This window comes from Ochlerotatus camptorhynchus, unplaced genomic scaffold (assembly GCF_037179485.1).
Source record: "Ochlerotatus camptorhynchus isolate MF236.1 unplaced genomic scaffold, CSIRO-AGI_Acam_v1.1 ptg000598l, whole genome shotgun sequence".
Taxonomy (NCBI): Eukaryota; Metazoa; Arthropoda; class Insecta; order Diptera; family Culicidae; genus Ochlerotatus; species Ochlerotatus camptorhynchus.
Genome location: NW_027041078.1, coordinates 1,484,909 through 1,624,381, shown reverse-complemented (window position 1 = coordinate 1,624,381; position 139,473 = coordinate 1,484,909). Strand labels below are relative to the sequence as shown.

Below are 139,473 nucleotides of genomic sequence, written 5' to 3'. Positions count from 1 at the left end.
TTTTCCACATTTAAGGATGTGCCGGATCTTTCAGAGGAATGCTTTGCTGTCCCTTGGGTCCACTTTTTTGTCCCAGATCCAAATTCATTCATGTATCGCAATGTTGAAATGAAAAACAAAACAAACATTTCATAGATAGCAACGCTTGGGCCGGTTGCTATCGCGCTGCTATATTTGTCAACGCGCTGTTCACCGAGTGGCAGATTGTTATTTCCCGCACTTGAATAGCAACCTCCAGTGCGGTTACTGCGTTATGGTGGAGGTTGCTAAAATAGCTTTAGCAACGCATTGGTGCGGGTGCTCTAAGTTAGTTGATGTCCAAATTTTTCTGCCCGCTTTCAAATTACTTGAACGCCAACCGTCAGATAGCGACCGAATTGTTAGCACAGCGTAGGTGGATCGATAAATTTTTTAATTTTTTTTTTGTTCATTAATTTATTTGATAAGGCTCAACCGAATTAACTTTACAGAGCCGAGGATTCTTGGTCAATATACAATACATCTTAAAACTATAGTTAAAAGGTACAACACAATAAACACTTTATCTTCCGCTATCCAAAAAGCCTCCTCCATCAGAAGTGGAGCCGCTTCCAGTAGTTTCATTGTATGGCAAATTGTTGTACGCCAACGAGGGTCAGAGCGCGTCCATTGCAGCAATGGACGCAAAACGTGGTCAGCACTCACACACTCATCACGAAACGGTTGCTTTCCAAAGTCGCCGACGCATCGACTGAACTGCTGATGAAGAACAATGAGGAGAACCACACAATGGTTGCTGCCGAGAAAACAGACGATCGCGTGGCACACATCGAGAGTGGCCTGCTTTTGTCGACAGCCGAGTGAACACTGGATCGATTAATTTGTTGATGCTAATTTAAAGATTTCTGAATCCTTTTAACGGGGCTAGCGCAAGGGAAAATAAAAATCAACTTTTTACAAATGTTATGCCAATGACTAGAAAGATATAATATTTAACTATTTACCTAAACATTTGTAGTAAATCGGTTACAAACCTCCACGAGGCGTTCCATCATTCGTCCCATCATTAGTTCCATCATTCGTTGAGTCGCAGCGTTGAACCTGAGTATTGGCCACGAATTGGCTTGCCAATGCACATCAAAAATCGACTATTTACATCCGAACATTTGTTTATCTCAAATCGAAGGAAGACATTTCGCGCAACTACCATAAACCGGACTAGTTTATGTTGATCTTCGTCAAGCTTCGTCTACAATTTGGACTTCTACATCAACACATGTCAGGCAGCCTTCATGTTCAATTGGTTAAACTTGGTGAGTTCGTTCCATTTTGTTAATTTTTATCTTTTCAAACCAGTAACGTTGGGAGATCACCTTTTTGTGGTGCGTTACTGGTATAAAATCTACCACCGAACCCTAGTCGTGACAACTTCAAACTAGGGAATCAGGATTTCCAATATAAAAAAAATGTAATCAAAGGATCACATTTTAGTCCTTGTTACTTTTTATGACTTGATTATTGTACCTATATTTCAAATAAAAAAAAATATTGTTTATTGTTTTCCCTTTGTCTTTCTCCTTTTCCTTTACCTCTTCTCTTTTCAGAAAGCGAGTAATGGCGCTATAGCCATAAGTCATAAAAGGCTAGGACAAGAGTTAGTACTCATGCCCCAACCGTTAGAAGAAAATGGAGCATCACACCTTTCTAGTTTTGATGCTTCCAACGACCAACCAATCATATAATTACCAAAATCGGAACGTACGGTACGAGATGTCCACGTTTCATCCATTTATTGGATTCTGAAGCATCGTGTTTAAATCTTCATTTTAAACAGGCCCGATGTTTTTTGAATCATCTTGCCCCTTAAATGCTGCACAGTAGGCCTGGCCGTTTTGATATGTGTGACGCATCTTCGATGTGAAACATATATCAAATAGACAAGAAAAATGATGTAGGTATATATATCATTTTCCAGGATGCTTTCAAGAACTGGCTGTGTTGGTGTTAGCTTAGATTAGATTAGATTAGATTAGAATCGGTTGCAAACGCTTTTTTTTAAAGCAATGTAAAAAAATATATTCTATGATTTTCAGAAGAAAAAAAAAACAAATAGGGGAAATGGATGAAATGTCGGCCTAAATGCCTCTAATTTGAACCCATACATAAATTAAGCAACCGACAAAATTTTCAACAGCGACCAAAAATATCCATTAGTACCGTCCCAATGACGCGTTCATCTAGATAATATTGATAAATAGCAGATTTTTAGCGATGGGCCCAATCTTAGATCCATTGGCCAACATTAGAGCCATTTCCCCTATGTCATTGAAAAAATGCTCTAGACTTCAAAAAAAAATCCTTCGTAAACCTTTTACCTGGACAGATTTTTCTCAAATATTGACCAGAATTTGATCGTAAGTTTCCCCTCCCGAGACGGAGACGTATATCCACATAACATTTGGATGACCCCTATAGTATGAAAGTCTCTTTCTCACCAATGCTTGGTAGTCACAATTTAGAAAGAGTCATCCGTCCTGTAGCCATCATTCTATTGGCGTTGAGGACTTTTTCTGAGTCTGGACACTATATTTACTCCAATACTCTCATTTACCTGTGTGACAAAAAAAAACAAAATCCCTTCCCTCCTCCACTTTCTCACGTAAAACCGCAAACAAAATTATCACACTTATCAACGCCCATTGATAGAGGCACGGTATCTTGGTACGGTGCGGCACGGAGCGCACCGAACAACTTTAGCACGGCACCAAGCAAAATAGAACGGCTCTTCGGTACGGTGTCTTCTTCGCATGGGTGGCGAGCCGGGAAGTGGTACCGAAACCAAGTGCGTGGTCGCTTCGAACGGAGAGCAATATTTTAGCACGGCGCGCTGTACCGTTCGGTGTTTTGGCAAATCTGATCGCCAAGCTGTCTTGTGCACGATTGCCTGTGTCTTTACACGATACTTGTAGTGTGGTCTACGGATTTTTAGCTTTACCACATATTTGCGGACCAACCATTATATTCTACAGATTTTTAAGAATTTTGGTGATATATTTTTAGTGTGGAAGAAATTTGATGGATTTTAAAAAATTTGGCTCACCGCCTCTATCAGCATTGTAAATGTATCAGATATTGACATAATCTATCTTACACATTTTCAATCATATCTTTTTCATTGGATTTTCTTATAGCGCAAATTTCATAACAGAAATATGTTATATTGGTTCAGTGTAGGAGCCAGAAACACCAATGGACGAGTGCACTGATGGATTCGAGTTCACTCACTCGAGAAAAAGTGACGCAAGCTGCGGGCAATGTTTACTAATCATGAACACTAAATGTTCATGAATAATGAATAATGAACATTTAGCTTGTGTCACTTTTTCTCGAGTGAGTGAACTCAAATTCATCGGTGCGCTCGTCCATGATGCCTACACTGAAGCAAAACTTCACGTAATCGCCATTGGTGGAATCCTCTAAATTTCATTGCCTTCGGAGACGAGCCAAAGTCTCCTTAATAAAGACATAAAAAAAAAAAATTCATTGGATGCTCAATGAAGATATCGCTTTGAAAAATCCAATGAAAGTTATATACCAATGATTTTTATTTGACCATCAATCAAAACACATATTTCGGAGAACAGTAACCACCTGGAATTGGTTTTTTCATAGTAATTTCCATATAAACTTCAATTGGTTTGTGCCATGTCAGTTGCTTACTAAATGAGTTCAAATTTTGGAAGGCTAATCAGGACTTAATTTGGAACCGTTTGAGCACTGTGAAGTGAAATATAAAATTTTGCATAAGTCTACTGCTCGCCCTCTGGTGGATAGTACTGTTAGAAGCAGCATGAAACACCTAATCTCCGTCATTCTTCGAAGCACGCAGACCCGTTCAGGAGACGACTCGACACCTTTGTTACTCTCAATACGCAGATGCCCACAATACCAAGGGGGCGCTCTCTTTATGAGAGCGTCAGAGATACCCTGATTGATGACCAAAAAACATCCTGGAACAATGCAACACTGACTCAGACTCCGGATGGCAAAGGAAGTTAAATTATACTGACCCTCGCCAAGCAAGACCAAGGACAACAATATGTTATACAAGACCATTGAATCTAACTCAAATTTTAGTTCTGTTTACTCAAATTCACAAAACCACGGTCACGCATAGTCTGAGTAAATGTTTCTAGATTTTCTTTATAACCAAACAGATTTTTTTTTTTTTTTTTTTTGAGGTTCGGGGAAAATATTACTCAGTCTATAAGTGACCTGCGTTTTTGCGAATCTTAATAAACGGAACTTAAATTTGAGTCGGGTTCATCGGCCTCTCATTTGAAGACCTCTTGTTTTTAATTATAGTCACTTTAACGCTTTTGGGTCATTCGTGACTTGTCCGGGGTGAGATTTGAACTCGTGACTTTGGCGTAAGAGGTATGGATGCTAACCACTACGCCGGGGTCGCTCCCAAAAGCCCTCTTTTTGCATAAGACGTGAACCAGAAAGTAGCTTATATAGACGATTACGACAATCAGATGACAACGAAGATTAACAACGGACCGTATAGACAGCTTCGAGTAGATCCCTTACAGGACATAGTGAAACGCGTGGAGAAAGCACTGAAGGAGTGCAAATCAATATTAGGGATGGAGCAGGTCGTTTACGGGAATCCAATCCCATTCTACCCTGGATCAAAGGTCTCCCCAAAGTCCACTAACCGGGGAATGAAATGCGAGAGATCGTGTCTGCAGTTGATTCCCCCACCCAAAAACTAGCGAAGTGGCTAGTCACAGAGTTCCAGAGTATGCCGGCACAGTTCCAGAGTAAAGCAGTTAGTAACACCCAGGAGTTCGCCCAGCAACTACAATCTTCAGGAGACATCAACGAAGACGAACTTATGGTTTGGTAGCCTCAATGGGAAACCCCCTATCCGCCAGTCCTGTAAAGAGTACTTCAAATATAAAGATTTTTGACGATTAAACGGCGCACACTACTGTACCATCCAAATCGAAGAAGTGCGAAATGGGAAACAGATTAGTGGGAAAACAGTGAATGACGATGACTAGTCGAAAAAACCACGTGGACAGAATATGAAATAATATTAAGGCTGTGTTCCATTTGGTGAATTTTCACTTAAATTTGACACTTATTATTATAAATTATACTCTTCGAAAATCCCTCTCTTGCTGATCGTCTGATTTTCGAGAAGGTGTTTGTCAAAATTGATTCCTGATCGGTCAGAAATAAGTCTGCTGGCATAGCAGGTTTATTAGAAAATTTTCCATCTGTCAAATTTAGGTGAAAATTCACCAAATGGAACACAACTAAGAGCTCCCTGCCCGTAGATACACAAAGACTATCCATACACAGTTGGATCAGTTTTTAAGATAATTTATTTTGCATAAGGCCATAGAGAAATTTGAAATGAGTGGTAGAACAGCCATTTACTCGTGCATTGGCAGTGTAGCACTTGATGCTCCTCAAAACACGATGTGGAAACCTAGGAAACTACAATTGCCAACCTTTTTCAAAACATTTGATAACATATAGAGGAAATGGATGTAAATACCCCTAATTTGGGCCCATACATAAATTCAGCAATCGACTAAATTTTCAACAGCGACCAAACATATCCATTAGTACCGTCCCAATGACGCGTTCATCTAGATAAAATTCATAAATAGCAGATTTTTAGCAATGGGCCAATCTTAGATCCATAGGCCACATTAGAGTCATTTCATCCCCTATTTCAAAATATAAACCAAGTTCAGGTATTCCACTTTGCAGTTAATCATTTCAAACGATCAGATTGTCGCTGGAGGGTATTTCCTGTTGATTCTGTTGCTATTTATTGCCGTTAAACTCTCAGAGCATTATCAGTTCAAAATGAGCATCAGTAAGCGTAACATCTGTCTGCTGATTGCAGCACTCAGTATTTCCTCACTTGCCAGTAAGTCTTCAGCTTCGTACATTTACGACATAAAATAACTTAATAAATGTTTTTCCTAATTGTGTGACAGTTCCCTTAAATGCAGAATCGAATTCATCATTAGCGGAATCCCGACCAGTGAAGTGTGGCGAACGTTTGACGGAAACTCTGTATCCCACTAAAATACTCATAGACACCGGATCGGAAATTGAACAATGGCCTTGGGTCGGGGCACTGTACATAGGCTATGACAAAAATCTTCCGCACTTCAGATGTGCAGTAACTATTTTAAATGATCGGTTTGTTGTGGTCGCTGGTTCCTGTGTCAGAGCAGTTAAATCTACGCCCTCGGTCCTATCAGTTCGTCTAGGAGCGGCAAATCACGTCGACGATGAAAGCGAATCGTTGCAACAATTTAATGTGGAAGAAATTCATATGAGTAATACGAGTGATCGGTTTGTAACTATCGCATTGCTCAAACTTTCAAGTGAGATTGAATTTAGCCAATTTGTTCATTCAATCTGTCTGAAGGACGTTAGCCCCGGAGAGGACATTATTGGCAGCAACGGATTCACGGTAGGGTGGGAATCGGATTGGCGTAATGTTTATGAACAATATATGAGAGAAGTGAGTGTGTCCGTGGTACCAAATTCCAGCTGTGCAGTGGTTGAAAGGCGTGGTGTGACGATGGTCGGGAAAATTTGTGCTAAGGTGGCCAAAAGAAGACCCAAGGAAATAATCGTTACCCATGTAGGCGGATTATACTTGGAAGATAATGGCACATGGTTCATAAAAGGAGTTGCTATTGGTGACGTGATGGACGGGCAATATTTTATTTTCTCGGATATTGCTCCTCATTTGCCATGGATCAGGAAAACTATTGATTGATTCTAAAGTGAAGCATTTTAGAGAAGACATTCAGCAGCCAGATATAAAATTAATCAATTGTTTTACCAATTATAAAGTAAAGCAGGTAAGGTTTAACTCGTAGCCTGTTGGATAAAAAAGAGGATGAATACATTTCTTGGAAAACCACCATTCAAATTATTTGTTTTTCTTTTGATGATAAGGTACATTTTAAAATATCGATTCTGGATTGAAAACACTGATTTAAAAACAAATTGTTTAAAATAACATGTTAATTAGGAAAATCTACAGTCCCTTACAATGACGTGACGCTCTTGGGTCAGTCCCAAGTAACAAGCACCTTGAGTGAGTCCGCAGTACTCAGCGAAAAAGTATGTAAATTTGCATTTGCATAAATTTAAATTTTATTGATTTATTTATTTGATGAAATCCATAATGTATGTATGTATGTATAAACAATCCAACTTCCACTGTCCGGCAGTGCTTTTATGGAAGAAAAATGTTTGCAATATAACCTATTATTATTTTATACTGATCCCATTGCAAACAACTTTAGCCCGGAAGTTGAAAGGTGATAGCTCTGTTGAGATTCAGTAACCCATTTCAGAATGCCTGGTCACTCACGTTCATTCCGAAGTTACTTTCACTAACAACAAGCCGCGCATACACGTAGTACCGATATAAAATGTATATTGGAACTGCGTGTACACTTTCATCATCAAAGCAATTCCTGCTTTGTAGATGGCATGTATTAAGTAGGATGCATTTCATATTTTTACATCTAGTTGATTTATTTGATGAAATCCATAATATCCTAAAAATAAAACTTAACATTCAATATGATAAGCAATCATGCAGATTATCAATGAACTTATTTACTGAAATTTAAGTGATCAACTTGCCCCCGTTTTACGGTACTTGATTTACGGCATTCAATATTGCATGCAATGTCATTGAAAGTGTTGACCTTGTATGCAACAAAAAAGCATCTCAAAGAAGCTTAATCAAAGCCAAGTATACACTCTAAAAATTATTTGTTGAAACTTGATAAGATGAGGAGTTATTGAAACCGGTTTAAAATAAAATAAAACCCATTTGTAAGTTTTGTTTTAATATTTATTGTAGTTTGGAAAGGTCGTCTACAAATTTTCATATTACTCTATTTAGTGGTTACGATATTGTTTTCAGTTTACTGAAAAATAATCATATAATCATGCCTATGTACAAAAGTAACTCTAATCTATTCACGTTCTCGTAGATTTTAACTATACTACACGTAATCTCTACGCAATGTTTTTTTTTTGTCAACCTTCTCACTGCTTATGTCTGTTTGTATTGGAATAGGAATTATTCATAGAAACGCAATCAATTTAAGGAGATCCCTCAATAGATAACTAGTTAGAAAAGATAGGCTGTCAGTATTTGCCTTTATGATGGATGATACAGGAAATGCTCTCAACACAACTATTTTGACAATGATAACTAGATAAAATAAAGATATCTATCCAAAGGGAAGCTATTAAAACTAAATATTATAAGACGGAACATGTTGCTTGTGTTAGGCGCTGCAGTCAAAACAATGCATGATAAGTTCTATGCCTATCAGGCCTCCGGAATTTTCAACAGAAACCCTATTCGCGTAATCATTCTCTAATTGCTCTAATCCTAGGATGGTGTCCCATTTTCCATTTTTTGCTCAGCTTAGAGTCATGTGTTTGATTTACTTTTGTTTGCTTTTATTTTGCACTTTTGATCTAGACTTACCGCTTCTAAGACAGCTCATTCACAGCTTTGCGACGAAAATTCGTACTTTTTGTATTAAATTAAAACAAATCACTCGGTTGGCAAATCCAATCAGAGAGTGGTAAGGAAAGGGATCAAGTTCATCTGGAGCAAAGGGTTTATCATGCAAGGGGAAAAAAGTGCTAAATGTTGAAACCAAACCCGGTGGTTCAACGTGCTCCCCACTTGACTAGTGCATTTTATTCCCTTGTTATGTTTCGAATCTTGCTTAAAACTGATCGCTAAAACCTATCGTCTTAAAATGCGATGCCATCATAGTATGTGTTCCCGAATGTCGATCGACTTCCATCGATTGTAGCAAGTGGTTTTACTGCATCTTCGATACCTCAAACTTGGTATTGACAATCTCCTCGTCGGAATCTAGCACGGGAAGCGCCGCATCGGCAATCGCCGCAGGAATATTATCTTCGACCCATTTGAGGTCGTCTTCGTCCGTGGTCGGGCTCCTGGCGTTCTGTTTGGGAGACGAACTTCGCGTTCCACGCATCTTTACGCCGTACGCGTCCGATACGAATTGCTCTTCCTCGTCTGTGGAGGATGAGGTGATTATCAATTGACGTTCAAACTGCTTTACAATAGACCAACTTACCATCGTCTTCATCTTCCGGATTATCCAACAGTGGAGTGAACGCGTACCGTTGGTTGTTGTTCGTTGGACGCCAAAGGATCATAATCACTAGCAGCAGAGTAGAGAATAGAACGTGCCAGAAGGCATCGTCGACCCACAGTTCCTTCCAATCGGTCAGGCATTCAGCAAATCGATGCGATTTGATCGAATAGAGCATGAATACCACGGAAGCCAGGACGGCGAAGATCAACGTATTCGTGAAGTGTCGGTACAGAGAAAGTTTAACCATATTTCTGAAAGTGAACTTCTAGATTTAGAACCGTTTGGAGAATGCTTTGGCAGTAAATCTAACCTTCGCAATCGCAGCGTCCTTGTCGTCTGGACAAGTGATGTAAAGATCCACCAGCAAATGGCGGAATCGAGCACTGCTAAGGGGATACTCGCCACCAGTAGTTGATCGTTTTTAGTGTGCATTATCCGGAGGAAGCTCTCAACACATGCCAGTACCAAATATAGGCCTCCAGTTCCAACAACACGATGAAGCATTGGTCCCAATCGTGGCCTAGTAGAATATAAGAAGTTTGAAAAACTTTCCTAACACCATCCTTCAAGACAACAACTCACTTGACAATACCGAATCCCAGCGAAACGATGATGACCAGCATCCGGGCGAGGGTTCGCTTACCACAGGACACCCATTCGGCCAGTAGGACCATTCCCCTCACGGAGACGCCCGTCGAATTGATGCTCTGGTATTCACCGTAGAACATGGCTTTCTCCAACATGCCCAGCAGAATGACGCCACCGATCCAGAACTGAATCCGAAGCAGATCTCTCCACTGCAGGAACGACACGGTCAGCCAGATGATGCCAAGGCCAACGTAAACCAAGCACATCGCACCGTAGAACTGTGAATAAACGGGAATATTTATTACCTCTACTTAGTCATTTGCCTTTTTCGATTCAAGTATGGACCCCAGACCACACGATTAACTCAAACCTTGGGACTACTTTTGAAACACACAATAATTAAACAATCAGGAGCAAATCAAATTGTAAAACCAGTTTTATACGAGTTCTCAAGTCATGGACTTGGATTAGACCTGGGCGCCGCCGACTCTTTCTCACACGCCGCCGCCGCTGCACTATTGAAAATTGCACAAATGTCCAACTGTTGCAATGATGATCAAAATTATCACCGATTTCCTGCAAACAGCGCTTTCCCTAACACAGATTTCAAAATCGAATTCCATCCGGTTCCACTGAACGATGCTTATTCAATCGCCATGTGGGTGGTGTCCGGTTGGTCGTCAGCAGCAGCAGCAGCAGTGCTTTTGGCGCGTGGCGTTGAACATTGTACACAACGAAAGGCTGCCCGCAAGCAGCGAGCTGCAGCCCAGATGAGCGTCCATTCACAAACGAAGGAGGAAGAAGCCTCACTGATCGGGATCCATCCTCGTGAGTCTCTGTGGGTCATCTAAGCCCAGCGCGTCACCCTCGTTCCAAACAACAAACAGCTCGCCAGCCTCATCTGTGTTGAAAACCCTAATAGCTCAACCATTACGACAAAACGGTCCTTTTCAGGATCACCATAAATTATTGTTGTTTAAGAGTTAATTTGAACGTTCGCTTGCCTTGCTGCCAGCCACATTACCTTTGACCAACATCATCTTTGATAATGTACCCAGCAACAATACGTTTGTGGTCAAATGCGTCAAGTATTGAAGTGGTTCATACAAATTATCGCAATGACCGAATACCACATGACCATTTCAATTAACCAGAGACACTTCGTAAGGTTTTCTCTAGGACGCTAGGAAAAGCAAAATCGAATTTATATGATTAATCGTGAATATTTCACGATTGGAAAAATTTTAGCAAGATATTCCTCCAATAAATATTCACTTTTTTGACGTAGGACTACGTCTGTGATTTCTATATGGGGGTACACTTAGTGATAACCGAAAATGGAACATGTAACAAAATTATGAAAGATTTTGAACATTAATAACCCAGCTGCCCCTGGACCAATCGCTATCATTTTATCACCAATCGATCAGAAATATTTCTACGCATCAAAGCAATGTTTCCGACTAATGATTTTAATCAAGAAACTATTGAAAAAAAGGTAATGTCAAGCATTGTCCAATGTACAAATAAAAAGTGATAATTTTATCACTGTTTTCATGAAATAAACGTTCTTCCCAAACCCAGTCGTCATAATCGAGTACCACTTCGTTGCACATCATTCTGCTTTAACCTTAAAAGATATAAAAGAGCACTGCTGTCTAGCCTCAACGCATTTTCGCTTGGGACGGCGTGGTGAGCAGGAAGCAGAAGCAGCAATAGCAGCAGTAGGAAGGTGGTGGCAGGTAAGGTAGTCCACTCTTCCCCAACAAGCAACAATGGCTGGTCGTGGCAAAGGAGGAAAAGGTCGTATCTCCGGTCTGATCTACGAGGTGTGGTAAAGGTGTTCCTGGAAACAAGCATGGGAAAATTCATTCACTCGCGCGAGCACCACAGAATCCATATAGCCATCCTCGCCTACAAACAGATTGTCGAACGAGTGTAAATTCTTCCTACCAAGTGACTCTGCAGATCGACTCAGAACTGATAGCAGTAGAAGGAAAGAAGGATAAACTGAAAGGCAGCCGAACAATTTTCTCTAGCGAGGGAGAACCAGATTGAATGCGTAAAATCCGAATGCTAACGATTTAAATAGCCGAGTCAGATAGTTTTTGGCTCACTGATTTGAATCAGTTGAATTGGCCACAGCAGTTTTAAGTTATTTGCGTGACGCTTATGTTTATTTGTTACAGTATAACAGTTTTCTCGATATTAATAGCGATTTAAATGTGTCAATGTATGTTTAAAGCTAGAAAATAAAAAGTGATTCTTTCTGCAAAATTCTCATTCAGCTCACTCAGCAGAATGCAATCGTAAAAGGCTCAGCATGGAAAAAATAATAAGAGAGGAATCATCCACACTACTACACTCAGAATCATTCATGTTACGCTCAGCTGTCTGTTTTGCTCAATTCTGCATTCATCGAAGAAAATAGAAGCAATGCGAATACGAACGAAATCAGTGCGGCTCGCACAAGCTGCTGTTCGTTTCTGATGTTGTATGCGTGTGAGTGAGTTGAGAATGCAAAATGGAACGATTTTTCCCATGCTTGCCTGGAAAATGTGATCCGTGATGCTATCACCTACTCTGAACACGCCAAGCGTAAGCGGCTATGGATGTCCTTTTGGTTTGTTTTTTCCGTCGATCTTGTTTTCCGTGCTGAGCACCAATGCTACCGACGTGCCAGGAAGGCAGCTCCCACACCTGGACCCTACCTATCGACCCATCAACTCATGAACCGGGGACCAACGGCTTTACTTCCCATCCGAAGGAAGGCGTGATCAGAGATGTTATGCCTCAGAACATCCCGGCGGCGCCGACTGGGATTGAACCCAGGCTATGGATGTCTTCTACGCTTTGAAGCGACAAACGCACTTTGCACGGTTTCGAAGGTTAAATCATCACCAACTTTGGCAACAAAACGACCCTTTTCAGGGCCAACAAGCTTATTACAGTAAAGAGTTGGGATAGAATTTATCTGTGTCTGTTTTTTCCATATTCAGAACCACAGGCCCCCAACGACCACACAAAATGCTCTCCAGAGTTGTAATCAAACTTGGAAGTAAGGGTGCAAGGGATTTTGATCGATTCTCTTCATCTTTCATTAATAACTCGTTAATTGCCCTTTGCTTTCAAAGTATTGACATTGGAAAACTACGCAACAGGAGAGTGTCGCTACTTGATAGCAAACTACTCATGATGAGAGGCGTCTGTGTAGCTTACTGGCATGTGCAAAAAGAAAGGCAATCAAAATTTCATGTTGTGATTGTTTCCCAAACACAGACATCATATTGAAACACCATCGTGATTATGCATTGTAGCGTTCTCTGTAAATTACAATTGGTACAGTAAGTGCTTCAGTGTTAACACTCCGCGTTGGATAGAGCCAATATTCGAAGTGAAACAAATGTTTATTGAGAAATTCTGTAGAAATCTTCAAAATGTCTCAACACATGGCTGCTAAATATCTCCGCGATTATCGGAAGCGCGTGAGAGACCAGGAGTCAGGGAAACCTGCGAAACAGACGCGGACCGTTGCTGAACGCGTTCGAATGTGTCAAGCAAACAAGAAAGCGGCCAAAGATAATGAATTGTTCATTTTGGAGTCAAGTTTCTAAGCCATTTATTTTGTTATTAATATATTAGTGAACGGTGCATGAAAAACAATCTCGTTGTTCTACGTCAACAATGCGGTCGTGCTTTGGACACAACCCTTAACTTTTTTTTATTATCTATTGAATAAACCAAAAATTCCGTGCGTTTTGTGCACGAAAATCCGTAATTTAGTCATCAGAAAACGAGGCGTTTCCGTGATGGGAAAAGTGGTTTTCCTAACACAGTTGCCGAATATTAATACCAAGCACTGAGCATGACAGACGGTACCTATCTTTATGCCTTTTGATGCAAATTTTAAGCCCCTGCTATTGGGAGATTGCCGTAAAAGCTCAACGCAGATGTCACCACTGCATGATGATGATAATGTTGACAGACTGCATATAAAATTCGTGAAAATTAGCGTTAAATCATAATTTTCATCAAGCCTGTGTAAAATCCTTCCAATATAACATTCGAATTGAAGAAGAAAACGTTTTTACGATCAGACTGATGTGCATCTTTGACTTTTCCAGATGAACTTTCATAAGATACATTCATTTCATTTCGCGGCTCCATCAATGCTGCATCGTAAATATGATGTAAACAGAAGTAAATTGCTCAATTACTCAAAATAAAGATAATTTGTCATCTTGTTATCACTTTGAAAACCACCTAGCACCATTTTATAGTATGGTGCGTGTTGAGTAAATCAAGTTCCGTTGCGTTTTCCGTCGAAAATTGCCGAAATCAATATGTTTGCTTAGAAAAGGCCAAAATGAACATTTATTGAATATTGGCGTCCTATACAACCAATTCTCCATTACCACCAGCATAATACAACCTTTCCTAACTAAATTCACTTAATTTCCACTTTCATCTTAGTGGAAATCGCACATATTCACCATTTTCCGCAGGAGGTAACCTCTTGCTGTGGGTGCAAACTTGTTATGCATTATTTTCCATGAAAACATCTCCAATCCATACCGAAATAATAACAGTTAGTTTGCAAACACGTTTTCTTACACGATTCAAGCAAAAGTTTCCACCGGAAATTATTAGTTTTTCTTTATGTACCGATTTGCCCCAAAAATCGTCTGTTTTACTTGAAGAATTTGGAAACTATCCTCCTTCTAGTAGTTCTCACTTCGAAATGTAGGTGGCGAAAGCTTGGAAAAGTTTAACTGCAAGACGCCAATTAAGAGAATTATGCCCAAAAAATCTTGCCAACTTCTCTTAATAGAAGAGGCTTAAACTTTGCATCAAAAAGCATATACCTAGATACCGTCCGGTAGGATCAGATTCTGTGATTGATGTGTTTTCCCTATTTTATTTCCGCACCGCTATCATCACCAAGAACATCGAGGACAAATTTCCACAGCATTGTTTAAAACTGGCTTCCAAGTTTCCAACCCATTGGTCTTTTTCAGGACCACAATTGACTGATAAAAGAGTTAACTAAAGAGTAAAACCTTGAATCCAAGACATATCGTCCAGGATTGGCTTGTACTACATAGACATCGACAGAGCACCTCTCAAACAGAACTCTCAAATTGCTTCCGAATTTCAACCGATCGAAATTTTTCACTGATAACGAATTAAGAAATCAATTTAATATTTACTATACTTTTACTGTGACGTCAATCTACGGTCGTGTCTTGGATACAAACTCTTACCTTTTTTCACCCTTTATTGTTGGCTAGTTCAACTCACTCGTATACTAAACAATCTGCATAATGTGCAACTCACCGGAAGTAATGGCCAATCCACCGCTGACAGATATCCTTGTTCACTCTTCATCTCAACATGTACATTGGCAACGAAATTATCCTGAGACTCAGACTGGATCCTCAGTATGAAAATATACAACCCATCCTTAGTGATTGTAAAAATTGACTGCGGCTCGTTCTTTCCCTTAAAAAAAAAAAAAATCTTGATAAATTTACCCATTCAACAACAAACAAATTAAACAGAAAACTCATTTACAGCATCTCTCCGCGATTTGCTCATCCTCTCTGCCGGTTCCTTCAGCTTCAGCTCCGGCAAGATGATGTGTCCTCCGCGCGTGCAAAGTTCCTCGATCGGATGGAACACGATCTCCGACTGATTCGGCGTCACGAAGAATGCCTCGTACTGTGTGGTGTAGGACTGTATGAAAGAAAAATGAAAAGCCCTGTTTCAATCCGTATGCCATCGAGCTCACCATTCTGACATATTCCTCCCAGCATTTGTACTCTATTAGTGCCCAGGATATTTTCAGCTTGACCGATTCCCTCGCCTGCTCGTACGGTTCGCAAGTGACTGTAACATGGTTTCAAGTTCAAATTAGTTCCAGATAAGTAAATTTGCGGATATTTGCTGCTCACTCTGTGTGTATATTTTGAATCCCTCGTAGACTGATTTCGGGATGGGCATGTAGGGTATCTCCTGAAACGGTAAAACATCAATCAATGTAAATAAAATACAAGTGTCGCCTCATCAGTAAGCAATGACTCAATCGCTGAACCGGCTCCACATGAAAATAACAAGTCAAATGCTAGGGCTACTAGTAAGTATAGCTCTGTATGTATTGACTTAGTCGAGATTTTGCAGACGTAGTCACAGAACAGCGTTCGAAGCACCGATTTTCGAGCTCGCATTACACGGCTTGCCAGCGCACCACTTACCGAACTTAGTTGAAAGTCCCATTTCCCCTGTTCTGGAAAGGCCGCCAGCAGTCCGAAGAAGGAACAAAACCAGCAAATAACTAGGAATTTTGACTCTTTCATGGCTCCTCGAAAATCTGTGGTGGCAAGAAGAGAAGAAAAATACTACACTTCGACTTCAGCACTCTTCTTTTCGGGGTCGTTTGACAGGCAGCCAAACATTCGATTAAACATACACGCACACTAGCACACACACGCAAGATACACGAAGCGGTTGTCAGGTTAAGGTACACAACAATTTCAAATTAGGAAGGGAATGAAGTGAACGAAATATGAGAGGCCACCTAGCAGTGAGTAGCACAAAGTGATGCAGTGGTGAATCCATGGGTTGAAATTAAATTACTTCACCCATTCGGTAGTTATAATTTAAATGAAACAAACGTAAATGTCTACCCTACACAGCAAAAAAAGTTGTTGAATATTACATCGAAACTGATGCAACCAGGTCAATCCATCGGTTGTGTAATATCACATTGTACGATGTACATCGATTTTGCGAACAAAATTACATCCATTGATGTAATATTGTATCTACTTTTTGCTATTACATCATTATTTCATACATCAGCTTGAATTACGTTGATCGATATTACATTTTTTTTTGCTGTGTAATAACAAAATACCATAACCGAACATAACATTCATGTGATCACATTAGTTCTATATGATAAATCACATAAGCAAAGTTGTTAGGTACTTTCTGGGCTATACTTTAACGTATTTAGATGCGTGGTTTGTGCAAAATTTCCAAATTACCATAATTTCCGACGTAGAAAAAATGTACCGTCAGATCTGGGTATATTTTCTCGACTGCCTTCTCCAGCAGATTATGTGGCTAGACAAACCTGATGGACATATCCGAATCTTCCAGCTCAAAACAGTCACCTACGGGACCTCTGCCGCACCCTATCTCGCCACAAAGTGTCTCCAGGAGCTCTCAAAGCAGGGTCAGTCGTCTCATCCTGCTGCTTCAAGGGTTCTTTCGAACGACTTCTACATGGAAGACATGATTAGCGGGGTCGACGATGTGGAAGAAGGAAAGGTGCTATGCAACCAACTGCTACAGCTTCTCCAAACAGCTGGGTTCAGCCTTCGTAAATGGGCTTCAAACTCACCGGAAATACTCGAACACATCCCAGCACATCTTCGAGACGAACGCTCGGTACTCGACCTTGATTCGACTTCTTCCGTCAAAACTCTGGGACTAAAGTGGACCGCCGCCTCCGACAAACTCGGGTTCCACGTACCAAAATGGAACAAAGATGATGTCATCCACAAAACGCATCGCCCTTTCAGATTCCGCTCGCCTGTACGTAGGGCCCGTCATCGTACTTTCCAAGTGCTTCATGCAGGAACTCTGGACGAATAAGAAGACTTGGGACGAACCATTGGAAGAAGAGCTCCAACAACGCTGGGTGCAGTTTAGGAGCGAATTAACAGCGGTCGAAACAATCACTGTTCCACGTTGGGTGATACCAATTCCACAACCAGTCGTAATAGTGGCACACGGATTCAGCGATGCTTCTCTACGAACATACGGTGCCTGCGGGCCTTATTACGGGTCTCACTACACGGTGATAAGGAAGTGATACTCATAATAAAAGCCGTGATTGCCGTACAAATCAAATGGGAATCACTTCACCGTGACTACAAGTGACAACCCAAGTAACCAAAAGTTCCGCATTCAACGATTAAAATTACTTCCAAGTTCCGTAAAGTTCAAATAAAGTTCCGACCGAACCTTCAAGCTCCATAAAGTTCAACTAAAGTTCCGACAGAACTTTCAAGTTCCATAAAGTTCAAATAAAGTTCCGACAGAACTTTCAAGTTCCATAAAGTTCAAATAAAGTTCCGACAGAACTTTTAAGCCACATGAAGCAATCCGCACAAGTCTTTATTAGTAACAAAATTTAATGTACGTAAATATAAAATAATGATCAGCGGCCCGAATAAATCATAATTCTTATATTATTATTATTATTATTTATCTTTATTAGGGAGGCTTTCAGCCTGGGGCTGGTTCGCCTCCAATAATTCTTATGTTTATGCAGTGCATCAACACAAAAGTTATTTCCTGGATTCGAACCCGTGTATTCGGCATGCGATCTACGAACGCTAACCACTGCGTTGGAATAGATTGCGGGCAAACATCAATTTAAAATTCATCAAGGTGTTGTGTTTCGTATTCAAGGCAGTCAGCTGGCACTGAAAACTCCAACAGTAGGCGGGACAACAGCTCACTTTATTATATCTCAGATGACGCAGCGGTTCGTACTGGGGCTCGAACGCAGAAGGACTGGGTTTAATTCTTCAAACAGCTCCAATTCTCTACTACTAATGCTGATAAATCAATACACATTAATAATACCTGCCTTAAGAAATAACTTTCATAAAAGTGCGAACTAAACATAGAATTGGTGTAGAGGACAAAAACCTTTTTGAATTTATTTTCTGAAAGTTCCGTTCAAGTTCCGCCAGAAGCTGCTTAGAATGCTCTTCAATTATGATATCAGAACTTTCAAGTTCTTATAACGACTTAAAAATGAGGCTGCTTAGAATTCTATAGACCACCACCAACCAAGCTGCTTAAGCCACAAATAGCCTTTTATCAGAACTTTTGGTTGCTTGGGAAGTTTTCATCGTGAAGTGACATCCGTAATAAGCCCCTGCATCTATCTCCGTGTGGTGTCACCCAGTGGAGAAATATCCGTACACCTCCTCACCTCCAAATCAAAGGTCGTTCCACTGGGAAACAGCAAAAATCAAAAGAAGATCAGTCTTCCACGTTTGGAACTTTCTGGTGGATTGCTCCTCAGCCATCTCTTCCAGAAAGTCCAGCACAGTTTGAAAATTGATCTAAAGTGCTTCTACTGGGTTGACTCCACCATCGTGCTAAATTGGTAAGCTGGAACACCATCAAGATGGAAGACGTTTGTAGCAAACAGAGTCTCCGAAATACAGCACATCACTATGCGTGGCAATTGGGGACACGTGGCAGGACTAGAAAACCCGGCGGACATCATCTCCCGTGGAATGCTACCAACGCAACTGAAGGATTCGGATATCTGGTGGCATGGTCCAACCTGGCTCAGGCAAACGTCCAGGTTTTGGCCGTCACGCATTCGTACGGCTGACGATGATTTTCGTTCAGATCCAACCTCCAAACCCCATACTCATTCTACGATCATTCTTTCCATTGCTAGTTCGTCAGGTGGCTTACTTGCGAAGATTTAGCCATAATTGCAAGCCTGCTAACCGACAGGATCAAATGAAGGGATTTCTCCGAACCACGGAACTCAACCAAGCAACCTACACTCTCGTTCGCTTCACTCAAGCCGAGTCATTTCCGAACGATCTACGAGCCATTCGTTCCGATGGACAAGTCAAGCCGAACTCAAAGTTGAAATCATTCTCTTACACTAAGACCGGACCAAATTAGTTTCTTTTTTCGTACATAATAAATGGTGGTCCCTAGTAATAAAGATGCAAAAAAAGTAGGTTTTCCCGTACTAATTTCCATACAAATTTCAAACGCAATGCGGATAGCCGGGTTACAACCAATTGTCCCTAAATTTTGCACAGTTGTTTGGGACTTCAAATGGAACAAAAAAAATATTTTTTCTGAAAAAATGACACACTTGTCACTGAAAAGTCGTGGTAACTTGTTTGCAACTTATTCCAGTCACAATCAAGTTGCAGCAACTTATTTTGGTGGAAGTGTGTTGCTTGGGTATGTATGTATGTATGCAAGTTCGTATGAGCGTACCTCACTAAATTTTCGCAGAGATGGCTGGACCAATTTGAGTGGAAGAAGTTCCAGAAGATGAGTTTCAGATCCCCATAGTTCGATATTAATTTTTTTCCCGATCGGAATTATGGTTCCGAAGATATGAACAAAAATGTGAATGTAGTGGTGTAGTGGTGTAGTGGTAAGCGTGATTACCTCTCACCCCAGCAGGCCTGGGTTCAATCCCAGTCGGCGCCGCCGGGATGTTCTGAGGCAAAACATCTCTGATCACGTCAAGTAAAGCCGTTGGTCCTCGGTTCATGAGTTGATGGGTTGATAAGTAGGGTCCAGGTGTGGAAGCTGCCTCCCTGGCGTCGGTAGCATTGCTGCTAAGCACGGAAAACAAGATCGACGCAAAACAAATCAAGGAAAAACAAGAATTCACAAAAGATTGATATATCAAAAACTCATCATGCGACACCTCAAATCACATTAGAATTTAACTATATGATCTTTCAGATGTACCGGGTAGCCCCGGGAAGTGGACAGATTCTGACATCAAATCACATGGAACTTAACATAATGATTATTGCAAGTATTTATAATGATTTTCCTTAACCTATAGCTTACCTGATGTTTTGAAAAAGTTCGTTATGGGGTTTCCTCTTGGGTTCCCTTTGATTTTTCTCGATTTGATCCACATTCTTCCTACTCTTATTCAGGTACAAAACGGTGAAAATTGCTGCTTCGCTAAACACTAAAACTTTTTGGCTCAGCTCTGGTACTATCTTCGGTCCCATGCTAATCGATGCACCCCTCGAAAAATAGGAAAATCCACGAGCCCCTCATTTTATCCGTCAAACTTTCATAGGGAATCAAAACAAACATAGTGTAGTACTAGAATTTCGACTATAATGGGATACGTTAATCGATTTGCTTGGGACCAATAGGCCTTTTTAATAGAAACTAAACGATCGATTCAACCTCTGGTAGTGAATAGGAGAACGTAAAAAAAAGTGTTGTTAGCAGAAATTTTTGCCTTGAGACATAGGAAGCGGAACACTTTTTTACTTTTCCTGATAAATTGATTCATCTGAGATGCTCCAAAACTTAATCTACAGTTAAAAAATTTAATTCTGTAACGTTTTTGCAAACATCCTGCTGGTGTACAGGAATATTTTTGTTGCGAAAAATGGAAAATTAGAAAAGTGCCGTAGTGGTTATGATCTTCCGGATTTCCTGTGTATGGATAATTAAGGTACAAATCAGTTCAGATCTGTGGAAAATCGTACAATAAGACAATTACCGATAGAAATTGGTAAGATGTTGAATGAAAAATGCTTTAATTTGCGTTGTGAAAAATAGTTATTCTGATGTAAACAAACGGTTTGGTTGACGTTTCTTCTCGAACTCGGGTGGCGCACTCTACGTTGGTGGTGCATTAAAAAGGCGTATAGGCTAGTCAAGTAGTGAGCCAATTAAAAACCTTTAGTTTCCACCGGATGCTAAAACCATAGAGGTAACTCTAAGACAAGTAGGTCCCGAAGAAACGTGCTCAACTTTTTGGCTCACCTCTGGTACTATCTTCGGTCCCAAGCTAACCGATGCACCCCTCGAAACATAGGAAAATCCACGAACCCCTCATTTTATCTGTCAAACATTCATAGCGAATCAAAACAAACATAATGTAGTACCAGAATTTCGAATAGAATGGGATACGCTTATAAGCACAAACGAAGTGACAGACGGAGCGGCTCGAAAACTTTGGTGACTAACCTGCTATTGCAATTTTTCAGTGTACCACATGGCAACACCACTACTACTGGATTGTACCACATGGCAACACTACTACTAGATTGAACTAGCATTTTCACCAAATGTACTAGAATGTTTTGGTTCTATCTCTTTCACTCTACTCAAAACTGAAATGCATAAAAAAATGACAAAATGATACGCACTCTTTGCACACTGTCAAAGAATCATTGAACACAAAATCAACTTTGTTCAAATCAAAACAAAAAAACTAACCCATCTGGTGGATGATGGCACAAGCTTCCAAGAAAATTCTATTACAGTGAACCACATTATTTAAATGGATTTCTTCGCCAGTTAGCCGTCTGTCACTTCGTTTGTGATGAACGATGTACATCGATTTTGCGAACAAAATTACATCCATTGATGTAATATTGTATCTGCTTTTTGCTATTACATCTTTATTTCATACTACAGCTTGAATTACATTGATCGATAATACATTTTTTTTTTTGCTGTGTATGTATGTATTCAGGTACAAAACTGCGAAAATTGCTGCTTCGTTAATCACAAAAACCATAGAGATAAACTCTAAGACCAGAAGGTTCCGAAGAAACATGCTCAAGCTAAACGATGCACCCCTCGAAACATAGGAAAATCCAGGAACCCCTCATTTTATCTGTCAAACTTTCATAGCGAATCAAAAGAATTTTGACTAGAATGGGGTACGCTTATAGGTGTTATTGGGACCAATAGCCTAGTCAAGTAGTGAGGTGTTCTCGAATAAAAAGATGGAATAGGATGGAAACACATTGTCCGTTTCATTCAAAGGGGACGAACGTAATCCGCTTTACATTTCATCTAACAGATTTCTTTAAAATTTGCTTCAAAATTACGATTTTTACGATAAATTCAAGTCGTAATGAAGCCACTTGCCGATATTATCCGATTCCATGCACTATTCATCGATAATCTTGGGTTTGTTAGAATTATCGAGCATTATGCTGATGTTGTTTTTAGTGTGTTTTGTGATGTGAACTGTCACTTTCTTAAGCACCTGCGTTTGTAACTGTTGCATGTTTAAACTCTGGAAACATCGATATTTGCCCGAAGATTTAATGGCCAAACGTGACCAAACCCAAGAACAAACGATAGGTGCCATCGATGCTGATCTTCACCGGATGCCTGAGATTGGGGAAGCCTGTAGAGGTAGTGATGGAAATCAGTAAAGACCTTGGAGATATCCGAGTATTTCCAGTCGTGAAATATGCGTTTCCGCACTTCCTACAATGTGTGTAATGCGCTATTTTTTATTTTTTTTCCTCTGTTTGGGACCTAACACCACTGCGACCAGTTATTTGATCTATTTTAGTATATCCCGTGTCCTTAGTTAAGTGCATGTCATATTACCACCGACAAACCGACATGAATGACCATAGCAAAAACAATAAAATTTCTGACCAAAGCACACTACTGACATCTGGCTCCGTGTTCGCGGGAAATAGTTAGCTAAGCCATGAACCCGCATGCAACAGTTATGAATTGGTTCGTGTCTGATCTATTCTGGACAAATTATTATTATCTAGATCAAAAAATCCCACACACCAAATTTAAATCGCTGAAACTCATCAGAATTTTGCTGATTTTAGACTTGATGAAAGATCAGCAAACTTTCCAGCAAAATAATGGTGCTGAATTTTCCAGCAATTGGGTTCTTTAATTTTTAAAATATATCGGTTTTTATATATATATATCATATATATTAAATCGCAAAGTTTTCTGAGCACAGCAATATTTTTTTCGAACCCACACACTTTCATCTCGATTTGACAAACTGACAGTTCACTCCCATACAAAGTGGCACCGAGGAGCGCTAATAAGGTGATTTTTGCAAATGTAATCGTTCTTGATGAAATTTTGTGTTTGAGTTCCATTTTTATGGCAGATTACGAATATGCATTTACCTCAATACCCTTAATGAACCCCATTCCAACTTCTGTCAAAATGACAACATTTTACTGATAACCAGCAAAAATTTCAGCAATCTTTCTTCATTGATTTTTCAGCAATGAAAAATTCTGAAAGCTCACAGCATTTTGCTGAATAAACTCAGTAAATCGAATTTATTTTCGCTTGGGGCTGGCAGCTTCTGTTAAAGATTTTTGATACAAATACACAAATAATAAAGACAAAATCGCCAGGGTCGTTTCCATGCATAATTTATTAAAATTAAATACAACCAGTGCTCTTACCAACATAATTTTATATATTTGTAGATTATGTATTTGTAGTTTTCCCTTCTCCTCGATGGTTTGTACGAATCGTACGAATGCAAATACAGGTATACCTCGACTGCTACTGTCACTTTCGATTTCCACCGTCAGTATCTCCCTAAGAACAATTGAATCATATAAATTAATATTACGAATAGATGGGGGATTATCTCATCTGTCCGATGGAGTTATTATTTTGTTTGTTTGAATGATCGTTTGCGAGAAATCGGCGATGGAAGTCAAAAGTGACAGTTACGTTATATCAAGGTATACCTGTACTTGCGACTGTGACGCTAACACATTGACAGCTCTTTACTTGTGTCCAGCAAACCGTTTATGTTAGCTGAATTTTTCGGTATAAATATCGTTTGCTGTTTTTCAGTAAAGCTTTTTTGTTGCTGATCATGATCCAGCAAACTGTTTTACTGATAATGAAAACTAATATTTGTTGCATATGGTTTTGACCGTTCGGATCACTGCACATTTAAATCGGTCGTTTACAATTTTCGGGCATCAGTCAGAATTAAGTGTCATGGCGGTTTGTCGATGATATTACCATAGAGGTAACTCTAAGACTAGAAGGTCCCGAGGAAACGTGCTCAACTTTTTGGCTCAGCTCTGGTACTCTCTTCGGTCTCAAGCTAATCGATTCACCCCTCGAAACATAGGAAAATTCACTAACCCCTCGTTTTATCTGTTAAACTTTCATAGCGAATCAAAACAAACATTGTGTAGTACTAGAATTTCGACTAGAATGGGGACCTTATCGTTTGCTTCGAACCAATAGGCTACACGAAACGAAAATCAATTATTTTCTTCATGTGTTTCACTTATACATTTTTGCCAAAACATCAGCCTTATACATTCCTTAAGACAAACCACATAGGTCCTATAACAATGCATAAAAGGTATGTGTGACCGCTTATACATTTCATTTGACACATGACCTTCATTAACGTTTTGCAAGGCTTATTAGTTGACTTATACATTTGATGAATAATCAGCAATAGAAATTTGCCAAAAGGTATAAGAAGATTTCTATCCGTGTAGTCAAGTAGTGAGCAAATTTAAAATCGTTAGTTTCGTATTGATTGTTGATATTACTCCATCACTATTGAGAAATGATCATGTATTCGATTTTTTTTTACAGTTGTCATTCTTGCATTTATCGCAAGGATCCGACACTAATTGAAAGGTCCCGCTATTTATACCCTTCGGAGTGTTGAAACACCCTCCAAAGGAGCGCCTCTTTTTCAGTCAAAATTTGATTCCTTAGCAACAAAATAAGGAAATGACACCGATAATGACCATGCATCAGAACCCTAGTCTTAACCATTTCAAACTAGGAAACAACGAATAGAAGATTAGAAATCACATAGACAAAGAATAACTCATTTTTTTCCTTCAAGATTATCCTCGGTGGACAAAGCCAACAAGGCATAAAAATTAACAAGGACTTAGATGTGTTCCTTGGATTACTGAAAAATCCTGCTTCCCTAATTTGAAGTAGTCAGGACTAGAGTCGGTGTATAATGAGTTACGCCAAGAGTGAAGCCAAGTCTACCTATTGAACTGTCAAACCGGCTACCTATCGTGCAAAGTAAACAAACAGTACGATGCTATGAAAGATGCACGAAAGGTATTGCAAAAAAAAATTAAAATATAATCGAAGAAATGATCTTAAACACGCAGTGAGCAATAAATTGTCATGGGATACGTTTGGTAATGATCACTTATGAGAATTTCTACTATTTTGGTTAAGATAATTTGATTAAATCACTTTCATAATGATTTACTACACCCGCTATTTTTTTTTCTCGCTAGAAGTCATTTGAAGTTGATGTAGAAGTCCTCTGGCAACAGAGCCAAGTGAAGGGAATCTTTCGAAAACCGTAATGCGAGTTCAACTGTTTTTCTCTTGGCGTAACTCATTATACACCGACTCTAGTCAGGACTAGGAATCGGTGGTAGATCTTACATCCCGTAACGTACCACGAACAGGTGATCTACCCACGTTACGGGGCATGCAATGCGTTATACGATCACCTCAAAATTTCAAGAGCACAGCTACCACAAAATATACAACAATGAAACTGGAACTTCACATTTGATCCAGCAAACAGGGAGTTCCAATTTCATGAGTGATGTCACAACTGTGTCCGAAATTTGTGCTCTAGAACACTTGAGGTGCTAGGGTATCTCAGCCCTCATCAGGCGATTTGTGGACTTTTCAAGAGATCACCATAAATGATTTTTGAACAGATTTATCAACCAACAATACTAAGGGGAGAATCAGTAAACTTGTAATGACTTTATCATGCAAACTGAAGCACGCCTACGCAAACCAATGCCACCATCGGATAGGAGAGAGTTTTCCCTAGCCGACGGTGTTGTTGATTTGGCAAGGCGAGCTTTGATTTGCGAGAAAAGAGCATTACAAGATTTGATTACAAAAACTGATCCGCCTTTTTGAATTGTTGGTTGAAATTTCACAATGTTCCTTTCACAAACAAACGGCTGTCATGATACTTATAGATATGAGAGATGGTACCGATAAAAATCGATATTATTTGTTTTTAGAGATTTAAGCACGATTATATCGGATGAATTCGATAAAATGGATTTCTCCGACTATAAATCAATAAATTAAACTTTAGAGTATTTTTTGGCAAAATTTGAATAAATTTTGGGACTTTCGTTCCCTTCGGTTTAATTCTCTTTTTCGGTGACAGTGACAGTCAAGTGAGTAACGTCAGTTGACGTATCCAAACAAACTGTCAAATCGTATGAAACACGATGTAATTAAATTAAAGATGAAACCAGTGTAACCAAATACATTTTGAAAATTTGATTACAAAAGTCTGTGAAAAATTAAAAAGTCTGTAAATTCACAGACATGTCTGTAAATCTGGCATCGCTGGTGTTTACTATCGGAAGTTAAGAATAATTTTGGAAGGTGATATATCTCACAGCTGACTCAAAGTTTCACGCATATTTTGGTATTTTATTTGACCGTTCTAAAGAGCACAGAGCATTCCATTTTACAGCATGATTCATTTTATTTCTTTCCGATGTTGCTTTTGTTGTTGTGTATGTTTCTACATATCGATATCATTTTTCTGTTACAAAAGTGGAATCTATGTTTTGCTGGGGTTGGGGATTGTGTTGATTTTTTTTTCTGTTGGATATTGATTTGTGTCTGTTGTTCGTCATTTTTGTTTTCTCAAATAATTTGCACTCGACATGTTTGATTACCAGTGTTTTTTTTATGTTTTTCTTCTTCACCATTAACAATAAGCCCTTACATACATAGAAAAACAGAAATTATTCGTTGCGAATAATTTAACGTGTCACCGGGTCGTGTTTATTTAATCTTTTTTTTTTGCTTTTTCCGTTTTTTTTTCTTACCACCAACCACGCCTGCCCTACAGTGAATTGAATTTTCCAGTTACGTTTACGTTTATTTATAGATACAATATATGCTTGATAAATAGCGATTGTTTTCTTCTTGTTTTGCTAAATGGATTCTAAAATACAAATAATAAATAAAAGTCAAAGTCGACACAATCCGTTTGCGCTTGTTACTATTTTGGTTTTACATATAAATGCGGGAAGAGAAATATATCTATAAAAAAGTGGGACCACCCCATCTGCACTTTGCATAAGGGTGGCTTTTGTTTGTATGGGTGAGTTTGTGCCTGTTGCGATTGAACTTTGTACAAAAAATTATCATTAAAAATAATTCTACCTAAAATATAGTAAAACACAAACTAAAACAGCAGTGTTCAGCGTCGTAAATTAAGATTTGCTTCCCGAGATGGTTCTATGTATAATTGTTTTACGCTAACGATCACTATCACTTGGTTGTATTTTCTAATGCTTGATTTATAAACATAGATTATCTGGAAGAAATTAACCCGGAAAAATACTAAGTACTTTCACGACGTGTGTCTGCTTGTAAGTGTGTCATTTTCTTATATCAGTGTATTCGTGAGTTGCAAGAATTTCTGTCTATGACTTACCTCTGTATGTTTAAGATTCTTTTTTTTTTTCAGAAAACACGAAACTATTCACATTTCCTTAAGTACGAGTTAATGTTGTATTACGAATTTCTTTGTATATATCAATTTTACAGTACGGCTTTGTTAAAAAAAAGAAAGTTTGACTTTTCTCGCTAAGAAATATGACAGACGAAATGAACGGATTTCTTGTCAATGCCTGCTTCGCGCAGCCTCAAAATGATTATTCGTCAAAGGAGGCCTAACGAAACGAAACATATTTGTGCTAAGTCAGTTGTTGTAAAACAAAATTCTCGCTTCAGTTTTATGCAGATTACAGTTTTTGCACTTTTCGAATGATTACCAAAATGTACAAAATGTCAAATTGTAGAAAAGAAATCGTATCGGCTCTTTTTTTTTCAGTGTGCAATTTCATATTGTTTGCTTTGAGATCCTGTTCTATTCTATTTTGCAATGATTTCACAACTGTTGATTTCGATTCTATAAATGTGGGACAGTAAAACTTATCTATTCTAGTTCTGTCATGTTTCTTCTTCTTGTTTTAAATTAGTCATTCATTAAGAGTTTAATAAATACATGTTCATCTATCATTATACAATCTTGGTTTCAGTTCAAACGTTCTCTATCCATCCATCCAGATACACACACAAGCATAAGCTGTGTGATTCGTATATTTCCAGCAATAGCTCCAATCAGTGGAGTAAATTAAAAGTAGAACCTCGGAAATGATGCCGCTGCACGTGATGCCGCGTGTGCACTCACTCATTTTTCTTCCACTGATATCGAATTGTATTTTTTTCTCGTTCTCTCGAGTTTACTCACATCCTTTCCTCTAGTAGTATAATTGCACGTACATTTTGCCCAGCGTCGAGGTTGGCCATGACGCCAGCGAGCAGTGGAAGCTAAATGGCAACAGTGACCAACGCGACACTGTACGACCACAACGTGGCCTGCTGCGAGAGGAGCTGCAGTAGAAGAACAAGTGCTGCGCTTGTTGAGAGCGATGAAAAGATTAGCCATAATTGCTGGAACTAAGTGGCACTGCTGTACAGTACGGAGTTTTTGTAGTAATTGGAACGATCTTGGAGTGGCCCTTTGACTTCGCCTTCGGCCGCCTGTTGTCGCACTTTGCGCTCGAGTTCCAACTCTTGAGCCAAGGATTCTGCAAATTGACGAAAAGAGGATGGAAACAAAATTAAATCACACTGCCACAAACATTAGGGTAAATCTCGGAAGATCACATTCAGGAGACAAGAGAAAGGATTCCTAGCAAACTTTTATCCAACTCACATCGCTCGAGGGCCACGTAGAGATTTGGTCGAGCGAACGTGAATGCGAATGACACCTGGCAGACGAAGAAAAATCAGCTCCTGGCAGTTATAAAAATCAAATTTTCTTTTCTTTCACTTTCTGGCATCAAAGCAAGCGAGATGAGCTAAACACTCTCCGGATGGTAATCTGATTTAAATATTCATTTTTTTTCTTCTACCCGTCCTGCAAAGACATTCTACACGCAAATGGCATTTTCGTTTTGCAGGAACGAATCAGAAACATAAGCAAAACAAGAAGTGATTGTGTCAAACAGAATATTACAACAACAACAAGAGTGCAGCTCAGGGACTGATTTGAGATGAAAGACAATCGTCAGTCAGGTGGGTTGATTTGGGGGATAATGAAATTGAGCTCTGAGCGAAGATTGTAGAATATGTTTATTGGAAGGTGGAGAAACGATTAAGTCAACGAAGAAACTGATTTGACTGCAGACACGTGTGGGAGTTTGAAACAGCTTGAAGTTGTATTCATTAAACAGATCCAGAGATTTGGGACCTTAGATAGCATAGTCAGTTAAGGCACGGTATTACCAAGCTGGAGGCAGTGGGTTCAATTCCAGACCCCGTTACGTGGGTAGAGATCAGCTTTTCGTGGTACGTTACGGCATGTAAAATGTACCACCAAGTCAAGGGGTAAGTCACTCAGCACATTGTGCTGGAATTAGATTCGGCGCAAGTTGGGCACATCCATAGGCACACATTCGGCACAATCTCGTAGGCATTAGATTGTTGTAAATAAAATGGGAGCACTGCTGGACAACTGTCATTGAAGTTGTTCACAATATTACGTACTGTTTTACTGTATATTCAGGAACATCCTCCAGAAGAACTCAAACCAGCAGTTCACTAATAGATCTAAATATGAAATGTAGGTTCTAGAGTGAGCTCAAGAGAAAGAGACAGTTAATCAGACCCCATTAGTATTTTTAATTCAAATAATGCTGCAACTCACACAGAACAAACTACAGAAATCTATTCATCATCCTCTATAGACGGTCTCAAACGATGTTCTCCTCCGGTTCCAACTCTTTCCGGCCGTTGATGGACCGCTGTTTTTCACATCACGAAACGCTAGGCTTCTGGTCTGCCTTTCATTACTTCTGTAAAACTGTTCACCTTTACCCTTCTTCAGAGACGAACCAGCCAACGGGTAGAGAAACTGTATTCACATCTCCAGGGAAGTAAGCAGAAGCTATGTTTATGGAAATTTCCATTCGAATTGCAACTGAATATTTGGTAATATAGTGTGTTATAGGTACAAATTTGATCCTAATTTTTATTAAAATGGCTGTCCGAGGTTTTGGTAGTAGGCTGTGCGTGTGTTCGAACCTGACGTTTTTTTTTTTTTTATCTATAATCGGTTGCTGATCTGGCCATAACCAGGCCCAGGAGACAATTTCTAGTCCCTCATTATAGGTCCCTATTATTTGCCGCTGAGAAGCTGTTCCGAAGCCAAGTAGAACCTCCACGAGGCGTCCCATTATTCGTCTCATCATTCGTTGAGTCGCAGCGTTGAATCTGACTATTGGCCACGAAAAGGCTTGCCAATGCACATCAAAAATCGACTACATACATCCGATAATTTTTTGTCTCAAATCGAGGGAAGACATTCCGCGCAACTACCATAAACCGGACTAGTTCATGTTGATCTACGTCAAGCTTCGTCTACAATTTGTACTTCTGCATCAACACATGTCAGACAGCCTTCAGGTTCAATTGGCTAAACAACTTGGTGAGTTCGTTCCATTTTGTAATTTATTATCTTTTCAAACCAGTGACGTTGGGAGATCACCTTTTTGTGGTGCGTTCTGCGTATAAGATCTACCACCGAACCCTAGTCGTGACAACTTCAAACTAGGGAATCAGGATTTTCCAGTAATCAAAGGATCAAATTTTAGTCCTTGTTACTTTTTATGACTTGATAATAGTGACAAGACACGGGTAGTGACCACCGCGCCGTTATGCATTTCAATATTGTATATTTAAAATCAAAAATATCCAGACCCGATGTTTTCTGAATCATCTTTCCCCTTAAATGCTGCACAGTAGGCCTGGGCGTTTTGATATGTGTCTTCCACGCATCTACGCATCTACGCATCTACGCATCTTCCATGTGAAACATATATCAAATAGGCAGAAAAATGATGTAGGTATATATATAACTTTCCAGGATACTTTCAAGAACTGGCTGTGGTGGTGTTAGATTAGATTAGATTAGATTAGATTAAATTAGAAATGGCTGTCCGAAGTTTTGGATTACTTTCATCATAAACTAGCTTTCCTGCTTGTGTACCTATTCCAAGTACTTGGTGTTTATGGACCCAATGCTCTTTTATAAGCACCATGGCTATATTTTTCTTCACGTATATTCGGCAAATGACTTCGGTTGCTCCTTTGAAGATTTATTTGAATATATTTTTAGTTTTCGATAATTCTTAACATTGCAAAATGTTCTCATTTCAACATAAAGTTTTTCAAGCCCATCAACTGGAATTTCTATCATACTATAAAATTTAATAATCTATAAATAAAATGAACATGGAATGGATAAAAATATTTAAATATTGCTAAATGTAGTTTTCTTTACCACACTGAAAATAAAATTTCGTTTATACAACTATTTCTTCTACAAATTTATTCGTTGTTTTCTGCAACGAAATTGATTTGTAAAGGGTGATACGGTCAAAATTTGGTCAAGGGAAAACGCTTGTAAATCGGTGAAATCGTTTATTTAAAAAATCAAATTAAATTTCTTTTTCAAGTTCAATTAGTATAAAATTCAGGAAAAATATTCAGTTAGGCTTCCGCTTTTCCAAATCCGAATTGCCGGGCCTTACGTTTGACCCCTGCCATCAGATTTTGTACAGCCACCTTGTCCACCTTCTTCGCCGCAGAAAGCCAGTTTGCCTTGAACTGCTGCTCGCCCTTAGCAGTTTTTTTGGTCTTCTTTAGGTTCCGCTTGACAATAGCCCAGTATTTCTCAATTGGGCGGAGCTCTGGCGTGTTGGGAGGGTTCTTGTCCTTGGGAACCACCTGCACGTTGTTGGCGGCGTACCACTCCATGGCCTTTTTACCGTAATGGCAAGATGCCAAATCCGGCCAAAACAGTACGGAACAACCGTGTTTCTTCAGGAAAGGCAGCAGACGTTTATTCAAACACTCTTTCACGTAAATTTCTTGGTTGACAGTCCCGGAAGCTATAAAAATGCTGCTTTTCAAGCCACAGGTACAGATGGCTTGCCAAACCAGATATTTCTTTGCGAACTTTGACAGTTTCATGGGCTTGAAAACATCTGCTACCTTTCCCCTTCCTTTTGCCGTATAAAACTCCTGTCCCGGAAGCTGCTTGTAGTCGGCTTTGACGTAGGTTTCGTCGTCCATTACCATGCAGTCAAACTTCGTCAGCATCGTCGTGTACAGCCTCCGGGATCGCGCTTTGGCCGTCGTATATTGTTTATCATCGCGATTTGGAGTCACTACCTTCTTGTAAGTCGATAGTCCGGCTCGTTTTTTGGCTCGATGCACGGTTGTAGACGATACACCCAGCTTATTTGCGGCATCTCGGAGAGAGAGGTTAGGGTTTCGCTTGAAACTACCGGCAACTCTCTTTGTCGTCTCAGCGGCTTCCGGTTTTCGATTTCCCCCCGATCCAGACTTCCTGGCTGTCGACAAACGTTCCCCAACACAGCAAAAAAATAATTTTGATATCACGTCAAAGTGGATGCACTACAATCATGTCGAAAATATGGTGTAATATTACTTGCTAAAAAGGACAAAATTATCATTAATACAATGCATGAACTGACATTACGCTGCTTTTACTGCATTTGTTTATTTATGTGGTCATAAAAATTACATGAAATTTTCGACATGATTGTAGTGCATCCACTTTGATGTGATATCAAAATAATTTTTTTGCTGTGAAACACTTTAATTACATTTGTAACGGTTGATTTGGCAACTTTTAGCGATTTTGCCAACTTTGCGTGCGAGTAGCTCGGATTTTCGCGATGCGCGAGCAAAATTTTGATACGCTGCTCTTCTTGCTTGGACGGCATTTTGACAACTGAAGAGTGAATTCCAAAATCAAAATAGGAGCAACATTCTACACACACACACCTTCAAAATGAGGGGTGTTCAGGTTTTTTAAATGCAAAATTGAAAGAAATACGTCAAGTTGATATTGACCAAATTTTGACCGTATCACCCTTTACATTGTATGAAGCTAGTTTCGTTAGAACTGTCACACTCGCTACTGCTACACTCAACCAACGGGCCACAAGTGTTGGTTGTAGAGACCGAAAAATGTGGAGTGTGTTATACCCCGTTCACATTACAGCCTATATCACGTAATATAGGCTGTCTTGCAATGAGCACTCATACATAGGATTTCCAGTGAAAACTAGATGTATGAGTGCTCATTGCAAGACAGCGTATATCACGTGATATGCGCTGTAATGTGAACGGGATATTAGTGAGGATGGGTAAAATAACTTCATCATTGGAAGGAATGAACATGACAAAAAAGTAAAAATAAGCTTCAGACCGGACTCGAATCTGAACCTTGCGATTGTTCGATCTTTGCTTTATCATTCGCTTTATCTGTGCGACGAGAAATGGTAAAGCTAAAGGCAAATAAGTAGCATTCATGGAACGGTAATTCGATTTCGTTTGCTTTTTCTGCTGCTTGCATGTATTTTTTTTTCTCTGACATAAAACCACCGCGACCAGTAGTTTGATTTATTGTGGTAGCTTGCATTTATTGGTCAAACCGACAATATTTCAAGATAAAAAGTATCCCATCTCCAACACACAATCAGCACTTTAGGAGACAAGAAGAGCAGTTGTTGGTTTAATTGTACGAAATTGAATTTGTATATTATACCCCGTTCACATTACAGCATATATCACGTGATATACGCTGTCTTGCAATGAGCACTCATACATCTAGTTTTCACTGAAAATATATTATAATTGCGCCAGATGACAGGAAAAACGAATGTTTCGTCCCATTTATGAAAGATCTGTTTTATGTGCGATATTCATTTTTACGAAACGGTTTTCAGAAAAATAACGAAAATACATTTTCAGTGCACATATTTAAAAAAATAAGCTTTTTTTCTGATTGAAATCCATAGTTTTTCGATAAGCCTTGACATAATTTGTATGTATTCTCTAAGTACGTATATAAGGGTGGGTCAAGTTTATATGGTGGATCACCACCCTATGCCTCCACTGCTCTTTCGATGCGTATTAATGCCCCCCCCCCACAACTGTGAAAAATGTGAGCGAATTTGGTTTTGATCTGGATTTCCAGGAGAATTTCAAATTATGTATGGGAAAATGAATGGAAAATAACACGAAACCAAGGGTTTTCAACTCTGCACATCTCAAACAGTTCCGAGTAATTTATCTGTGCCAAGCATTGTGCCGAACGAGCTGAACTGCCACCATTAAGGTGTCAGTCTCAGTACACCATGAGTTTGGCAACCCTGCAGTTATGACTTTTGAGATTGTTTGTTTACAACTTCAAGCTCTCATGGAAGGTTTATGGAAAAACGGAAAACATAAATTTGAACATTAATTTCAATGGTATAAGAGTGTCCTGTTGAAAGTAAAACGAGCATAAAGTAAAACCGCGTGTGGTGAGTTCATTAATTTCGCCTGGTTCATTGATGCCAAACGAGTGTGGCATGAAGGAACTGACAAACACGATTACAGTTGGCGAGATCAAGCACCACCACATCATCACAAACATCGATTTTGATCTTTGAGTTTATCTCGGAGAAGGCAGAATTAGAAAACATATAATTAGGCTTATACATAGATTTTTGCGCTATCAGTACGGCCTAAAGAAATGAGCTCAACCAGGCTAGTCAAGGCGGACCCAATTCAAGATATGGAAGACAAGCTATCAAGGTAGGCAGGACTGTGACATGCAATGCATTAGACATAGGAGAAACGTGACATGTCCCCCTTGTCAGTAGTTGGTTTCTCCTTAATTTGCTCTTTGCTTTTCAAAGATGTTTCGGCTATTACCGATCATGTTGATAATTCTGATGATGATGATCCTATTGTTACTGAAATATATTTGTGAATAGAAACAATTATGTTCTACAAATAACGTTTGCAAGTAGACTAGGGTGTTGCTTGACAAAAATAAAACTTTTTTCGGCGACTCTATATGTGAAATGTAAGCACAAATGTTTGCTTGCCAATGAATTTCATTCGATAAGATAAGCTCTCCAGTTGAAAAAAAATGTGGAAAAGCTACCCAAAACCATGATTTCTCTCGGGTTTTTATCTTCAGGGCATAGTAGAGGAACATATGTGAGTGGACAAGATTGTGATCTAACTGTAGATTATAATTATTATGATTTATCATATTAATATCTCCTTTAATCTTCATTTGCAACAACATACCTGTTTCAAACTGGAGATTGCTAATATGACATATTATTTTATAGATAGTCACCCAATCTCCTGTTGAAATACGCTTGGTTCGTATCTGATGAAAGCAACGTAAAAGAAAATACGATCTTTTGAATCGACCAGATGAAAGCACCCAGAGCATAGTGGATTTCCTGATTTTTCAGGACACCCACGATGTTGAATCCGTGGTTACCACATGCAGATCCACATTCCCGTAGACTTATTTCTCCCCCGACTCTTTCAGATATGTCCACAGCGTACTCAGCTGTTTCTTCATCTCTGTTGGTAGATGTACTATGGCTTATGATGTCCAGAAAACTTTCCTAAAGGGCACCTTATGTTGTGGGATCAAGCAAACTATGACGAAGTTTGATCACCAAGTGGATAGTGTCTTGGATGCTGACCACACTATCGGCTACGTTGATTACATCATGTGGCCCATATATTTTACTTTACTTTACTTACAATACTGGTTTGAGCTTTCATTGCAGTTAGCAGACGCGGACAATGAGCACCTACTTTTATACCAGCCTTTTGTAATTCAGCTTTCACGTACTGCCATCTTTGGATCACATATTCATGAGTGAATTTGTTATCACTGCACATGTCCAGTACACAAAACGGCGATGCTCCGATGGCTAATATAGCATACACATATTCTCCAACAGGGAAGCTTTCAAGATAGATGATCATTTTCTTCACAGAACTTGCCAAGAAATGTTTCTGTTTCGGCATCCCGTCATCAGCGTGTGCCTTAACGTGCCGAGAAGTGTGTCATACTGTGTTCCGGCACAGTGTGCACAGTTGATTCCCCCTTGCACGAAACTATTAATGTGGTTGTCTAAAATTCAAAAATTGCTCAAGTTCAACCAAATCTCGGATTTAAATTTGGAATACTATGCAAAATATCTTTGTCGAAGACTGCAAACCGTTGTAACTTGTGAGAAACAAGTTGTTCAGAATTCAATGAACATTGATTCTCATACTTTTATATCTCTCATTTCCTTAAAAATTGTCATCCGAAAAACAACATAAAACCAACTCGCTAAATGGCTCCACCTCGAGTCGTAGCGTGAAATTCAATCAACTTTCTTCATTCTTTCCGTGTTTATGATGTCTCACTTGGCATATCATGGCCTACTCAAACCTCCAGCGAAACCTTCCCACCAAAGCAGCCGAGGAGTGATACGTACTTCTTCCCGACAATGACAACAACACAAAATAATTTCCCGCATTCCTTCTCCAATCCCGCCTCCCAACCACCCCCTAGGCACATCACAGCAAGCCGGTAGTGGTGGAAAAACAGGTAAGAAACGGCAGCCGGTGTAAGAAAAAAAAAAGAAGTTACTTTTTATAATATCTCTGTTTGCTTTGTTGGTCCTGGCTGGAAAAGCCCCCGGCATGCAGACTCAGTACATTCGCGACCGCATGTGATTTTTGACTTTCTTCAGTATAAGTATGCGTGGGGGTGGAAGCAATAAAAAAAAATCGCAGCCCTGTAGTACTTACAAATGCATGAGCTTCGACAACCCTGCTCTCTTTCTCTACTCTGGGTAGGTAAATTTTAGTTACCCCCCGAGGGGAGCGACAAAAATTACTCCTCCCACCCAAACGATCAAAACGAAGGAAGACAAAAAAAACCGATGATGCCACCCCCTTCGCTTGCAACCGTTTCGCAACAGACAACAGAGAGTGTGTAGCTCGGCAGTCACATGAACGACGCACTGCCGTAACTCAGAGAAAGAGAAGAAAAAAAAATATAGGTGGAAGGCACAGAGAAATGAATAAATTGGATTATGTTTATGAAAAAACATTTAATACAAATATAGGAACAAGCCGAATGAAAAAGTGCTTCTCCTTTGTCGATTTGCCTGGCCTGACTGCCGTTGAGTACTTTCCTCCCGTCTTATTTTGCCGAATTTGATGAGGGAGATGAGTGAGGCAAAAGGCATCGTTTTACATCTTTTTCTCCACAGGGCATAACGACAAACAGCACTGAGGAAGTTTTCTTTTCTTCACTTTTAATATATATTTAAATTCGAGCACAAAATGCTCATTTGTATCGACAGCGCGCGAGTCAAATGTAGCGAAAAACTTTTGCTCGACTCTAAGTAGGCCGGTGGGTTTTGCTTGACTTGGATCAAATGTACGCAAAACAGAAAAGAAAATAAGTTACCCAGGAGAACAGCAGAAATAAAATGGATTGATGTAAAATTGCAAAATGATTATGAAAATGGATCTAACTTCGTTATGTTACGATTGACATCATTATTGTCATCATTTGTTTTCCTCCCTCTGTTTCGGATCGGCACTGGGACGAAGAGGTGGCTTGTTTGCCCTTCGCCGCCTGCTTGGCTCGGTAATGTCACGGTGTTGTACGGGAAGTGACAGCAAATAATAAAAATAATATCTCCGAGGGTGGTTGGTTGGTGGCTGCATGAAGCCGAGATGTGTACACACAAACACAATATGGAGTGCAAAGCCAGAAAGTAATAGCAAGGTTCAGCGGTTTTCAATAGCGCTGATAACGCGATTTGCTGAAAAGTTTACAAATGCATGCGACAGAAATTTGCATACCGGTCGTTTGGAGAAGTGGAAAAGCGAAAGAAAAATTGCTGGTAGGATAGAAGATACATAAAAAAAAATGAAACAACTGGGTCGTTGATACAATGTTGTTGGCAGTTTTTGGTAGCGGTGGAAATGTCTTTTTGATATCATCGGTGAAATTGGCATGAGGCAACACCGCCGACCGGAACTAATAAAATTATGGAGAAATTATGGTGTTGAAGCAGAAGGGTCGTTGACTGAATGGAAGAACGTTTTGCGTTGCTTCATTGTTTTTTAATGTAAATGAATTCGGAAAATGGAGATACAGTTTTGGCTTGGTAATCAGAACGTTACACTGGTGTATTCTCAGGCAGTTGAGCGCATGTAAATCACCCAATTTTTGTTTGTACCGTGCCGATTCAAATTTCGGACACTTAAACTCGAATTTCGGACACTTTTAAAAGTTGATTATCTCGGTCGAATATGATCCACATGTCTTGTAAATTTTAATTTTTTTTGACTAGTGCCCTCCACGATCATCTAACATTATTACTTTGTTTCTAACTGGATGTAATATTTAATTAAAAATGAAAGTGTCCGAAATTTGAATCGTCCGAAATTTGAATCGGAACGGTATAATATTTCAGCGAACATTTTTTTTACTTAGATTTGCATTTCGTTTGTTTAAGGTTGATCCTAATTCATGCACGAAATATGTCAATGCTGTTCTAACAAGATAACAACGAGAAACATTTATCAATTAATCTTAACTCACAATTAAGGATCTTCCAAAAATTATTATGGGTCAGTCGGTCTAGCGTGTTAATTGAATGGAAGTGATCCATGAATATACCACAGGCCTCCGGTTGGTTTTGGTGGGGGACAGATGTGTGCATATCATCGTATACTTTTTCGGTACTATGGATCTGCTCAGTCACAATTTTAACTGCCCGAGCGTGAGCAGAAGACTCCAGGTACAGGTCAATATTTAATTGCAAATGCACTCAATTTTTTTTTATCGAAACACAATCGAATAAATCCATCCAGTCAATTTTTGTCGTGTTTGAGATCGATTAAAAAAATCAATTCATCGAACCAAAAGAATCGATCTAAGATCGCCCATTGTTAAAAGCAAGACTATGCTGTTCTAGGAATTTTTCGGGTAAAAACATTTCTCGACTTCCCTAGGCATAGAAATTGCCACACAATTATAACGCAGAAAGTGGTCAACGAACCAAGGTTGCAAAGACTCATTTCAGCTAAAATAATGTTTTTCGGAATAATAAAACCAAAAGATGGTATGATGGCAGGTTTTACTTGTAACTTACAAGAAGAGGTTACAAAGTATGCGTTGGAAACATAAAACCTGTAAATTTTGCTTTCTATGAGTCACAATCAGCGATTTGCTGATCGCTGAGTGAGTGAGTGAGTGAGTGAGTGAGTGTGTGAAAAATCGCTCATTGTGACTCTCATGAAGTGAAATAAACAGGTTTAATATGTCAAACACATTCTTTGCAACCTCTTCTTGTATCCTACCAATTCAAAATTTGATCATGGCATCTAATTATTTCATAATTTAGAAAAACATTGTTTTAGCTGAAATGAGTCTTTGCAACCTTGCAACGAACTCTAAGTTGAGGGGCAGATATTCATCCTTAACGATTGCAAATAACTACCAATTATTGTTTTATTTTCCTAATAATCGAACTAGTAATCGAAAATAAAAAATAAACTTACCGGAATAGTTCTGCCAGAACGCACCGGTCGCCATGATGTCAAGTCCCGGATAGTTCCACGGCTTCCCTTCCGGAACCTGTGGCTGAGGGGGTGATACTTCCTGACTGGCCCCCCTGCACGCGACCGGGCTGCCCTCCTTGGAAAACCGTTCCACCGAAGATCCTCTCTCGCGATCCCGGTCCCGTTCGTGCCGTTCCCGACTCCGCTCCCTGTCGGAGTCCCGATCCCGCATTCGGTCCGAATCGCACCGTTCCCGATCATCACGCCCCTTCTCGCGGTTCTTCTCCCGTTCGCGTTCCTTTTCGCGCTCCTTTTCCCGTTCCCTTTCCGCTTCTCGTTCGCGTTCCCGCTCCTTCTCACGCTGCTGGTCATTGCTGATGTTTTCTGAAAATTCAAACAGGGGGAAAACGTAAATCAGTTGTAAAATCACGTTTCACGGATTTTGGCTGTCACCACCCCAACCCCAACTCCGCTTACCTGCGATAATCCGCAACGCTTCGGCTGGTGCTCCGGAGGCTTTGATAATCTCTTCCAGCTGAGTGCGACGTTTCCGCTCGGCATCTAATCGCTCTTTCAGCTGAACTCGCAATCGACGCTCCTTTTTGAATCGTTTTTGATAAAGCCCTGTAGGATAACCGTGGCAGATTGGGGTAAAAAGAAGCAACAGATTTTTTTTTTCGTTAGGTTATTTGTGGATTACTGTAAATTCACAATATAATCAAGTTCTGCTGACGACGGAGCTGTTCATTTCGGAGTTCCTCCGAAATCAACTTTATTGTGATTTATGACGCTAAATCGTTGACGAATTTCATCAATCATTTATGAATTATCTCCCCAAACTGTTCTCCTCTCTGAGGGACAAAACACAACTCATAACAAAGAAAACGGAAAAGTAAATCCAGGTTATCTTCGTCTCTGGTGCTTTCTTCAAGGTATAATTTGCTAATCCAATTTAAAATATATATAAATACGAGAACGCATTCGCCCAACAACTGGCATCGGGCGGGTGGCGGGGAAAGGACTGCTGGTTGATGGTTTCGTCGAGCAGATTGAAAAGAAATATAATAATAATAAAGCATAAAGCCCTTTTCTTACCTCGGAGTCGCTTTTCGTCGGCCAACTGGCGTTCCAGGGAATCTTTGACTTCGCGCTCTCGAATTACGTCCATCTTCAGCTCGGCTGGTTTCGCGAAAGGTGGAATTACATCGTGTTTGAGGAGAGGGGGTAATAATAGCAGAAAAGTGGTCAAGTTTGATTAATATTAATTATGGCTGGTGCACTGCATGAAGGGATAGAGAGTTGATTTGTATTAATCGGATCGATGAAGTGTTGGATGATGAATGCCGCTCTACCGCTGGCAGGTGATAGAAGTAATGAGATTCTGTACTTGGAACATTGTGGAAACTATGCTTAATGAACTGAGAAGTCATAATTTAAGAAATATATATATATTCTAAATGACGGATTTGGAAAATTCCTCCACCTATTGTCTTCCGGGGGTAGATTAATTCCATGAGCGCTCAGTTTTTGCATGAGGATACATAATAATTAACCAATGGAAGCCGCTTCTGTCAGTAGTCACATGCACAGGGTGGCCAGTGAATTTTTATTTTGAAATTCTTGGTTTGTCCCCGGTTTTCCAATTGAAATCGCAAAAATCCCGGTTTTACATACTCATTGTTACATACTCATCGAAATTAATATGAAGCTGATGAAGCAGAAACATTAAATAATATTATATGTTTATAATTATTAAGCAGGTTATTTCTCGTCATGTTAGTTATTCATCACAATTTTTAGCATTATTGTTAGTATCATTCGAGCAAAATATATTTAATTGCTTTATATATCCTATACATTTCAGTGTTGCATCCACCTGTTGTGAGCTGAGGAGGTGTAGAGCTGCATCTTATTATATATGTAAAATACTTCTTCATTGCAGTAGCAACTATGTTATCCATATAAATGTATTTCATTTTGTCATATTTTAATGTTCTGATATATTTCATTTCTCCATTGCATATATTTTTATTATATAAATAAATACTGGGTTGGGAGGGAGCATCAGGGTATCATTCAAACTGAAACTGGACGATGGTATGATTGACAGCCGGAGTCTAGGAGGGAATAAACACTATCATTTTCTTTATCCTACCGATTCGATTGTGGTGATGTGAATCTCTACTCCTGATGGCTACCTTACATACATACATACATACATACATATGCAATCATGGGAAACACATCTCGCTGCTGGACAGTGAATAACAATTTATTGAAAATTATGCGGCAAACTAAAAAAAAATCTTCAGGATAATGCAATTTCATAAACTTTAAAAATTAACAAAAAAATTAAAAAATCAATATTTTTTTAAAAAATTTTACCAGCCTACACTTTCACCATGTTTGAAAAAATTTCTTCAGTTTTCTTAATAAAGAAAAAATTATCATTATAGAAGGGGTGTGTTTTGAGGTAATCAACGTTTTACGTTTGCTTAGTATTAATTTTTTAAGTTTTTTATTTCCGTGCATAATTTAACTAACTACAACTTCTTTTCAGATGTCAGCTTGATCAGATCAATAGTTTAAAAAAAAAACTTTAATACGCTGTTTTTAAAAGTTACTGTGTAGAAAAAAATCCTATTGAAATGAAAAATGCAACCATTGATAGCTGTGAATATGCGAGCAAAGTTTCATTCAAATCGGAAGTGGTCGAGACAAAATTGACATATTTTTTTAGCGTTTTGCGCTGGAAATGCTCTATAGAACTAATAAACAGTGCAATCTGGAAAATGGTTAGAAGACTATAAATAAACATTTTCGCATAGTAATTTCCATACAAACTTGAAATGGTTTGTACCAAGTCAGTTTCCTACCGAATGAGTTTAAATTTTTGAAGACTGGACCTGATTTAAGACCGTTTGAGCACTGTGGAGCAAAAATTTCAAATTTTTCATCAGTCTTATGTTCAGGGATCCTGTAATTTAGAAAGAAATTCTATAGAATTCTGAGGAGAAGACCCATATGACATTTTTAAGAAGGATTGAAATGGAATAAAAGCGATAATTTGAGAGAAATGTTGAGATGAAAAATTACAAAATTTTGGTTAACATCCTAAGGAAAATATGACCAGGATTCCAAGATAATTTAGTAGATGTCCTAAGGAATTTTGATCTGAATTCCAAAGATTTTCTGGAAAGAGATAAGTAAGTTCTGAAATTAATTCTTATTTTATTTTTAGACTATTTTTATAGAGGTTGTGAAAAGAACCTCATAGTGAACTGTTACTTTACAGACAAAAATTATGGGGAGCATGAGGTAAACAGCTTGTAAATTTTAGCAATAATTCAAACAGAATTTTAACGAGAATTCAAAGAGTATAAAAAGACTCAGGAAAATTGCAGAGTAAACTTTTCAAATTTGGTCTTCAGATACTAGGATTTTTGAGAAAAATTTTTATTAAAATTTTGAAAACATTTTCAAACGAATTCCATTTTCAGGATAGTATTAAAGGATTTGTGTGGATTTCGAGTAAATTCTATGGGGAATTTCAAGAGAATTCCGAAGACAATTCCAAGGAACGAGTAGAGCCTCAAGGGTGTTTTCTTGTGAGATGTAGATTCCATGGAAAAACAAGCTTATCATATTTGTATTACTTCATGCGTGAAGCTAACGATTTACATAGTTGGAGATGCCTCACGTCAAATATCAGACTTAAAGTGGTCATTTTATACGACCGATGAGGAGATGTTTATAGAGAATAGAAAGCGAGCAAAGATCAATTTTGAAGAAGGCACGAATCGGGTTGATCATCTGCTTTACCAAACTTTCCTGTTGGAGATGGATGGTGAGGGGTATCTCCCCTCGCCACCACGGGCAAAAGCGATGATCGCCGATTTGGTCAAGTACCTTCAATGTGCGGAAACAGTTCTATCGATTGTTTCACACTCAAGTCGTCATCTGACGTAAGCATCTAGTCCAGCGTTTCTCAATCTATGGGTCCCGACCCACCGGTGGGCCGAGAGTTGTTATCAGGTGGGTCACAGTCAGTCAGACAACTTGGTCATGCAGGCATGGAAAATCATTTGCATTCATTTCGTGCATTCATTTACATTCATTTGCCCCTTACTTTTTTCATCGACAGAATTTCGCAAAATGATGTATGGAGCTTTAGGAGATTCTTTTTTATTAGATATATTAGCTACAACTTTTGTCAACAACTCAAATCCGTATCTCTTATGTATGGCGAACCAGAGCGAACAGAAGCCACTACTGTTTTTCAGTGAACGTATTTTACATTCTCTGAAAAACAGTAACAAGTTCTGCCCGCTCTAATTCGTGATGCATAAGAGATACAGATTTGAGCTATGGGCAAAAGTTGTAGCTAATAATAAAACCTACGGAAGTTCTATACATCATTTTGCGAATTGCTGTTGATGAAAAAAGTTAGAGACAAATGAATGTAAATGATTTTCCATGCCTGTGGTCATGTATGAAAAAAAATATCGAGAATCATTTCTCTGAATTAAAAATTATGTTGAGATAATCCAAATTAACAATTTGCTTCAAATGATTCTCAATGCCATTTTTTTAAATTAATTGGTTATTAATTATGCAAGTTGTTTTGTCATTTTCATGGTCATTCAATAATTTAATTTATGGATTATTCTGCCGTTACATGCATTTTTGGTGATTTCTAGACCATTTCAATATTTTAAAGACTTCATTTTGGAGAGGTTTGGCCATTTTGAAATTATTAGACCATTTTTGTCGTCATTTATAGGCTGTGTTTGAACTATTAAATGCTATGCTTTTTGTCCAATTGGAAAGTTTTTGCCATTTGGAATTTTTTAATCATGCTTGGCGTTTTGAAGAAAAGCTACATTGCAAGTTTTATCAAGGTTTTAAAGCATTATTTGTTCTTAAATCATGGTCTATAACACTATAATAAAAGCACAATTATTACTTGGGTTTTGACGATCAATGAAATTTTAGGATTAATAAAATAGTTGTTTGGCTGTTTTAATGATTTTAAGGTCATTTTGGCGTTTTAAAGCCGTTTGGAAAACAGCAGGATTATTTAGCGATTGACGGGCCGTTTTTGGTGATTTGACGTTTAAAAGGTAATCCTTTGTTTTTTTTGCAAGATATTTTTCAGGATTTTCATGGCATTGTAAAAGGCCATTTCAGCGATCTGAGGCCATATTTACGATGTTAAGCCATTTCTTGTAATCGTAATTTGGCGTTGCAAGTTGGCCCGGAGTCGATCGAACTAATATGTCCGTTTAATACTACGTATACGCTTCGATTACACCTTCAGTGTTTTCAGATTATTTTTGCATATTCGAAGTCATTTTAGGACTGGTGTTTAGCACAATTTTGTCGTTTTTATCTGTTCTTACTTGTTTGGCATTTTGTTGTTGTCAATTTGGAGTTTTGCAGGTTTTGGGTTTCCGACAATCATGCAGCGTTTTAAAGCAAATTTGCAGATGTTAAGGTTTTATTTAATATCTGTATTAAATATTCGTGGATCGTGAGCTAACGGAGTTTCTCATAGTGGGTCGCAATCGACCAAAGTTTGAAAACCGCTGATCTAGTCGATAGGTTTGGAAGAATGTTTATTGATACTGAACAGATTAATATTAAACCATTTTGAAAAGTTACATATGTTGAAATATTCATGACTCAGAGACCATGAAATATCAGAAATTAGCTTTATAATAAGCTGGTGCAAACAAAACACATCAACATAATTTACTTGTACATTCATAGTAGATAACAATACAAGTTAGAAACCATATATTAGTCATTATTGATGTTTCCCGATTCTCCCGTCGACTTCTATTCTCGGTTACTTCTCTTATTCCCAGTCACTTCTCTAATTCCCCGTTATTTCCCAGTTTTCAGGTTTTCCCGGATTGCTGACCCTCCTTGATCCCTTGATCATGCAGGTGGACACCTACCTTAAAATGTATGTGCTTGGTAGTTGTTAATCTGAGAATGTATGAAGATTTTTCGTTTTTGCTAGATTATCGCTAGACCTCCCTTAGTTCAGCCGGTAAAGGCGCAGCTACAAAGCAAGGCCATGCTGGAGGCAGCTGGGTTCGATTCCCGGTCCGGTCTAGGAATTTTTCGGGTTGGAAAATTTCTCGACTTCCCTAGGCATAGTACTTGTGATACAATTCATTAATCATTTAATAACTGTGGAAGTGCATCCAGAACACTAAGTTGAGAGCACGCAACAAGCTAAAATGCGAAAAGCAATAAGCTTGAAATGTGAAGAAGAAGAAGTAGAAGTAGAAGAAGATTACTTAAAATTGATTGATTGATTTATCTTTATTTAGGAGGCTTTCAGCCTGAGGCTGGTTCGCTTCCAAAGAAGATTAATTAAAATCTACAGTACTTATCCCTATCATTTATGTACTGGCAAAAGTGGATAACTTTTGTGCATCTGCTGATTGTACTCGTTTTGCTGATAAGCGCGTAATTTTGAAAATTTTATGAATTAACGATTTTTTTCCATACTGGAAAAACTGCTTGACTTGCACGGAGGGTGTTGCCATCTGTGAGAAAAAAAAACTATATATAAAACTTATATAAGTATCATGAAACGGCTAATTCAGAACATTGCTTGGCCGTAATTTAGCGCCGAAAGACTTTGTTAGTCTCCCTGATGGTAAAAGGTAAAGGTATTCTGAAGCTACTATATCATTGTGGTTGAGATTCCCTCTAAGTGAAAAATTCGGAAAACGTTTCAGGCTAAGAATAATCTTCACTTTCCTAGGCTTAGCACACATTTAACAAATTGTTGAAACAAATGGATAATCAATTAATAGCCGGGAAAATTCTGAGAAAAAGGTTTGGTGTTTAATTATGTCATATTTTGCATCCCAAAGCATGATATTCACTGATAATTGTAGCCAAAATAAGTGTAGTTTTTGAATTCTGGTAGTAGTGAGGCCAGAAGGCCCTCATATGGATGCCAGATTTTCAAGACAATAGATCTATTATGATGTCCATTCTCCATTATGCATTTCTTAAATTTTGGGTCAGAAATAAAATAAGGCTATCGCGATGATTTACGATACATTATTCAAAATATGAATAGATTTACAATGGAGTAGACGATAAGGATAATCACAGATTATCACAATCAACGATGACGATGACGATATCGATTAATACTTTCAAAATATTCTTCTATCTCTTCTAGGCTTTTTACGCCTCTGTAGTGAGCGTATTGCCATCTCTCAAATTATTATGCTTGATGCACTTCCACAGTTATTAATTGAGAGCTTCCTAGGCCAACCAATGCATGCATTTGTATATTGTGTGGCAAGCACAATGACACTCTATGCCCAGAGAAGTCGTAAAAATTTCCAACCCGAAAGATTTCCTCAAACCGGAAATCATATCTGCCGAGTCCGGCTTGATAGGATCGTGCCTTTACTGACTAGGCTATCTAAGGTCCCTAGCAGATTATTAATAACACTTTAAATTTTACATGTAATTTAAAATAAATTGAAAACCAATAATTCTATCAAATAGATATCGATTTAAAAGAAAATTATAAAATTAAATTAAAAATTAAAAAAAAATTAATGAAAAAATTAAGGTTTCTTTCCATTCAATGTGTTGGTTGCCATAGATTTGTCAACAAAAAATACTACGTGTTTTCCATTGTGAAATAAATTTTAAAATAAATACAATTATTAAGGACAGTTCAAAACTAACAAATTTGTAAGTGGATAGATCACCTTTTCGTGGTACGTTACGTGAAGTAAGATCTACCACTGATTCCTAGTCCTGACTACTTTAAACTAGGAAAACATGATTTTTCAGTAATCCAAGGAACACATCTTAGTCCTTGTTGATTTTTATGCCTTTTTTAATGTTGACAAGACTCGGCTTTGTCCACCGAGGATGATCTTGAAACAAGGAAAACATGGGTTAGTTAGTCTTCATCTATGTGATTCCTAATCTTCTATTCGTTGTTCCCTAGTTTGAAGTGGTGTAGACTAGGGTTCTGATGCATGGTCATTATCGATGTTATTCCTTAATTTTGTTGCTAAGGAATCGAATTTTGACTGACAGTAGTAGCGAGACCTTTCAATTAGTGTCGGATCCTTGCGATCAATGCAAGAATGACAACTGTAAAAAAATCGAATACTTCATCATTTCTCAATAGTGATGGAGTAATACGACATACACTAAACTACTACAATAGATCAAATTACTGGTCGCAGTGGTGTTAGGTCCCAAACAGAGAAAAAAAAAGCATTTTTAACGAATTGTTGATTCTGGTTGGTAAGAAATCTCAACTGATCTACAGAATGCCATTCAGTTTTTGAAGCACTTTCAATACTCTTAGACATTTTGTTTTACGTAAAACAGTACAGTAAATTATGTAATGGCTCCATCAATACTAGTTTGACATTTTTGCCCGACCGATAACTGATTTTTGATTTACTGGTACCCAGTTCGAAGCCAAAATCTCCCAACAAAAGATGTTCACCAGCCAGATAGTGTACGAAGCGATTGATAATAATGTATAACATTCATCAGTTGACCCTTTCAAACCACTTTGATACGTCTCATTTTCCATTTACCAGCTAAAATTCTCCGAAACAAAATGGAAATCGATGGTTTTCCTATATATATATACCAATCATGGCATGGTTCTGTGTCTAATCAACCCGGGGCGAATTGACGAAAAACTTCATCGCATATGATCCCATTTCAGACCAGAGCAGACACCGTCTAATATCGTTAATCGTAATTCGAAGTTCTACATTTTCCTCCAGCTATTCATCGTAACACCAAACAAAAAAAAAAAAACGGCGGCTCCCCCAAATCGACTTCATTCCAGACGTGGCGTGGTGGTGATCTATAGTTTTATATTCCATCTCCATTCGTTCGATTACAACAATTTCGATCATTTTCCTCCGCAGCACTCCGTCTGACAGAAATTTCGATCAATATTGCTTGAAGCGTGTTAAATTGAGTGGCTATATTTTTATTTTGATTCCTTTTTTTTTTGTTACACCCATTCTCGACTGACTTCGGAGTCTGGTGTGCGGTAGGGGTAGTGCGGGGTGATCTGACATTATTTAATAAAAACTAAGCAGAAAAATTGTGCGAGTCGAGCAATCCATCCATCCATCCATCCATCCATCTGCGTCCCATCACGAGGCGAGAGCACCCCCAGAAGAGACGCACGCTGCTGTGTGTGGGGATTCGATTTCTGCGAGTGAACTCACTATCTAACCACAGGATCTCGCAACTCGTCAGGAACGAGATCCAGCGTGCGAAAGAGACAGCAAAAAATGAATTAATATAAACGTAGATAAACGTTTTCACTTTATAGGTCCATAATTAAAGATAATTTTTATCGATTTTTGTGAAGCTTTTTTTTTTCGTTCGCTCTCGCTTTTTCACTCTTGCCCATCCGTACCACGGACGGTGATCGAAGCCGAGTGTGAGTGACTTGTCTTGACTGACTGATCGGGTTCGTCGCTTGCACTTTTCGGCTGTATCATTTCTCGATTTCAATTCGCTTGCGTTTATGTTTCGAACACCGATGGAATGCGTCTTTTCTGCATCAGCAGCAGACAATCGTTTCGTCGCCGGACGAAACTGCAACATTGCAACGCTGATCGATCCAGAGCCAGACGCCCGCCGTCGCGCAGTTCCGAGGGGCCCGAAAATACGGGGAAGGAATGCATGATAATTATGCTTAAAGGGGCCCTCTATTCCGTAAAAGCAATGTTTAGTTCGATTGACCTATCATTTAACATTTTTCGATTATATTTTGCTTTGATTTTGGCATGTGGTTCTCCTAGGACGAACCAGCCAATCCAAAATCCGATACGCGATCGATCAATTTATGGAATCGATCAGGGTATTTTTTGCCTCTCTTCGCACTAATGTCTTCGCCTGAATGCTGGGTTTCGACTTCGAATGATCGATTCCCGCTAACAGCCTGTATTTCTGTTCATTTTGGGAGAGTCGTCTGTAATTGGATCGTTTATCGCCCTAGTGACACCTTTGCTTAACTGGATGGAAGATAGCTGAGGGAAGATATGCATATATAGCCTTGGATCATTGACAAGTGGTCAGCCGGGCTCTGTTTGACTGGATACAATGCGTTCAAATGAAAACATAACATCATTTTTTTCTATCATCAGTAGATTTGCTCCTAATAAACGTTCATCAAAACCAATAGTTTAATGCGAAATTACCAATAAACCTGCTGTCTCAGAAGCAATCAACTATTGAAAATTAGCAGTAGACTAGTGGTAATAGAAAATATTTTCGACGACGATAAATTGGAATTTTGAAAAAGAAAATTTAAATGTAGCCTCAGAAAACATATGTTTCAAGTTTTAGGAATGCATGAGTAATTGCAATACCTCTATAATTTTGAATATCTGAACGTATGCCAGATTTAAATATTAGGATCAAAAATGATTTCTTCCAAACTAATGGAAAATCGCCTGATTTGAGTGACAATTAAAGAGCCAAAACAATGGATTAATGAAAGCAGATGCTAAGTTTATTCAGTACTAATGGAGGAATTATACTCATTTCCCTCAGCATTATACTGGTTTTGTACTCAGAAGCATACTTCCTTTGATATATTCTTGAAATTCTTTATGGATGTTCCTAAAATTTCCCTCCAGCTGATGACTGAAATTCTCTTTAAAAAATAAATTAAAATGGCAGAAACGTTGGGCAGATTACACCGTAGTCGTACGAGTAAGTAAGTACTGAAGAAGCCGTTAAAACCAGGCAAGCAAAAAAAAACAATATCCTGGGATTTTTTTAAATCGAATTATCGTTTGCATTCTCATTGATTTATCCTCTGAATACCTTTGGAACTACCCTCATAATTTGATTGCGATAACAGAAGCAGGCAATTTATCCAAATCCTATTGAAGAATCAAAGTGACGATTGACTCACAGATGGCGAATGGGTGAAAATGGTAATGGCGTTTTGATATCTGTCTGAATTTTTTTAAGTGCATCATCATTTTTGTAATTGCGTATCTTAAAACTAGGTGTCGCATGACCAGTTTTGGCTTTGATTCGCTGATGATGCTCACCCTAGAGCATTTTGGCTGAATGATATATTAACGAAGGCGATTGATAAGGCGAGAGTAAAGTATTGCTCTCTACAGAAACTGTGGAGGCGGTCTACCGTCTTACGCGTCATTTATATATGATGATTTAAGACATGAACATGGCAAAGAATAATTTATTTACTAAAGAAACATTCATGTAAATCGATGAAACAAATAATTATTTACGAAGTAGGATGTTAGCTTACCAGCTAACGGATGCTGTTGAAATATCATGGTTGAGCAACACTCGTTCAATTAACCACTTCATTCGAGCTGTTGAAATGACATTTACTACCACTCGAACTTCGAAATAAAACATTATGTTGAGATTTTTTTCTTCTAGTACCTCGAGAAATGTAGCCATAATTTGTGCGTTTCATTAAAAAATAGAAATTAGTTGGTCCAGTTTTGTGAAATCGCTGGTAGAAAGTCACGCCAAAACTGCTTGACAAAGTGGTCAATTTATTTTGATTTTGGTTTTTACAATCAACAAAAAGCTGTATATGTTTGACAATTGCCTACAACTCGCGTAAGGTAACATAATTGTGAATTACGCGGATTAACCCACCATAAATTCTCGAACAATACTTGATTTCCGAACAATTCAAACCTCTCGTTTAGGAAAATTTTGAGATTTAAGATCCCAGTAGGAGAATGTAGATTGATAGAGTGATTCAAGATAAGGCCGCAACTGCTTTTGTCAGCAATTTCCCGTGATTTAACTAAGTAACTACCGTATGCGTGATAATGTTTGCACCATCGTACAAATAAGGTTCCCGTTTCACCTGTGCATACAATGCCTTGGTTTTCTTTGCATGCACGTAACCTATAGCTCATACCGTAGTAGGCTGTGTATAAAAGAAAATAATTTACTTAGTTTGACAGTTGCACCATGACGAAGTGGCAGCGTATTCGTGATTTGTCCCACGCGCAAATGTCGCAAAAAGACATTTCAATAGCCGTGGGAGTGTCCCGGTGGACCGTCAAAAGGGTTTTAGACCGAGAAAAGAAAGGACAACTATCCGCGAAGGTGGCCACAGGTCGTCCGAAGTTAGCTCGGGTTCCGAGGGTTATCGCTGCTATCAAAAGGAAGATTCGGGTGAATCCAGAGCGTTCGATAAGGAAAATGGCAAAGGAACACGGGATCAGTGACTTTACGGCACAGAAGATCGTAAAGGAAGATTGCGGGGCGAAGTCGAGGGCACGGAAAAAAACTCACATGAGCTACGAGTCGAACGATGCAAGAAAATCTTGAAATCTGGTAATCCTGTTCACCGACAAGAGTATGTTTACCGTCGATCCCGTATCAAATTCCAGAACCGACCGGTATATTAGTTCTTTTCCGGTAAAAGACGTGGCCGACGAGCACAAGAACTTGCATCTGACCTTGCACCCTGCTAGTGTTATGGTGTTTGGATTGGTGGCTTCCGATTGCAAAAAAATGGACCCGGTGTTCATTCCAGAAGTCAAAAAGGTCAACACGGAGGTCTACACCGGGATTTTAAGTAAGATGTTCTTCCGTGGATCAAAGAACAGTACGGTCCGAAGCCAAATGTTGTATTTCAACAAGATGGGGCTCCGTGCCACACCTCAAACCGCACTCAGAAGTGGTTGCAGGAACATCTTCCGTTCTGGGCGAATGATATGTGGCCGCCATCCAGCTCCGATCTTAATCCACTGGATTACTCAGTATGGTGCGTCATGAAGGCCTGTTCTAATCGCCACCCGTGTACAGCAAGCCTCAGACAAACATTGACCCGTATCTGGAGATAAATGGATCCAGACTACATTATTAGAACCTTCCGTGCATTCCGAAAGCGTGTGGAGGCCGTAATTGCAGCAAGTGGAAACTCGATCGATTTTTTTTTTCCTTTGGTTTGTTTTTTCCGTCGATCTTGTTTTCCGTGCTGAGCACCAATGCTACCGACGTGCAAAGAAGGCAGCTCCCACACCTGGACCCTACCTATCGACCCATCAACTCATGAACCGGGGACCAACGGCTTTACTTCCCATCCGAAGGAAGGCGTGATCAGAGATGTTATGCCTCAGAACATCCCGGCGGCGCCGACTGGGATTGAACCCAGGCCTTCTGGGGTGAGAGGTAATCACGCTTACCACTACACCACCGGCGCCGTTAAAAACTCGATCGATGATTAACATAGTTTAAGACTCTGAGAAACATCCCCCCTTTGAATAAATAAAAAAACTCGAAAACGAAATTTTTGAGATTTTTTTTAATTTTGACATTGCTCAATGGTGCAAACATTATCACGCATACGGTATATCAAATGGCAGAGGCATTATTCCACTACCAGATTGGGTTGTTAGTTTAGATTAATCTAGGGAAATTTACGTCATCATTTCTAGCAGCGTTCGTGCTTCTATGAGCTTTTTCTTGACGTAATGCAAACATATTCACAGCCTATAATCGCATATCAGTCCCATATGGAAAAAAAATAGTAATTGATAAAATGGCAGTCGAAGCTGCGAAGTGCAATTCCCATGTAAATATTTGAAAAATCAATGTAAATTAATTGATATTTTTTTCAAGTTAACGTCAATTGAAAACAAGCTAGCATGTTTTGATAAATCAGTGAAAAATATGGCAATTCAAAAAAGCAGAACTGTAACTTAACCTCTGGATAATTGGATGGGACTGATATGCGATTACTTTGCTTGATGGGACAAACTGAATCGATGTTGGTTTCATATTTTTCATGATCAAGGCTCATAGTTTTATCACATAATATGAAAGTAGATGCCAATTGATAGTGGATAGTAATATTATATCAAAATTGATTAAAATCCATATGGGACTGATATGCGATTATAGGCAGTTCAGTGCTGCCTGCTGGTCTATCCATTCCAATCGATTTTATTTTCATAAACTATTTTCAGACGCTTTTACAACGTTTCAAGCTTCTCAGGTAAGTATGAGTATTGTCTGCATGTAATCGAAGACAACAAATCAAGAAGACTGGCAACTTTGCCAGAATCCAAGTGACAGATACAATGGCGCTGCGATTGAGTGAAGGTGGAAGCAACGCAAAGAAAAATGAGCAAATACACAAACCCTTCTTCTGAGGATGTAATCTTTGCTATCAAATTCGTTCGAAGCATTTACCTTTAAGCGGCAGATGACGTGATTGTACCTGTCTCATAGCGTTCGTATGAGAAAATGGAAGAGTTGCCAGTCTTCTTGATTTGTTGTCTTCGATGTAATACAGACAATGCTGAGATTTGTCATTGTCATTGACAGACTTTCGCGCGACATTAACAAATTCACTGATAAACTTGATCGTCAAAAAAACCTTTAGCAAAATCTCATTAATTTTTCCGTCAATGTCAAAGATTCACCTGTCAACAAAACGTTTAATTTCGTGCATTTTGTGTCACTTTATTGTTATCCAAGCAGTTCAGGTCGTAGATGCTTGCTCACTTTAACGCCTCCATGCAATTGTTTAGCTCAAGTCATTCAATTTCGTTTCAAATTTAGCTAATGAAAAAATCTGCAAATGTTCGTCATTGACAATTGACATTGTTTGCCTTGACGATGACTGTTAGCTCAAATGACTAACCAAAGCTGAATTTTGAATATCGGCGTGTATTGTCGAGATTTTGCCAGCACTGATTATTATCGGCAATTTGAAATCAGAAGCATTTTGTTGTGCGTTTGTTCCATTTAAAGAAAAACCGGGTAAATACGCTGACTCAGTCGTAAAAATCTAATCAGATGGTAGCTGAAAAACTAAGGAATCGATTGAATACACTCAACGAAGTGTTTTGGTGTGTAAATCCAGTTAGATTAACATTTCAATGTTGGTCTGCCGAAGCCGTCATTTAACCATCTGAATCCAACACTTCATCCAGCGCATCCCTCAATCGTCAATCGTCAAGGTACTCACCCTTCTCGTAGCTCGTTTGTCGCTCCTGCTGCCGCGCGTTGTCAGCCGCCACCTTCAGCAGCCCTTGGATGTTCCGCAGCAGCGTCTCCGTCGATGATAGCGTCGGGTCCTGTGCCGTCGGGACGTTACCCACGGCAACGGCGGCTGCCGTCGCTGCTAGACTCGAATAGTTGAGCGCTTGCTGGCGACTTTCCATGTCCTGCGAAACCGGAACCGTCGCCGGAACAGGTGACGAAATGTCCCTCTCGCAGTCGCTGATGTCTGTCAGTTGGGTCGGAGGAGGTGCAAGCGAACAAACAAAAAATGAAAACGAGAAACAGAAGAAAGTGCAGTCGCATGAGAAAAACGGCAAACATGATAATGACACGCATTCAGTATGTTTCTGCTGGGGCAACGAGGGGGATCGCGAGTGAGAGATGATCATTGACCTTTCGTGTTCGTTCGGTTGGGTCGGTTAATGTTGTTGTTGTTGTTGGTTTCTTGCCGTTCCACTTACCTTCTTCTTTCTCGATAGGTTCCTCGGTGTCCGATATGTTGGCTTCGCTGATATTTTCGTCCTCTTCGTGCACCGAGGGTTCGGGCGAGTTTTGATTACTCCGCTCACTGGGGGCGCCACCACTGGCCTGATCGCCGCCGGATTTGGACAAATTCAGCACCGGACTGGCTCCGTTCGGTGAATCCGGTGGAGGAGCTGTTGGGGATTGGGGAATTGATTAAAGTTCAGGATCAAAGATCAACTATTGCTAACGTACCACTCTGAGAACTCAGATCCCGTGGTTTCGGATCCAGACCGACGGTCCTGTCCTCGCCTCGTTCTTCACGCAACCGCTCCAGGTGCTTGACAATGTCCTCGTATGCAGCTCTGTGAATTGAATTAAATGGTACAAATTTATTGAGTGAATGTTTCCGGAAAAATGGGGAGAAGGGGAGTAATTCTCACCTCGCAATAGCCTCCATTCCAGGGATGTTTTGTCCCTTGATAATTGACCCATCTGGTCGTGGGATTCCGTGTGGATTCACACCGGGGCTCATCAGCGGGTGGGCACCACCAGGATGAGGATTCATTTGCATGAACGGAATGTGGTTCAAGTGCGTCGGGGGAGCGTTGTATCCATTGGATAGCAGGGGTGATTTGTCCAACCGTGAGATATCTGTAACAAATGGGCGATTAATTGAGGTTGAAGCGGAATTATTCACTATGCTGAGCAAGGAGATGATTATTATTAACAACAAAGACGTACGCAGCATGTCAACCAAAGGCGGTAGCCACTGAATTGTTGGTCATACATTATTGAACAGGCACCTAATGAGTTACTCGATTCAACAGGTTATTAGATGTCTGCCTTCGCCATATCTAATCGCATAGTTCACAAGTAATAATCTCGCTCGATATTTATAAGGCTCAATTCGTTGAGGATTTTTTGCACTTATATGGCCACCTCTCATCGTCTCCCCTTCTATGGACGACGTAGAATGTATTCACCCTTTGGCTGTAGGGGAAAAAAGCGAACCACCGCCGAGACTGTAAAATTGCCCTCTTTTAAAGCTAATGAAGCACTACCCGAAATTTCCGAACCAAAAACGAACACAAAAACCCATTACCGCTTTGTTTAGACTGTCAAATTGACTGAAAGCGCCAAGATTCGATAAGGCACATCGCCCATCGGCCAAACGAGAGCAAGATAAAGCTGCCATCGCGTGTGTAAATTCAAATCGATTCGACCGCCACCCTCTACGTTCTCCAAATACCACCAAATCAACAGAAGATGCATGGAATAAACGAAACAGTCCGGTTGGATCTGTATTCTATTTTTGATTTAGAACATTTTTAGAAAAGTACGATCATCGAAACGTGCAATATTGTTAATATAATTTTCAACAGAACGAAATTTAAATTCTTTGCACTCGTCTTCAAAATGCGTCCATCGGTGCAAGATCTGAGGTCTACTACGTAAGATTTCCACAACAAATTTATGCGTGGCATACTTATAATTAGCATAATCGCAAAATGTTGCATAGCCCGGCGATATGCTATGCGATTGCGTAGAAGAGAAAGACCCATCAAAGGGCAGGTCGTTATCAAAAACGTTTAAGCAGCTTTTGTGCATTCGGTGCGGACGATCGTCCCGAAAAGGTATTTATGCTAATCGCGTCAAATAAATGGCAGGTCTGCGCGTCTCCTTTTCCACTCCAGGCAAACGCCAGACGCGGCCAGCCAGGGCAACATTCCTTTCAAAATTCATATTGATCAAAAATGTGCGCAGACCAGGAAGAACCAGATCGGAGTAGAAACATTTTCGAACATGGAAATTAGATTTTAGAGAACCCAAACACAGCAGCGTGGCAGGGAAAGCTGGACAGCAAAAATCCAGGGGAGGGAGAACTTTTACGATTCCGCACATACGCTAAAAATGGGAAAAGACCTGTACCTCTTCGGAAAACGAAACATAATAATAAATAACAGCTGAAATCGTTTAAAATGATTATATGGAATGGAAATGCAGCTTAACCGATCGATCGATCGGTTGTCGTGAGGCTGGTGGTGGTGCGGGAGAAGATAAGGATTTGGAGTAAGCCAGGCGTCCGTCGTTGGCTGGAAGAAAAGTGGAAAAGTATGTTTGTGCAGATTGTTCGGTGGTGGTTCTCTTTGGTGGCTGTGTGCGCTAATCGATTTGTATTTTTTTTTTCCGGAGCTGGTCGGCACCAGCTGAGCCAGGCGGTCCAGCAGTGGGAGGCAGGCTGATCGGCAAGGAATGCTAATTGTTTAATTGAATTTAACATTTTTGGAATGCTTGAGGAATATTTTCGGTGAGTTATGCTTTTATGCGAAGCCTTAACCCTTTCCGACTCATGGTAGCACAGGTGATGCACAACTTTTTGGTCCGTCTTAAGTTTGTCATTACAGCGTAAAATCGTTCAGCATTGTTTTGAGCTTGTACGTATGCTCATTATTTCAATGAATACCTTTTCTTGATGTTTCAACAGTTAAATTATTGAAAATCAATGGATCATATCATTCGAGTAGATTGAAACTACTTTTCCTACCACTCGAACTTTGCGCCGTGGAACAATATTTTGATATTTTTACTTTAGAACCTCGAGACAACGAAGTCTATTGCTTCATTTTCATAAAATTGAAACGAAACAGCTCGGCAATATGAATAATTTTAAAGGTATGCGCTTCAAAATGAAATTCCGAGTAATTTACGGAATATTTTGATTGATTTTAATATATTGTTTTTTTTGTTTCGTTCGTTTCGCTTTAAAAATGAAACCTCGACATGAATTTTTCAATGTTAACCAAATGTTACGTAATTTAGTGGAATTTAATATATTTACAATATCCCTATCGAAAAACATTTCTGATAACTAAAAAAAAAGTCATACTAAAGAATATCGAGCATTTCCAGCCCAAAAAGCACATCAAATTACCATTTTATCACAATCCTTTCCGATGTGAATGAAACTGAATGTTGCGTTTTCAAAATAAGTATAATTCTTTTTTTCAAGACCAACAATCTAAAACGGCATATCTAAAGATAGATTTTATTGGACATCGCGACTAAAGAGGTGCAAAATGCAACATATAAGCAAAGTTTCACTTAAATTGAAAACAATTATGTACCTACTGGTTTCCTACTTGGCGTGAAAATGCTCTATCCTCTAAACCTGCTTTAGATATGGCAAACCAAGTGAAATTGGCCAACTTTTATCCATATATTGAATATGAAAGGCAAGTCCACTAAGTGGACTATATATTGTTGTGGATATATCTATGCACTAGGTAGGGGTCATACAATAAGCAATACTGTGGAGTTACGACTCGACTCGGAAGCTTTTTTGAAGCATCTGGAGTCAAAGTCAAAGTCGATGTTTACAATTCTTCTGGTAGCAACATAATTAATTCTTATTCCAAGCCCGGATAATCCTAGAAATGTCTCCGAAGCCAACCCGACTCCAGCCCAACTCCGCAGCCTTATAGTCAGTAAGCATTTTTTTTACTGTAAAAATAAGTGAAACGAAACAAAATACCCGTTTCTCCTTTAATTGAACACAATGCTTCCTCAACTTTGTCAGCCCTTAAGCAGGTCAGATTTTTTTCTATTTGTTTCTTATAAATATAAGTTTTACAATCGTCATCAAGATGAATGTTTACGACAATTTTATCGAATAGGCTCTCAATATCGAGAAGCAGTCTTCATATATTATGTGACGGATTTATTTGTGCTTGCTTACTCAGTAAATTATTCCCTCTTCAGGGCTGGTAGTACTGGTGCAATATAATAGTAGTGACTTTAGTGACTAAAATTACGGAAATAGTGACCAAATAGTGACTTGTAAATACTAAATAACTAACTATTTATATGGTAACTTAGAAATTCAAATACGGTTTGATATTGAAATAAACTTCTTATGTCATGGAACCAGTGTTCGGAAAATCATTCTCAAATCTCATTCACTGAGCCTCCCTGCGAGAATAAACTCGCGTGTGAATGCGGCAAACAAAATTGACGCTTGAGATTCTCATGCATATTCACTAGACTGATGCAAATTTTGAAATTTTCGCTCCACAGTGCTCAAACGGTTCCAAATCGGGTCCTGATTAGTTTCCCAAAATTTGAACTCATTCGATAAGAAACTGACTTGGCACAAACCATTTGAAGTTTATATGGAAATTACTATAGGAAAACCAAATGTTTTGTTCATATCCATCTAACAATTTACCATATCGCTCTGCTTTAAAAAATGATAACTGAGCTCGTAGAAAATTTTATCAGCTACAACTTTGTCCTTAACCACTTTTCAATATAATGTAAGCATCAAAAGTTATCAATAATTCAAGCCACTAATGTCTTACGATTATGCTCAATCAACTGTTCAGCAGGCAACATTGGTGTTTCTGGCGCTTGGAATAGAGCACAAAAGTCATGGCTACTATGTCACACTGCACTGCAAGATACAGTGTTGCTCACAAAACAGCTGCTTGATCATGCCATAAGATTATCAATCTCTTAAACAATTAATAACTATTTTATTTGACGTTTGGCTCAACAACTATATTCTGCTAAGTTGAAGCTGAGAAAATTTTCCATAAGTAAAGCTTTTGAATTTTTGAACAGTGCAATATGGAAAAAGGTAAAAAGACAATGAACAAAAAGTTTTGATTTCCCATAGTAATTTCCATATAAACTTCAAATGGTTTGTGCCAAGTCAGTTTCTTTGCAAATGAGTTCAAATTTTGGGAGACTAAACAGGACCCGATTTGGAACCGTATGAGAACTGTGGAGCGAAAATGTCAAAATTTCCATCAGTCTAATATTCACGCACTCACACTCACAACACCGAAAAATCATTCCAGCTTTAAACTCATAAAAACCACTCAAACGTCAATACGTCAAACGTTGATATCATGCCTATGTTGTGTTAGTTTTCCAACCCCTGATGCGCAAACAATAGTAATAACAATGAATAACGCCAAAATATAAAGCAATGAATTTTTGAACTTGAAAACTCATCGGTGATTTTTGCGACGTTGAATTTTGCAAGGCAAAACTCATAGGCGCATAAACTCATGCATGAGATTTGAGTTTTTGAGTTTTTCCGAACACTGCATGGATCATAAAATCAAATTTCATAAATTCCTCTAATTTAATCGAATCACACAACGGATTCTCCTGTGAAGAGCATTTGAAGTGATTTGAGTAATTTACTTTTGCTTACGTTATACATGATGACTAGCAAATAGTAATTCCCATTTTTTATGATCTTAAATTTGATTCTGCGTCTGAAATCTTTAAAATTTTGATAGATCTAGGTAGATAAATTTGATAATTCGCTACGAACTTTTCACAGAATTTCTTTAGAATGATCTCAAGAACATTTTTAGAATAATTTCCCTTCTCTCAAGCTTAGAGGCAAATAAGCTTTCACAAAAGTAATATTGTATTCTTGAAATTCTTTGCAGAAAAATCAACAAAATTCTTGGAAATAGAATATTTTTGTAATTGGAAATACTTAACATTAAATATCAGAATTAAAGTGGACATTTTTTACGATAGATGAGGAGATGAAAGCAAAGCGTTGATAGTTCCGTTATAGTACGGCTGTGTGAAATTTGTATACAGAAAGTAGAAAGTGAACAAAGGACAATTTTGAGGAAGGTACGAATCGGGTAGAGCATCTCCTTTACCAAGCTCATCCGTCAATGAGGGATGGTGAGGGATGGTGAGGGGTGTTTCTCCCTGCCACCACTGGCAAAAGGGTTGATCGCCGATTTGCTCATGTATCTCCGATGTGCGGAACAGTTCTATCGATCGTTTCACCATCTGACGTAAACAACTACCCGATTCGTACCTTCCTCAAAATTGTCCTTTGCTCACATTCTACTTTGTATATACAATTTTCACACTGCCGTACTATAACAGAACTATCAACTCCATAGCTTTATCTCCCCATCTATCGTCTATCAATTTAAGTCTGATATTAAGCATCTCCGACTATGTAAATCGTTAAATTCACACATGAAGTAATAACACAAGATTAGTTAAAATAGATTATTTTCATTTTTTATTGATTCTTCTAGGAACTCCCTGAAGGCTCCTTCCATAAATACATTTGAAATTTATTTGAAATCTCTTTAGAATTTCCATGCATTTGACCTCAGAATTTTCATAAATTTCTGCTTAAATTGATCTTGGACTCCTCCCCTGCATTCAATTGGAAATTCAATTCGTATTCTCCTTAGAATTCCCAAAGTATTTCCTCAGAATTCTCAAAACAAAAATCCATCACAGAATAACTTTGAAAATCTTCTCATTGAAACCTCAAAATACGATTCCATTGGAATTCTGCTCAGAATTTATTTCGAACTCTTAATAATTCTTTTGGAAGTATCTTCAGAAATCACCCCAGAATTCTTGAAGAACTATCCGCAGAGACCATCTTTGGAGTTCACGGGATTGTCTTGGTTTTTTTCATCAGAGCTCCCTTAAGCGAAATTTCAGAACGAATTTTGAATTATTATTAGAATTGGACCTAGAATCCTCATCCAATCATTCTTCTCAGAACTCTCGTTAAAATTCACTCTCAATTATATTGGAATTATTTCCAACATTGTTTCGGAGCTGAATTTTGCGTCTCTAATAATTTAAACAATAATCAAAAGCGACGCTCGGATGTGTTAAGCCAAGTTTAACTATGTAGGTAAACCTGGCTTAAGATTTAAGCGAAGATGAAGAAATTGGCCCTCAGAGCACTTAATTTTACATGAGACTTTCGTAGTCTGTACTTTGGAATTCTTCTCTGATATATCTTGGTGTCATCCAAAATTCTCTGAAATTTACTTTGGATTTTTTAAAGTTCTTAATCATCCTTGAAAGACTTTTAAATATCTATCTCAGACAAATACCTTTGAAAAATTTCCAAGGTTTACAATTTATTTTCTGGGATAGGAGGTACATTTTCCCGGATTTTTAATAGAAATTGAAGACATTTCCCAATAGTTTTCCTGGTGTTCTAAAGTTCACTGTGCACCCTGGTAAAAAATTTCAATTTTTTAACTTTGTTAAATCTACTTTGTTAAAACAACTGTAAACATTCTTAGTGCCAAGTACCCAATCTAAACATTTCGTTGATATTTTAAATTTCACTCTATTTTAGAAGTGAAAAAGTGACTTTAGTGACTATTTTAAGTGAAATAGTGACTTTAGTGACTTTTTGGTGTAAAAAGTGACTTTTTAGTGACTGGCTTCAAAATAGTGACCAAGTCACTAAAAAGACACCTGCTACCAGCCCAGCCTCTTTTGTAAGAACCATGTAAATTTTAAACTACTTTTCCTACCCTAAATGCTAATTAAATAGATTGAACATACAGCCATCCAGCGGTCCTGAGTTTAGATGTGGGTCGGGGGTCTTTCAACTTGCTATACCAGGCAAGTATAAATTCAACATTGATCATTCGCTGCCTGAAGTCGGTTTGATTTTCTGCGTACAGGAATCTCCTAACGAAGGAAACGCACGTCATGGGAATATGGAATCAACTCCGCATCAGCCGGTTCCATCTTCTTCATCTTGGACCCTGGGACGCACCGTGGACAGTATTTTGGAAGCCCCCATCGCTCTTCTGAGTTGGCCCAGCCCTGTGATTGGAAACGGAGAGGGGGTCTTCCGAATCTCCCAATCAGGCGAGTATAATTCAAGATCTGTCTTCGAACATCCTCTGTCTGATGTCGTTACCAATTCTAGCCAGGCTACTTATCGTCACAGTCAGGCCATCTGCATGTATTACCATAACGCTGGTGGGATGAATTCCAACGTCGATGATTATCGCTCAGCGGTTTCGGATCGTTGCTTCGACGTCATCGCTCTCACTGAGACTTGGCTTGATACTCGCACATTGTCAAATCAAGTGTTTGGTTCCGAATACAAGGTGTTTCGATGCGATCAGAATGCGCACAACAGCCGCAAATCTACTGGAGGCGTTCTCATAGCGGTCGGCTCTGGATTGAAGGCACAAGTTATCGAAAACGATTCATGGAATTGTGTGGAACAAGTTTGGATTGCCATTAAGCTCGCTGACCGCACTTTGTTTTTGTGTGTAGTTTACTTTCCTCCGGATCGAACTCGCCACAGTCAGTCTATTCGAGCTATAATGGAGATCGCTACAGCTGCTGACGAGATGATAATCATTGGCGACTTCAATCTACCGGCAATTTCTTGGCGATCATCTTACGGTGGATTCCTGTATCCGGACCACGACCGTTCTACATTTTACTCTGGAGCTGTAAGCCTTTTGGATCATTACAGTATCGCCACTCTGAAGCAAATCCACGTGGTTAATGAGAACAATCGTAGCTTAGACCTTTGCTTCGTCACCGCTCAGGATACTGCTCCGCATTTGTCTATGACTGTTTCGCCGTTGATAAATACTGTTCCACACTATCCTCCTTTTTTATTGCACTTGAAGGCAATCAAATTCCTGAGGTCATTCCACTCCCCCTAGAGGTCTCCTACGATTTCCGAAATGCTGACTACGACAGTATCGGGGAACTTCTTTCGAAGTCTTCAGTTAAGCCTGGACCTGACGGAGTTCCTTCCGTCTTTCTCGAGCAACACATCGATAGTCTGGTGGCTCCTCTCTGCTTTGTGTTCGAAATGTCCCTCTCCAGTAGGGTGTTTCCTTCCTGCTGGAAATCAGCTGAGATGTTTCTAGTGCATAAGAAGGGATGCAAATGAAACATCGACAACTATCGCGGCATCACATCGTTGTGTGCCATATCTAAACTGTTCGAGTTGGTCGTTATGGAACCATTAGTCTCTCACTTCAAGCAGCACTTGAGCGAAGACCAGCATGGTTTCATGGCAGGGCGGTCGACTACTTCCAACCTTCTGTGTCTCACCTCGTACATTACGAAGACTATGACAGACCATATGCAAACAGATGTCATCTACACTGACCTATCAACCGCCTTCGACAAGTTGAACCACCCTATAGCGATCGCCAAACTGGATAGGCTCGGTGTAAACGGCAGTCTCCTACGATGGTTCGCATCCTATCTATTATTATTATTATTATTTAGCTTTATTAAGGAGGCTTTCAGCCTTGGGCTGGTTCGCCTCCAATGCATCCTATCTATCTGATCGTCTGTTGGAAGTTGCAATCGACGACTGCCGATCTCTTTCGTTCCCTGCCACTTCGGGTATTCCACAAGGGTATTCCGCACCTCGGCCCGTTGATATTTCTTGTGTATTTCAACGACGTCAATTTCGTCCTCGACGGTCCACGACTGTCGTTCGCAGACGATATGAAAATCTATCTCCGAATCCGAGCCATCGTTGACTGCCACCTTCTCCAACTTCAACTTAGCGCTTTTGCTAATTGGAACTTGGATAGAGATATAAAATGTGTATTTTGAGCAAAGCTGCTATGAATGAATTGTTCGAAATTGCGCTGGTCAATCTCAAGTAACTAAAAAAAAAGATTAAATTTTGAACTCTCTAGCCATAGGGACCACCCTAAGTTCACATACAGGTCAGACTCGATTATCCGGAGTATCGTTTTTTTTTTTCACTCCGGATAATCGAATCACTAAAAAGAATCAAATCTGCAATTAAAGAATGTAAAATTTACGGAACAACCGTAAAAGTGGTCAATTCATCCTGGTTCTGGAGTTTCACCGTATTTTTTCGATAGCACTTCTTGATGTGTTGTCATAATTTATTTTAAGTGGTGGACATCGAGGGTAAAAAGAGTGTTCTTCTGGAAGATCCGGAACAACCGTAAAAGTGGTCAATTCATGAAGCTAGTCCTAGAGCTTCATTGCTTTTTTTTTCTTTCTTTAAAACACATGCAGAAGTGTTGTAAGAATGGATTTAGAGTCGTCCGGAGGCTGAAAGGCTCCATAATAAAGAAAACCTAACCATTTAGAGTCGTGGCCCGAACAAGGACACGGAATATCTAGAACTTAGTTAGAGCATCACAGTTTTTTTTTCGAAAGCACTTATTGATGTGTTATCAGAGTGAATTTCAAATTGTGACCGGGAAATAGACCTTGAGGACTACAGTATGTTCTTCCGAGATATTTGGAACGAACGTAAAAGTGGTATGTGCATGAAACAGGTCCTAGAGATTCACGTTTTTTAATGAACTTGTTGGTGTGTGTCAGAATGAACTTGGAGTTGTAACCGGAACATGAACTCAAGAGGCCAGCACTATTTCAGAAGTTGTTTCTGGAATACGGAACCTGAAGACCACAGGGTAAAATTCCGAAAGGATCGGAACAACTGTAAATGTGGTCAGTTCATGAAACTGCTCTTATTGATATGTTATCAGGAGAATCCGAAGTGCCAATTTTGAGTTTGTTCTTGACCTTTCGGAGGGTCATTCTGGATCCCGCACCCACCACCCACCCCCTGGTGTATCTTGCATTTCTGACAATACATCAACAAGTGCTTTCGAACAAATATTGGTCTTTCAGATCAGCTCTACGGTTTTTCCGGATCTCGTGGCCTCAAGGGTTCATATTCCGGTCACAATTTCGAAAGTTTTCTGGTCACACATCCGAGATTAACCAGCCATCGACTAAAAATCTCGTTTATAGAGATACAAAAAAATCTTACAGAAAGAAATACCAAGGTCCAAGAAAAAAATTAATATCGCTCGGGATACTTAGATAATGTATTAAAAAAAAATAGATTAAAGCTAGAATTCCAGCTTTAATCGCATTATTGTCCCTTTAATTGGAAATCGTTGTTGTGGTTTTCTCCTGATAGAACTTTTGTATAAGACCCTTCAATATTTTGTGATTTTGTTAAAGGACCCCATCTGCCGAATTAAACTTTGAGGAAAGCTGCAAGGCAATATGGATAATAAGTCCAAGGGGAGATAATTATTTATATTGCTCAAAAATTCCCAGCTTTCAAGCTAATTTGAAGATGGTTTGAAAAGAATTCCCAACAGAATTCATACGACTTTTAAAGAATTTTCAAAAGCTTTGGGAGAAACAACACATTTTCAGAGAAACTCTGAGTAGTGGTTAAGGAGATTCGGAAGAACTTTCCAAGGGAATTCTAAGGAGAGTTTCAAGAGAATTCAATGAAAATTCCAAGAGATCCTTGTTAACGGCATCCTAAGAAGCTGTGTTGTTGCTTGGGCTTAATCATACCTGACTATCGTGCGGTTAAGGAGATTTGTCAGTGCTGTGTGAGAAGATCCGACCGGTTCGGTTGTATTTTTATTGGTCTTGGGCGTGGCGCATGATAATTTGATTAAATTAGTTTTTCGCCTACGTTTTATTCTCGAGTGATTGGGGGAGAACACATCAACTACCCGCACTAAATCGTCGTTTCCTGGGTACACTGCGGAAATTCTTCCAGCTAAGAGGCGGTTGCGTGTTTTCGTGGAGCAACACAACCATTCCCACTCGGATATTCGACGTTGTCTTCAAGTACTTCTTACGAGGCTGCAAAGTGTGGAGATAATCACGACTCCAAGCTTTCCAGAAATGATCTCTCGTTAATTGCAGGTGCTGCCAGCGATCCAAACGATTCACGTTGAAGTCTTCCAGTGATGGTTCGGCAGGGGCAAGAAGTGGACGACCGATCAGATAATGAGCTGGAGTTATTACATCGCAATCAGCTGGGTCGTTTGAGATGGCGAACAAAGGACGTGAGTTTAATACTGCTTCAATTTCTGCCAAAACGGTTGCAAACTCCTCGAACGTCAATTTGGAATTTCCAACGATTCTTTTCAAGTGTGTTTTTGCTGATTTTACCGCTGACTTCCAAAGTCCACCGAACTCAGGAGCGTCCGGTGGAATGAAGTGCCATTCTATCTCACGCGTTTGGCAGAACTGGTGGATTCCCTGGACCGTTTTCTGATTCGTAAACTGTACAAAGAGTTCGTTAATTTCATGATGCGCTCCTTTAAAGTTTGTGGCGTTATCGGAATAAAGCCGCTGTACTAAGCTTCGACGACTGACGAATCTTTTCAATGATGCCAGGAATGCATTGGTGCTCAGATCAGAAACCACTTCCGAATGGATGGACTTTGTAGCCATGTAAACATATACCGCCACGTAAGCTTTAACTAGTTTGGCACGGTATGTGCCCTGTTTAACCCACCTAGGGCCCGCATAATCAACACCTGTAGCAGCGAACGGTGGCGATGGACGTACTCTTGATTGTGGCAAATTTTCCATGAGCTGCGTAGTGTCTTTCGGGTTGGTACAGAAACACCTCAAACAGCTGCGTGTTACCTGCCTGATGGTAGAACGTGAGTTGACCAGTCAGTATCTTTGTCCAACATGAAGGAGCTCCCTGTGCATGCTTCGGACAAACATTCTTACCACTGGATCCTTATCGGGCAGGATAATAGGATGCTTGGATTCAAAGGGCAATGCTGACTTATCCAGACGTCCACCAACACGAAGTAAACCGTCCATGTACACTGGACGTAGGTTACCAATTCTCTTACATGATTCGCCTGACGAAGCTAGCTTGATCTCGTCGCTCAAAAGAGTATGCTGAACAAATCTAAAGATTTCATCGCTTGCTTGGCGTAATTCGCAAACGGTTAAGTACGATTTCTTCACTCGTTGACACGGATCTTTCTTGCGACAGTCATCTAAAAACCTCCGAACATACGCCATGATTCGCTGAAGCTTGCGGCAATCGCTGTAGATATGCAAGAACTGGAACATAGAGATGTCCACTTTGGCTAGTGCTGTCACAACGATCTTCATTTCGGGAAGTGGCTCAGGAGTAATGCTCTCTGCTATTTCCTTTTCATAGTTTGGATGTGTTAGAAATTCTGGGCCGTGTTTCCAAAGACGGTTCTGGCTAAGAGCTTCAGGTAACTGCCCCCTCAAGACGATGTCAGCTGGATTATTCTTCGAACTTACGTACTTCCATTGGTAATCCGCCGTGATACTACAGATCTCCGCTACACGGTTTCGCACGAAAATCTGGAGCTGGTCTAACGGTTTTTTCAACCACGCAAGAACAATGGTGCTGTCCGACCATAACACGACTTGACGGAATGCCATTTTCATTGCTGGAATCACCTTTTGCATCAGACGAGTCAAAAATAATGCTGCACACAGTTCCTTCCTAGGAATCGATAGGTCATGGAGTGGCGCCACCTTTGATTTGCTTTCCAACAACACAAGCTGTGCAGATCCATTCGGGAAAACACCGGGCAAAGGTGTTTATCCTAGACAAATGGTAAGTTACAAATTCGCTGTTGTCGTTGTCGTAGGCGCCGTCGTAGGCAGTACCGTTAACATATTTAAAATTAACCACCAACCGCTGAAAATATGAATTATCGCGTATTTCTGTTGTTCATTACATTTTACATTTGAATAGCTTGTTCAACCAGGTTTTAAACAATCGTCACGTCGGTCATAGCTTGTTATGATTACCTGAACCATGCGTAAAGAGAAAATCGAAACATTTAACGTCGCGTGAAAATGGATCTTAATGAAGGCCTCTTTCATAGCTTTTAGTTTAAGGATTTCAAAGATCGTCGGTTGCAGTGGCTTGCTAACTGAGCAGAAAAACGCGGTCCCAGATCCTTTTATATTAAAAATGTATGGTTAGATCGCTTGTTTATCGTGTATTTCGTATAACTTTTCCTTGTCGTCGGTGCCGGTCTGAATAGTCATAAAAACTTGAGTAACGCTATAATGTGATATGAGGGGCTCGGTGGCCTTAGAGTAACCGGTTTTGCTTACTGAGCAGAACATCATGAGTCTAATCTCAAGCCCATCCACATTCAAGATTCGTCAATCGTTTTATTTGTTAACATGACTACATGGTAATAACAGCAACTCGATGATAAAAAAGGAGCTCGTCTGCCTAGTGGCAAACGTTTTTGCCTACTGAGCAGAAGACCGTGGGTTCAATCCCAAGCTCCTTCGCGTTAGATGATTGTTAGGACATCAATTCAGCTTATCGTTTATCAAAACGAACCCTGCTGCAAACCCAACCCTATTACCCAATATCCCAGTGATTCCTCGTGGAAGTGCGGAGGTGTTCTCGGCTTCCATCAAAGCGAGTGTCACGTCAACACATTTCTACCCCTTCCTTTCTTGACCTGTGTTCGGGCGCGGCCGGCGCTGGTATTTCTTAGTTTGAGATCACCAGTTTTTACACGTTGAGGATGATTGCTAGTCCCAACCATCGTCTATTGGTTCTCTGTGTAATTACAGCTGGTCTGGAAATAACAGAGTAGCAACCGTGGGCGGTCAATCATGCTCATGCTCATGCTTCGTTTTATTCTCGAGTGATTGGAGTTTTCGGTTGTGCTGTTGCGGTGGTCGCATTTTGTTGGTTTTGAAGATTGTTACACCAATATCCACCGAAATGCTGGGACTAGTGAAGTGTCAACGATGAAGCAACCAGATCGAGAAAATATTTTTCAACAAATGATTTCATTCAATGAATTGCCTGTAAAATTGACTCTTGGTTTGACAATCGAGCAGTTCCAGGCCAAATAGCGAAAAATATAAAAAAATTCATGAAACTTCACATAATTCTTGACTAGAAGATTGCCCAACTGAGATTGTGCTGACATTCGGCAATTTTGGCTCACGCCTAATTTTTTAAACTGGTGTATTCGATATTTTTCAACAAATCATTCGATGAAAACGGCTCATCTAATCGAAATGATGTCTAATACCCCGTACAGACTATGGCTTATATCATGTAATATAGGCTGTCTTGCAATGAGCACTCATACATCTAATTTTCACTGAAAATTCTATGTATGAGTGCTCATTACAAAACAGCCTAAATTACATGATTTAAGACAAAGTTGTTGGAAACTTTTTTTTTAGAAAAAAAAACACTGAAAAATAATTTCACAAATTCGTTTACAAATGAAAAAAAACTATGCAAGTGCAACAACAAAAAATTACATTTGTAAGATTCTGAACTAGACACAAAAGACTCTTCAAATTGACCTACATCGTACAACATGAACTCTTAGTAATTGTTTTGAACTTTTTGTTCATGTAATATTTGTAATATTTGTGCAAAAGAAACGATTTTTTTTTTGGCATAAAAAACAATAAAATTCTTTAAGGAAAATAAAAACTTTAAAATTTTGGTCAACCCTGAAGTGTCTATAAAAAAAGTTTAAAAATCTTAAAAGTGAACTTATTTTAATACCTTATTAAGTTGTCTCTCCTTTTCATTCTACTAATATTGTTACTTTCACTAATTCACTATTCACTATCACTATTTTCTTTCACCATCACTTTAAAAAAAATCTATTACAAATTCGTATTTTGTTTACAACTTGCAAACTTCTTCATATTTTTTTTCAATATTTATTTTAGAAATTTTTAGCCTAAGGCTAGTTCATCTCTACTTCTTCATATGTCTTGTCTATGACTAGACACTGAAGAAGTTTGAAATTAATAAACGAAATACCTATCTGTTATAATTAAAAAAAAAAAAAAAAAAAACTGATAGTGCAAGTAAATATTGAGAGTGAATTAGTGAAAGTAAAAGTGATACGATAGTAGAAGAATTAAAAGATAAAAAAAAAACTACGTAATAAGGTCTGTAATTATTCTACTAAAACATTCAGTAATTAATATAACTTGGTTATTGGAATTTTTATCAGCGTTTTTTTTTTTTTTTTTGAAAAGGCAATCCAGTTTCCAACAACAATTAGACGAGTTGTTTTCGTGCCATGATTTATGGAAAAATATCGGAAAATAAAGCGTGAGTAAAAATGGCTGAATTCCAGCACAAACCCCGCATTGCCCCTAGTGCGAACTTTCATTGAACTCGGAGATGGAAAAATAAAAGCAATTCGACAGTTGGATGGAACTGCTCAATCGTCTTCACTGCTCTCAATTTCATGATGACAGTGTCTTCTAATAGGAAATGAAATTTTTTACCGGATTCCGCGAAAATTTGCTCCAAAACAAGCCATCACTTCCCGACATAAACACAAATGAACTTTTTTTTTTTTTTTTTTGCATACATTAACTAAGTGATGATCTGAAATATGTACAACCTTTATTCTTCATACTCATTGTTGAGCTTTGAAGATGAATAAACGCTTTATTATTGGTGAATTTAGTAATTTTAAGCATCTTATAAAAATCCTGAAGTCCCTGGATTGCACGGGATTTTTCTAAACCCAGGAAACAGAACCCTTTACAATGTGTCAATATGAAAACGGTCAATCGTCAAAATAGCGCACTCCAAACACTAATAATCAACCTTAGTAGAACCTATGCGCGTGAGCTGTTTTTGAAAAATGCTGTAGATATACAGATTTTTTTTTTATTTTATTGTAGTGCAACGCTTGCCATCATATTTGTCTTTTTATTAACATGTTTAAAACGCCCATTCGAGCCATTTCTTACTTTGAGCACTCATGCTTGCAGGCTGAAGTGAGCGTGAGCAGTTTGTGTTCATCGAAGTATGCTCGTACATGGTTTCAGCCCAGCCTAAAATGATCAAATTGAAGTGTGTTACTATCAGATTATTTTGAACTCAAGGTCTTCTATTGGCCGAATTCGTAATGCAATTCCCAATTCGGTGAGTTTAAAAGGGATCAGACCAATTTTAGAAAATATTGACATGCAGTTTGATAGAGAGTAGTATGAAAATTATCCATCCAAGGATCACTCCTGGAATAGACTAACTCTTTACTCTCTAAAGCAACATAGTTAAGTGAACAATAGATTGGGCGTAAGCGGTCAGAAAATGCAAGCAAATGATACATGCCTCATAATTTATGAGCGTTTGAAATTCAAAAATGTACAACTAACCTGATGATCCGGTGGAGATAAGGTAGAAATCATGTTTGTTTCCATTGGTTAATCCTGGTAATAGAAACAGAGAGTGTCAGTTGATAATCGGATTATGTATCTGGTGAATTTCATTCCAGATTTTTTTTGGCTTTATTAGCTAACAGAAAAAAAAACGAGGTAGTCTTCGTAGAATAAGTTTAGGACTATTCCTATAAACCTCAATTTCTATAGAAATAAATGTGAAACTCATACTGGGTGCGATTTACCCGATCTTTTGTTAGTCTTACTTTCAAATTTGAATCAGAACATGGTTTGAGAATCAAATTTTGCCCGAAATTTTGCATCAATCTGCTTCCAATGGGAAACCCGATCTGCCTCTGTGCAAAGCTGTGAGTGTACTTCACATTTCCTTTCCCAAATCGAACCCATCCTACCCGTACATAACAAACACGCACACACACACTCACCGTTCAGATGTCCATTCTCGTAGACGAACTCGCCGTTGTCGAGCCGGTGCTTTTTGATCTGCGAGGCGGCGGCGGCTGCGGCGGCATGGTGCGACATGTGCGACGCCGGCATCGAAAGTCCCACAGGGCCTCGTTTCGGTGGTCTGCCGGGCCTAGAGCTGTGCGATAGCAGAGAGTTACTGGTGTTAAGACAGGGGTAATCGGTTAGTACAAGCTAGGCGCGAAGTGGTGTGGGGAGGATTTAGAAATGTTTCTTTGCATACTCTTTCGGCTTTTTGGGCCAATAAACAGGACAGGGGTGGGGAGAGGAAGGGGTCACATACAAAATAAAGAAGCGTAATGATTTCCGACTCATTGATTTTCACGTTTTCGGTTTTTTTTTATTCGCCGTAGCTCGATAATTATAACCCTTTCGCTATTGTAGTAGAAAGCTTTAGAGATGTCAGCTCAATCAGCATCAAACGGTGTGAAACGAAAAGACGAGGGATATTTGACGAGTACCTTCGCTTATTGTTTGGACAGATTTTGAAAGGCTTTCTTCTCGCTGCGGATGGACATGACCTCCGTGCGAGTTCCGCGGAACTGGGAGCAATTTACCGTTTCTCACCGTTCCCGGATTTCAAACAAATCGAACCTGAACCTCCTCACGTGTCAAACCGGCAACGCGAGAGTGGGAATTTTCTAAAATACCATACTTCCGAAGGATTTATGATTCCTGCTGAAGAAAAAGGCCTACTTCGTTCGGCGTGGAGCGAGAGAAAGAACACACTCATGGCACACTTGGATAAGGTAAAACACCAAGTACTTGTAATTGCAGGTTGAAATTTGATTTATGCATTTTATTATCTTTATTTTTATTATACGATTGTGCGCTTTTTGCCGAAGCCCAGCTGAAGACGGGCAGTCAGTTGGATCCGTTCTTGGGTGCAAAACTCGTAACCGCGTGAGCGGAGAGCCTTCATCGTCGTATAAATAAAAGAAACTTTTCCCTCCGACTTTGAATTGCATCAGCAGCAGCGTGGTGGCCTGCAAAACGGAAAACACTGTGGCATCCGTGAATTACAAGAATGTAAAGAATATACACGTCGAGCTTGATTTATTTCGGCGTGTAATAAAATATTAATTATATTTTCTACAAATTAATTTCGAAACATAAATATTCCATTAAGGCCCATTTCCCCGCTATTCATAATCCTTATTAGCCCGTGCGGAGGTGAGGTGAGAGACACGCAGCCAAGACACTGACTGACTGTGCCGGAATGATCTTCTCCCTGTCGGTGCAACGAGGAAAACCACCACCTTCCGTCAGTCGTGGATTATGAAAAACGTGAAAAAGTGAACGTTGAAAAAATAAAAGTAAAACACGGTGGCCACCGTCAGGAAAATACCACCCACAGATTTTCATCTCCTGCGCTGGTTGGGAGAACCTTTTTTCCCTTCAATGGGATGATGGCGAGAGGGGATGCACTGATGGTGTTGGTGGTTGGACGGCGGTTTTTGGGCAGCTTACTTTCTTACACGCTTTATCACCCTCCTGATAGTATTATGAGACGCACGGCGCGAGCCAAACCAGTCGAATGAGAAGAGGGAAGAAGAGGAGTATGAGAACAAAGAAGAAAAAAAAAACTCTTGCCAAGACACCGGCGCTATTTTGTTAAGGCGGCGTCGGCGGCACTGGACCGGTTGCGGTAGAGGATTAATAGAATTAAAAGAACGCCGGAGCGTGAGGGAATCGTACCGGGGAAGGAATGGAAAAATTTAAAAGGCCTTAAAAGAAAAGAACTTTGGAAATTAAAAATTAGAAATGGATACATAAATAAGAATGTTTTACTTCACGCTCGTGACGGTGCAAATTGAAGAGTGCGTGGTGGGACCGTTAATGACCGGGAGGGGAATAAATGGGTCATATTTCAACGGGTGATGACTGGAGGGAAATGATTCAACTTAAACACAAATTGACAAGGGGTTAATGCCGTAAAAATTTTGTGGCAGGAAAATGAAATTATGGGATGTAAAAACAAAAAAAAAACTTCATTATGATACATAAACAGAGGAACCAGAATAAATAAAACCATTTTTCTGGTGATATTGAGCGAAAATAACAGTTACAACTATTCCTGAATTACTTTCTTAAACAATTTGTTTTGGAAAAAGTAAAAAAATACAAATATCTCTAAGCTCTGAGCAAATTAAATCATACTAACCCCATTCCATACACAATTCGAACAAGCAGTTTAAATTTATGATACTATGATGCACATAAATGAAGTGTCACATATAATACAAGTTTACATTATAAATCGTGTAAATGTGTGAGACATGTCATGAAATATTCCATTGTTGTAAGCAACATGTCTTGCAAGCTGCTAGTTTACTTGAAAAGGAAGTTAACATGCATGAGAGTTTGTAAGTAGAATTCAGATTCAGATTCAGATCTGTTCAATTCAAGGTTTACAAAATTCTTTCGAAGAGTCTTGATGTGCCATCATATAATGCATAACTCGATAAATTTTTCTGCCTTGTTTTTTTTTATTCACTATGTTTTTCCGTTTTTTTATTCTAAACAGACCAATTGATTTTCTATATTTTCTTCTCAGACACAATTTCAATACAATCATCGGTTTTTGAATTATGCTGATGTTTGTTCCATAACGATCATTCCTTTATACTATGTTCGATATTATATATTCCCTGCATTACATTACATATAAATTCACCTAGCTCGGACCGTTTGGTACGATATGTCCACGCATCCTTCCACCCCTGTAGATTCACGAAATGCATCGATGTTTAAATATATTTATTCGAACTCGAATCATTTCACTGAATCATCTTTGCGGTAAATGTAACGCAGTAGGCCTGACCGTTTTGATGTTTGTGTCATATCTCAGATAAGCTGCAAACATCAATGTTGACAAGAAAAATGATTAAGCGTTATCTAACCTAATCATTTTCCAAGATGCTTTCGAGTACTGGCTGCATTTGTATTAGATTAGATTAGATTAGAAAAAATAAAAAAATCAATAACATCCGAACAACTAATATTTCCAATCGAGGGAAGACATTCCGTGTCCGCTCTACCACAAACCAGGTGAGTTTATGTTGGTTTTCGTCTAGCGGACCGTCTACAATTTGGACTTCTACATCAACACATGTCAAGGTCACAGGACAACGCCTGTCATCTGCGAACAACTCGAGTGAAGCCAAATCTCTCTGGTGCTCTGGTGCTAATTTGACAGCTCCTCCTTTTCCTCTATGATTAAGCTTGGTACATGTCGCGCCGCGTTGCGGAAAATAGATAGAGTTTTCCAGATAACGTTATAGGAAGGCATTATTCACGCAAATTGTGCTCGTCAATTCGAAAACAACTTATTTTTGATTGTCCATTGTGGGAAAGTAAGAATGATTTCGAAGGCATTACATTTATTGAAACCTTGCCACATGGTTGGAGCTTAAATTTCAAGAACTGGATCGCATTGCAGGGGGTTGGTCAAGGTACCTTTAGATTCAATTGGGTTCTTTGATTTTGAAAAATGTATCGGGTTTTATACATCATCTGGAAGATCTTCGTTTTCTGAGCACAGCGATATTGTTTTCGAACCCAAATATTTTCATCTTTTTTTTTTAATTAAGATTTAAAGCAAAATAATAGCTTCACTGTTTGACACTAAACTAAGAAACTGACTGCTCGCAAAGTGACACCAAGGGGCGTTAATAAGGTGATTTTTGCAAATGTAATCGTACTTATTTAAAATAGTTCCGGAGTACTAAAATTGAAGAAATTTGAGGTTTGGGTTCCATTTTCAATGCAGATTACGAATATGCATTCACCTCAATACCCTTAAAGAACCCAATTGGCTCAACTTGGTGAGTACGTTCCTTTTAATCCAATTTTTATCTTTTCAAACCAGTAACGCTGCTAGATCACCTTTTCGCGGTGCGTTGCTGGTATAAGATCTATCGCCAAACCCTAGTCCTGACAACTTCAAACTAGGAGAACGGGATTTTCCAGTAATCAACGGTACACATTGTTGTCCTTGTTACTTTATGCCCTGACAAGACTTGGGTAGTGAACACCTCCATTATGATTTCTTTTATATTGGATATTTCAAATCAAAAATATTATTTATGTCCATAGAGTACATATCGACAGTGAGAATGCAAAAGGGCGTTTACGCGATGATCGATTCTCTTCATCGATTTTCTCTTTGCATTGCTACAGCTAAGCGAAACAATTTTCTAGAATTTGTTCAATGCAGAGTTGTAACAGGTTGCTATTAGCTATCAAAAGCAACAGCAAACGCACCTAGAAACGTTAATTCTAGCGAGTTATTAACAAAAGAGAAAATCGACGAAGAGAATCGATCATCGCGTTTACGCCCTTATGCATGCTCACTGTCGATATAATCCTTTTCCCTTAGCCCTTCTTCTTTTCTTTTCCTTTTGCTTTTTCCTCTTATCTTTTCAGAAAACGAGTAATGGCGCTATATATATATATAACCATAAGCCATAAAAGGTTAGGGCAAAAGTTAGTGCTCATGTCCCAACCGTCAGAGGAAAATGGAGGATCACTTAACCTTTCTAGCATAGATGCTTCCATCGCGCAATCATATAATTACCAAAATCGGAACATACGGTTTCGAGATGTCCACGTTCCACCATTTATTGGATTCTGAAGCAAAGTGAACAGGTCCGATGTTTTCTGAATCATCTTGCCCCTTAAATGATGCACAGTAGGCCTGGCCGTTTCATAATGTGTGACCCATCTTCGATGTGAAACATATATCAAATAGATAAGAAAAATGATGGAGGTCATTTTCCAGAATGCTCTCAAGAACTGTCTGTGCTGGTGTTAGATTATATTAAATTTGGCCTGGATCCACTCTCCTTCAATACCGATAAATGGAAAAAATGGCTGTTATCCATATTGATATAATTTCAGACGTCTTTCTAATTTAACCTTCGATTTTCCAACCATGTAAATTTGAAGAGTACGTAAACTTCATTCTCAATTAGTCAACAAGGCAAAATATTAAACGTATTAAAAGCGATATATTTTTTTAAATTTAGACGAATTCTGCCATGAATTTTAGCACCTTCCGTTGTCACAAAGGTAAGTTTTTAACGGTAACATATTTATAAGACATTTTTGTGCAAGTAGTAATCGTTTTACGAATGTATATACAGTTTCAAGAATATTGTGTTGATAGAGAAAATATTATCATTGTAACAGATAACATGTGCCCAATCTACAAAAAGGGCGACAAGTTGGATTGCTGCAACTACCGCGGATCACACTGCTGAGCGCCGCCTACAAGGTACTCTCCCAAATTATATGCCACCTGTCAACATTTGCAAGAGAGTTCGAGGGGCAATACCAGGCGGGATTCATGGGTGCCCGCGCTACCACGGACCAAATTTTCGCGATTCGGCAGGTTCTGCAGAAATGCCGCGAATACAACGGGTCCACACATGATTTGTTCATCGATTTCAAATCCGCATATGACACAATCGATCGAGATCAGCTATGGCAGATTATGCACGAGTACGAATTTCCAGACAAACTGACGGAATTGGTCAAGGCGATGATGGATCGAGTGATGTGCGTTGTTCGAGTATCGGGGACACTCTCGAGTCCCTTTGAATCTCGAAGGGGGTTACGGCAAGGTGATGGACTTTTGTGTCTGCTATTCAACATCACGTTAGAAGGTGTGATCAGAAGAGCTGGGATAGACAAGAGTGGCACGATCTTCAGGAAGTCCATCCAGCTTCTTGGCTTCGCCGATGACATTGACATCATGGCACGGAACATTGAGACGATGGCGGGAACGTACATCAGACTGAAGGCTGAAGCTAGGCGGATTGGACTTGCCATCAACGCATCAAAGACAAAATACATGAAAGGAAGAGGTTCTAGGGAAGACAATGTTAGCCTCCCACCCCGAGGTCAGATTGACGGTGACGAAATCGAGGTGGTCGATGAGTTCGTGTATTTGGGCTCACTGGTGACCGCCGAAAATGATACCAGCAGAGAAATTCAAAGAAGCATTCTGGCAGGGACTCCTTTGGACTCTGGAGGACGCTCCGGCCGAATAAAATTCACCGCCGCACGAAGTTGACTGTCTACAAGACGCTGATTAGACCGGTGGTCCTCTACGGCCACGAGACCTGGACTATGTTCGTGGAGAACCAATGCGCCCTTGGTGTTTTCGAACGGAAGGTGTTGCGTACCATGTACGATGGAGTGCAGATGGATGACGGAACGTGGAGGAGGCAAATGAACCACAAATTGCACCAGCTGCTGGGAGAACCATCCATCGTCCACATTGCAAAAATTGGGCGACTACGGTGGGCTGGGCACGTCGTAAGAATGCCGCACGACGACCCAGTGAAAATGGTTCTAGAAAGCGACCCAAGAAGAAAAAAGAAGAGGTCCGCAGCGGGCAAGGTGGATCGACCAAGTAGAAGGCGACCTGCGGACCCTTCGCAGACTACGAGGCTGGTGAACTGTGGCCATGGATCGAGTAGAGTAGAGACGACTTCTTCGGACAGCAGAGGACAACAAGGTCTTAGCCTGATTGATAAGTAAGGTAAATATTTGGAAGTAGGTTTTATTCATAAGAGATCAGTCATGTGAAGGCCAGGCGTGCTGCAGTCACTGGTTTGAAACGGATGACGGTAGCGTTATTTCTAAATACATATAAATCCTTCCAAATGCCCGTAATTCCACCCAATATAGCAGTACTGAGTAATATTTAAAATACAAACTCAATGCGAATCGCAACAAAACATACCATTACAAAAGTGGTTAATAGTCGATCTATTGTGGTGGTGACATTGAGAGAATGTATTTTGCAGCGAATTGTTTAAGAACAATAACTAAGTAAGAGCATCCATGGGAAACAACGAAATTCTGAGTTTTTATTTTTTTGTTTACATAAAATACTTTATCTTAAAATCTACATTTTACAATTTTAATAACTCAAATCCGCTCACTACTTCTCGGAGTTAAGCCAGCCCACTATAGATTTACTTCATACAAGAACAAGATAAAGCCAAAAAGGTCTCATTTGAGATAATGTTGGGGCGCTGAATCTGATTTTGAAATAAAAAAATACCTTACTTCAGGGAGGTTTCATAGTATTTTTTTTTTAATTTTAATGATTTGTTACTATTTAAAGTTATTTTTGACACAGGACTACGTCTTTTTCGAAGGTATGGGATACAATTTCATCGAAGCAGCGTCACCAAACAATGCTAGGTTTTAAACGATAATAACTTTACCATTTATGGATGGATTTCATTGTTAATGTACGATTGTAATCAGATTTGACGTAAGATTTGTTTGGTATAAAAACTATAATTGTTTATCAATAGTTCACTATTGAAAAATTATTAAACCTGCTTGCTTAAATCCCTAACACGGATTTCAAGTCCAGATACCAAAAAGCTAACACTAGCGTTACTTCAAGTTGTGAACATGTACATATTTTTATCTAGTTCGTTTATTTGTAAGGCTCAATCGCGTTAGCTTTACGGAGCCGATAATTCATTGTTCTTTGTTTGTAACAAAATTCACTTAATTCTATGTCTAGTAGGAGTTGGGCCGAATACTCGCGGCTTACTCGAGGTTAGAGGGGTACATTGTCGAAGGATAGGAAAAGGGGAGGAGTTTGGGGTAGGGTTTCGTTGTCTCATCAGAGCGATGTCGCCAGTATGAATGGTAGTGTGGTTCTAGATTCGTCTGGAGTTCGACCGGCTATGGTGACCAGTGGGCGACGATGAGACTCATCGAGACGGGGGGCCTTCCTGCGCGCCCACTTGTGAACATGTACATGTATTATATTAAAACTATTGGGTGCACACTTAGCGTTTTACAGGAGTCAGTATTTTTTTACTGGTTTTTTTTTAATTACTGAAAAACTTGGTTAAAATTCAACTGACCGATTCGATAAAATCAACAAATTTTATTTTTCATCATTAAACGGGGTTAACAGAAGTAAGTCTGTAAATTTTTGTCACACATTTTCGTATCTTTGAATTTTTCACAGATTTTTTAAATTTTATTGAACAGTTCCGCAATTCAAAAACTCGGTAAAAATTACTGACAGGATAAGTGTGTGAATATCTGCGCATAAACATAATGTACTTAAAGTTATTCGCTCATTCTGGGGTCAAAACAGTCAATAAAAAAATCACCAACAGATCTTAAGGTTCAATTGGCTTCGATGAATTTTCAAAGAATTCAGAAGCAAAATTTCGGTTTGTTCATTTTGCTAATTTACACATAATTACGCGAGCTTTTTTCAATCTGAAATGTTACGTCAAATAGAACTGCTTTTTCAAAATTTTCGAAAATGCATAACAATAAATTGAACCTTAACGCCAAAATGCCGAAAATTACTTTCGACGCGCAAGCCACGTGATTTTATAAATGTTGAAGATAATAATTAAATCGCTAACATTTCTTTGAAAACGCCAACAAGCTTCGAATTTACAAAATGACAATCGTCAAAATGGTCTCGAATCGCCAAATTACTCCAAAAATGCCAAAATAGCCTTCGAATTCCTTTAAATTATTTCTTGATGATGAAGTATCAATCACAATCGTCTCTTAACAAATATATTCCATCTATAGTTCTAATTCGGTTGAACGCATTCTTTAATATTTGTGCGCACAGTAATATTTCTTTATATCCAAACAACAGTACTTGGACAACTGATTAATTGTTGATATAGAATACATAAAGCAAATTTGTTCTTAGGCATGGTGTTTTTCTGATGCCAGGTTAAATTCAGCTCGTAGTTAAAGTTTAAAGATAGAAAGTAAACGAATAACCCTGAAAACAAATAATCTTGAATAACTTCTTGAACTTCTGGTCGAGAACCAGTCGATCGACAACAAGGGCTGAGGAGTCGGGTCGGAGTTAGCGACATTATTGAATTATTTGAATTACAAATCAATGCTACCCAACAAACAATTTGAGATGATTAAAAGCTGAATAAGCTATTGTTTGCCTGAAGAAGCATATTTTTGCCTATATGAGCTCTTATTCAGCTTTCAATGTTTGTTGGGTATTTCTATTATTCCACTGGTAAAACCCCATTGGCTCTATCATCTATCCTGGATTCCACTAGCACTCCGACCTGACTCCGCAGCCCAGTTGACAACGCTGGGATTTTCAATGGTGGATTATCATCTTCAATTGTCACTCTTAACTACGAGTTAAATTTAAACCGGCAATTGGAACACAGTCTTAAATAAAGGTAATAGTTTCAGATTACGAATGCAATATTTAAAATCTATCACACAGCCAATATAGGGAAACAGTAATACACTTACTCCTAATTCAGCCCAACAAAATTATGGTTGGACTTTTGGATTAATGTTTTTTTCCGACGATTTCTGATAACTCATCCCAAATGGCATTTGACTGAATTTTAATCCGGCAACGCTGGATTATCGAATCTGATTTAAAAATATCAGTATTGAATATGCATCAGCGTCTGTTTTAATCATTTACTATCGCACTCAAAGAGTAGCGCTTCAACCCAGTGTAGATTAATTGCGCTTTGAAAATATTCGCTGTCACGTTTGTTTTGGACCAAATTACTATTTTAAATATTGTCGACCCCAGAACCTAAAACCTCGATATTATCATCAATTCAGCAAAGGGCAATAATTTTCCATCTATCTGTGTGTAAGAAGCAACACGACAAGTTCTTCAGAGCTATATTTGTGCAATATGAAAATAATCATTTCGCATTTGATGCTCAAAATCATCCCCACCAAGATGAAGACGAATATTAAAATTGACAACAACAACCAACCACGAATAAAGAAAAACAAATGTTGACTTCGATACTCAGCGGTTGCTTTGATCAAGAGAATTTTGCTATCTCAAAATTCAAATTCATGCTGGTAGTTGGTCCATCTGTTAAGGGCCACCCACATTAGATCCGTTTGCGTTGCGTTGACGTTAATTTGACAGTTAGACAATAGATTTAGCTGTAATTTCACCGCAACGCGTCCGATCCGGATCTAATGTGCGTGGACCTTTAAGGTTGTCTCAATTTTCAGCTAAGTTGAGTGTAGAATAAATTATATTTATCATCACTGATGTGCATTATAAAAAATAAATCATATTTTGGCCTGCACTATGAACAAATATTGTGCACCGGATGTCAATATTAATGAATTTCCCCGCAAACAAATCATGTCGTTTAACTTGTGTGGCTGATATCGTTATTCTTCCAATAGCTTATCTTAACTGAACACTGATCGGAACTATTTAAAACCAACGATAAATCCCATGATATAATCAAATAAAACCTCTCATAATATTGTTGTATCATATTTATTACTGCTACTCGAAGCGGATTTATTGCCACGCAGACATTCTGCTCCAACAATGCCCTTCCACCACCAACCGAAGAATGTAAATCAAAAACAACAGAAGAAAGCAATTCAGGTTAATTTATGGCTACTAAATCTATATGTACACGGTAGATGAAGTCCAATATCCCGATGATAGATGCATCCAAAATCGTATCGTGTCTGTTTTCCATTGAAAAATACTGTACAAGTAAAGTTTTTTTTTTAAATTACAAAGCCTTAATTTCATCCATAATCGAAGGTACCAGGGAACATAAAAATAGCGCCAATTGTCATAAAACGAAACAATCCAATCAACGAATGCCAAACCACACCAGTTACGGTGCGGTCGTGTAACCACGATTCGTGACGAAACAATTTTCCATCTCTGAGCGGAAATCATCACTACAACTTCACTAGCGGTCAAAAGGTCAGCCAGCCATAGCTCATGTACTAACGACTTTAAATAATCGCGTGTTGTAATGTTGTGATTGAACAGGGCCATCTTGTTTTGCGAGAACAAAATCATCCGCTGGAATAAAAAAAAAAAAAAAAAGTACTACGCAATGGCGCTTGCAAAGCATTCTTTGATCAGTGTTGTTTGCTAAGGTTGCAAAAATGCTTATTTTGGGATATACCTACTGCGTTTTTTTCGGTTTTGAATTTTTATTTTCTCGCGCGGATGATCTTGCTCGCTGATATAAGCCTAGGTGGGATAATAATTTGTGGCGGAGGTGGGAAGCTCAATCACACTCATACACGCACACGCTCATTGATAGGGGTTTTTTTTTTGCTAAACTTGTATGCGCCTACCTCTCAGGTGGTTTTATCGATAAGCATCTGAAATTAAAAAAGAAAGAAAAATCGTCCATTCGTTCAGTGAATCTTTGCTTCGGTGGTTGATGGGAAGTTTTTACTGAGAACAATTTTGATTATGGTAAAGTGAATTTTGTAAACGTAAAAACAGTGGATACATACAGTAGGAAAGAACAAACATTTACTGAATAGACACGTAATAAATAGGAAAACATCTATCATTCGTTAGTACAATGAATACAAAAGAACTGAATGCCAATTATTTTGTGAAAGAAAAAGAAATCATGGAAAATCACACACTAGAGCACAAAGTTTTATTAAACAACATCGATTGAAGGACTGGAGTATAAAAGGCACATTTATCGTTCACAGAGCTAACCACAGGAAGAATAAAGCTAAACACGGTTCATATTATCCAGTTGGGGCTTTCAATAGCTGCTCAATTTTAATTCTTTCCCCTCTCGATGCGGTTCATTTTCAGCCACCACCCCGAAAACGAGGGGAAAGGTATCGCACGCTACAAGTTGGAAACACGTATGCGAACTCCTGCCATCAGCCTGCTTCGATACGCCTACCTCACATTGACTTCTCGACTAATAGTTCTCCGCTCGTAGTAGGCTTACTCGGAGCACAGAAAGGTCCGTCACCGATTTATTTATTTTTTTTCTGTTGCTCTGCCTACTGCTCCTTCATCGTATTTCCCACTAATATATAAAAAAAAAACATGGAAGAAGCAGGTTATAGACTCGGAGTGTTGTTAGACATTAATTCGCAATAAAATAAAACCCTCTCAACAATTTCCCCCATCTCCACCATCTATATCTAATGGTGAAACATTAGTTGGGGACCACTTTTGCTTGCTTTCCCCCTCTTTCAGGTGGGTAGGAATGTTAAATGCTCTTCTGTTGCTTCCACTCAGACCATACCCCGGGAGCAGTGTGGAAAAGAATTGCCAAGACCCTAAATCCTGTCACCACCAGTGAGAAAATCTTGTTCCCGCTCCCCGCCACTGGCACCATTTATCACTGGAGAAAACTGTCCTCTTTGAAACGGCGAAGGGCAGAACGTTTTTCTCACAGATTTTCTTCATTTTAACACCGGTTCTTCACCGATGCAGAACATCACCGGTTTTCCTGTTTTTTTTTGGTGAAGGCAGTTTAGTACATATTTTAAAAAAGAAAGCTGGAAAGAATACCGAAAAGGTTACAACAAGCGGGTTAAAGGAAGCAAATCAGGCGAAAGCTATTCATTCCATCCTACAAATTCATGCATAATTAAGAATTACGTGAACGATGGAAAACGTGTTCCTAACATTTCAAGTAGGCAATTGATTCTTTTTTTTTTTCGTATACTAAATTGTCAATTTATTTTGAAGCATCAAAATATTGGCTGTTTTCGGCAACCAAAATTGAAGCAATAGTATTTTATGACCAAAACACGTCGCACTATAAAAAGTGGCTGATTTTGAGTTGCCGGTGCAGTTCAAATGGAAAGGTTGCCGATGAAAAAAAGTTTGCCACTGACACTCACCTGAAAAGTTTGAAGCGTTGTAAAAACGTTTCCAAACAGTTTTGGACAATTCTGTTGATTGGAATGTATGGAGCATCCAGCAGCATGCAAATGTAAATAAACAAACATGTCATAAGGGAGTCTGACGCCTGGTAAATAGAAGCGTAGACGCCACTTATATTGATGGGAATACGTAAATTCCCCTACTAAATTCTAGTTGAACCTGATATGAATGAAAAATATTTCAGTTTTCTACGGATGGATGATTTCTTTAACAGCACACTATCGTACCAATCACGTCAAAAATGGGGTTTAATGTCAATTCCTATGAATGGGAAAATTTGGCAATTGAGCAGCGAATGTATTGAAATTAGGTAGGATCGAGCACGTTGTTGATTTTTTTTTCAAATTTGCATGATTTCCGTTAGTACTTTTGTTTTTTTTTGTACATTATTGAATATTAGTGCTGTTAAAATAATGTGATGCTGTGAAGATCATGATAATGTTAAAAATTATACTTGGGTTTATTTCCAACAATAGATAATAGTATGATCATTGCACATTTATGAGGGATCTTTTAGTTCGCAACATTTCCCTAATATAAAGTTATTGGTTGGAAACAAACCTTTGAAGAAACACATGCCATTGCATGTACATCAAGTAATTTGTTTATTCTTGCTTTTAAAGTAATTCGTGACTTGTACAGAGTAACATTTTGAACATTTTGCCATGAATTCTGATCCTCACATCATGAGCATTAATGATTATGAATTTTATGAGTAAGCATCACTTCCATTTGAAATGTAGCATATAATTTCATAATACGCTTTTATGAATACGGATGGATTTCTACGTCATTTGTGACGTAAACAAGGACCAGTTATCACTAATATTTTTGGAGAATTATTGTTTAATAAATTACATCACATCAATAAATTAAATCTGCTAAAACTATTGTAAGGTATTTAAGGTGTGAATCAATTCCAATTAGGAATGCTTAATAGAATCCACCGGAAAAAAATGCAGGGATTGCCAAAAATTATCCAAACATTATAAATTTAGACTGGCAATTATATAACAATCAATGTAAGGAATTGGGAAGTTAGTGGAATACTCATAAGAGCAAAAAAAAAGCAATTAAAGTCCGATTCAAAGTAAATTTGGACGCATTCAAGTGATCATAACTCAAGAATTAAACAACATACACGGTTGATCAAAACGTCAAACAAAAGGGTATTTATTCAGTTTCCAAAGGTTATTACATTTCACCGTTTCGAACGAACTGTCACATTTTACTTGTGATCGATGCCATCATGATCTGCACAGTCGCTGATGACACTGTACGGGCGAACTTATTCCATTTTAAACGCATTTGTTGTGCATTTGTCACTTCTTTACCGCATCCTCGATGTTTTCGCTTGATAATCGCCCAATATTTTTCGATCGGTCTGAACTCAGGGCAATTCGGAGGATTAATCTCTTTGGTGACGAAATTAACATTGTTTGCAGCATGCCATTCTAGTACCTCCTTAGAGTAGAGATTCGGTCAAAACATAACGTTGGTCTTGTGTTGCCGAATGAAGGGTAAAATACGCTTTTTCAGACACTCTTTAATGTAAACCTTCGACGTCATTGTGTGAGATGTGATGAAAACCTTGGTTTTAAGGCCACAACTGCAGATTCCTTCCAAATCATTAGTTTCCGAACAAACTTATCAGCAAAAACAAATTTATACCTGGAAGGGACATCCCCACGACCAAGGTTGCAAAGACTCATTTCAGCTAAAATAATGTTTTTCGGAATAATAAAACTAAAAGATGGTATGATGGCATGTTTTACTTGTAACTTACAAGAAGAGGTTACAAAGTATGCGTTGGAAACATAAAACCTGTAAATTTTGCTTTCTATGAGTCACAATCAGCGATTTGCTGATCGCTGAGTGAGTGAGTGAGTGAGTGAGTTTGTGAAAAATCGCTGATTGTGACTCTCATGAAGTGAAATAAACAGGTTTAATATGTCAAACACATTCTTTGCAACCTCTTCTTGTATCCTACCAATTCAAAATTTGATCATGGCATCTAATTATTTCATAATTTAGAAAAACATTGTTTTAGCTGAAATGAGTCTTTGCAACCTTGCCCACGACCAGTTGACAGGTAAAATTTTCGTCCGGAGATTTGTTTATAATCCATTTCGTCGTCATCCATTAAAATACAGCCATCAAATTTCGTCAAAACTCGTTCGTATGGTAATCGTGCTCGCTTACATCCTTCTCTTGAAAGGATGTTACGGTGGAAAAGTTGGAATCGTATTTCTTTGCCAAATCACGGATGGAGACACCTGGGTTGCATTTCACGTACCTCAACACCTTTCTCCTCAGCTCTTTGTTCCTAGTGCCACTTTTATGATGGATGTGCTGTGCTCTATCCACACTCAGAGTATCTTTGTAACGTTTGATTACAAAGCTCACCGTTGACTTTGGGAATTTTAACATTTTTGGCTAGGTTAGGTTTTCTTTATTAAGGAGGTTTTCAGCCTTGGGCTGGTTCGCCTCCGGCTTTAACATTTTTGCTATTTTTGAGGCAGACCACGAAGGGCTCACAAGATGTTTGTGCACAATTAATTTTCTTTTCTCAAGTTCCATGATCCGTAATTTCGGGATGCGTCGATCAATCGAGAAAAACTTTTCACCAATTTTTTCGTCAATGAAACATCAATAAATGCCTGTCAAGCGTTTTTTGTTCCAACCACCAGGGGCGCGGTGGTGTATTAAACCGTGCGTCCAGATTTACTTTGAATCGAGCTTTAGTTACCATCATATTCCACTTTGTGCAGTCATCATCAGTGTCATTCACACTAAATATATCTCTCTAAAGTACCGTAATCCGAGGGCAAATTGATCACTTGGGTAATATTGATCATTATAAGTTGCGTTTTAAAATCTCACGCAGAAAATGTTCGGTGAAATATATCAAGGGAAATCGGGATAGCATTACATGATGAGACTCCTATATTGCTTTGGCAATTTTCTCATGACATAGAAGTAGATTTTACTGCATAAATATCAAATTTATTTGACTGACGCTCAAAAGCATTCAAACAAACGGTCATAGGGTTGCAACGATTTACTTGAATGTGGTATTTTTTTATTAAAGTTAGTGTCAATGAATCTGAATTATTTGAAAAATTACGGTAAAATGTCTACAAAATTGACAAGTCAATGATGTTGTGTGAAATATAAAGTGATTTTTATTAATATTGCCTTCAGTTAGGCGCAACTATGCATTTTTAGAATTTATTTTTGAAATGTTTGCTGAAAATACGCTTCACACAAGGATTTTAACATTTAATTTGGATTCAGGGAACCCAAATTTAGTAAGAACAATTATTAGTAATTTCATTTGACAGTAATTTGAGGGTTTATTGAATTTCACCCCATATCGACATTTTAAAATTTGACATTTCAGAAATATCCTGAAAATAAACAAAACATTTAATATGATAAGTAACCATGCAAAAAGATGGAGACTTGATAGCTTCTGATATTAATACAATTAGTTTGTCAATTTTGTATTATGTAGAAATGTATTTCTATATTCTCGTTATTAAGTGATCAATTTGCCCCCGGATTACGATATTAAGCAAGGGGTATTCAACTCTGCACATCTCAAACTGTGCCGAGTAATTTATCTGTGCCAAGCATTGTGCCGAACGTGCTGAACTGCCACCATCAAGGTGTTAGTCTCAGTATACCATGAGTTTGGCAACCCTGCAGTTATGACTATTGAGATTGTTTGTTTACAACTTCAAGCTCAAATGGATGGTTTATAAAAAAACGGAAAACATAAATTTGAACATTAATTTCAATGGTATAAGAGTGTCCTGTTGAAAGTAAAACGAGCATAAAGTAAAACCGCGTGTCTAATTTCGCCTGGTTCAATGATGCCAAACGAGTGTGGCATGAAGGGACTGACAAACACGATCACAGTGGTAAATATATTTTGGTTACAGCAAGGATTGCGAGTTCAAGCACCACCACATCATCACAAACATCGATTCTAATCTTTGAGTTTATCTCGGAGAAGGCAGAATTAGAAAACATATCATAGATTTTTGTGCTATCAGTACGACTTAAAGAAATGAGCTTAATCAGGCTAGCCAAGGCGGACCCAATCCAAGACATGAAAGACAAGCTATCAAGGTAAGCAGGACTGTGACATGCAATGAATTAGACATAGGAGAAACGTGACATGTCCCCCTTGTCAGTAGTTGTTTTCTCCTTCATTTGCTCTTTGATTTCCAAAGATGTTTCGGCTATTATCGATCATGTTGATAATGCTGATGATGATGATGCTATTGTTATTGAAATATACTTGTGAACAGAAACAATTATCTTCTACAAATAACGGTTGCAAGTAGACTAGGGTGTTGCTTGACAAAAATAAATCTTTTTTCTGCGACTCTATATGTGAAATGTAAGCACAAATGTTTGCTTACCAAGGAATTTCATTCGATAAGATAAGTTCTCCAGTTGAAAAAAAATGTGGAAAAGCTACCCAAAACCATGATTTCTCTCGGGTTTTTGTCTTCAGGGCATATAGAGGAACATATGTGAGTGGACAAGATTGTGATCGAACTGTAGATTATAATTATTATAGTTTATCATATTAATATCTCCTTTAATCTTCATTTGCAAAAACATACCTGTTTCAAACATGACATATTACTTTATAGATAGAGTCACCCAATCTCCTGTTGAAATACGCTTATCCTTGCTGTTGGCATTTAACGAATGGCTTTGCGTGGTTCGTATCTGATTAAAGCAACGTAAAAGATCATTCGATCTTTTGAATCGGCCAGATGAAAGCCCCCAGAGCATAGTGGATTTCCTGATTTTCAGGGCACCCACGATGTTGAATCTGTGGTTACCACATGCAGATCCACATTCCCGTAGAATTATTTCTCTCCCGACTCTTTCAAATATGTGTTCGACGTACTCAGCTGTTTCTTCATCTCTGTTGGTAGGGTAGAGCACTACTTCGGCCTAATCGCCCATTTTGGGCCTATCAAGCAGAAAACTTCAAATAAATCCATGATTTCAGAGTTAACAAGTCAATTATGCGTTTGGTACGATACTTTAGTAAATAAGCTACCGAACGAAGTCAATGAGAACGCGTGGTATGAAAGTTTGCACCCATTATTCCCAAAACAATAGAAGCGCTCCCACCGAATCAATTTTTATCTTCATACGATAGGCCGAAGTGAATTCATTGGCGGTTCAATTGCGTTTCTATGCGTTAGGCTGAGTTAAAATCCGTAGGCCGAGTTTGGCGTCAAGAAGCAGTGTTGGACTTTTGACAATATCTCAACGTTTGGTTTCTCGTTTTCAAATATTATGGTACGTACGAAAAGGCAAATAAATTTGGAAGTAATCAATAATAATTCATTCCGTTTGGTGCTAAACTGATCTAAATTAAGAACGACTAAGTGCGTCTTATGCTTAATAGGCCGGAAATGGGGTATTTAACCCTAGATGTACTATGGCTTATACTATCCAGAAAACTTTCCTGAAGGACACCTTATACTGTGGGATCAAGCAAACTATGACGAAGTTTGTTCACCAAGTGGATAGTGTCTTGGATACTAACCACACTATCGTCTACGTTGATTACATAATGCGTCCCATAAATTTTACTTTACTTTACTTTACTTACTATACTGGTTCAAGATTTGGAGGTCAATTTGTTGAAAGTTGGGCTTGAGGATGATTACATATTCCGGAAATACAACGACCCCAAGCATACTGCACGCAAGACCACTACTTTTTTCCGCGTATCCCACATCAAGCTACTGCAATGGCCACAACAATCACCGGATCTCAAACCGATTGATAATCTATGGTCGATTCTGGATCAACAAGTCGATAAAAGCAACATTACCAACAAGAGTTTGCTTTTCGAAGCACTCAAAGCGACTTGGGAGCTATACGTGAAGTATTGACAATACTGTACTCAATTTCCTACGAGTAGTTGGCCTACCCTGTATAGTACTGGTAGCTTAAGGTCAATCCAAAAAGGGAGAGGACCTCAAACTATGCAAAAAAAAAAATGTTTCTCAGTATGCCTCAATGCCTACTTATAACGGCATTGATATACAAATTTAGCTAGTAGTAGGCGATATTTTAGATCAGTCGGTAAAGGTACACAACAAAGCAAGACCATGCTGGTGGTAGTTGGGTTCAATTCCCGGTCTGGTCTGGGAATTTTTCGAGTTTGGTAAATTTCTCGACTTCCCTGGGCATAGAGTATGATTGTATTTGCCACACAATTATATTAATGCAAAAATGTTACAGGCATTGAAAGCTCTCAAACTGTGGAAGTGCAACTAGAACAATGCGTAATACTCAAAGTTGATGTTCTGGTCAATTTAGGAGTTCCATTGTGTCCATATCTGAAAAAAATAGCATTGTTGATAAGCTTTCAAATTAACATAAATTTAAAAATCGTAAAAATGTACTTTTTATTCAAAGTGCTGTTTGTTACTTCATACGTGAAGTTTACGATTTTCAAAGTTGTTAGGAAAGGCTATCTAATATCAACATGATACTTTAGTGTAATAATTTATTAACTAGAGAAAGTTCTGAAGAGGATAGGTTGAAAGTTCCGCTAGAACAGTATGAAAATTGAATAGATGTTGAAATTGAGCGAAAGGCCATTAATGCGACAATTCTAGTCAAATACACACTCCTTTAACTAACTCAAACATTAATCGATGAGGAGACTTGAAGTTTTTCTTCTAATTCACAGGCTCATATACTGTCTGCGGCTGTGGAATAGTTCTAGTGACGTTTATCACTACCTAAAGCTCCACGTTGCCGAAATCATTTCCCGGCGATGGTGTGTTATAATATAATTCTTCTTTGCCCAACTAATGTGTTGCATTTTTTTTTTTTTTGTTGATTCAAGAAGTTCATCATAAATCAGACTAATTTAGTTTGAATAATGTTAAAAAATTTAGTCTTCTCCTACTAATCAGTGCTTAGGATCATCCTTGGCGAAGTATTTGGAAATGCCGTATGAAGGAGAAATCTAGTATCAAGAAAGTCGCTAAAGCTGGAACGGTACAATGGGCGGGACACGTTTCAAGAATGCCGGACAACAATTCCGCCAAAATGATGTAGCCTCAATTTCGGCAGGCACAAGGCACAGAGGAGCGTAACGAGGCTAAACCAAGTGGAGTAAGATCTTGGAGATGTGGAACGCTGAAGAAACTAAAGACAAGCCGTAAGTATTGATCTGTCATGCAAAGAAAATATTTGGTAGCACTATGATTTACACCTAATATTAATGTTCAAATAAGTTTAACAAATATCCATATATATCAACAAAAATAAGACCAGACCAGGATTTGAACCATTACAGAGTCAGTCGGTATTATGTAGGGGAAATGTATGTAATGTCGGCCTAAGTGTCCCTAATTTGGGCCCATACATAAATTCAGCAATCGACTAAATTTTCAATAGCAACCAAAAATATACATTAGTACCGTCCCATCTAGATACAATTGATAAATAGCAGATTTTTAGCGATGGGCCCAATCTTAGATCCATAGGCCAACATTAGAGCCATTTCCCCTATATACAGTAATATATACCATAGGAACTTTATTTTAATTCATCGTCCAACAAGCAAATGCTAAAAATCGCCGGATATCTTCCGTTTAACTCTTGCTCCTCTATTTACTACCTTTTCCCGCCAATGCAAAAAAAAAACTCTTGTTCCGACGTTATTATGGGCAATTTTATTCAAATCACTGAATGAATACATTCTCCCCTCACTTTCGATTGGGGCAACATTGCAAAAAAAAGAAAAGGCTCCATCGTCGACTTTGACGACGGGAACGTTTGAGGGGAACATGTTACAATTTATGTTATAATAACATACACACCATAACCGAGCAACTACACTGTCGCCGCGCTGCCATCACCCACCCCCAGCGCGTCATCGGAAGACATTCGTGATCGGTCTCGGGACCTCGCCAGACATCATCGGGACCCCCGCAGTCCGCGTTTCTGCCTCGTCGTTGTTTCGGCATCGGATCCATAACATGATAAAAAGAAATATCAACACTCTCTGCGCGCCGGGTCAAATGAGGCATTTTGTGTTGTTGCATTCGCGAGCGTGGTCCCATCGGTTTCTCCCGTCGTCCTCTTTAAGGGACTAGCGAGCGAGTTGGTACCACCTATCAGCAAAACTCCTATGGGTCTGCTTATGCCAGCTTGGTAATAAAATGCGTTTAATGCGAACACACCATCAGGGAACTCGCGACTACAGGAAGAGAAGGGGGAGGCCGAGGAGACAGGAAGTAAAAAAGTGCTACATCGTGTACATACTTCAATAAGAGCAGCACTTTTATTGAATTCAGCAAAGCAAAGCGAAAAAATTATGCTCATGTACATCATCAGACAGAAATGTGCACACACAAACACACAGATACAGACGCAAATCCGGCCGACTCACACGGTCAGTTGTGTGTGGGGATCAAAAACACAATGTGCCTGTTAGCATTGCTGTACTTTTCATTACAAATTATCCCTTCATGTAGAAAAGAGTTGTGCTGCTGCTGGTGCAGTAGTAAAATCAGCATGCAAAAAAAAAACGACAGAATCGAATCGACAGCCAGGTAGCGACGGAGATTTCAACGCGATGAGTGATTTTCCATGACTTCTGCACCAGGCAAGCGAGCTATATCCACTCGGTGGGGTCTGCGCTGATCAGAGTCAGAGAAATGGTTGTGTGAGAGTATAGTTTACAGATTGGTAGCCATTGGTGGCTATAGATGTGGATGATGATAACCCTGAGATTTGCCAGCGGCTACGCGAGAGTGCATTATGCATGCAACTGGCCTAGGCCACAGGTAGACGATTTTTCGAGTTGTGCCTTTCACAGGAATGTTGCAATACGGCGGTATGAAATATGGAAATGGATGGTTTATGGTGGTGGGCAAAAAACCATGCCCCGAGAAATTAGTGAGACGTGCGATAGCAAGTGTCTGTTTTAGAGGCTTCTGCGGAATTAACATGATTATTAAGCATCTTTGGCTATTAGCTCTGTCTAATGATAATGCGAGCGAAAATCGTTAAACAAGATTCTGCTTTTTATTCGAGTTAACTTATGGATTTAAAGGTTTGGAAAATGAGAAATCAATATGATGGTGATTCGTATTCCGTGCATGATAAACAGGTAGTCAAATTTCCAACAGCCTACGCTTGTCTAAACTATCTTAATGTGGAATTAATTTAATCTGGTGAACTGCTCTTTTTTGTGAGCTACGTTATTAATTTAATTAGTTTTGCACGCATTGATGTAACAATTAAACATTGTTTGAAAAAGCTTTACTATATTTCAATATTGTTAATAGTTCTTAATATTTGTCAAAAATCCACATTTGTAACAAAAACATGCTTTTCTCCTTCTGGTTGATGTGTAACTCGAGTCTATCAATATAAATATACTAAGTGACTGGGGCCTCAGATAGCTTAATCAGTAAAGAGCACGCGACCAAGCTGGTTCGATTCCCTGTTCAATCGAGGAATTCACTCGGGTTGGAATTTTTCTCGACTTCCCTGGGCATAAAGTATCATTGTGCTTGTAAACATTCATGCTTTGGTTGACTAGGAAAGCTCTCAATTAATAACTCTACAACTGCATCTAGAACACTAAGTTGAGAGCTGGAAAATGCTCTCAAAAGATGGGTATGTGGGAATCACACTGATGAAGACTGCACATTGTAGTCGAAATACGTATCGGTCACGGACACAAAATGCTAAGTGGAATTAAATGGAAAATAAGAACTTTTATCATAATTTATTTAAATTACATCTATTCTGCATTTTTAATTATTTATCAACCCATACATATAAATTCAAAATTTTGCGAGTGAAAATCAGTACAATGAATTCAGATCACTGAAGTCGGAAACATTTCACCATTAAATGTATTTAACTGAACCAATTCAATTCAAATTTGGATTAATTATTCTTACATTTTAACTTTTCACTGATTTTTAAACATTTACCAAAAAAATTTCTTGATCAAAAAATACCAAACAGCTGAGAACTGTGTTGATGTTTGTAGAGATGAAAATTTCAGAAGTCAAGTATGAGTTGTGTACGTAGTTTTGAATTAGTTTTTTTTTAACATCGTATGAAGCATACCATTAGGTTTTCTCAATACTGATATTAAAATTATGTTTGATTTGAGTTTCATACAATGCTTAATTTTCCAAATATATTTGAAGGAACATCAAGCGAAAAATATAAAGTTTGAACGGATTGTTGCTTGAAAATTCCATGGATATTATGAAAGATTCTCTGCAAGCTCACATTGAAATCCAAGTAGACTATTGCTAAATAATTTAATAATTCTGCTCGACACATAACTTTAATTGTTATAAATATAAACTATTTCGGAAACGATATCTCAAGGCTAAGAATATGTGCTTGGATGGAGACAAATGATTCAAACATGGGTGGGAATCGAAGTCACACCTCCCAGTAAGTGTGCTAAACGGGTGCTCTACCACTACGGTACGGTAAACTTGATATTGCCATTATCAGTCCAATTCCGAAGCGATTATGTGAGAGAGACGGTTCGACTCGTCCTCTTTAAAGGACTCGGTAGTACACGTATTTGATTCACAACGTTCGCAGCATACTCTCGCGGAAACCACATGTAAAATGTAATGTCCTGGCGTACTAGTTAACACCCATACCTCTCACGCCAAATTCACGAGTACAAATCTCATCCCAGGTCGAGATAAGAATGACCTAAGAGTGTAAAAGCACAGACAAACAGACGTAACTCCTTGAAAAACTTTTTCTTGAAAACATAGTATCTCAAAACATAAAACCTCAGTAACGACATCTCTCTGGCTTCTCGCGGAAAACAAGCTGGCTCGCTAACTCGTAAACAATATTGCAAAAAAGTTCTATAGAATGTATATTTAGAAACGTCAAAGTGATCCGATCCCAGCGCTGCGACGAGTAGTTCGCGGAACTAATAATATTCAAATCAACCGTTAAATGCATGAACGAAGATACACAATGAAGAGTTACGTCTGTTTGTCTGTGGTTAAAGAGACTATAACAAAAAACAAGCAGATAAAAATTGTAGTTTTCTTTTTGCATTGATAAAACTGTGGCAGAACTGATTTTTTTTTAAAGTAGACTCTTTTGTGTAATAAAGAATGTAATTCAACTGACACTTTTAATCAACTATGTAGTAAGGAAATTTCAACACACAGCAGCACACTTAGAAAATATAATGCAAATTTAGGTGCTCTGAGACTGACATATACGAGCGTCGATTTTGACATAAATTGAGTCATAATAGACGCAAAATTCAGCTCAACCAAACGTACTTTAGAACTTCTCAGTTTTGGAGCACTTACTTTTACATGAGACGTTTGTTTACGTCTTATCCTTTATGCCGGAGATGGATTCCGTTACGTGTAAGATGAGGTATTTCTAAGTGTGAGGTTTTGACGTAGGACTACGTCTGTGATTTCTATATGGGGGTACATTTTGTGAAAACCGAGAATGGAACATGTAACAAAATCATGAAAGACTTTGAACGTTAATAACTCAGCTGCCCCTGGACCAATTTCAATAATTGTATCACCAATCATTCAGATATATTTCTACACATCTACTAAATTTATAATTTATAAACTTTATAATTTTTCAAAATGTCACTATTGAAAATTGCACGAATGTGCAACTGTTACTATGATAGTTCAAATTATCACCGATTGCCTGCAAAAAGCAATTTCCCCAACACAGATTCAAAAGTTTAATTCCATGCGGTCTACCTAGTTGCATTTAATCACCGCGCGGTGAGTGGTGGAAAGGCTACCTGTAAGCAGCAAACTATAGCCCACATGAGCATCCATAGAAAGAGGAAGAAGCTGCACCGCTATTGATCGGAATCAGTAGCTCTTCGTGAGTCACTGTGGGTCATCTATGTCAAGCGCGTCATACTAAGGAGTATAAACACAGAGAACCGCACCCAAATTCCTATTCCTACACAAAACACAAGCTCCTGCTGCAGTTAACAAATAAGATTTATTATATGAGACCACGTAGTCCTAAGTAACCGTTACGTACAACCCCATAGGGCTGTTACTTGTAGAATTTAAATATGAAATTACACGTATAGCTATCTGAAATTCAATTAAGGAAAACTGAAATTTTCACGTTCATGTATTTTTATATCGTTGTCCATTGAAAATTAAATCAATTTCAATTGAACTTTTGGCATCCATGCATGTAAAATTCAATGCAAATGAATGTATTATTAAATAATTTCATGTACAATAAATGATGGATTGCTGTATGTTTCAACTAAGGGCAGAAAATACATTAATGTGCCAAATGTAAACATACGAAGTTTTTGCTATGTTTTTGCTGAGTTTCTTTAAATTTGTAAACGACTTCCTGAACTAATTTTATGATTTGAAGCTTTTATGAGATTCCTTTAATTTTGTTTAGGTTATTGGAGATTTCCACTTTCTCAATGGTTCCTTTATCTTAATGAAGGTTTCCAAAGCGTTATTAGATTCTCTATACTTTTTTGAAGAAACCTAAACTATACAGTGATCCATTTGACCTTCTCTAAGCTTAACAGTAGCTTCCCTTAAATATCCCCGAAGAGCTTTGCTGAAGTGTTTAAACATCTCTGAAATTCTCGAAAACATCTCTGCGGTAATCACTCGTTTGGAGACTCTTTCAACTAAAGTTATGTTCTGAGAAGTAATCTGAATCTCTCTAATTACCTCTGAAATCCGTTGTATTTCGTAGAACAAGAAATTTTTCGAAAATTTGCTTGAATTTTCTGGAAGTCACTAAAGTACACTGAAGTTCTCTATAGTTCTTAGCGAACTTTTGAGAGGACCAGGGAGCAAACTTAAAGTTGTAAATTTTGGAGAACTGCTGAGACGATTGACAAACTACACATACAGTACTGGACAAAGTATATAACTCGTGACTTTTTTTCTCATCGAACAAGTACAATAAGCTGTGACTTTTCAGGATGTGTGGGTGTGTTTTACAATCCATCTCCCACTGGCCGGCAGTGATTTTATGGAAGAAACCTGTCTGCACCTATTTTTTGATGGAGTTGTTTCATCAATAGGTGCAAATATGTTAAGCCCTGGAGATGGCAATTGTAAATCCAAGCAGCTCTATTGTAAATCCAAGGACCCATTTTAAGAATAACTGCTCAGATACGTATACTTTGAGGTCACTTTCATGAGCAATATTTCCTGCAAGAATACATCTTCATATCAATTTTAACTAATTTAACATATACTTGGAGTGCATTCACACTTGCAGAATTTAAAAAAAAAAACAAACTACACCTTTGATCTTGGCATGCGCATTTAGTATAAGCAGACATTGCACAGTGGTCCAGAATGCAGATTTAGGTGGAATGATATGTTTTGAGCCTGAAATTGAAACTTTAGACTAAAAGTCTCTTCTACAAAGTTGTTCCTTATAGTTAAGCCCTTATTTTTATGACAATGAATTCTAGGGTGGTTCCTATTGGCTATTATCATTAAAATCAAAAATCTAACTTTTTTGTTTGAATAAATTAAGGTACAAATTCTTGAGCAAAGTTATAGCTGAGCTAATTTCAAGCAACTTTGTTAAACAACTTTTTTGTATTTAGAGCCGATTTAGAGCTTTTTTCTTGAATTGAGTTAGGGTGGCTCTAAAAAAACAGTTGTTTTGCTCTAGTTTTCTCATTTCTAATTTCGCCAATCAAGAGTTATTGACGTTTTTATTCTAAAAATATGCACTTTTTAAATGTTAATACCTCTGGTTGGGGCAAACAAAAAAAACTTCTTTTACGGCATTTGAAAGGGCGTATGTTATTGTGAATAATATGAAAAAAAAATGGAGGTATGTTATTATCTCACTCTCTTGTACCAGCTGTTCGTGTCGGTTCGTATACTTCTGTCCATGATAATCTCGTCTTGCATTCTGAATCTGTACTACTTATGGACACTTGAAACAAACATTTCAGCACGCAAATTAATGAATTTTAAGGAAAACATGCAAAAACTTGCTGTCGAAAAACACGCAGCATAAGAAAAACACTTCAGCGCTCAAGTGCGGCCTGCTGTGATCTCAAGCTGTGATTTTTCAGGATGCGCATCAACATGTTTGACAGTAAGCGTTCATAAGGGCCAAATTGCAATGATCGATTCTCTTCGTCGATTTTCTCTTTTGTTAATAAAAGGATTGGATTAACATTTATCGGTGCATTTGCATCGAACAAATTTTAGAAAATTATTTTGCTTAGATGTAGCAATTTTAAGAGATAATTAGGCCCTTAGCAACGCTCACTGTCGATTTCTCAAATTTTAGCTGCTGGTTGATCAACAATTCAAGGTTTATCGGTATACTTTTGAGTTTGATTAGGTGAGTCTGCATGATGTAGAGCAATTCTAGTCGAACGCTTCTTATTTGCCTACCGTTTTTCTAAACTGTTATTTCTTGAAATAATATGGACCAAATCAACTGGAATGTTGCACGTTTATGTTCAAAATATTGATCTGTAAAACGACTTTAATTTGACTAAAATTTATTCAAAACGAAAATAAGTTATAACAGTTACATATTTATAGAAAGGATCAGAAAGTTTTGGAAATGTTTACCGAGTTTCAGACTAATACATTGGGGTGGTTCATCTTACATCTTAACAACCCCTACTTCCCACTGCTTTTTCAATCTGTATTAAGGTTCCCAATAAATATGACACATTTGAACGATTTTGGATATAATCTGGATTTGCGAAAGAACTTTAAAAGAATTGTATTGAAAACGGAACTTACTTACTTACTTAGTTACTTACTTAGTTACTTACTTACTTACTTATTTACTTACTTACTTACTTACTTACTTACTTACTTACTTACTTACTTACTTACTTACTCACTTACTTACTTACTTACTTACTTACTTACTTACTTACTTACTTACTTACTTACTTACTTACTTACTTACTTACTTACTTACTTACTTACTTACTTACTTACTTACTTACTTACTTACTTACTTACTTACTTACTTAGTTACTTACTTACTTACTTATTTACTTACTTACTTACTTACTTACTTACTTACTTACTTACTTACTTACTTACTTACTTACTTACTTACTTACTTACTTACTTACTTACTTACTTACTTACTTACTTACTTACTTACTTACTTACTTACTTACTTACTTACTTACTTACTTACTTACTTACTTACTTACTTACTTACTTACTTACTTACTTACTTACTTACTTACTTACTTACTTACTTACTTACTTACTTACTTACTTACTTACTTACTTACTTACTTACTTACTTACTTACTTACTTACTTACTTACTTACTTACTTACTTACTTACTTACTTACTTACTTACTTACTTACTTACTTACTTACTTACTTACTTACTTACTTACTTACTTACTTACTTACTTACTTACTTACTTACTTACTTACTTACTTACTTACTTACTTACTTACTTACTTACTTACTTACTTACTTACTTACTTACTTACTTACTTACTTACTTACTTACTTACTTACTTACTTACTTACTTACTTACTTACTTACTTACTTACTTACTTACTTACTTACTTACTTACTTCACACCCTTAGTTGTGCATAGATCCAACGTGAAAAATTTCCGTCCAGGGTTGCTGCTCGCTTTTGTCTTGACCTGGACCTAGGTCAAATTCCTGTTGACTTTCTTAATTTCCTTTTTGAGGTTCCGCCGCCATGAGTCCCTGAGTCTGCCTCTACTGCGATGTCCTGCCGGGTTTCAATCCATCACGTCTGTAGTTTCTAAGTATCAGCTTTGGTCAAAATTGACATTCTGTTTGTCGAGAATTGAATAGATTCGTTCCGATTCTCAAATATTTTCCCAAGCAAACTTTAATGTTCTCACGCAAATTCAGATCATAACCAAATGCGTTCAAATATGTTACAGTTGTTGGGGACTTTAATACAGATTGAAAGAGCTGTGGGGACCCAGAGTACATACATCTTAATTTGTGTTCAGAGATCTGATAAGGTCGTGGAATTTCTTAGAGGTTTAATATTGGAGGTATCAAATGTTCAAAAAGAGTAGTAATAGTTTGCGTATGTAAGCAGTAAATTTACGGTTAACATCACCCTTTACAAAAGCACTAACGATCATTTGAAAACCAGTTTGTGAAATCATTTTAATGGAGTATTCAAATAATTAAAGAAGAAACTCAGTTGAATTCGAGGGGGGCGACTCTATCTAAGATGCAGGAAATTTTATGCTTTGCTGTTGTGAGATGCACTCGCGCTTAATAGATAGAAACACGATTGATTATGATTTTGAAGATTTCCTGCAAAAAGGTGAGAGCGATGCGAGTAGATGGGTTTAGATGCAAGAGATGAAAAAAGATTTTTCGTAGATTGATTCGCTAGTGTGAGATTTTTCGACCATTGAAAATCGAGATTTAGATGTGTCGCACCCCTCGGTTGAATTCATACTCGGTGAAACCACGATGGACTACCACGACATATATGTGAGGCAAACCCACGCGAAATCCTTGAAAGTCGCAAAATCCTCGCTGTCGAAACAGCATTACATAGGAGTGCATCAAACCTAACTAAATCACGTGATTTTTTTTTAGAAAATTTAGTCACTTTAACACACTTTAGGCCATTCGTGGCTTGTCTGGGGACAAGTTTTTATCTCGTGACCTCCAGCGTAAGAGGCATGGATGCCGGGTCCGTCCCGTAAAATCCCAAGGTATCAAAATTAAACGCGTCAGATTTTATTAAATGCAGCAAGCGTTTTCTTTTTAATCTATCAGGTTATGGATTGTTGAATTGTTGAAGTTTAAAAGATTGTTGAAAAACTAGAATAGGGCTAACAACCCCATTTCCGGCCTATTAAGCACAACCCGCACTTACTCTTTCTTAATCTAGCGCAGTTAAGCATCAAACGGAATGTTTTTATTACTGATGGCTTCCAAATTTATTTACCTTTCCGTAAGATTTGATAAAGAGAAACCAATCGTTGAGATATTGTCAAAAGTCTAACGCTGCTTCTTGACGCCAAACTCGGCAAACGGATTCTAAACTCGGCCTAACGCATTGAAACGTAATTGAAAAAAAAAAAAAATTAAAATTGATTCGGTCGGAGCGTTTTTTTTTTTTGGGAATACTGAGTGCAAACCTTCATATCACGCGTTCTCATTGACTTCGTTCCGTAGCTTATTAACTAAAGTATCGTACCAAATAATTGACTTTTTAACTCTGAAATCATAGATTTATTAGAAGTTTTCTGCTCGATAGGCCTCAAATGGGCGATTAGGCCGAAGTAGTTCTCTACCCTACTTAAATATCCAACAAGCCCGATAATTGCCTTTTTTATAAGGCTAATAAAAGCCTTATAAAAGCCTAAGAGGCCTCCCTTAGCTCAGTCGGTAAAGACGCAGCTACAAAGCAAGACCATGCTGGAGGTGGCTGGGTTCAATTCCCGGTCCGGTCTAGGAATTTCACGGGTTGGAAAATTTCTCGACTTCCCTGGGCATAGAAGTATGATTGGACTTATTATTATTATTTAGCTTTATTAAGGAGGCTTTCAGCCTTGGGCTGGTTCGCCTCCAATGATTGGACTTGCCACACAATTATACCAATGCAAAAATGGTACAGGCATCGAAAGCTCTCAATTAATAACTGTGGAAGTGCATCTAGAACACTAAGTTGAGATTGCAGATGCAGCAATCCATTACATAATGGCTGAAGAGTCACACCCATTCCGAGGTTACTTTTACTTACAATAAGCCTCGCATGTATGTATTACCTCTATCAATTGGATATTACTATTACACACACAGTTCCAGTTTCAAAATGTTCTTTTGAACCTGGAGTACGTATTTTTTTTTATTGTAAAAAATATTTGGACAGGTCTCACCATGTTAATTTGATCCTCCAATCCATGGGTTCTGTAGTTTTGGATAACGTAGAGAAAGCTTTGCATCTCATTTCGTGTTTCACCGGAATGATCTGTAACAAGCCTGATTTAGATTGTACTTTCTTATACACATCGTCCTTAGCACACAATGGATCCTCCTCTTCCGGTAATTTAAAACACTTTATCGTATATGACTTTACCAACTACCGAACACAGGATATGGTGGTAACACGCGACATTATTGGAAACTTTTATTTAAATTCAACGGGCCTCAGGGAAAATTCTAACCGAAGTAAAAACGTGACAGCCAAATCGAAAATCAACCACTCTCGAGCAGAACCTACTGCGATCTTTCAAGAGCCCTATATTAATCTTATACTAAAAACGCGCGATGTGCGGGTAACTACCGACCATGTTATATTACAATAGAACATCACTTTTGATTCAAAAGCAGCTCCAATTAAAACAAACAATCTCTAGATGAATATTCCACCACCTTTGGATAAAATCTATAAAAATGAATGATGGCGATACTTCGTCCAAACATCCTCCCTTTCAACAGAAAGGTGCAAACTAATGACTTTATTTTCACACTTCGTTTCCACTACTTTCATAAATTAATTAAATAATCCATACGCATTGCATCTCGCTCCAGCGAGCGTCAGACACGCGATAAAATTATGTTTAATTGCATCACATCCAACGAATTACAGTTAACATTCCGGCGAACATACGGAAATAAGGCAATTGTCACTTCAACGTAGACACTTGAACTTGACATTCTTCGGCAATATTTCGATCAGAAGCAACCTTCTTCCGAGCGAGTGATTAAATGGTTTGTTTTCTCGAGGACAAAACATTCTCAATGACCCTCTAGGGCAGGTGCAGTTGAATTCGGACATTATTTTTTTTTTTTACTTCATTCTCTTATTGCAGTGAATTGCAACTGTGTTCAACTAGGCCGTGGGCATCACCGCAAAAAAAAAGAAACGGTAGCACCGATATCAGATCGAGAAATTCCTCGCACACAAAATGCCATATCATCAATGCAAATACTCTCGTTTTTTTTTTGCTCTACTCGCTTATTTCTCTGACCACTGCTACCGAACCATATTCCAATTTCGAAGCATGTAACGCCCTTCAGAGGCAATTATGCAGTGGGAAAACAAGTCGTCAGAATGCTTATGCCCTCTGGAGCGTTTGTACCTCACACAATTCGCATACATTTCATTTTACATTTCAATTCTCGTTCTGTCCGTGGCTTCCCAACATCATTCGAGAGATGCCATTACGGTTCGTGGCGGCATCTTCGAGAGGGAGAGATCGTGATCGGTGTCCGATAATCATCGGCAGAATCATGTACCATTTCCATCAGTGGTCAACATCAATGATGGGGTCGCAATGGACTCGAAAATAACCGCCCAGAGGATTCTGATTGAATTGCGAATCGAATGATGATTTGAATGCTTCTTTGGATTCATCGACAGCGAACCTCTCGGCTTACGGACCATTTGCCTTTGTTAAATTGAACGACCAGATAAGCTAATCATACACCCTTTCTTCGACCATTGCGTCTAATCGGTTTTGTGATGGCCGGTTGAGTTGAATTGCCTTTTCTGAATAAATCTCGAAAACAAAACTAATTGCCGCCCGAGCGCATGAAGCCAAACAGTCAATTGTTGCCGCCACAAACGCGCCCGGGTCATTATAATAAATCAGTCAATCTTCGGAGGCGCTTCTTCGGAATCATTGATTATCCCGTTCGCCCGGCCCGTTCGATTCAGTAGTGCCTAGCTCCTTTTAATTACATTCCAAATCTTTTTTTAAAAATTAAGCGGAACTAATGCTTAAATTCGAAACGAAGATTTCAATCAGCAATATTATTACCATTGGGATTTATCTTCTGTCTGTGGTGAGTTTCACCTTTGTACTCTTTGCGAGGGGCCACAAAACAGCACTCGAACAACAACAACGGCAACGAATGGTTATTTACAAATGAACATTCATTACAATGTGTAGAGTTGCCAACGGAAAGCCATTAATCATATTTGCTTCTTGCCTTCGTGTGCTGGCTGGCATCAGAAGCCAATCGACATGTTTCCAAACAGTTAGTCAGTCAAAGTTTTAGAGAAACCCAAGCTGATTCTGCTGCTGGTGCTGCTGCTGCATTTGAAACATTGTGAAGACAAGACGCAAAGCTATCCCAGGCAATGAAAGAAAGGAAGCAAAAAGAGCATAGCGTGGAGAAAATTCATACAGCATCCTCCACACCAAAAGAACCAACCACACAACAGCAAAACAAAACAAAGTACCAGATCAATAAAATATTTTTCACATAAAAATATAAACAACAGCAAAATGCCGTGTATTTTATGCTACTGGCATTAAATCTGTTATTGGCTGCAACGAAAGGTGATTTTCTTTCGTATTTTATTTTTTGCTGCTCCTGCTGCTGAAATTGCTGTTGACCTCTGTTTACTACTGCTCTTACTACGAGTGATGTTGTTGTTGTTGTTGTTGTTGACGATGATGATTATGATGGGAGCAAGAGTGGCAGATGAGCACCGGTCCAACCGTATCTATATGTGAACTGCCTTTGGGAACGTGTGAGGATTCTTTTGTGGCCTTTTGGGAAAGGTCAGTGGAATGGACTAGCTCTATTCACACGAACCATGCACTAGTTTGTAACAATGTACGTCAACTGTGGGCAAGGTGTGAAATTTCTTGAATTTCTGTTTTGGTGTTTTAACTATCTCTTTATTCTGAGGTGCTGTAATGGCTTATTGTGATTAATCGAAAAGTTCAACAACTACGTCTTCTTGTTTAAAATGTTTATATTCACACTTAGAAATGATTACCGACTTCGGTAATTGTTATCGAACGTTTAGCAGCTGAACTATTCCGTTAAAATAAGGCATTTAATTAATTAGTTTTAAAGCTTCAAAACAAGGAAAACTTCACCACCATGGTAAGAAATGACTATTTAAACAAGGCTGACAGTATTTAGAAATTAAAATTTAGTGAAACTGCTTTTGAAATGAGGGTTAATGTTTTACCAAACTGTTGAAATTTTTGTAAAAATTACCGAAACCGGTAATAATTTCTAGGTATGTTGGGTTTAAATTTACAGAACACCAACAAACACATAAAAATGAACTAGGAAATAATGTGTTCAACCAAATGTAAATGGTCATGTACACACCTCATCACATGAATTGCAATTTTCACATAATTTCAAAACCACTCGAGGACAGAATTATCTTCAGCAGTGTTAAGCAATAGTGAATAGTGACTAAAATCATTTAAAAAATTGAAAAAAGGGAACAAATCATTTTAAAAAGTTACCAAAATGTGACTTGAACATGATTAGAAAACTTCCAGAAATAGAATCATGCAAATTGATTTGTCAGTCATCCAAAAACCGTAGACATTGATTTCCTATCTGTACGCATTCGTCAAAATTTTATTTTGCAAGATCTTGCACAACTAGATTAAAAACTAACAACACAGTGTAACACGACTTTCAATAACAGAGATATTTTACCATATTTGAAATTATTATGGTCTCCTGAATTAAAGTCTGGAATAAATCTATTCTCTAACACGTCACGCGTTCTAGATATGTACTATGATAATCTTGAAGCGATCTGCGAACTTGCACCATGCCGGTGCACCGCGTTTGCTTAGTTACCTAATTATTAGAACTATTTCCGAAATGAAGAATAAAACGTCAAGATAGCGATTTAAAATATAAAATTACATAGATACCCAGATCTAATTTTTGAATAACTGAAAAAAAGCAGAATCCTTCTACAACAGGAGTTTCAATTCATTCTACTGGGCCGAACATCTACTGGACCGAACAAAGCTGAATGAGTCATTAGGTCGTCTTGGGACAGGTTTTTTCGAATGTTTCTACCATTAAGTACCATAGTTTCATTAACCTATGATCACCCATTTTTCAAAAATACAATCCAAATGTATAATGGAAACATTTAAAATTAAGCTATAAATTCTCATAGGTATTATTGACTAGTGTAAAGGAAAATATGATTTAAAAAAATATTACAACATCTTTAGAAAACTATTTTAATTCACTCTGCAATGCTCAATACATTATTTACAATTCTTGCTAGGAATTGCCTGAAAAATTCTCCTGAAAATTCACTTGGAGTTCACCTCAGCATTTACTTAATATTATCCTGAAATTCCCATGGAATTATCTTAGGAATATTTTTTTAGTTCTGCTAGGAAATCCCAAAAATTCTTCGAAATGCAGCTGGGATTCCCATTTGAATTATCTGAAAAAATAACACTTGAAATTTAGCTCCGAATTTTCTAAGGATATTCCTAAGAAATCCGTTGGAAGTATTCCTTAAATTATAATTGAATATATGTTGGAATAACCGTTGAATTTTGCTCTTGGTATTCAACTCACAACTATGAAATTATCATCTGAAAAAGTACTTGCAGTTTTGCTTAGATTTCTCCACAAAATTTGTCAGAACCATTTTGAAATGTTTGACCGAATTCATTTGAGGTTCGATAGAAATTATACTCATATTCATTTGTAATCCAATGATTTCTCCGAAAACTCACATGGAAATATGCTTCAGATTCTTTTTGTCCCAGAATCTTCTTGAAATTATCCTCAGAATGTCCTCTTTTGTATTATCTTGAAGTTCTCCTCAGAATGATCATGGTGTAATCCTCCTTCTCGTCCAAATTTTCTCATAATTTCTTGAGAATTAGAGTCAAAAGCTGTTATGAATTTTCATTAAAATTTGTATTGAATCCTACTCACGGTTGCCTTGGAATTCTACTCAGAATTGCCTACAAAACTAGAGTTCTAGGACATTGAAAATGATCCAAGGGTTAAATTGTATGGACATTGACAAGAATAAAAGATTTAAACTCAGCAGGTAGGGTAGAGCGCTACTTCGTCGTAATCGCCCATTTCCGTTCTATCGATCAGAAAAGATCAATAATATCAATGATTTCACCGTGCACAAAGCAATATTAGGTTTGTTCCGATGCGTTAGTTCATTAGCTACAACATAAATCCTGTTAGAGCGCATTGTATGAATATTTACGCTCATTGTTCTCAAAACAAAAGAAGCGCTCCTAGCGAATCCCCCTTTTCTACGTTTATCCGTAGGACGAAGAAAATCTAATGGCGTTTTTCTATGCGGACGGAATTGAAACTCGTAGAACGAATTTAGAGTCAAGAAGCAGTATTAGATTTTAAACAATATCTCAACACTTTGTGACTCTTTATCAAATCCAACGGTACGTATGAAAAGGTGAATAAATCTTTGACAGAAATATTCCATTTTTTGTTTAAACTCGTTCAGAAAAGAGAGGCAAAGCGCGGGTTGTGCTTAGTACGACGGAAATTAGATCAAAAGCCCTACATGAACATGGGGAAAAGTGAAATTTTAGAGATGTGGCTTCAAATTTAACTTAAACCAATCCATAGATTAATTATATATAAAATCAAAAGCTACTTATTGATGAAGTGTTTGATTTTAGTTACAATAAGGTTCTTATGTATTGTAACGAAATAAATATTTAACATGGGTATTTGAGACTGTTCAGTTCGGGGCAAGGCTGGAAAGCACCTCAGAGCGTTAGCAAAGCAACTTTGTGCATACATCTCACAGCACTCGACAAAGAGTGTGTGGTTCTCCCATTTACTTCGCACACTCTTTTCAAACTAAGATGCGAGAAAGCGATCCACACTATGAGCGGTACATTCTGTGCGGCGCAGTTAGCGTTAATGTCTTCTTTGAATTCTTTGCAGACATTGCTTACCACGACTGCATGCATAGGAGATGAAGAAGGGCATAACCAAGAAGAATTGTGTCTTTTTGCTATGTTTCCCATTTGCAACCCTACACTGAGTGGCGCTCTTTGCGTCGAAGCCGTCGGAGCGATGGCTACACATTGAGCTTTCGTTAAATCTGGGTGTGTGTCTGTCTTCTCTTCTCCGCTGCTTTACACTTGCGCAGGGTGAAAAACAATCCAACTTTGTGTTTGCTTGATTCTCACTTTGTATGTTTCAGAAAATCAGTACATTGCGCGCATTGAGTGATCTGATGACAGCCCTGATGGGAAACAGTTTAAATTCCAACTCGCCGTATTTGAAGTTCCAGAGCTTTTCTTTCAAAAGAATTTATTTTTAAGGAGCTCATCTAAAATAAATTCGAATTTATCTCTGAAAGGGCCTAGAATTTACTTTATAACAGTGCAGAAATTCTCTGCAGATCACATCAAATTCGTCCTTAGATTCTCTTTGAATTATGAACTTTTTTAAAGAATTCACCTTCTTAGAAATTCCCATACTGTTCACCTCTGAGTTCTTATTAATTTTTTATCTGAATTGTCCGGGAGTTCTCCTCTAAGTTCTACTACAAAATTCACATGGAGTTCTCCTTAAAATTATCTGGAACTGCTTTCCAAGTAGTTCCTAGTCCAATCTGTACCCATGAAATTGTTCACAGGGCTACTTAAAAAAAACCCTGATCTCACACAATTGACTTGGAGCTCTAGTCATAACCCTCGCATAGTTCATCCCAAAACTCCGTAGAACTTTTTGTCCAAACTACCTTGGTATTACATAGCTCTAGAATCTATTCTAAAATCTGTTCAAAACTGCTTTGGAAAAAAGTTATTTTAATAGTTCTTCAAAGTAACTGTATCCTGAAGAGAGAAGAGAGGAAGAAGCACATTTTTTTTCAATTTGGCATCGAAGTTCACGAGTTTATCCCGGTGACATCGAATTTACGGTATTTTTCGGTTATCCCGACTTCCCGGTCACCCTAATTATTAAATTTTGCAGTTGAATCTGGACTCCTCAAACGTGAGCAAATCGCAAATAAAAGTGTGCTTTGATGATGTATCGTCTTGGTTTCTTCTGCGTACTTTTTCGTTTGTTAGTTTTATGAACTTCCAACTAAGAACTAAGCATAGTGTTACACTATGCTACAGTAGCACTGTTACATTTTTTATTTATTTTTTTAACGAATTTTACATTGCAATTCAAGGGGGAATGGCGAAAAAAGAGACTTTAGTGACTTTTTGTCGAAAATAGGGACTTTTTAGAGACCACCTTAAAAAAAGTGAAAGTCACTAAAGCTATCAGTCCTGAATCTTCGGGCTATGCTATAAAATTTTCTAAATATTACTAAGAAATCTCCTCATGATTCTCTAGAAATGCTTCTAGAAATGCTATTGGCATTATCCTTGGAATCATGCTTGGCATACACAGTTGTACATACCAACTGCTCATTTGTTAAAAACTTTTTACTCAGTTGTTCAAATTTGTTTTTCTTTAAAGTAATTGATAGATTAGGATCATAGTTTACTATAGATATGCAAAGAGTAGGTAAATTTTAACATTTGAATCAACGCCAATGATGTTTTACACTTGAAGTCCGAGATGTGCAGTAGACTGATGCAAAATTTGACTTTTTCGCTCCACAGTGCTTAAATGGTTTCAAATCGGGTCGTGATTCACCTCCAAAATTTACAACTCATTTGGTTAGAAACAGACTTCGCACAAACCATTTGAAGTTTACATGTAAATTACTATGGGAAATCTCAACTTTTTGTTCATTGCCTTCTAGTTATTTTCCATATTGAGCTGCGAAACAGCTCGATAGCCATTCTTATAGAAAATCTTTTCAGCTACAACTTTGCTGAAGATCGATACTATGTAAAACGAGACAGGAAATAGTTATTAATTATTTAAGAGATTGGTAAACTTATGACATGATCAAGCAGCTGCTCTCTAGGCAACACTGTATTTTGCAGTGTGACATAGTAGCCATAATTTTTGTGTCCTATTCAACGCTCCAGAAACACCAATGTTGCCTGCTGAACAGTTGATTGAGCATGATCATAAGACATCAGTGCATTGAACCATTAATAACTTTCGATCCTTGCATTTAATCAAAAAGTGGTCTTGAGCAAACTTGTAGCAGGGAAAATTTTCTACAAGTAAAGTTGAAAGACCGATATGGTGAATTATTAGATAGACATGAACAAAAATCTTGGTTTTACCATAGTAATTCAAATGGTTTGTGCCATCTCAGTTTCTCACCAAATGGGTTCAAATTTTGAGAGGTTAATCAGGATCCAATTTGGAATCGTTTAAGTACTATGGAGCGAAAATTTCAAATTTTGCATCACTCTAATGTGCAGCGAGCATTTCTCACTTCATTTTTACAACGCAAAAACAAATACAATTTATTACTAGAATTAAAATCTACTTGTTTTTAAGTAACTTTAACAAGCTTAAACTCTATTCTATCTACTGCTTCAAAAAGAACTATGTTACGTCAACTGTGTGCGAAGTTATTAGCAAATGAGCAGTTAGTGAATACAACTGTGTATGCCAAGCATGCTTGGAATTCCAGTGAGTCTATTTTCAGAATTCCTTCTGAATTCTACCTTGAAAATTCGTTTTGATTGGCATTCTGCCCATGAGCTTCGGCACAGATTCCTTGGCGATAATTTTGGCCCCTTTTGTCAAGTCTTTTCAAAATTCTTCGATTTCGATTTCGCTGCCTTAAAGTGTTTCCGTAGCTATTCCTTGGAAAGGGCTCAACAAGTTTCGATTGACCGGCCCTCCGGACTTATTGGAGGATTCTTTGCGCTTTGTTTGCTTTGTACCAAGCTACCATGTCTTTCGAGTAGTGCATTGACACCAAATGGAACCATTGGCCGCAGATGCTGATTCAAACACTCCCGAACGTAAATTTCAGTGTTCATCGTCTCCCTCGTCACAAATGGTTTTGAAAATTAGCCTCACTCACGTATCGCGTCAAACCATGGCCTTCTTACCAAATTTACTTATCGGCATCGTCAACTTTCTGACCATCACGGACTGTGTAGTATTGGGCTCCCGGAAGCGTCTTGTAGTCAAATTTGACGTATGTTTCATCACCCAAGTAACATTGTTGCTTTTATGAGGGTTCTGTAGACCATGAATTGGACTTGTAGAGCGCTTTAAAACCTTGATAAAACTTGCGATTTTACTTGGGCGTTCATGATAACACACGCCAATATTCCACACAGCAGGCGATCATACTGCTTCCGAGCCCTCGCTTTGATGGATGCTGCTTGTTTCTGACTTCGTTTTGGCTTCTTCTGCTTCTTGAACGTTTTCAGCTCGTTTCTAGCCTTGGCACGTTGGACGTTACTCTTCGATGTTCTCAGTTTTTGGCTGAATCTCGATCTTCTGGTCCCCTTTCCTCGAAGGTAACTTCTTCATCGAACTTCCGGATGGCTGACGGCACCAGAACCTGATTCATCTCCGGCACCAATGTTAATAAATTGTCATGTGATGTGATTCCGCGTGATAAGTTTAGGCTCAAGTTAAGTTTTTGACACTTTCTAAGATACTTGTGCCACATTTGCAGGTATGTTCAGGACACACAATATGACAAAATATTCGCCAAACCTGACACTAACCTTGGCCTAAAGTTAAAAAATAATAACTTTTTCCACAGAAATCCAATCGATTAGGGTAGTGTATTTCCAGATGCTTGGAAGAAATCAAAAATTATACCAATTAAGAAAAAAGCTAATTTGAACACGTTAGAAAACTTGCGACCTATTAACATCCTTTGCGCATTATCAAAAGTATTTGAAAAAATTGTTAAGATGAACATTTGCGATCACATCAATAGACACAATCTTCTGAATCAATTTCAGTCAGGTTATCGTTCGAAGCATAGTACTAAAACAGCTATGCTCAAAATAATTGATGATATAGGTCTAGTAGTAGACAAGGGGCGCCCGATTGTTCTAATACTGTTAGATTTTTTTAAAGCGTTTGATACTGTGTCGCATAAAATTTTATGTCAAAAACTCAGATCAAATTTTGGTTTTTCCAATCATTCCGCAAACTTAAATAATTCTTATTTAAGTATGCGAACACAGGCTGTATTTAATAATGGAGTTTTTTTTTCTCAATTTATTTCCATAACATCTGGGGTTCCCCAGGGTTCTGTTCTGGGGCCAATCTTATTCTCATTGTACATTTATGATCTCCCTGAAGTAATAAAGAATTGTAAATTTCATCTGTTTGCCCATGATGCTCAGGTATACTTTGACTGTACAAGTAATTCTGTTGCTGACATTTTTCAGAAAATTAATGAAGACTTGAAGAGGATCCTAGATTGTAAAGAATATGCTTAGCTTGAACTCCAAGAAAACAAACAATTTTTATTACAAATAGTTCTTTTCAAAATATATTAAAACCTTCTTTGCTTTTAGACAATGAAACAATTGAATACGTCGATAATGCTACAAGCTTGGGTATCCGTATTCAATCCAATTTTGGATGGGATAAATAAGTGTTGTCACAATGTGGAAAAATTTATGCTTGTTTACGTTCACTTCACATAACATCATCATTTCTTAGAACTGATGTTAAAATTAAACTATTCAAAAGCCTCCTTCTTCCTTATTTTTTGGCATGTGATTTTCTCCTCGATGATGTATCTGCTGGTACTGTACAAAAAACTTAAGGTGGCTCTTAATTCATGTGTTCGAAATGTTTTTAAATTAAGTAGATATTCTAGAGTTTTTCACCTGCAACATCATCTAATAGGATGCCCTTTGGTAAACTTTGGCAAGCTACGCTGTTGTTTATTTTTGCATAGCCTGTCGAGAACAAAACAACCTGGTTATCTACACAAAAAATTGCAACTTCACAAAGCAATCGGTCCATTAAATATATTTTACCAAGACATCGAACGTCAAAGTACGGGAACTCATTTTTCGTGCGAGGTGTAGTTCACTGGAATTCTTTACCCAATAGTCTAACTAATGTAAATTCGTTAACAGCATTTAAGAGAGGATGTATTGAGCATTTTAGTTGAGTAGTAAATGTAGTTCAGTTTGTGTTACGTATCAATTTTTTTTTGTTTTGTAATATACTTGTGGCGCTTGTTATACTTTGATATAATCGATGTAACAGAAGAAAGACATAAGTCTTAAGTTACAAAATATAAGTCAATAAATAAATAAATAAATAGGTGTACCAGTTAAAGCCAAACGTTCCTATTATGGTGTGTTTCAATTATGGCAAATGGGAATTCCTTAGGCCATAACTGGAACAAAGGCGTTCTGTACCGGTTTCCCAGTCTAAGTTCGGTCAAAATTGAACAATTTTTAAATATTCTACAAGCAAATTAAATATGTCATTCCGTTTTCCATACATTTTCCCATACAAATTGTAATGTTCTCCCGCAAATCCAGATCATAACCAAATTCGTTAAAATTTTGCACAGCAAGAAGCCACCATTTAAACTTGACCTACCCTAATGTTCATGTACAACATGAATTTTTAAATATCGTACTGTCCGCTGCAACTGGTGTTATTTTTTTAATTGTAATTTGCATTTAATGCCATCAGCTTGAAGCATTGTGGCCGCCATTGTGTTAATTGATGAATGCTGCTCTGCCGCAAACCAAGTCCGAGTTTTTCTCAAACAATGCATTTTTTTATATCTCACAAAAAGAAGCAGAAAAGGAGAACTTAAAGACAACTCGAATAAACGTAATTCACATAATCTCGAATCAATAGCGCAGAAATTCTACCCAGCATTCTTCAATCGGTGCTACCGAGTTGAGCTTCTATTGTTTCAACCTGCTCCACAAAAAAAAAGTGCTGCACCATTCTACCGACGCAGACTGCGTTAATTTCCTTCAGTTATTATTTATTACTGATTGCACTGCACTCTGCAACTCCTGGAACGCATATTTAATAATAATTGTGTTGTGTTTTCAAACACCCATATATAATATTCCAATTTTAAGCATCGGCTCAAACATGCTGCTACTGTTCTTGTTTCGTACTCATTTTTTTTTGGTGTGCTACACTGTACATGGCTGCCTACTTATACTACAGTAGTGATGATATATGTCGTCATGGGCCTCATTGTGGCTGGTCGAGAGCGAGAGGGGCTGCTAGATTAAGCGAGCGAGAACGAGCATTTAAATTCCTCACTGCTCACCGCCGCCTGCCCGGAATGAGCCGCTCACTCGCTCTGCTTGGGTATTATTATTATTATAGGAAAACTCGCAGAAACAGCAGCACTGTTGAAGCTCTCGATGGTGCCTGTTTGTTCATCATTATTATTTCGCCGTATAATAATGTTGTATATGCATATAAACTATGAATCACATGAACAAAAGGCCGTTCGCAAAAAATATATTACATTGAATGCACATGTTTTCGTTAATCGCGCATGGAGTAGTGGTACGATCATCGGCGAGGATCACCGCGCGAGGAGGGAGCTTGCTTTTATGTGTTTCGATCCCTAAATCAACCCACTCGAGAAATCCGAACAGCACAATAAGGCACTAATATGATTTGCTCGACAAGAAAACCAACTGCAGCAGCGGTGCAGTGAATTATTCTATTTCGCTTAGAGCGATACATCGAACGCACAACCAAACCACACTATGAAGGAAAGTCCCGGAGTAGGGTGAGGCAAAAGATAAGAATTGCGCAAAATTATATGCACCCTGAGCTCCTTCCTCACTCCCTTTCGGTGGCAATAAACTGACGGACAGCCACACAGCCACTACCTAGAACTGATCGATAATAGTGCACTACTGTGCCGTGTGTTCCATATAAGTGTGTACGGACAATTGCAATTGATAGATTATGTGGATTTGTGCGGGACGTGAACGAATGCGATCGCACGCTGATTAGGATTTGGAGCCCTTTCTGGCCGGGAGGTTGTAGGCTGTGTTGTAAAGTGCGGCAGAAATTGGTAGCTATTACGCTTCGGGTGAATCGCGATCCAAAAGGGTTGATAATTCTAAGCAGCAGCAGCAGCAGCAGCGGCAGTGAGTCGAATGCGCACTTGTGAATTTGCGTTTTGCATGTCGGCCAATTGCATACCTCGGTACCTGTATTGCAGTAGGTAGGTGTAGGGTGGTTGATTGCACGAGCCTCCAGTCAGAAAGTGTTTAGAAAGGAATGGTGGTGGATTGACCCGATGATTATTTCGTCAAGTTTTAGGGGAACATGTGGCGAAAATTTATAGTAGTGATGAGTTAATATTGTTTTGGAAATAATTTATCGCAATTCTAACCAGGATAAATTATAACAAGATGTGTATGGTATGAATTTTAAATATAAAATAGATCCTTATCCATCCATACAATTTTTAACGCCCAACGTGAAATTTGTGCTGATATACGCTAGCAATGTATCATGTTGAGCTCCATTATGAGTAAATACAGTGTTTTCCCAATTTTGTCAAATATTCCCTTAGTAAAATCATGGCCGGAGTCGAAATTAGACGCATGTTTGAGTAAGTACCGGCTTTAACTCCGACTGTTATGAAAATAATTAGATCGTCTCAAAAGCTGGTCTTCGCGCAACATTTTTAGCTATTGTTCAACTTTATTGAATTTGAATACCTATCATGAAAACTAACTTGAACTGTCTACTTTTGAATTCGTTCCAACAAACTGTATGGGGTAGGTGAGCCAGTTTTGACCTTAGCTCCAGTATTTGGCCCCTAGTGAGAATTGTGGCGAATTGTAAGATAACAAGCCCCCGTAATGTGGGTAGATCACCTTTTCGTGGTACGTTACGGGATGTAAGATCTACCACCGATTCCTAGTCCTGACTACTTCAAACTAGGGGAACAGGATTTTTCAGTAATCCAAGGAACACATCTTAGTCCTTGTTACTTTTTATGCCTTGTTGATAGTGACAAAACTCGGCTTTGTCTACCGAGGATGATCTCGAAAGAAGGAAAAAAATGAGTTAGTTGTCTTCATCTATGTGATTCCTAATCTTCTATTCGTTGTTCCCTAGTTTGAAGTGGGTTCTGATGCATGGTCATTATCGGTGTCATATCTTAATTTTGTTGCTAAGGAATCCAATTTTGATTGACAAAGGGGCGCGCCTTTGGAGGGTGTTTCAACACTCCGAAGGGTATAACTAGCGGGACCTTTCAATTAGAGTCGGATCCTTGCGATAAATGCAAGAGTGGCAACAGTAAAAAAAAAATCGAATACTTCATCATTTCTCAATAGTGATGGAGTAATACGACATGCTAAGGACATGGGATATCCTACAATAGATCAATTCACTGGTCGCAGTAGTGTTAGGTCCCGAACAGAGGAAAAAAAAGATAACAAGCATTAATTAGGCTTTGGGACACTGTATACATGTATTAAGTTAGTTTAAAAATTTAGATCATATTTCATTAATTCTGCGTCTTTAAATTAGTACTTTCCTAAGAGGGTCGCTTTGTTAGCCTTATGGCTAATAATCGGACATCTTGATTTACGATACTGTCATCAAAATTTGCAAAATGTTGATGATCATTATGCTTAAACGTGATGATGAAAGTTCAATTATAAGTATGGAATACGAAGTAATACGATTTTGCACTTTATCTCACAAATTCATAGTGTGATCAAAAACTAGTGCATCTAAGATCTAAGAGACTGATGATTTTTACAGCGTTGATTTGTTATTTCCAACACTTCCGTTTCTTCAAAAATGAAAATGAAATTTTTTGAGCTAGCTCCCCACAATAACAACACTGTTAGAAGCAGTCGTGTAAGCGGTCACGGTAATCGACACATTTTCTGTGATAATTGACTGTCTTTACCTCCGACACTTGCAAAACAAGCTATCATAGTACAGTACCAAACTAAAATGTCGGATGACAGGCTCTGTCATACGACACTGTCACCGAAGACCGTCACGAATGTATGTATTTTAGTTTTTTCTCATAATAAGAGCTGCTGATGGTGTGCTTTTGTGAATTCTGAAAATAGCAAGCAATGATGTTCTAGTAATAATATTTCTGATCAGAAATGGTTTGATTTACACCAAATTGAGGAAATACAACGAAATCACACATGTCATATGATAGCTATTTTGATAATTTTCTTTTAGCTCGAATGTTATTCTACCGCTCGTGTTGTGTGAGAGAGACGACGGTACACACCAAAAAATTCTGAATTTTACTGGCGATGTAAACATCCACACGTAAACTAGAAGCTTGCAAGAAATGTTGCAAACAAAAGTGGACAGTTGCATACAATATATGGAATATTGTATGACATGTCTCATAACGATCTATAATCTAAACTTGTATGATATATGACGCTCCATTTATGTGCATCATAGTAACGGAAATTTACACTACTTTTTTAAACTGTGTAGAGCATGAGTGTTCGAATACAAACAGACTGTCGCGCACGCAACGGAGCGAGTGTAGTAAAAAACGTCAACTGTTTCAACCCCTGCTTAGAAGTTCGGATCTTGCAGGGTCCCCAGGTCCATGAAACCAAGATTGTGTTCGGAGTTATTCGTATTTGTGCTAGCTTCAACGCTGCACAGTGGACAAAAATTGACAAAACCGCGACTAAATTCAATATCTCGGTTGCCAAACGGTTTCAGTCAACATGTTATACATATTCTCAAAGGAAAAACTCTGCTGAATCGATTGGTGGTGGTTTCATTGGCCGGAAACTTTTGCGTCCGCAAGGTTCTAGGACAATTTATATAATGTGGCCACTTTATCGGTCGTTCTGGATCCTCCTTTAGGTCAGTAGAGGACGTATATGGTGTCTTTACACCATATACCATATACATATACTTAGTACTATCAATTTCCAGTAATATACGTTAAGTAAAGTGTAAAATTATGTCGATAGATAGTGGCATTTCCTACTTTACCGGGAACTCCGGTTGATCCCGGCCTTCTATCTCGGTACGCAAAAGTCTGAAACTACCACCAATCGATTCAGCAGATTTTTTTCCTTTGAGAAAATGTATAACATGTTGACTGAGCCGTTTGGCAACCGAGATATTCAATTTAGTCGTGGTTTTGTAAATTTTTGCTCAGTGAGCACTGTCTGGAAAGGAACCCCTTACCTGTGTAACCGATAGAATGGAGGTCAAGGCTGATTGCCCTAAAGATAAGGTCGTCGCTGAGCATTACCCATTTAACTGAGTACTTCCGGTAGATACCGCATCAAAATTTTAAGACCCAAGCTACTCAGTAAACTATGCCTGACCTAGCCCGTTCAACGATAAAAATTGATCGCAGGGGGAAGTTACCACTATCCCAGAGAATTAGACTATTGTTCGACCGCTTAAAAAATATATTTTGAGTTTTGAATTTCCCTAACTGAAAGCTGTATGTACAATAGACTGATGCAAAATTTGAAATTTTCGCTCCACAGTGCTTAAACGGTTTCAAATCAGGTCCTGATTAACCTCCCAAAATTTAAACTCATTTGGTAAGAAACTGACTTGGCACAAACTATTTGAAAATTATATGGAAATTACTATGGGAAAACCAAACGTTTTGTTTATTGTCTTCTACCCGTTTTCCATAATGCTGTTTCAAAAATTTCTATTACTATTCTTACGGGAAATTTTCTAAGCTACAACTTTGCACAATATCGTTTTTCATCCAAATGTCAAATTAAATTGTTATTAATTGTTTAAGAGATTGATAATCTTATGGCATGATCAAGCAGCTGTTCTTGTAGGCAACACTGTATTCTGCAGTGTGACATAGTAGCCATGATATTTGTGCACCAGAAACACCAATGTTGCCTGCTGAACAGTTGAATGAGCATAATCATAAGACATCAGTGACTTGTATCATTAATAACTTTTGTTCCTTACATTTGATTGAAAAGCTGTAGCTGAGAAAATTTGCTACAATCACTGCTATGATTTTAAAAAGCATACTGATGTGGTAAATTGTTAGATAGATATGAACAAAAACATATGTTTTCCCATAGTAATTCCCATATAAACTTGAAAATGTTTGTGCCAAGGCAGTTTCTTACTAAAATAGTTCAAATTTTGGGAGGCTAAGTAGGACCCAATTTGGAACCGTTTAAGCACTGTGGAGCGAAAATTTCCATTTTTGCATCAGTTTAATGTACAACGAATGCTGCTAGTTGTGGACATGTTCTCAAATGTGCAGAGACTTGGTTAATACTTTAAAATACGTTTTGTAATAAATGTATAATATTCCAATAATATCTCCTCTTAAACCAGACCTGAGCCAGGCCTGCATCATTTGGCTTTGTGCTACTTATATGTGTGTCATGTAAAATCTCAATTCATTCACTGCTCAATCTATGAGAATGTGTTGTACCATTCTGATGACATCGATTAACTCTTTGACGATTAGTGGTTCCGGTGGAGTAGTGTGTGACTGCCGCTCAATACAAAGGATGTCGTTCGATCCCAGTCGGCGCCGTCGAGATTTTTTAATGCATAACATCTCGTTGGTCCCCGATCCATGTGCTGTTGGGTAGGGTCTAGGTGTGGGAGCTGCCTTCCTGGCACCAGTAGCATTGGTACTCAGTATAGAAAACAAGATCGACCGAAATCAAATCAAGGGAAAAGAAACTCTTTGACAAAAAATAAATTTGTAGATTGTAGATTATTAATAAAAAATTTTATGTCAATGTCAATTGGCGCAACAAGAAAGTGCGACTTTAATTAAAATATTGAGATTCATAAAATAGTTTCCCTAATATGTTTGAACATTTTGATTCCAACATTAGTTAAGGCGAAACATTATTATTCTTTTCAAGTGAGGGGTAGAACAAGAATAGGAGTTAAAATTAACCACAAAATAATTAGAAAAAATTATAAACGAAACTAAATTATTGAAAAGGGCTTTGATGAATCTGTGTCAAAGTGCCAAAAGTGCATAAACATAATTTCCTACCAGTGTTAAATGTATTTTAGTTCAGTTCAGTTATAAAAATCGTTATTATTTGTGAAAAATTTCTTTTAAACAACATCATGTGTGTACATACCGGATGCATGATAATGTTTGCACCATCGTACAAATAAGGTTCCCGGTTTACCTATGCATACAATGCTTTGGTTTTCTTTGCATGCATACCGTAGTAGGCTGACCGTGTACTAAGTCTAGGACTAATTCTGTAAAACAAATTTTGAATTTTGCCCATACCTAAAGATGAAGAAATCATTAAATCACTTAGTAAAAAATTTATATGGTAATCGTCCAAGTTAAACTAAAATAAAGATCATTTAAACTAGTTTGACAGTTGCACCATGACGAAGTGGCAGCGTATTCGTGATTTGTCCCAAGCACAAATGTCACAAAAAGACATTTCAATAGCCGTGGGAGTGTCCCGGTGGACCGTCAAAAGGGTTTTAGACCGAGAAAAGAAAGGACAACGAAGATGGCCACTGGTCGTCCGAGGTCAGCTCGGGTTCCTAGGGTTATCGCTGCTATCAAAAGGAAGATTCGGGTGAATCCAGTGCGTTCAATAAGCAAAATAACAAAGGAACACGGGATCAGTGACTTTACGGCACGGAAGATCGTAAAGGAAGATTGCGGGGCGAAGTCGAGGGCACGGAACAAAAAACTCACATGATTACCAACCGCATCCGGAAGCTACGAGTCGAACGATGCAAGAAAATCTTGAACTTCTTTAAGCGAAAAAATCCGGTAATCCTGTTCACCGACGAGAACATGTTTACCGTCGATCCCGTATCAAATTCCAGAACCGACCGGTAAATTAGTTCTCTTCCAGTTGAAGACGTGGCCGACGAACACAAGAACGTGTATTCGACCAAACATCCTGCTAGCGCCACCCGAGTACAGCAAGCCTCAGACAAACATTGACCCGTACCTGGAGAGAAATGGATCCAAACTACAATATTAGAACCTGCCGATCCCCCCTCTGAATAAATAAAAAAAAACTCGAAAACGAAATTTTTGAGATTTTTTTAATTTTGACATTGCTTAATGGTGCAAACATTATCACGCATACGGTATTTAGAAATGGTGACAAATTTATTGAAAAATGATGTTCATTTTCGTTGGTACATTGGTTCAAATGTCTGCCCAGTTTTATTCTGAAATTGAGTTGCAATTAAGGTCGATAGCAGCTGTGGTATTTTAATGGGATTTTAACTGTCATTGGTCCCCTAGCAGCTGTAATTAATTTCATTCAAACTTGTTGTCAATTTCATTTTCCATATTTGATCAATAATTCCATTTTGTTTACAATAAATGATGCCCAATTTATTTAAAAGTCCGACTTTCTTTTCAATGAAACTGTGAGCTATTGTTACACAGTTTATCATTGGACAATTTCTAAAAAAATAAATCATGATACATTTATTTGGAAATCACGGCTGGTGTTCACAAGACCTGTGTCCATTTATGTTGAAATTCGTGAATAGTTATGATTAATTTCGTTAAATGTTGTGAAAAAATTCGCCGGAAATTAAGCCAAGTGAGCAGTTTCACGCCAAATGACGAATCGGAAAAAACTCGACGTTCTGCGATTTGAATAAAATTTTGCATAATCGTGTGTTATGGAACTCGATCATCAAAAATCGACCCCATTTTAGTGATTTCAAGTGGTTGACATCGATCCGTCAAATTGATTATACCAGCTGTAAAATGGGGTAGTCCTTTATCTATTCTATGTCTTATTAGCAGTTGCGAATTTATGTCTTTGATTTTCCTTAACTATTTACAATCCGTTATTTATAACTATATAGCTAGCATCAACAAATTCACTCAGCAAAAGATTGATTAGGTTTTTTCATGCAAAGACCTGCCTCCCAGCGTGTGTTTTTCGGGCTTCTCGCGGAAAACAAGCTTGCTCGCTAACTCGCAAACAATAGTGCATAAAAGTTCTATAGAATGTATAGAAACGTCAAAGTGATCCGATGCCAGCGCTGCGGCGAGGAGTTCGCGGAACTGATAATATTCAAATCAACCGTTAAATGCGTGAACGAAGATACACAATGAAGTGTTACGTCTGTTTGTCTGTGATAAGATCCTTCGAACCAAAAATTAAATTTGTGGTTTTAAAGCGCATTACGCTCGTTATAGGTGCAAGAAAAAGTGCGCTTTTACTTTAAATCAATTTGGTGTTATCGGCGCCCTTCTTCCATGGTTCATAAGGAATAAGTGCGCAGAAGGAACAAAGGCGATATAACGTAAAAGCGCAATTTTATTAGCAATTTCACACTTCTGAGGAGTCCAGCTAGAAATGCAAAATACAATACTAGAACATTCTTTAGGGATCAGCGATGCAGGTAGTGTATGAAAAATTGTCCACCAAGCACTGGTACAATACTTAAGAAAATAATTGCCGATGGAGTCGTGATGCCAAAAACGGGAAGACACTGTAGTTGATCCCATAAAAGAATCGGAATAGATTATGGATGAAGTTTTTTTCAGTGAAAAAAAAAAGCTTAAGGTGGTACTATTTTGAAATTTTATAAAGTAACTGTCTATTTAATAAACCACCATTTTTGTTATCTATGTTTCATTATTAATTTTTTTAAAGCCTGGACTCCCATCAAGGTTTTGAAATAAATTTAAAAGCGTGAAATAAGTGATCAAGGTAGAGGTAAAAGTAAACCAAACACGAATTAGTAATTTTAGATAAAAAAAAGCGATAGTTTGAACTTCAAGGAAGAGGCTGCTTTTACAATCCTAACGTCACTCAGCGTTAACAATCGCTAATTTGAATATTCATTTGAACTACTTTGTTAATTAAAACTACATATTTAATTTCTAAAGTTCTACAGTAAATGAGATATAAATGCACTTCCTTCTAATGACTAGAATCCATCCCAGCAGATCAGGAGGATCCCTTGTCCGCTAATTAAATAAATGAAACAAACCTCAGTCTAACTATTGCTGAACCCCTTTCTCCCACGAGGTCCCCCGCGTCCCCCACCCCCGCCAACTTTACCCCAAACCAAAACAACCAGCTAGTAAAAGGGTGTAAATGTGCAACCGGTGAACCAGCAAAAGTGCGTATCGCATAACAAAGAATGAACAATTTCGCTGCTGATGAGTGAGTGCACAACAATGAATTCATCATAAAGCCAGTCAATGAAACAAAGGTTTCGCTGCAGAAACATACAAAAAACACACAAACCGACCATCGTCAGCGGCGGAACAACTGGTTCGTTCGGGAAGAGCGGGAATTGGAGCTGCTGAAAAAGCGCCAAGCGAATTTGCTGCTCGAGTTTAGCGCGTCGCTGTTTTTTCAATTTGCATGAATAAAGAATGCACTCGATAATTACATATGATTCGAGGTTGTGTTTTTGCTTTCTCACCTGTCAAATGGAAAGCCTGTAGAAGCTATTAAGCATTGCTTGCCCTTGTTTGATACTTTTGACGGACTGACTGACTGACTTGGTTGCCTTCCTGCCCGACTGCCGAATGGTGATAGTGGTAGAAGCTGGCGGTGGTAATGTTGCTTCTGCCACTACTGTTAACTGTTACTAAACGAGTGGGTAAGCTTTCGCACAAATTGATGCTCGCTGTTGCATTAACGGGTATCAAACAGGGGATAAAATGTACGTCAATGTGGCCCTTGCTCATACGGTTTTCTCACACAATGAATGCGAGCGCCAATTGCTGCAACAGAACAATTTGGCTTCATTCTATTTCCTGTTCGAACATCTAATCTAATCCGTAGCCTCGTAGTTGGAATAGATGACACCCCGGCCACACTCGAATGTGAAGAGCGGCAATATTAATAACAACAATAACGAAATCCGATGGCTTCCAATGGTGTAAACAAGGGATTAGAAGCAGAAAGATTTCGCGCTCCAATGGTTTTTCTCATTACAGTGCCTCTCATACCTATGTGGCTCGCTTCGGCGCGGGGATAAAGGTACCAACAATGTGCCTCCTATATCCAAAAGCTGAACGGTCGGTAATATGCGGCGACCGAGGCATTCACATAGAGGCAGAGAGTGCCGTATTTTTATCGCTCATTTGAGGTGCAGGCAAATTCAGAGGTCGCCAAGCATGGTAGAAATGTTGGGCATCTGTGAGCACTCTGGAATTATGCTTATTATGATTATGTGTGGTAGGTACAGGCTGGATGAGGAGTATAAAAAAATTGTAAGAATGCATGTTTTGTGATTTTTTTTTCTTGTTCCCTGTACTCACCCTGTTGCGAGGCAAATGCACGTTTGAAAGTGATTTGTTTCTTTGTAACAAGGGGATGAAACGCCACGGGTTTTTGTTTGGCTTAAATGTAGCTTTTCGTTGTGGCATTACGTAATCCAAATATGTTCACAGTAGCAGATGGATGATGCTGCCGTTGTGTGTGGATGTTTGAACACGCGAGTCTCAAATTAGAGCTGAACGAATATGCTGCAGTATTGTAGTCAGTGCGTTGTTGACATTGAATATTCAGGGAAGTTTTCGTGAATAATACCATTGTGCTTGATGGCCGCACGATATAAGTACGAATGCAAAAATGGTGCAGGCTTCGATAATGCGCAGTTCACACCTGTGGAAGTGGTCCAAGAACACTACGTTGAGAGTAGTCTTTGTGGTGTGGGGTGCCATGGAGAACCACCAGAAGAAGTGAATCAATGTTTGTCATTTCTTACCTTTTCGCATTGCAAGTTTTATAGTGGTTTTAAAGCATGCTACAAGTTTAAATCATGGTCTTCAGAATCCCCATAAAACCAAAATTGTTACTTGGGTATTAGCGAAGTGAGTCATAATTAAATCACCACTCATTGTTTTAACTAAATTTCAAATCTTAGATTCTTTCTTAAAAAATTCCCCAAATGCATTCCGTTTAGGAAGTCATCTCTTGATGGTTTTAAACAAAAATATGCATTCTGGAAAAACCATTGCAAGAACTGCAATTACATTTGTATGAAAGATTGGTTGTTAGAGAATTTTAATTTTTTTAATTCACAATATACAAATTCATGCAACGGTTGACAAAGAAAGCTCACAATGAATAACTGTGGAAGTGCTTCAAGAACCCTAAGTTGAGTGCAGGCAAAAGCTCGTATAAGAGTTTCAAAGCCACGAATATGAAAATTACCGTATAGTACCGAATACCAGACAGTTCATTATTACGGACATTTTATGTATTATTAAATATTGCGATTACTTTGCAACATGATAAATATGTGTGATGATTTAGAACGATACTAAAAGACTATGGTAAAATTAACGTGCTGTTTTGAGCATGGTTGGCAGTGAGTTTATGGATTTCGAGTCTTGGTACTATATTCACTTTAGATTTTATATTAATTGACTTAGAAAATCTTCACAAATACAGTAAAGCAACATTAAAACAAATACTACAGCCTGTAACTTTTTTTCTAAGGCAGGAAAATCAAACCATATTTGATTATTTTGTAGTCACTTGAATTTTCGTCCACATATCACGTTTCTTAGATACCACCTCCTTCACGAATTGTAATATTATTCACGAATTTGCAATGATTATTTTTAGAAAATTACTATTTCGATCAACAATTGAAAGGGGCCTTGTAAACTGACTATATTGTACTGTCTCTTTCGTGTGAACCAAAGCTCCTAACCTAAGCAAATCAAAAATACTATCGGGAAGAAGATAATTTCCCCTGCCTGATGTTGTTATTGGTTTGCAGAGGCAAGCTTCGGTTCACCCAAAGAGAGCACTAAAAGTTACAACGCTGTTATGCCCATATCTATAGTGGGTCCAGATTTTTAAACGCCATCTTGATATTTCACCCCTCATTCCGATGACATCTAATAATGCGGTATTGTTCTGAGCGCTGAGCACATCCGTGTTATAAGCTCGTTGATCTCATTCGCGTGGACAGTTTTTAAGAAATTTAAGGCGCAGGAGGAAGGGCGTGGACAATAGACTGATGATCAATTTGAAATTTTTACTCCAGGGGCCTCTCAAAATGTGAGATAATCAATGATTTGTCGGATGAATATTTAGATTTTTTTTTGTTAAAAGAGACTTTACTCGAATGTTTATATTAAATCGTTTGAATGTTTGATGACTGCTAAACAATCAGTGATATCATAAAGGCGAATATTGTTTGTAAATACAGTGCTGTTACAAACGTAGTAACCATTTTCTTTATTAGGCTTGTAAGTTAAATGGAGAAGAAATTTAAACGGTAGCATTACAAGAATTTTAAATTAAAAGTAAACGAAATATACATTTTTAAAGCAAAATGAAATTTAACATTGTTGCTCTGGAAATATTTTACAGATTTTAAACAAGTGTGTTTATATATTTGTTAATGAGTAATTGATTGAATTATGAGCAAAAAACTCAAAAATTGTGCTTCCAAATTTTTAAGCTGCTGTTGTTTTGAACAATTTTACCTAGTAGGTTTCTTACTTTCAGGCTGACTTTTAAGTGTGGAATTTCATGTACTAAAAATTGAACATAATTATTGTTCTGTATTCAAAACATCAGTTCAAATCATCTTAACTGAATAAAGTTTACTGATTGTCAAATTTGGCTTGTTTGTATGAAAATCTGCCCAAGCTGCTACTATATCGGACGGACAGCACTGTCAATCGAAATTCTGCATTACATACCATGCGATGAATATCATTTATATATCATTTCTGCTTAATCTATAGTAATTTACAAATAAATTAACAAATTGTTTTACAACTTCCAATAGCTTCCGTATGTCAAATTCTCAAAATAGTGTTGCACCTAAATTTTGAAAGATCATCCCCATATCTTGAAAATTGCCATACCCTGAAGTATCTTCTTGAATTCTTCAAGTAACAATTGTAACTTTATAACACATTTTAAGTTATATTCAGCTGAGTTTTTGCTGAAAAAAATTCCTATGAGTACATGTAGCAAGCTCAGGGTTGAAAAATGTCTCGGCTTGCCTGGGCATAGAGTATTACACAATTATACTAAGGCAACGAAAGCTCTCAATTAATAACTGAGCATCTAGCACACTAAGTTGTGAGCACGCAAAAAAACTAATATGCAATAAGCAATAAGCTTGAAATTCGATGATGAATAAGAAGACATGTAGCAAGCTTATCCGTAAATCATGATGGCAAAAGGATCGGATTACAGCAACCAAAAGTTCAATTTTTCCATAGTAATTCCCATTGAAACTTCAATAAGCATACTGTGAAATATCAGACCGACGCCAAATGAGCTCAAATGTTGGGAGAATTATTAGGATCACATAGCAAATCGATTATGCTGGGTAGAGCAGAATACATATGTTGAACCGCCGTATTGGGGTACGTTAAAAAAAAATTGGCTAAAATATGATTTGATTGATTGTCCACATCTTATGTTTCAACACAATGGGTAGAAACAGTGATAATTTTGAACTGTTTTTTCCGTAAATTTATGGATTAAGGCTCGTTGTCTGCAAAACATTTTTTATCATGTGAATGAGGGTTTCAATCTGCTTTTAGGACTTAGAAGTCAAATAAGGTGAACGTTTAAAAAAAAATGTACGGCACCTGGTTCAAACCCACAAATCTCATTTAGTACACGGGTTCAAGTCCCACCAGTTGCCGTCGATTGCACAGCAAAAAAATAGATTTTAATATTACATTCAAGAGGATGCACTTCAATCATCTCGAAAATCTCATGTAATTTTTAAATGCAGTAAAAGCAGCGTAATGTCAGTTCACGCCCCGTATTATGGGTAGATTACCTTTTCGTGGTACGTTACGGGATGTAAGATCTACCACCGATTCCTAATCCTGACTACTTCAAACTAGGGGAACCGGATTTTTCAGTAATCCAAAGAACACATCCTAGTCCTTGTTACTTTTTATGCCTTGTTGATAGTGATAAGACTCGGCTTTGTCTACCGAGAATGATCTTGAAACAAGGAAAAAATGAGTTAGTTGTCTTCATCTATGTGATTCCTAATCTTCTATTAGTTGTTCTCTAGTTTGAAGTGGTTAAGACTAGGGTTCTGATACATGGTCATTATCGGTGTCATACCTTAATTTTGTTGCTAAGGAATCCAATTTTGACTGACCAAGGGGCGCGCCTTTGGAGGGTATTTCAACACTCCGAAGGGTATAAATAGTGGGACCTTTCAATTAGAGTCGGATCCTTGCGATAAATCAAAGACATCGTATCAAGAAGACTGGCAACTTTGCCAGAATCCAAGCGACAGATACAATAGCGCTGCGCTTGAGTGAAGGTGGAAGCAACGCATAGAATTTTAGAAAATACACAAACCTTTCTTCTGAGGTTGTAATTTTTGCTATCAAATTCGTTCGAAGCATTTACCTTTAAGCGGCAGATGACTCGATTGTACCTGTCTCATAGCATTCCTATGCGAAAATGGAAGAGTTGCCAGTCTTCTTGATTTGTTGTCTTCGGATAAATGCAAGAGTGGCAAAATCGAATACTTCATCATTTCTCAATAGTGATGGAGTAATATGACATGCACTAAACTAAGGACACGGGATATACTACAATAGATCAATTTACTGGTCGCAGTAGCGTTAGGTCCCGAACAGAGGGAAAAAAAATGATAATTTTATAGTTGAAGATGCTAATCAATTGTTATCCTTTTTAGCAAGTAATATTAATAATTGTATCCTTTTGAGCAAGTAATAATACACTATATTTTCGACACGATTGAAGTGCATCCACTTTGATGTAATTTTAAAATAATTTTTTTGCTGTGTGTTGTCGCAATTTTTTTCATACACACGCATCCTTCCGATCATGTGTGCTTTGCTTCTCAGTATCTTCTAAATATTTCCAAAGACAATTATTTACATGACTTACAGGCAATTAACAACAGATTTTCAACAAAATCGTTCAATAGATTATGATACAAAATCTTTCATTTTAACAAAATATGACTTCAGATTCGGATTTAGCGACCCAAAATTAAGTAAAATAAGTAATTTCATCGAACCCACTATCACAACAAATGATTCTGGAAGGATATTTAGGTAACTGATCCATATTTTATCAGTTCCACAAAATTGTACATCTAGAGTGGTAGAATGCAAAGTTTGTTGGAGAAAGTGATTTTAAACTACTATTTTAAATTACTTAACGAAATACCAAACAAATTATCTCTTAACAATATCATGAAAAATTATTGTTCAGAATCAAAAATTGAACAGTGTAGTGATCAACTTCACCCCGTTTTACGGTACCATGTTTGTGCTGAGAACTAATTATCAAAAGATGCACGTTAATTATCTGCTCAACATTAAAGCAATCTTTTAATGTGGTCGAACCTCTTAACGGAATCCCTCTTTATGAAGAGCTTTTTGAGTACACACAAAGCCTGGTATAAATTGACAAAAGTACGTATTTTTGTTAAAATTTGGTTTTTATGTTCAGCCAAGAAAGATTTTGGCTCCTTCCTTTGAATATTACGCTTGGATTTTGTTGAATAGGCCTTCCTGAATCCATACGTCAAGTTTTTTTTTAAACACGCACAATTGTTGAGAAACCTGGGTTCACAAAGTAGGTATTTTCATATCAATTTGGGTTTCCTGTTCTGTCATGTTATATTTGAATAAGGAGGAACTATCGAAAACAGAACGTTTTGATTTTTGATAAGATCTATTACGTTCATGGTATTCCGCTTGAATTTATCAAAACCTAAAAATCAGTTGCTTTGATTCTATTGATCTACATTATTACCAATGTTCTTCCTTGAAAGGATGCAAAAACTTATGCGCGAAATGTCTTGATGATAACCCGAGTGTAACACAAAATAAAGTCAACATTTGTGGGTCCTGTTTTGAATTAGATGATGAAGTCTTTAAGTAGTAAACGTAATACGTGTATCTGTCAAAATAACAGCAATTAAAATGGAATTAAAAGGAGATAAATCAACACACTCCAAAAGCTCTTCATATTTTTTTAAATGAACTAGCCTAGAGGCTAAAAATCTCCTTAATAGTTTAAGAAAAAAATCATATTTTACAGCCAGTTGCATCACTCCATGTTCATTCAGAAAGCTCAAAATTTAAGCTCGTTTAAACATTGTGTTACATCTGAGGAAAGAATAAAATGTTCTCTAACAGAGATCTGCTCTTTCATTTGACGATTTTTTGTAACACTTTCGAGCTTGCTTCGAATCTGCGATGATAGTAATTATCGTGTCAACTACAGGGGTAATAATATGGTATAAATTTAATATTTTAGCGTTTTAACAGCTAGCATAGGAAGCTCCGAGAAAAAAAACTGCATTTCAGATCAATGCATCATCTGTATGAATTAAATTAAAACAATGTTTGCTCATCAAATATCTTAGACATCACCAGCATTTATCGAAACAACCGATGAATTTCATTGCATTAAACCAAATATATAATATTAACAATATGATCCACTCTTTCGCTTAGCTGGCGAACCGAATTTTCAGCGATGAAAACACATCTGTGGCCAAAAAGGCTACCAATGTATTTGTTTATCGTCACGAGGGGTAAACCAAATGAAAATTTGTTTAATATTTCAAATGAATGTATTTCAGCATTTCATTTTATTTGATGACAACAGTGACATGTCAGACAAGTAATTTACACAATGTAATTAATGAAAATAATTTGACTCTAACTTTTGTAATAAGTGCTATATTCACAACCCTCGATTGTAATTGAATGATTGTTGCTGACCTTTTTCAACGCTAGATGGTGCGTGAAGCAATATTTTGCGGGTCGCCATTGCAACATTTGGAAATTAAATGAATGGATCATATTGTTAATATGATATATTTGATTAAACGGATAATGATAGTTTGGCGAGACATTAATTATCAAATATAAATTTTAAAATTGTAGCTGCATTAGCACTATAGCAAATTTAACATTTGTGAACACATTCAAAGTGTTTCTATGTTACTTCATACGCGAAGTTTGCAATTTTCAGAGTTGGTTGGAAATGCTAACATGAAGCTTTAGTGTGATAATTTATTAGCTAGAGAATGATCTTTAGAAGAGGGTAGGTGGATAGTTCCGTTAGAGTACGGCCGTATGAAAATTGAATAGAAGTTGAAAATGAGCGAAGGGCCATTAATGCGACAGTATAAAGTCAAACGCACATCTTTTGCCTAACCCGTACGATGTACGCGAAGACTTGAAGTATGTCTTCAAATCTACAGGCAAAAACTGTGCGCCCGCCTTTGCTCATTACTGTCTGCGGCTCTGGAATAGTTCTAGCGACGTTTTCGTCAATACCTAACGCCCACGTTGCGAGAGCATTTCCAGTTTATGGTGTGTTATAATGCATTCTTCTTTACCCAACTATTGTGTTGCTCCTCTCGTCATGACCAACATGTCTGATATTGTTCCAATTTGTAATTTATCTTAAGGATATTTATACTGGAATAATTTTTTTTTCTTCTGATTTTTAGCTTCGAAAAAAATATCAGATATGAATTTTAAATCGAAGGTTCTGCAGTCACATAAATAAATCTAATATTTGTTAAAATATTTCAATACTGCACATGTCGATTATTTTACCGGAGTCAGTATTTTTACTGGGTTTTTTAATTGCTGAAAAATTCGGAAAAAATTAAAATGACCGTTATCCATAAAGCATTCATGAAAATTACAAATCATATTTTCTTCATTTTTTAATTTCCACAGGTTTTTAACCCCAGTAAAACCATACTGACTGGATTAGTGTGTTCAGTAATCACCCAACATTGCCAGCCCCTCCACGCATCAGACTTTTATCTGTTCAATAATGACACATAACCGTAATTCCAAGTCTTGCTCATTCATGTTCAAGGCATACTTTGGAGCATTAACACCACTGAAAAAGCGCATGGGTTTTCTTAGAGTATTAGAAAAGGTTTTTAAAAATGGTGTTGTCAAAATTGTATTTGAATTTTAAAGGAAATTTTCCTGAAAGACAGAAAACCTTTTTTCGATAGGGTGTAAGGGGCTTAATGAGCACCTTAAGCAATGTACACACATTTGTGACTTAATGCAATAAAGCTATAGATTTCAGGCTTCTATGCTTTAATATAGTCCATTTCGTTTATGAAGTGTGGAATTAGTTGATTTGTACCTTAAAAAATACAGTTTTCAGATTGGTTGACAGAGGAAGCATATTTAGTGGTACCCCTCATGGGGCATAATGAATGTATCTACAATAACGAGCAGTGATGGTACTTTTTAGTATTAAACGTTCTCTAATGATTAGTTAACAATAAATAAATCTATAACGTTGGAAGCATTTCTTTTTTTTTTTTCGACTACAAACAAATATACTTAATTATTATTAATTTAATGACGGTCAATAAACACAACTATATTCATCGCAGCAGTAAACCATTCCACGATTGAAGTAGCTGGAACACCTGCCACAGGAATCGCAAAACGGATCTTGCAACAAATGATCGCCACGGCTCATTTTACCCCATCTAGAACAATTATTTTTTATTGATTGTATATAAAAGATGGGATACTGTACGCCACAGGTTTGTTGATCAAAAGTTTAAAAAACGACTAAATATCTTTTGCGAGAAAATTAATAGGGGAAAAGTTGGCTTCGGCAATACCTTAACCTATTATCGTCAGGGGGTAAACAACTTCCTTGAGAGCTCATTTTTTGCATGTTGACACATTGTGTTTCAGAGCAACTATTGGCCAAATTTGAGTGCTCTAGGACTTTGTTTACCCCCTGACGATAATAGGTTAATGTATTGCCGAAGCCAACTAATAAATACTTTTTTTTTTTTTTTTTTTCCTTTATTAGAGAGATTTTTAGCCATAGGCTAGTTCATCTCTTAAAATAAATACCAGCAGCAATTGGTAAAAGCTTATTTAGTAGTGCTGAAATATTATAATATTTCATAGTCACACGAACAGTGGAAAACAACTGAAATTTTGATGTTGAGAAGATGAGAATTCTCATATTTTTAAAATTGCTTAGTTGGATCATTCATTAGCGTACTGCATAGTAATTTTTCTCAAATAATGTTTAATATTGAAGAAATAATAAGGTGCTCAAATCACATTGTATGTTAATTAAAACACATCCCTTCACATAAAGTTGTTAAAAAAAATCGCTTTTTATTGCTTCTGATTTTAATTTCACAACATGCACATTGTTAAATATCTTAAGTTAACGAAAATATGAACAGCTACACATACCATATATTCAAAATAATAAAATAAGCCAATTATACCTACAGATGAGTTAAAATGGATGCACAGCTTTTTCAAGCATATGCACTGAAAGTTTCAAGACCAATGTGCTGCAGGAAACAATTTAAAAATTGTATAACATTGTATGTAAATAAAATGTTTATCTTGCTCCAATCGAGTGACAAATTTACAATGTCAACCCGAAAAGCACCGCACCAGTAGAAATGTCCAACATCAATTGTCCTGTTATCTTGATAAATTAGTTCCCATCCCTGAATGCTTTAAAATGACATTACAGTAAAACAACGCACATGCCTAATGGGTGCTCAACTCATGTACCCATCAGGAATAATTGCGTTCCACCCTTTCAGACGAACTGTACGCACTCTGCTCATCGCGACACCGAGCGACGTCGAAGTCGCCGTCGTCGTCGTCATCGCATCGTACATGTACATGTCCTTCATTACAATACTAATTACACTGCGTACAGATCACATTCCCAAAGCGTAAGCGCAACCAGTAATTCAGACTCGATCAAGGCCTATCACACATGGGCACAGAGTAACAATACGCACGGGAAATCATTCTTCATTTATTTCAGGGACAAAACAGGACGGTTAGTAGAGATTTGCTTCGACACAAAAAAAAAACATAAAATAAACATAAGTTAAAAGATTATAGAAGCAGCACACCATCTAACTACGAGGAACATCTAGGAGATTAGCAAAGGTAGTAGAGGAGTAGCACAAAACAAAGCCACCTCACCTGGCGGTGGTGCAGTCACGGTAGAGGACATCGAAGTCCTTGCACGCCAGCAACTTGCACCGGTTGACTCCGGGTTGGATAGCGCCGAGACCCCGTAGTATCCGCACCTGCTCGACGTTGCACACCAGCGGCACGATGTCCAGCCGTTTCAACTTGGTGTACACCGTATGAAGACCACCGACCAGATGCTTCAGGAACAGCTCGAAAGCCTGCGGAAGACAGAGCATTGTTTCGCCCTGGATGATGAAGGCAGCCACTTTCTGGCCTCGGTAGTCGACCAGTTTGCACTCGTTTGCCGTTGGATCGGAGCTCGAAATCGGTGGTGGACTATTGTACGATCGGGGAGGGACATGATGATGGGCAGCGGCCATCAGATCTAGCGGGCTAGCATGGTGCATGAAGGAGTTTAGCAATCCAAGTCCGTGTGGCGGGATGTGCGTTAGATTTCCGGCCATCCGTGGTGGCATTCCGACCATACCCATTGAAGTGGGCGTCGAAACGTGTGGTGGACTCAACGGATGTGGCATGCCCATCATCTGCTGTGGTGTTGCTCCCAAGGGACTAGTAGCCATCTGCCGGCCGGAAACGTGATTCAGACTCGAGTTGTGGCTATGCTGCACCGGGCTAACCGGAGTTGGGGTTCGAGTTTTGTCCATGGCATGGCTACCACCGTTGTGCGTATGGGGCATCGCAGGAGAAGACAGATTGCGTCCACGGGAGTCGTTTGACGACGCTATACTGTGATCACTGGCCGTCGATGCCGAATCCATTGCACTGTCCATAATATCTTTGCGTACACGCAACACTTTTCCGCAGTGGTCAATTATCTTCAAGCACCGAAAAAAAGGAATTCAATCACTACTTCTTCTACCTCAGCTAGCACCTTCAATCATCTGACAAGGCGGTACCGACTTCTTTTTTTCCACTCAAACTTGTTTTCTCATATTTTCTGCCAATTCTTCATTTCGCTTCAGTTGAACGAAAAAAAAAAATCATAACAAAACTATAGCACCTCTTCAGTTTGCACAAGTAATTATTTCTTTCTCATTTCACCTTTGTAAAACCGAACGAACCACCATCACACCGTAAAATCATTTTTCCTCACTACTTTTCCACATTTTTGTTCTCACTCGCATATTTCCGAAATAAAAACACAAACAAAAAACCGGGAACGGCTCAAAAACTTCAATTCGTGTGTAGGCGCGCGTATGCCAATTGTACGACTGAAATCTCTATCTGTTTTGGGGATTTTATTTCCCCCCTATTTGCTAGCGGCAGCAATTCAATTCCGAAAACGGACCGGCCACTTCTTTCTTGTTGCGATTTCTTTTCGGGGCTTTCCTCCTTGCCAAGGTGCAAAAGTACTCGGCGGTATAATCGAATTGGTTGGTGCTTTTTGCTGCGAGCAGTTGTAGTAGGCAGCGCGGCCCGTCGTTCAGCAGAGCAGAGACACACTCAGCATAAAAGAGCACCAGGTTGCACCTCACAAAGTAGGCGACCAGGCGAGTAGCAAAACACTTCTTCTGTACTACTGGTCCGCTGTACTTGCACGAGCGGAGCACCGAGAAACACACGAGAAACCGTCGCCGCAGTCACACGAATAATAAATAACAGTTTTAAAAATATATATTAGAGAACGAATCACTTAATCGTATAACATTGAAATGAAACAAAAATAGGTGGGTTGTATTTTCATTTCCATTTCATTTTCAATTCAACTCCGACTTCATCTGTATCTTACATATGTACGAACGGGGCGCACCAACACATCGCCATCGAGGGGGTTTGCACCGAGTGCCATGGGTGCGAGTGAGTTGGCGAGAGTGGTCCTGCTCGCGCTCACACCACACACTCGAATCATATCGCGTACGCACACATCGACAGTCGTCGGTGTCATTCCGTTTGGTTCGCGCTTTCCCGCTTTCTCTATCACTGTGTGCGAGCAAGAGAGAGTAGCACTGAGCAGTGAGCGGTCGAGGTGGCCGTGGGGTGGTGGCGTGAGCATAAAAGCAAACGATCGGCAGCAGCTTTTTTGCAACAACACGCACTCACACACCCTTCCGGCCCCGGGTGGTGGTGAGAGATTAAGGTAGCAATCGGAGCTGGAGAGAGTAAGTACCAGCATGGTTTGGCAAGAAGTCAGTGGGAGAGTAAGATGCGGATGAGAGAAGTGTTTGCAGCGGGTCTGTCCGTTGATGGCATGCAATCAAGAAGGTGCAGTGTTGCCTGGTAAAGGTGATGTTGGTAGGAATGGGGCATATCAATCTTTGGATTACATACTTCTCGACGGTGGAGGGCAGGTTATGAGCATTTCCATATAAAAATTTTAGCTTCACAGCTTGGATTGAGTGGGCTAATTTTGAAGATGCTGGTTTAGAGTCGCTAAACTTGAAATTTATCCAATATTTACTAGATCTCTCAACTGGAAACACAGAAATACAACCAAAATCTTATTATCAATAACCTCAACTTTGCAATTCCAAGTCAACTAATCATCGTCTTTTCAACATTTCACTTATTTTCAATAAGTATTATATCCTGGACGTCTTCTTTGGCTTCCCAACAAACATTGGAAGTTGAATAAGAGATTATGCAGGCAAAAATATGCTTCTTCATTAAAAAAAAAATACTTATTCAGTCTTTAATCAGCACAAATTGTTTATTGGGTTTGGCACTGGAGCTTTATGACTGCTCTCAATTTAGTTTTCTTTAGAGCTTTCTATGCCTCTACCATTTTTGCATTATATTGTGTGGCAAGTACAATGATACTATATGTCCAGGGAAGTCGAGAAATGCTCCAACCTGATGAATTTGTAGACAGGACCGGGAACCCAAACCCAGCCGCTCCAGCATGGTCTTGCTTTTTAGCTGCACCTTTACCGACCTACCTAACGGAGGCCCCAAATGCTGGATGACCGTCTTCCAAATAACTGATCTTCTTTTTATTTTCACATATATATAAAGACTGTGCATGAACAAAATACTAATAAGCAAATCTGAAAATTTCAGGGTATGTGGCTTATGGTGATTTATGAGTATGGCTATCTTTAAAAAATTTACTTATCAGCTTAGAATTTTAATCTTTTCAGTAAGGGTAGAGCACTACTTCGTCGTAATCGCCTATTTCCGTTCTATTGATCAGAAAATATTAATAATATCAATGATTTCACGGTGTACAAATCAATAATAGGTTTTTTTTCCGATGCGTTAGTTCATTAGCTACAACATAAATCCTATTAGAGCACATTGTATGAATATTTACGCTCATTATTCTCAAAACAAAAGAAGCGCTCCTAGTGAAACACCTTTTTCTACGTTTATCCGTAGGACGAAGAAAATCTAATGGCGTTTCAATGCCAGACGAACAGACAGCCAGGACAGAATTGAAACTCGTAAGACGAATTTAGAATCAAGAAGCTGTATTAGATTTTAAACAATATCTCTACAATTTGTGACTCTTTATCAAATCCAACGGTACGTATGGAAGTGTGAATAGATTTAAAAGTCATCTTTGACAGAAATATTCCGTTCAAACCCGTTCAAAAAAGAGAGGTTAAGTGGGGGTTGTGCTTAGTAGGACGGAAATTATATCAAAAACCCAATCAATTGACTCGGTTGAAAGTATTTTTTTCGTTAAAACAATTGCATTTGTCAAATCGGAAAATTAAAACCTAAACAAAAAAATCAAGATCAACTTCAATTCAGTATTGAAAACTTGCATTTTTAATCTATTTTTATTTTGTAATACTCAAACCTGCAATTTAAGAACAAAATACATAGGGTTAATGTACATTATAACGGCCTAAGTGTCTCTAATATTCTGCTCATTCATAAATTTCAAAGGAAAGAATTATTTGCCGATTGTTTACTAGTAACCAAAAATATCAATTTGTTTTGTCCAGATCATTGTTTTAAGAAAAAATGTAAAACAGGAGATTTTTTATCGATGGGCCAAATCTTTAGATCCATGGTCAACATTAGACCCATTGCCCTAATAATAAAAAATAATTTGCCAGTACATGATATAGAGATATTTGTTTGTGTATCAAACCTATGGTTGGAAGAATACTAAGGTTTATCAGTAAAAAGTGATCAGCTTCCCTTCAGTTTACGTCTATGTCTATAGAATATTTCTTGATCAATTATAGTTTATTAGATTTATTTTCATAAAATCTACGAAGATATATCAGATTCAATTCAGTATAATTTCAGTATTTTCTGTGATTATGTACTGCATCAATAGATCGAAAATTATGAGGAATTCGATTATTTTCTCTACAATAATTGAATAATTTATTTATCAATTTATGGTATGAAGGAGGGTTACGTACAAAATGCACGTGATCCATTATTTCTTCAACCATAAGATTTCTCCTCAAAATGCTGAAATTTA

At 38.2% G+C, this 139,473-nt stretch overlaps 2 protein-coding genes across 14 annotated transcripts; both read right to left on the bottom strand.

Moving 5' to 3' along the window:
• Nucleotides 1-7,863: 7,863 nt before the first annotated feature.
• Nucleotides 7,864-16,191, bottom strand: LOC135713960 (transmembrane protein 87A). 2 transcript variants are annotated; one of them, XM_065237186.1, is made up of 9 exons: nucleotides 16,034-16,191; nucleotides 15,734-15,794; nucleotides 15,571-15,668; nucleotides 15,354-15,515; nucleotides 15,117-15,281; nucleotides 9,774-10,057; nucleotides 9,502-9,711; nucleotides 9,171-9,442; nucleotides 7,864-9,109 (listed from the first exon to the last, which is right to left on the bottom strand). In XM_065237186.1, the coding sequence occupies exons 1-9, from the start codon at nucleotides 16,133-16,135 to the stop codon at nucleotides 8,889-8,891; spliced, it is 1,575 nt and encodes a 524-aa protein (XP_065093258.1). In that variant the 5' UTR covers nucleotides 16,136-16,191; the 3' UTR covers nucleotides 7,864-8,888. The 2 variants fall into 2 exon arrangements, with proteins under 2 accessions (XP_065093258.1, XP_065093259.1); XM_065237187.1 differs by having other exon boundaries at nucleotides 15,580-15,668.
• Nucleotides 16,192-26,815: 10,624 nt separating this feature from the next.
• On the bottom strand, nucleotides 26,816-136,713 carry dac (dachshund). Of its 12 annotated transcripts, none has more exons than XM_065237220.1 (12): nucleotides 135,081-136,712; nucleotides 83,847-83,873; nucleotides 72,659-72,837; nucleotides 72,210-72,263; nucleotides 55,859-56,069; nucleotides 55,671-55,780; nucleotides 55,415-55,609; nucleotides 54,919-55,179; nucleotides 40,986-41,069; nucleotides 40,368-40,514; nucleotides 39,891-40,274; nucleotides 26,816-29,005 (listed from the first exon to the last, which is right to left on the bottom strand). In XM_065237220.1, exons 1-12 carry the CDS (start codon nucleotides 135,860-135,862, stop codon nucleotides 28,875-28,877), a joined length of 2,565 nt encoding a protein of 854 aa, XP_065093292.1. In that variant the 5' UTR covers nucleotides 135,863-136,712; the 3' UTR covers nucleotides 26,816-28,874. The 12 variants fall into 12 exon arrangements, with proteins under 12 accessions (XP_065093292.1, XP_065093294.1, XP_065093293.1 ...); XM_065237222.1 differs by having other exon boundaries at nucleotides 72,659-72,810; XM_065237221.1 differs by having other exon boundaries at nucleotides 72,659-72,816; nucleotides 135,081-136,711.
• Nucleotides 136,714-139,473: the final 2,760 nt, after the last annotated feature.

What these genes read in the sequence shown, in the direction of transcription:
- LOC135713960 (XM_065237186.1), bottom strand. Translation starts at nt 16,135, where the DNA reads ATGAAAGAGTCAAAATTCCTAGTTATTTGCTGGTTTTGTTCCTTCTTC. An exon ending in GGGAGGAATATGTCAGAATG is followed by an intron (nt 15,516 to 15,570) that starts GTGAGCTCGATG and finishes TCTTTCATACAG; the next exon opens with TCCTACACCACACAGTACGA. An exon ending in TCCGGAAGATGAAGACGATG is followed by an intron (nt 9,110 to 9,170) that starts GTAAGTTGGTCT and finishes CATCCTCCACAG; the next exon opens with ACGAGGAAGAGCAATTCGTA.
- dac (XM_065237220.1), bottom strand. Translation starts at nt 135,862, where the DNA reads ATGGACAGTGCAATGGATTCGGCATCGACGGCCAGTGATCACAGTATA. An exon ending in CGTGACTGCACCACCGCCAG is followed by an intron (nt 83,874 to 135,080) that starts GTGAGGTGGCTT and finishes TTTTAATTTCAG; the next exon opens with ATGCTTATCGATAAAACCAC. An exon ending in CGACGAAAAGCGACTCCGAG is followed by an intron (nt 40,515 to 40,985) that starts GTAAGAAAAGGG and finishes GTTATCCTACAG; the next exon opens with GGCTTTATCAAAAACGATTC.